This window comes from Ochotona princeps, chromosome 26 (assembly GCF_030435755.1).
Source record: "Ochotona princeps isolate mOchPri1 chromosome 26, mOchPri1.hap1, whole genome shotgun sequence".
Lineage (NCBI taxonomy): Eukaryota > Metazoa > Chordata > Mammalia > Lagomorpha > Ochotonidae > Ochotona > Ochotona princeps.
In genome coordinates this window covers 16943923-17084261 of record NC_080857.1, presented here as the reverse complement: position 1 = coordinate 17084261, position 140339 = coordinate 16943923, and the positions used below count along the sequence as shown (strand labels likewise).

Sequence of the window (140339 nt, the reverse complement as noted above, 5' to 3'; positions counted from 1 at the left end):
GCTGCTCCACTTCAGATTCAGCTCCCTGCTAATGCACCAGGGAAAGCAGCAGAACATAGTCAGAGTGCTTAACCCCTATTATCCACATAGCTAATTCAAATGGCTCCTGACTTTGACCTGACCCCGCCCTGGCTGTTGTGGCCGTTTAGGGAATGACCAGATGATACAAGACATTTTTGTGTCTCTCTTTCTCTCCCTACAGCTCTGCCTTTCAAATAAATAGATAATTTTTTTTTAAAAAATTTGAAAAATATTATTGAGCTGGCATGGTGCTATGGCAACCTAAGCCTCCACCTGCAACACTGGCATCCCATACGGACACCAATGTGTCTCCCAGCTGTTGCACATCCAATCTAGATCCCTGTTTATGACCTGGGAAAGCAGCAGAGGCTGGCTTAAGACCCTGGACCCCTGCTTCCACATGGGAAACCCAGAAGAAGCTCTCAGCCCCCTACTTTGGACTGCCATTACAGCTCTGGTCATTGCAGCCGTCTGGGAAGTGAACCATCGGATGGAGGATCTCACCCTCTCTCTTTCTTTCCCATAATCTCTGTCTTTTTTTCTCCCCCTCTTCTCTCTGTAACTGTGCATTTTCAATAAAAGTAAAAATAATAAATCTTAAAACACACACATACACACTAGACTTGAACCAGCACTCATTTGGGATCCAGTATTTCAATGGGAGGTTTAGCCTGATATACTACCACATCATTCCTTTATTCATTAAGGATACATTCGCTTCTCTCCCGTGAGGTGGCCAGAGTGTTTTCATTTCTGTAAAAGCCTACAGCTCTTAGAATAAAATTCGTAGGAGGGTGAAGGCCAGAACCCAGCCTGGATTCTGCTTCTCCGGGTATTTTTCTTATGTGAGTTACTGAGAACTCTCATATTTATATCTCTAAAATGAACTTACAAAGTGATTTATCATCCTAACCAGTTTTCAGCAGAGGAAAAGGCCTCAATGCAAGAAAAATCCCCCTTTCTTTTCATAATTCTTTGTCACCAAACTCCCAACTCCACCTTGCTAAAGAAGCAACTTTCACAGAGGGAAAAGCAAGGAGGGGCCCCAAAGCAGTGAAATCTACTAAGGACCCATGGCCTGGTTGATGTGGTCAGCGCCCAAACTAAGGCAGCAGAGCCTCAATCTCTACAGGTGTACAAGGAAGGTAGTAACACAAACTTTGCCAGATTCCTGTGAGGATGCTCTGAAGTGGCATTTGTAAAGCAGCTGGCACAGAGATGCTCAAAAGAGAGGCTCCCCTCAGTAGTTATTAGAACTCATAAGAATTATTAGAATGCGAATTTCCCAATTGCCAAGAGGTTCTCTTAGGCAAATACTTTGGGCCTGGAATAGCTTCAAGAAAATATTAAATCATTGACTCATGTAGTCAAGCCTTTGTGTGTATTAAACTTCAGATGTACACATGCTCCATGGAAAATGCCTGGCTGACTGCTTTTTGGAATATTCCCAAAACAACCCACAAACAGAAACATGCAATCAAAGAGTTCCTAAGCTGGAGCTGGGGGTGGCACTCTGGGTACAGATGTCATCATTTCAGTGTAAGTAAGCTCATGTTGGGGTGATTTCTCCAATCTCTGGTCAAAAGGAGAATAAATTGGAGTCTTCGTGCCTCAAAATTACTGGATATACTTGAAAATATATGTGTGGTAGAAAGAAATCAACTCTTATAGTTATCTAGCTCTGAATAAATTACAGAACACTTCCACATACATGCTCCAAATGTATGCTTCCACAAGAATGCTCCAACAATCCTCATAACAGGTAGGAAGAGGATACCCATTATATTGAGTTGTCTAAATGGGAACATGAAGCCACAGAAAGCCTGCTGTCAGAGAAGACAGGCTTGAATCCCCAGGGATTTTCTGTGTTTCAGCTTTCTAGAATGTGCCAAGCTCCAGTGGGGAAGGGGAGGTAGAGTACTGCAAGGCAGGATTCATCTTGAGTGTCACCCTTGATCATGGGTAAGGCCAGGATTTGTGGGGAATGGATGAAAGAACACACAGCACAGAGTCCTACTGCACAGGCAGTCAAGAACAATCAAATCTGGAGAGACCGCAACAGAATGCTTTACCCCAAACCAGAGTAATTTTGATTTTACATCTTTGGAATATCTTGGAAATTGCCAGATGTTAGGTTATAATGTCTCACAGCAGTTCTCAAGTTTTGTTCTCACCAGAGCTATGTAAGAGAGTTTGGTAAACCCACAGATCACTAGGCTGTGGTCCCTGAGAAACTAGTTTGATAGATTGAGGAATATGCATATTATTTCCAGATGTTTTGGGCCCACATAGAATAAATTCTGCCACAAGGACTGCAACCCAGTTCTTCTGACTCCAAATCCTCTCCTGTCGTATCACATTGAAATACTCATAGATGGATACACGGGTGGACAAGCGGGAAGACATGGGAATGACACTTTCACCCAATAGAGTTCCACAAGGCTTTAGGTCAATAGAGCCTGGGGCTTTTGGCCTTGTTTGTCTCTCCCATACTCTAGTGACAAGCAAGAGATTCTGAGAGACCCATCAAAGCAGCTGAGCGTGGTGGAAAGGAGATGAGCTATGGAATAAGAACACTGGAGTGTTGGTCCTCCGTCCTGTGTGACCTTGTGGAATTCACAACTTTATTGGACTTTGTACAAAGTTTAGTTGTAGAAAGAAGATAAAAATACCCAGCCTAAAAGTTGTTGTGATAAACGTCAATTGGTTTTTTGCATGTGAAAACACATCCCCAGTGCTACTCTATGTTTCATCCCGATCTGAAGTCCTTAAGGGGTCTCTGATAACCCTTCATGTCTCTGCATATACTGCTTTCAGGCTTGTAGTCCCTCTGAGTCTCCTAGGAAGTGATTTCTGTGATTCCCAACTGATAGTGGGAGCCATCAAAATGCACAGAAGTGGAGACCTCGGATGAGTATCTCCTTATCAGTAACCGAACTATGAAACTCAAGGGCATCTTTTGGTTTTCAGTTCAGTGAGCTCTCACCTGCTCCTCCTGAAGCTGATCTCACATTAAATCCTATGATCACCATTAAGAGCTTCAGAGCAGATAAGGTCATGGTTAAAACTAAAGTGGTTCCTAACATCATTGAAAACATCTGAATTTTCAACCCATGGCTGTCTACATTCTGCTGTTTAACACTGATTGGACAGAGAACATTCTGGGGCGCTCGGCTTCCTTGGAAACTCTCGTCTCCAGTCTATATCATGGATTGTCTAAGCCTCTGGCCTTTAGAAGGCATCCGTGAGGGACCAGTATCTATTTATTCTGCCTTGCTCTGTCATCTCTAATGTCCTGTGACACAAGTACCCTGCTGTGCAATGCTAGCAATAAAATGGCTGATGAAGAGTGTGGTTAGTGCCTCCCAGGGATCGATCCTCTGCAGGTCACAGTCCTGGGGAGTCATTGCCCACAGTTGTGTCTCCATGCCTCCACAGGGGTTCCACTGGAGCATGACTGCTTTGCCCTTTTCCTGCTTTTTCTTGTGGAGCTGGGAATTAAGTGGGAGTGGAGAGGTAGGATAGAGAAGTTAGCTGGAGACTCTGAAAGGGAGAGCAGGTTGTTGGAGCTGTCTCTCTTCACCCAAGTCCCATCCCCACTTCAAGGACCTTGCCCGGCTCTCGCTTCTGTGACTTAGAATGCCCTAGAACCAGTAGATTTTTCTGCCTTCTAATAAATCCAACATCTTCTGGTGTTCTCCCTTTTAGAAAACTGAAGGATCAGGGTCTTTATAGGATTCTTTTTTTTAAAGATTTATTTATTTTTATTGAAAGGTGGATATACAGAGAGGAGGAGAGACAGAGAAGATCTTCTGTCCGATGGTTCACTCCCCAAGTGACCACAACGGCTGGAGCTAAGTCAATCCAAAGCCAGGAGCTCTTCCGGCTCTCCCCTGCAGGTGCAGGGTCCCAAGGCTTTGGGCCGTCCTCAACTGCTTTCCCTGGCCACAAGCAGGGAGCTGGATGGGAAGCAGGGCTGCTGGGATTAGAACCGGTGACCATATGGGATCCCGGGCGTGCAAGGCGAGGACTTTAACCACTACGCTATCACGCTGGGCCCTCTGGAATTCTTTTAACAAAGGCAATTGACGTGGCAGGAATCTCACTTTCCTTCAGGACAATATTTGCCAGCAAACAGAAGTAGGAGAATCCTGGTGTATTAGAGTTTTCCTGAGAATTAGAAACCAAGGGCCCGGCGGCGTGGCCTAGCGGCTAAAGTCCTCGCCTTGAACGCCCCGGGATCCCATATGGGCGCCGGTTCTAATCCCAGCAGCTCCACTTCCCATCCAGCTCCCTGCTTGTGGCCTGGGAAAGCAGTTGAGGACGGCCCAATGCATTGGGACACTGCACCCGCGTGGGAGACCTGGAAGAGGTTCCAGGTTCCCGGCTTCGGATCGGCGCGCACCGGCCCGTTGCGGCTCACTTGGGGAGTGAAACATCGGATGGAAGATCTTCCTCTCTGTCTCTCCTCCTCTCTGTATATCCGGCTTTCCAATAATAATAAAATCTTTAAAAAAAAAAAAAAAGAAACCAATAGGAGATGATAGAAATAGATAGATAGATGATAGATAGATAGATAGATAGATAGATAGATAGATAGATAGATAGACCGACCCATGTGATTGCAATGGCTGGAGTCCAGAACAGTGCCATGTAAAGTCTTTCTCAATTACAGGAAGGTCATCATTTGATCTATTCACTCATTCAACTGACAGAAGCCTACCCACACTGGCGAGGGCAATATGCTTTCCTGAAGCTGTAGATATAAATGTTAATCTCATCTAAAAAGAACCTCACAGACACACTCAGAATTACACTTGACCGCTAGCCTGGGCACCCTGCAACTGAGTCAAGTTTCTGCATAAATAAACAAGAAGCACTTAATATAATCACATGCTAGGCATGTTTGTGTGGTTGTCTGTTCCACCATATTGGTAGCTCTGTAGTCTGACCCAAAAGCAGTGCTTTTTTGCACTGTATCTGGGCATGAATGTTCCTAAACATGGCTTTTTTCCAGGAGTCCAAAGACATTGAGCAAAATTCAAGGTGAGCAAAAGCCCAGAGTTACCATTTGAACAGGACAGCATGGCGCAGCCCTACTAGAGACTATAATCGAACACCAGACCTTTCTCACAAAGCTGCACCCAGCTCCTGCCCAGTGGTGCTCACGCTTTGCTGCTTGGAAGAACTTGTCCACAGGATCCCATATAAAAGCCACAAAATGAAAAATCTTGGATTAGGTAAGTCATGACGTGGAAAAACTGGTTTTCAGTTCCTTTGTTCTCTCTCCCCTGTGGTACTCGTGTTGGCACACCTGTCCTATTCCTCTGGCCCCTAGACATGAGATATTACGTGGTATATCTGACGATAAGAGAAATCAAGGAAGAAGCATTGATTGGGGTCTTTGCAATATCAGCACCTGCATGCAGCCCTCAGTGACTCTGATCCTGTAAACTCTGAGCCAAGTAGGGCACAGAGATGCCCATCGGGGACAAGGGGCTATTTCGTGTCCTGGGAACCACAGTCCTGCGGAACTGGGAGGCAACACCAATCTGCTGGTTCATGTCTTCAAGGAATTCCATCACTGTCTCACGAGTGAACTCAAATTGCTCCCTGAAAATGGCTGAAGCTAACGATAGTCAAGATCGCCCCCTTGTGGAGCAGAAGTGAGGCTCTCGGCAGCTGTTCCATCCTGGAGGGAGGAGTCAGCAGGTGCAGGAGCTCCGGAGCAGCTGACCAGCTCACATGGACCTTACAGGTACCCCTGGCTTTAAAAAGAAAAATCGGGGGCTATCTTATACTGAACACTAGAAATCTGCCCTTGGTTGCATTTGCGCTTCCTTTGACATATTTATTTTCATTACATCTTATTTTCTCATTACACTCATTTGCATATTTTATTTTATTTTATTTGAAAGGCTGAGAGATAAACAAACAAAATCCTTCCATTGGCTCGCTTGCTTCCCCGAATGCCTACAACAGCCACGTTGGGCTGAAACCAGACTCCACCCGGGCCTACCATGTGGGTGGTGGGGCCCTGTGTCCTAAAGCCATCACCTGCTGCCTCCCAGGGTGCACACTAAGGGGAAGCTGGCATGCAAAGCAGATCCGGGACTCAAACCAGACATTACGACATTGTGTGGGTATCCTAAGTGGCATCTTAACCGCTGAACCAAACACACACCCCTGAACTTGATTTTACAAAATGACCAGAAGATTCCCAGTAGCCAGTCCCCATTTTAATTCAAACCTCAATCCACAGAGACACACTGAATCACAGACAGCTTTGTGGCATCGGTGGAGTTGTCCCTGTATCGCTGGGTCTCCCAGACATCCAAGGACACCAGGAAGCTGCCAACGCTAGCCAACCTGGCTGGATCTCAAGCCATGAGCTAGCTCTGCGACATACACCCAAAAAGCACTTCTCACAACTGGTGGCAGAAATATCACCATAACAATCGTGACAAATCAGACCGACAGCCCTCGAACCAGCATGTCATTCTTGCCTTTGTGTATTTGATTGCTGAATGTTTCAGCCTTGAATGGGGCAGAACGGACCGTGCGTGGAGAGACACAACAGCTCAGAGCCAAGAGAAGAACGTCTTATAGGAAGGCGCTCAAGGAGAAACAGCCGGGGAACCACCAAGGCGGGGGACACGAAGCTGAACTTGCAGCTTCGAGGAAGCTGACTTTAAGCCGACCTTCAGCAGCGCTTCTTAGCAATGTACACCGGGCAATCGCTGGTAAATCTTTATTAATTTTAATTGGCGGCACCCATTTATAAGAACCATTAAAAAGGATAAATTGAGCCCATCCGGCGTAATGTCTTTTGTTAATTAGTTTGTCAGCACTGTTTTAATATCCCCTAATGACTTCATATTTCAGACCTGACATTAAAGGAGACGCTATGAGAAGGGAAATGGTCTTATCACAGTGTACTGTACCGTTTTTCTTTTTGAACAAAAAGTGTCCTTCCAAATGTTGACCAAGGTGAGATGTCGCTTCATTCTCAAAGGCCGGGGACTTGCTGACCTCGGGGGCTGACCTGCTGTACCCATATCCTGCTGCACCTACGTTTCTCAATTTTCCTCTTTCTTCCACCATCTGGGGCATCCCCCGGATATGCATTCATTTCTTCTCTCCTTCATGTATTCAGTGGTTATTGAGACCCTCAGAATTAGGGTGTTAGTTTGAAATGAAGCCAAGACTGTTGTAGAAAAAAAATTATTTTTGCATTCTGCATTCCTGGAAGAACTTCTTTTCTTCCCCCTTGAGCTCAAGGCCGGTGTTTGCATTTGGACAGGAAATGAAGAGAAAGACAAGTAAGTGAATACAGCAGGCCCTGATTCTCACCTTCGAACAGTTTTGCTCTTGTATCAGCTGAAAATCAAGCCCCATCAAGGTAGTCTCCCAGAGAAGTAGCCCAGGTTTGAGCAGAATGAGGAAGAGGAGAGACAGGGGTGTGTTTGAGTCTTAGGGCTCCTGCATAATCAACCATCAAGAAGGAAGCACAAGGTGATGCCCTGGAATAATACTAGAAGCTTCTAGAACTCTATACTTTCATAAAATTTAAACAAAAAGAAATGAAACTCTCCTACTGTGCGAATGAGCCACTCTGCTCCAGTCTGGGAGTCCAAGGGTCTCTGAAACTTGGAATCAGGAATAAAGGATCATGCAAAAAAGGGAGAAGACCCAGCTAGACACTCCCATTGGCTACTGAGCTTTCTGCATCTCAGCCTGTTACACTTATCTTTGCCTGGTCAAGTGAATTTACAAGCAGTATTATCTCATTTTAACTGAATTACCCTCGCAAAATGGATAATTAGAAACCGTAGCTTAAACCACAAGTTGACATGAAAAATGAGAGCTGAAATCTCCTCCACTCCTACTACAAGCTCTTTGTCAACCACACGATGAGATAAAAATAATGTTGATCGGGCCCGGCGGCGTGGCCTAGCGGCTAGGGTCCTCGCCTTGAACGCGCCAGGATCCCATATGGGCGCCAGTTCTAATCCCGGAAGCTCCACTTCCCATCCAGCTCCCTGCTTGTGGCCTGGGAGGGCAGTCGAGGACGGCCCAAGGCTTTGGGACCTTGCACCCGCGTGGGAGACCTGGAAGAGGTTCCTGGTACCCGGCATCGGATCGGCGCGCACCGGCCCGTTGCGACTCATCGGACGGAAGATCTTCCTCTCTGTCTCTCCTCCTCTCTGTATATCTGACTTTGTAATCAAATAAATAAATCTTTAAAAAAAAATAATGTTGATCTAATCCCATTTGACAAGCAATTGGCCAAAAAGATATGAAAAATTACCAAGAAGTCTACTTGAAATGTGAGTTTGCACTCACTATTATTCACAATAAACTTGCCCTAAGCATAATGTGTGTCTGGAGACAGTGGTTGATGGCCATGGCATTAATTTACATCTCATGAGTGAATAGACAGGCATGAATGAAGGTACATCCATGCTCAGAAAGGTCTTACTGGTTGAGTGGGCAACTGCAAAAACATATCTAGACAACCCAAGAGTGGCACTTTTGATGAGTTTAGAATTCCCCAGATCCTCAATGTTCTCATCTGTAAAATGGTAATTACTCCATCTACCTTGTAAGCCTATTCTAAGTGTCCAATCCAGGGACTGGCATTGTGGGCAGCAGGTGAAATCAGCACCTGCCATGCTAGCAACCCATATGGGCCCAGTTCATGCCCAGGCTATTCTACTTCTGATCCAACTCCTAGCTAGTGGCCTTGGAAAAGCAGTGGAAAATGGCCCAAGTGCTTGGACCCCTGCCATCCACATGGGAGACCTGGATGGAGTTCCTGGCTCCTGGCTTAAGCCTGACCCAGCCCTGGCCATTGTGGCCACTCAGGGAATGAACCAGCAGCTGGAAGACTATCTCTCTAACTCTGACTTTTATATAAATAAATACAGTTTCAAAGTCTTCAGCAGAGTCTGGAACTGGATGTAAGCACATCACAGAACTGTCATCATCTTCACCATCATCTTGATCACCATAATCATCCTTTTCACCACCATTACTAGCATCATCACCACCATCACTGTCTTCATTACCATGGTTACTGTCATCATTCACTGCCATCATCACCACCATTTATATTTATTTGAAAGGTAGTGTTACAGAAAGAGAGAGAGAGTGAAAGACAGACAGATTCCACCAGCTGGTTCATTTCCCAAATGGCTATAAACGACCAGAGCTAAGTCGATCTGAAGCCAGGGGCTTCCTTTGACCTCCCACATGGGTGCAGGGGGCCAAGAACTTGAGCCATCCTGTTCCTTTGTGGGGTGGCAAGGGTCCCTAGATCCACAAGACGTAAGGATCCAGCATACGACGCTTCTCAGGGTTTTGTGTGCATCACATTGCAATATCCTAAAAACCCTAAAGAGTGTGCTATGCTTCCCTCATCTATCTGTTTTCACCCAACCAATTTCTTTACTTTTTATAGGCCTCATTGTGATATAATTAACAAATAGAAGAATTGTATATATTCAACTTGTACAATAGGCTTTTAACATACACATACAGTATAAAATGCTGATCATAACCAAGCCAATATCATATGTCATACAGTTACTTTTTAGGATGTCTATATTTTACTTATTTATTTGAAAGGCAGAGAGAGGAACAGAGAGAGCTCTCCATCCCAGGCTCCCTCCCCCAAATGCCCACAACAGCTAGTGCTGGACCAAAGTCAGAAGCCAGTGACTCAAACTGGGTCTTCCGCATGCGTGGCAGGGATCCAACCACTTGGGTTATCCACTGCTGTCTCGCTGTCTCGCTGTCTCACTGTCTCACAAGAAGGAGGAGTCAGGAGGCAAGCTGGGACCCAAACCCCAGCTCTCTGACATGGGGTGCAGATATCCCAAGTGGCAGCTCTATCACTGTTTCCACTGTGCAGCCCTGAAGTTCCCTTTAGTGTGTGTGCTTCTATGTGCTGTGGCAATACTTAAAAGCAACCCTCCAAGCCAATGTCAAGTCAGACATTAGTGTAAAGTATAGTAACCATGCTGTACATTGAGTTTCCAACACGTAACCATCTTAAAACTGTACATTACACTTGACCAACATCTCCCCAACTCCCTACCTACTTCCCACTGCCCTGGCCACACTTCTGTGAGTTCCACCTCTTCTTAGATTCCCTGTGTAAGTGAGATGGTGCAGTGTAGTCTTTTGGTGTCCATGTGATCCATGGTGGTTGGCAGTTGCAGAGGCAAGAATGCAACACATTATACTTATCCATTCACCCATGGAAGGTCACCCTAGTTGTTTCCAACTTTTGGCAATCGTGAGTAAATCCACTATAAATATCAGCATGCAGATTTTTATATGGACTTTGAATTCTTCAATTTATTTGGGCAAATACCATGGAATGTGATCGTTAGCTTATTTGGTAAGAATATATTTAGTTTAATAAGAAACTGTCTCCCAAAGTGGCTGTGACATTCTGCTTCCCCAGCAGTGGTAGGTCAGCATGATAGGGGGGAGGGAACAGCACCGGATATGAAAAAAAAATTAATAAAATTTTGATCTGATTTAATCTTGACCAATATAAAAATGATAAAGTGCAGAAAAGCTTACTTAACACATAGAGTTAGAGGACAAAAGGACAGATGGCTTGAAACCAGGTAAGTAGCAAAGAACAAGCTCAGGCCTTGAAAAAAAAGGGATATTAGGAAACTGAGCAAAGTTGTTGCCAGTGACTGCACACTTGACAAATGCATGGCCCATTGTGTTCTTGGTCATGGGCGTTTCAAACACATCCCACCCAGTCTTTGCGACAACACTTTCCAACAAGGGAGTTTCCAGCTAATGAAGAAGTAAACTGGGAGTGACATCAGCCAGTAGGAGTGATGCAATCGGGGCAGAGATGCCTGGTTCTGCTTCACAGAAACACAGCTGTCCTCCCAGATATGGAGGTGGGGAGGGAGATAGAGACAGCCCTGGGGGCTGGACGGGAGCAGGTCATAGTGGGAGGAAGCTTGGACCACACTGCTCATGGTTCTTCCCAGGCAGGCCCCCCTCTAATCCCTCCTAGGCCCTGGGCTGATGGGAGGAAGCAGGTATTGGAGAGCAGCTAGTGTGCTAACTGCTGGTGGGGGCAGAAGTGCATGGACCTCTGGACCACAAATCAGAATGAGATCCTGCCCCCAACACTACAGCTTGCCAGCTGTGTGATCTTGGGAAAGGCACTCTCCTGCTCTGGGTCTCAATTTCCTGCTTAAAACAAAGTGATTGAACCAGAGGGGTTTCGCTGTTGCTTCCAATACTGACAACCCGTGATCCTGACTATGGTTTGAAACCTCAGAGAGAGTCTGGGAAAGCTCATGCAGCCTGAGGAAGACTATGGAGTTGCCTCTGTAGAACGGAGACGTTCTTGCTGTGTTCCTGTGGCTCGCCACACACCCCATTCCCCTGCTCCTGTACAGGCACCATCTTTCCCACATTCCATGGGATTCTGAGGGGGCTGCCAATCACAGCACCAAGCCCCACCCCTGGCAATCATGATTGGCTTGAGATTTGGACGGCTAATCCAAAAAGGCCAATCAGAACCTTTCCCTGCATATCCACATGTGGGTACTGGCAGGAACAAGCCTGGGGCTACCCGCTACCTGCCCTTCCCAGGCATTCACGGCTTCATCTTCCCATCTCACCCACGAGGCTGATCTAGAGTAAGTGGGGACAGCAGCATCAGGAGAACAAGAAGAAGAGCAGTCAGGCACTGTCTGAGCAGTCACTGGGATTTCAGGTGACTTCTTACCTGTGAGCACTACCCAAGCTACCCGTATTGGGTTTTTTGTGCGAAATGAAACGCTTGCCTCCAAAGCCAGAGGGCTTAACACAACACAAATGCATACCTCCACTTCTGGAGGCCACCACAATGTCACTGGGCCGAATCAACATGAGTTGATGTAATTCCTTGTAGCACATCACAACACATGCAGAGAAAGGAGTGCTTGCAGTATAACACCATCTTCCTGTCGGAGCTGGCAACTTGGATAAAACCAGTTAGACCCTGGATGCAGCACCAGCATCCCATGTAATCATTGGTTTGAGTGCCAGTTGCACCACTTCCCATCCAACTCATTGCTAATGTCCCTGGGAAAGCAGCGGAAGACAGCCCAAGTCCTTGGGTGCTGCCACCCACATGGGAGACCCAGAGTGAGTTCCAGACACCTGGCTTCTGTCTGACACAGCCTCAGCCAATGCAGGCATTCGGGGGAGTGAACCAGCAGATGAAAATCTCTGACCCTCCTCCTCTCTCTACAACTCTGTCTTTTAAAAATAACAACTATCTGTGGACTGGCACAATGGCTTAATGGCTAAATCTTCACCTTGCAAGCGGCCCAGGGATTCCATATGGACACCAGTTCGTGTCCCAGCTGCTCCACCTTCCTTCCAGCTCCCTGCTTGTGTCCAGGGATAGCAATAGAAGACAGCCCAAAGTCTTGGGACCCTGCACCTGCATGGGAGACCCGGAAGAGGCCCCCCACTCCTGGCTTCTGATGGGCCTAGCTGCACAACTATTTCTTTGAAACTGTTGATGTTTAATGTAATAACCCAAAACTTACAACTACCCAAAAGTCTATCCATTGAAGAAAGGGTACCTGATGAGGTGGAAGCACAATGGGATCTAATACAACAACGAGAATGAACAAGCTACACTACGTGGGAAAATTTTACAAACTAATGTTGAGTAAAAGAAGTCAGAACCACGGTGGGTTGGTTAGGCTCTGCCCGTTGGAGTGCCTGTGTCCCATATCATGGGGGAGCGGAGTTCCTGCCTCTGCCTTGCAGTCAGCTTCCTGCTAAAGCATGCTGTTCAGCAGCTGATGGCTCACACACTTGACCCCGATCATCCACATGGCTCCACGCTAACTAACCTATGGCTCACCAATGCCGTCCATTCCCTGAGTAGGTTCTATATCATTACTTTTTTGCTGTCATTATCTCTAGTTTGGAAATGGGTGTTTCTTCTCCTCTTAATACACACTCAGAAGAGACACTAATATAAGACATGAATTTTCTTTAAGGTTTTTTTTGACTTGCGCAGGACCACAAGATAGCTCCATTTCCGGCTGGGCTTCCTCCCCTCCCCCCATTCCTGGTGTTTGGTTGTCACGGTTGGTAGTGGAATCAGGATGTTGTGGAATCTGCTGGCTCTTGGTCAGATTACCCAGAGAACCATAAACACTGCTTCACGCAGGCATATTGAAAATGAAGTTCTGGAGAAACAAAAGCTGTTTCTGGAGGATAATGGAATTCCAGTGCATCTAAAGGGTGGGGTTGCTGATGCCCTCTTGTATAGAGCCACCATGGTTCTTGCAGTTGGTGGAACAGCATACACCATATATCAGCTGACAATGGCTTCATTTCCCAAGAAGCAGGATTGACCCGAGTCATCCCAGAAGCCTCTCAGATCAGTTGCGTTCAGCTCTCTATGGACCAGAAACATGCTAAATAAATCAGCTCTTCTTTGGGAATCAATATTTATTGACTGGTACTAGCTACCACCAATAAAGCAGTCTTTACCAAAAAAAAAAAAAAGAGAGAGAGAGAGAGAGAGAGAATTATTTATATTGGAGAGGCAGATTTACAGAGAGGAGAGGCAGAGAGAGAAAGTTTACTCCCCAAATGGCCACAATGGCCAGAGCTGAGAGGTGAGCTGCTCTGCAGCCAGGAACCAGGAGCCTCTTCTGAGTTTCCCATACAAGTGCAGGGGCGCAGGGCTTTGGGTCATCCTTTACTGCTTTCCCAAGCCATAGAAGGTAGCCAGATCAGAAGTGGATCAGCCAGGACACGAACTGGCACCCATAAGGATGCTGGTGCTTGCATGTAGAGGATTAGCCATGTTGAACCATCGCATTGGCGCAAGACATGAATTTTTAAAACTAATCGTCAGTCAGCAGACCAACGGTTATCAGCCTTTCTTATGTTCTAACTTATCTGTTTCTGGCTCATGCCGCCCAAGAGCTGGGGGCCTTTGACTCTTTTGAGAAGGGGATATCTGTAGGTCACTGTTCCCACAGTCTCAGAGCTGAGCTGCCCACACTTGCCAGATTGTCCTGCCAAGCCTCTGCCATGCCTTGCCATCCTCCATGCCCTTCTCCAGCCAGGCAAATGCTTGGTTCAGGCTCTTCCTCCCATTATGGACTCCTGGCATCCAGGCTCCCACTACAGGGATGGGCAACGCATGCAGCTCTCCGCAGCCCACAGGTCACTCCCGTGGACTCCCAGTCTCTGTACCCACCTCCTCCACTGCTGCCTCAGAGATCGCCATGCTGCCACCCGCCTCAGAGCCTCTGCCCAGAATTTTGTAGTTTGCTGCATCTCATCCAAGAACCAATACGAGCAGTGAGAGTGACAAGTTCTGCACTAAGAATAAACTCCACCAGGCCTGTCTCCCTGCAGCAGAGAGAGACCAGAGCCCATGGATCCTGCACTTAGAATTTTGGTCCCAGAGCTGATGTGGTGGTGTAGCAGGTTCATGGCTACTCCACTTCCCATCCAGCTTTCTACCTGTGGATGGGAAAGCAGCAGAGGATGGCCCAAGTGCTTTGGCCCATGCAACTATGTTGGAAACCCAGAAAAGCCTCCTGGCTCCTGGCTTCAAGCAGGCTCTGACTGTTGCACGGTGCATCCATTTAGGAAGTGAACCAGAGACTGGAAGATTCCCCCAACCCCCCGCCTCAACTCCGCATTTCAAATACATTTTAAAAAATAAGTATATCTTAGAACAGAAAAAATAATTTTAGCCCCACGTGTGCACTGGGCACACGGGAAATCCACAGGCAGGGCTTTGAAACAATTCACTATGAACACAGGAGGCTGTATGTCAGTCAAGTCACACGTGTGTTCCCTTTGTTCATCAAAGCACAGCGAAGACAGTGGGTACTAGAGCCATGGGCGGATTAAAGCCCGGTCCTTAAGGAGGTTGACGGGGAAGGTTTACCACTAGGTGGCAGGCTACCTGCTTTATTCCCTTGCTCACCCAATTTTCATTTTTTTCTAAAAATGATCGCAAGACAAACAAACCAGACTCATAAAACATCCAAACACACTTATATTCCTATAATATTAAAGGTGAACAGGAATTTACTGAGTCTGTCATTTTCATCAGACCTTAACATTCACGGAACAGCAAGTCACCAAACCAGATTTAAAAATTCTGAAAGCCAGATTTTTATTACTCCTCTTTAATCTTTTGATTAAAAAGCCACCCCCAAAACCTCCTGAAAAAGAGAAACCAGCGGCTCCCAAGGTGTTGCTGCAGATTCAACGGCTGCTTGCAACACTAGCATGCCATATCAGGACACTGGTTCAAGTCCCATTCCAGCGCCCTGCTAATTCCCCTGGGAAAGCAGCAATGACCCACATGGGAGACCCAGGTGGCATCCCAAGACCCTGGCTTTTCTCTGCATATTGATGCTTACACGCGAAGAGACTAATTCTTACACAGGGTGGGGTACTTGCTTAGAGTCTTGCTTCTCTTGGTGAACTTAGCCAGCCTCGGCTACGGAGCATCCTGGCATCGGAGGTTCCTTATTCAGCCTTGTCCCCCAGCCTGCACCTGCCTGCTAGAAAGACAGACGACACAGCCAAAAGGGTGGCAGTACATCAAAGCGGAGACCCTGAAGCCAGCAGGGCAACGTCAACCACGGAACTTGCCTCCCAGGATCTTGTTTGTTCTTGCTGTTGTTTTGTTTTTAGTAGAAGCGGAACCGACACTGTCTTCTAAATCTTCCAGCCTGGAATCTACAAGATCAGCGTCTAGGACGGCACCAGGAGTGCTGTAATGTGTAATTTCTCAAAGTGTGCTCCTGGGCCCCCCGGAGGCCCCCGCCACCTTCTGCCTGCTCTGACTGCATTGTGGAAGGAGCAACCCCTGCTTGGCCTCCGTCAGAAAAGCCTGTTACAAGAAGAGGCGGATTTGAGGGTCTAGCAACCAAAGGTTCAAGAGATTCGCAAACATATAAGGCAATGTCATCTTTGTTTTGGAAAATGGTTTATAAAAATATGGAATGTACGTTAGCATGTGAGGGGTTTGATGTTATTTTAGTTTTTTAATAACATTTACAATTTTTCTATCAATTCCTAATGTGATGAAACAAATATGAACCTATAATCAAAAAATCCTACGGGGTTATCAGTCATTGTTAAGAATTATTAAAGAGTGATGAGATCAAAAAGACTTAGAGGTACTGGGGTTTTTCTCTAAGGGTTTATTACATTTTTTATTGGAAAAGGTATATTTTACATAGAGAAGGAGAGGCAGAGAGAAAAACCTTTCATCTGTGAATTCACTCTCTAAATGGCTGCAATGGCCAGAGCTGAGCTGATCCAACACCAGAAGCCAGAACCTTCTTTGGGTCTCCCATGTGGACGCAGGGACCCAAGGCTTTTGGCCATCCTCTGCTGCTTTTCTAGGACATAGGCAGGGAGCTGGATGGGAAGTGGAGCAGCCAGGACATGAACCAGCTCCCGTATAGGATGCCTGTGCTTTTAGGTGGAGGATTAGCCAATTGAGCCATCGTGCTGGGCCCCCGGAGAGCCACTATTTTAAGAGTTCATCTATTCCTTTCTTAGCTCTCTGCTGTTTATCTTTCACTATTCAGAATCAGAAAGTTTTGTATTCGTGATGTGAATTTTGGTATTGTATACAATGGCAAAGAAGAGCAGGAGAGACAAACCCAAGAGTCTGACACAGGGAAGTTTCAGGACTAATCAGTGTGCTGTGTTAGCCTGGTTGGACTAAGCACCGTGATCTAGTTGGGGAACACATGGAAGTAGGGTGTACCTTGGGGTGAGAAGACTGAACTATAACTGCTACTGACTGCGAACCCAGAGACTGGAGTCTAACAAAGAAATAAAAACACCAACAGTCATTACGCAGTTACTGTGTAACGTTTGGACAGCAATGTCTCAGCTGCTGGTTTTCTTTCATGCAGCTAGCAACTAATACTAGTTCACTAACTTTATTTTAATGTCCCTTTATTTTTAACATCTATTTTTTAAAGTCTTTTTTTTTTTCATTTTTTATTTTTTAATTTTTTATTTTTTTTATTATTTAACTTCATTAATTACATTGTATTATGTGACACAGTTACATAGATACTTGGGTTCTCCCACCCCTCCCCAAACCCTCCCACCATGGTGGATTCCTCCACCTTGTTGCATAACCACAGCTCAAGTTCAGTTGAGATTCCCCCTAAAGTCTTTTATTTATTTATTTTCATTTATTTTAAAAACAGAGGCAAGACAGATATCTTCCTTTGCTAATTCACTCCCCAAATGGCCACAAAAGCTGTGGCAGGACCAGGCCGTAAAGCCAGGTACTCAGAGTCCGTCTGCATCTCCCACATGAGTCACAGGAACCCAGGGACCGGCGCCATCGTCACCTGTGGTCTGCACGTGTGTGCATTAGCAGGAAGCCACAATCAGAAATGGCGTAACCATGACCTGAGTCCAGGCACCCTGACATGAGACACAGGAGGCCCAAGCAGCATCGCAACCACTGCCAAACACCTGCCTCTGTGACCGGGGCAGGACTTGGGCTCCCACCGCCAGGTCGCTTAGGCCATTGTCCTTTCCCCTTTAACAAACCAAAAAATCTTCCCGATTTGGTTCCTCTTGCAAACCACAAGACTCGCTGTCTCAGAGACCTCCAGTAGCAACCCTGGCAGGCAGCAGCTCTGCCTAAACCCAACCGCCCTGGCCTGGCTGGCTGCAGTCGTGCAGGGATGAACATTAGGAGACTGCTAGAACCTTCAGTCTGTCTGTCACCCAGAAGCAATCTCTCCCCCTCATCAGCAAGTTCTCCAGCACCTCTCCTCCCTGCACTAACTGCTGCCCCAAGGAACACATGCACGCACACACACATACATATATACAAATACATGCATGCATACATGTACACATACATGCATGCACACACACAAATATATGCATGCACACAGATATAGTTATGCTCACTTCCTAAGAATGTTAATCAACCCCTTTTTAAGTGCATGTTTCAGAGATTTTGCCATGGAAAAACATGGCCAACAGATAGCCAAAAAAGTTGACCTTCCCAGAAGGAAGGAGCACTGAGAGCAAGGCCCCAGCTACCTGCAGGGATCAGGGCTGAGGAGCCTGTAAGTAGAAGAGGATGGGGCTGATAAGAGGGGTGGCCAGTCACTGGAGGCTTTCTGGCAGCTGAAATTTCACTGTTGAAGCTCAGAAATCTTTTCCCATCTTATTCTGATTTCCTCTTTCTTCAGTGGCAGCTGAGCAAGGACAGGGTTGGAAGAAAACCAGATGGGTTCCCAAGCACACGAGGCTCTGGCCAACGTCTTGAAAGAAATCTGGCTGTGGGAAGAGGATCCCAGCCAAACGCTCAAGGATGCCTCTTGACAAGGGGAGTGGGGAGGGGAGGTGGGTGAACAGCCCGTGTCTCAATGCAAAGTTATCATCCTTGGCACGAAGAATAGCTTTGTTTCTAGAGTCTTCTTTGATAAAGGCAAGGCTGCCCCATTTTCCTGTCCCAACCTCCACTTTTGCAGTAACCCAGCCAGATGTGAGGGTTTGGCCCAGCCCCAGCTTGCGGAGCTTGCAGGGTGGGTGGAAAGAGAGAGGAGCCATTTCCCCACTGAGCAGCTCCTTCCAGTCCCTGGGACTGAGCGGGGCTTGTGCTGCTGGCTGCTGATGAAACAACAGAGGAGGGGGCTGCTGCGGAATGGGGAGTGGGTTTTTTTTCCTTTGGGGTCACAAGACGCTGGGGGGAGCAGGCCAGATGGAACTCCAGTCTCTGTGTTTCAGAGACAAAGCTTGTCTTGAAAGGAGCTTCACCGGTAAAAACAGGAGGTTTGGGCAGCTAGGTGTGAGGGTACCCAGAGCAAGGATGGACCCAGGCAGGTTTACACATTGCTCAGCACAGATCACTGACGTGGGGGAGCTGAGTTCTCAGGAAAATTCAGCCCCAGAGCTCCCTTGGCTGATGAAAGTGGAGACTGAAAGCTTTAGATTCAAACTGGGACCCCAGAAAAACAGCTTTCACGCGCCTCCCTCTCCAAGCTCCACCGGCCTTCAGCTGGAGCAGACCCGCTTCCTTACTGCTCCAGAACCACTCGGGGACTTCAGTCACACTGGAGAATTTTACACATGCTCAGAGTCCCTGTCGACACAGTTCATGAACATCCTCTGAGCTGCAAGCAAGCCAAGCGGTGTAATTACAGAGCTGAACAATGCCGTGATTGAATTTGCCGGTGCACTTGAAGCTCCCCGTGCCCAATTAGAGAGATGGAAGCAGATTCCCAGAGCACAACAGATGAAAACAACCTGACAGCCCCTCACCCCAAGCTTCCCCATCCCCAAGCGGAGCCCTTGGTGTCGCCCAGGAAAGCCAAGAAGAGACACACCTCCGTGGCCCCCAACCAGAGATCCTTCAGCCAGCCCTGGGGCGTGGCATTCTCTCCTCTGAGCCTTGATTTTTCTCTCTATAACTTGCAGTTATTGGGCATGAGGTGGTGACTTTCAGCTGTTTTGAGAAAAATGTTGTTGCTGTTGTTTTCCCAAAAGGAAAGCTTTATGGTGGAACTCCATTTGTAAATATCCGCACATCTCTGACTATTGCAGTCATCTGGGGAGTGAGCCTGCAGATAAAAGATCTCTACCTCTCCGTAACTCACTCGCACTCTCTAGCTCTGCCTTTCAAATAAATGAAATAGGGCTTTTAAAAAAGACAAAAAAACACATCCAGTGTTTTGGAGGTGTCTTTATAAAGCAACACATAGGGTCCAGTGCGGTAGCCTAGCGGCCAAAGTCCTCACCTTGCATGCGCTAGGATCCCATACAATCACCGGTTCTAATCCCGGTAGCCCTGCTTCCCATCCAACTTCCTGCTTGTGGCCTGGGAAAGAAGTCGAGGACCACCCAAAGCCTTGGGATTCTGCACCTGCATGGGAGACCTGAAAGAAGCTCCTGGCTTGGGCTTGGCTCAGCTCTGGCAGTTGCAGCCACTTGGGGAGTGAATCAACAGATGGAAGATCTTCCTCTCTGTCTCTCCTCCTCTCTGTATATCTGACTTTCCAATAAAATAAATAAATTTTTTTTTTAAAAAGAAAAAGCAACACATGCTCCCTGGGAATAAGAAATAAGGGGACAGACCAAGGGGTGGCAGTAGCTGGGGTCCCTCTGACCAGAAAGGGCAAGTGGAAGGGGTGTTATCCCCCGCCCCCTCCCACTGCAAGAAGGAGAGTCTCAGGGGGCTACCTAGAGGGTGAGATAGGGGGCCATGACCTGCGCAGCCCAGAAAGGCGAGATCAGAGCCACAGGCTCCAGCTTCACTCTTTGCCCTTATGTCATGGGCCAGACCAACTGGACCAAGGAGGGCACGGGAGTGTGGAGCAGCCCATAGATGTCAGCCTCCAGGGACCAAGCGGGGAGACGGACCATCCCTCCCCTGAGACCATCCACAAAGGCTACAGTAGAGAGTCAGATCACGGACAGCTTATAGCATGCTCCCGTGGGACCTCACCATCCAGAGTACTTCGCCCTGCTTCTGGAAGCCGGAGGGAAGGAGTGACATTGCTATTCACCCCAAGCGCTCCAAGAGACACACCGCAGCATCTTAACCAGAAAGCATCAGAGGACTGGTCACGCCCTCCACACACACACACACATACACACGCACGCACGCACAGACTCTGAACCCCTGGCTGAGTACACTAATCCATGACCCTAACCTGTCCTATACCCAAACCCAAAGTCCCAGCCAGAATCCCCAGGCGGCCCTGGGCTTTGGGCAGCCACAAGCTTGGCAGAGGGCCCGTGGGAGGGGGTGTTCTGCACTGGGATTCAGCAGGTTGGTGACATAAACACTCCCTCTCCTTCCTGCACGGATACAAATTCTACAGTATCAGGGCTGGAAGGATCCCAGCAGTGACCTCATCCTTCCCTTCCTTTGCAGATTAGGTCATTGGAGGGGGGTCAGTGGGAGGGCTGGGACTTCAATGTGCGGCCTCAGCTCCCAGCAGGGGTCCTGCATTCATTCCTTCTCTCTCACCCTTGTTTGTTTTTTTGAGTCATCTGTGGTATGCCGGGCCCTGTGCCAGTGACCAGAAGTGGGACCTTGTCTTTTTCTACTTAACCCTCCGCAACCCCCAACTTGCATTCTTGCTGCATTCAGCAGAACTGAGGCTCCGCGTTCATTGCCAGAAGAAAGGAGCGGAGAGGCAGACTGGCTTGAGAAAACTCCCAGCTGCAAGTCCTGGATTCTTCGGCCCTTGGGAAGAAGAGGGGACATTCTAGGCGAAGACTCAGAGACCCGGGAAGTCTTTTCTGGGCTGGTGTTGGAAGGGACAGGATGAGAACCCAAAAGTGATAAGAGGGGCCTGGATTCTGCTCTAGGGGCAAAGTCTGTGGATGCCCCCAGCAGGCTCCCAAGGAGGAGAGTGACTCCCCAAAACTCCTGCAGGGGGTGGAATTGGGCCAACACCGAGGACATCTGGCAAGAGACCTGTGACACTAGTAAGTAGGACCTAATTCCAGGCACCCTGAGAGACTTAGCACCATAAGGATCCAGAGACCACACAAAGCCAGGGGCCTTCAGACCCTCAGAGCCCAGATAGCTCAGGATTTGACCCCAAAATGGGTTTAGAGGACAGAGTCTTCTGTGCACTGGGGTCAGCACTAAGAGTGGCTCAGGAGAAACAGAGAAATGTGCCCAGTTCCAGGAGCAACTTAGGACAAGGGCCATGGGGGCCCTCCTGATGTGATGTTGGCCGGAGCCTCACAGGGGCGGCTTCTAAAGATACCAACAAATTTAGGAGTGTGCAGACGGACTCCCAGAGCGCTTCTCGTCTCCTCGTCTCTTCATCTGGCTGATAGCCACGCAGTTTCGGCTTTTGTTTTATTTTATTTTTTTGGAAGGTAGATTTTACAGAGAGAGAAGGAGAGACAGAGAGAGGTCTTCCATCCATTGGTTCACTCTCCAAATGCCCACAATGGCCAAAGCTGAGCTAATCTAAAGCCAGGAGCCAGGAGCTGCTCAATGATGGGACATGGAGAGATACTGTTGCTGTGTGAGCATCACTGCCCATCTGTGCCCAAGCCTAGAGGATGCCAGTTACTCAGTCACCACGGACTCCTGATACACTCAAGACGTGCTGAGAACAAAACCCGCGAGCCCCTGCTGGCATGACACAGCACAGTGTCTTTTATTTTTTTTCTTTTTTTAAAGATTTATTTATTTTTATTGGAAAGTCAGATATACAGAGAAGAGGAGACAAAGAAGATGGTTCTGCTCATTTACTCCCCAAGTGGCTGAACGGCCAGAACTGAGCTGATCCGAAGCCAGGAGCCAAGAGCTTCTGAGTCTCTCACGCAGGTACAGGGTCCCAAGGCTTTGGGCCGTCCTCAACTGCTTTCCCTGGCCACAAGCAGGGAGTTGGGTGGAAAGCAGGGCCACCGGAATTAGAATCAGCATTCATATGGGATCCTAGCATATTCAAGGCGAGGACTTTAGTCACTAGGCTACAGTGCCAGACTCAGCACAGTGTCTTTTTTAGAAATTTATTTATTTGAATGACAGAGTGACTGAGGAGAAAGAGAAAGAAATCTTCCATCCATGGTATTACTCCTCAGATTGATGCATGCTAATACCATGAACCTGGAATTTCATCTCGATCTCCTTCTCGGGGCCCAAGCACTTGAACCATTTTTCCGCTGCTTTTCCAGGCAGCTTCACATGGAGCTGAGCTAGAAGCAGGGTAGTTGGGGCTCCAATCAGCTCCCATATGTGATGCTGACTTCACAGACAGCAGCTTAACCTACTATACCCCCAACACTGGCCCCTGGCATTGTTGTTCTGAGACTGAAACAGTAATTCAACTTGTTCAAGATTCCATTTATCTTGGCAAAGTGCTGGACTGCAAATCCAGACTGGCTGCTGCAAGCAACTTGTTCCCCTAAGTTGCTTTCTTGTCCAAACCCAAGGAACCAGTCACAGCAGTGCAGTCAACAGTGGGAGAGGACTGGGAGAGGCCACAGCCCTCAGAGACCATCTTTCAGGCCAAAAATGTTTGCTTCCAAAATCAAAGCTTGCTTCAACGGCAAAAGTTTCCCAAAGGATGTGACTTGTCCTTCATCCCAGCTAAAACATTGTTCTTTTAACAAAAGGCCCAGCTTTCAAACACTTCCCTCCGGTTGCAAATGACTTCAGCTAAAATAAGTTGATCCTCAGAAGGAAGTTCCTTTGTAGGACACTGCAAGAAATGCAGTTATGGCCCACCCAGAACAAAGACAGAGGGCTTCTCAAAGCCGTGCTCTCCTACCAAATGCCTCGCCACCACTAAATGGAGTGAAGGTGGCACCTCCCCACAATAGGCCACTGTCACTGTTCGGCTAAGGGCTAGAAAACAGCAGGTACAGGTGCTGTTTCTCCTTTCTTTAACATGTATTTGTTGATTGAAAATCAGTTATAAAGAGAAAAAGCAAGACAGAGAGAGAATCTTCCATCTGCTGGTTCACTACTCAGTTGGCTACAACAGCCAGGGCTGGGCCAAACCAAAACTATGAGCCAGGGGCTTGATGCACGTCCCCCACATGGGTGACAGGAATCCAAACATTCGGGCACTCCTCCACTGCTTTTTCCAGGCCATTAGCAGGGAGCTGTGTCAGAGGTAGAGCGACAGGAAAAAAAAAGGTAGAGTAGCCATGATATGAACTGGCTATCATATGGCAGCCCCTTTGTGCTGCTTCTTAGAGCAGATGAAACGTCCAGGTGAGAGATGCCATCTTATCCTAGAAGGAGGATCATACTGTTATCATCAGGAATGGGAAGTTGTGGTATAGCAGGTAAAACTTCACTCGCAACACCAGCATCCCTTTTTATTACTTGAAAGATTGATTTATTGGGAAAGAAGATTTACAGAGAAGAGAGACAGAAAGATCTTCCATCTACTGGTTCATTGCCCAAATGACTGCAACAGCCGGAGCTAAGCCAATCCAAAACCAGGAGCCATGAGCTTCTTCTGGGTCTCCCACATGGGTGCAGGGTCCCAAGGCTTTGGGCCATCCTCCACTGCTTTCCCAGGCCACAAGCAGGTTGCTGATGGAAAATGGAGCAGCTGGAACAGGAACTGGAGCCCACATGCGATCCCAGTGCTTAGAAGGCGAGGATTTTCCAATTGAGTCATTGTACCAAGCCTGCCAGGAATTTCCTCTAGGTCTTCTACATGGATGGTAGGGACTCACATTAGGGGAATTCTTTGTTACTTTCCTAGGAACATTAACAGGAAGTAGAAATGAGAAGTGAAGCAGCTGGAACTAGGACAGGTGCTCAGACATGCATAGCAAGTGGCAGCATAACCTGATGCACCATGGGCTGTCATGTTCTTAGTCACCTCAGTATTGAATTTCAAAACCATTCATCTAGAAAAGAAGCCATTCTGGATGAACGCAATAAGGTTCTGTGTGATACTACAGTAAGGATGTACAATGTCTGCTGGCTGACTGAATCAGACCAAGCAGCATTTCCCTCTCCTCACCATTGCCTTGTATTTGGAGACTTGGAGCTCCTTATAAAATACGTCCCAGCTTGCCATAGTCTCATCACCCTTCTATGCCACGGAACACTCTAATTGTCCTCCTATTTGTTCCATATCTGTTCATTACTATTCTACTTCTTGGTACTTTGCATATGGTCCATTTTATGCAGGCCAACACTCAAAACTGTCAGGCAGTACATCTCTGGGACCACACCCTCTGGGGGCTCTAAAGCCTCTTGGGGCACAGGTGGTAGTTTGGGGTGCTTCTGGGCCCTTCCATCAGAAGACTCCCTGCTGGCACCCACCAATAGGACGAAACCTCTGCTGTTCATACCCAGTAGCTCTGGCTACTTGACAAAGAAGAGACCTCCAACTCACAGTGGCTTAGTTTCCCCAGGGTGGAGACAGCTGGTGGCATCCTTACTTCCCTTTCTCTCTTCCAGTCTGACAAGCATTTGTATAAATAAATTGGCTCTGGGAATTATGGGAAGGCATAAATCAGTTCCTTCTACGCATCACCTATGGAGCCAATGCACCATAAGCAGGTGATCTTTGCCAAGCTGAAATTAGGCAACCTTTTTGTAGGCTTGGTTTTATAAAAGCAGCCTTGCACAACTGCCTTTCTAGTGTAAACATTCACTCATATGCTTAATTAATATCAATTAGGCATCCACTCTGTGCCAGGCACCATTCTAGGACCAGGAGATGTGGTTCCTGGCTTCAGCTTGCTGGAAGGGGAGACACTGCGTAATGATGCAAAGTGTTTGAGAAGGGAAAGCCAGGGGTTCATTAAGAATGTGTGGCAAAGGGGACGGTGGCAGTCAATGAAGCCAAGGAGGTCAACTTTCCCAAACAATAGAAGTTCAAGTTCACATACAAAAGGCTAGGAGAAGTTGGCCAAGCAAGCAAAATGAAGCAGGGGGAGAAAGAACAATGTTCCAGGCTGGGGGGTGTGATGATGTTCAGAATCTAAGGCTAGGGCCTGAGTCATTCAAGCAACTGAAGGTGTCCAAGAGTTTTAGAGACTGTGACTGAGAGTACAGCTGGAGAAGCAGGCAGAGCTCGAATGCAAAGGGTCGCTGAAGCCTAGACAAGGAGCTGGGGCCATGTCCTTCCTCCAGTGGGAAACCACTGTAGAGCTGGAAGCAAAGGAGTGTTTTGCCTGAATATCCTGAACCGTGGCCAGTGGATCCCATGTAATGCCTATCGTGTGCATGAACCCTGCAATGAGACACACTTCAGTCCAGGCACAGGCAAGAAGAAAACAGATCCATCCACGGGAATCTTCAGAGCTTCCCAGACTGTGGCCTTCAGAACCACACAAACGGGTCAAGGTTAAAGTCAGGGATGAGGGGTGGGACACCTTCCTGGGACTATGAACTGTTTCTTCCATGGCACATCTTCCAACTTGCTCTTCTGCAGTGCTACTGTGACTGTTCTTGGTCCTTGGAATTTCCATCTGAAGTTCAAAATTCAACTTGTCAGCTTCCATCAAATCAAATTCACTTTTTCTTCCATGAGGATTACATTGAATGTAAAGATTAATTAATGTGGAAATCTTTGTAGTCTCAAGTGTCCCACCATGAACATGGTCCAGCTTCGGGTATTTGTAGATTCTCATTTCTTTCAATAATGATAGGGTATTTTCAGGGACATTGTCTTGCACATATTTTGTAAGATTTAGTCCTAGACGCATGGTGTTTTTAAAGTAATGTAATGGGCAAACATGAAAGATACTCATTTGAGTGTCTGGAGATGGTATTTTATAAAATCTAAAACATTAAGTAAATTTGAAACCATGTTTCTTACCTACAGCATGGCACAGCTCATTTTGAAAAGCCAGTCTACACACACACTCAAGGCCTCCTTCCCAGTAGTTATTGATTAACCAAGATATACTGCTATTGATTAACCAAGATGTACTGCCCCCCAAAAAGTGATGTCAGATGCCAAGAAGAGAATTACTGACCTGGAATAAACTGGGGGGGAATAAAAAAGGTTTTCAATCCAAGTCTGATTTTACCCAGCAGCCACTAGATGGCCTCAGCGGAGGGGGGAGTCTCAAACAACAGTGCAGGATTCCATCTAAACCAGGGACTTGTCCCCTTCCACCCAGGAGTTCCTCCTGAAACCCACACTAGAACTCTTCCCGAAGCGCCGTGGCCCTCAGTGGGGCTGTGGTCCTGGGAGCCCCTTTGCCTCCCTCCTCTCTCCACAGGCAGCCTCGGCTGCAGAGCAGACCACAGGGAGGGCTGGCTTCTCTCTGGAATTGGAGCCCAGCTGTCTGAACAGTGACTCACAGTCCTCGCTGAGCCAGTGCCACTGCTGGCCGCCAGCCGGCCACCACCTGCCCCTGCCAGCCCTGTGGTCTGCCCTGCACGCTGCCTGCTTGTCACTTCCTTCCCCCTTTCCACTAGTCTGAGGAAGAAACAGGCCAAGGGCAAGGTCCTGGGGACATGAGGATTCCTCACAAAGCACAGGTAGGAGAAGACTCCGCTGTCCTTCCATCCCAGGCTCATGGATCCCTATGAGAGCGTGCATCAACAATGCTGGGGCTGGTGGGGGACCCAGCAATCTGTGTTCTAACAAGTCCTCCCAACAACACCCAGCGGACACTGACCGAGGTTTTTCTACTGCCTAAGCTATTTAACTCTGGACCAACTAGATGTCTAGTTACAGAAAAATGAATCATAGCAAATTATCCTTGTCCATAGAGGCAAATAAATTGTGGCCAGTAAAGGTGCATGGATTTTTAGAAAAGATAGCCCCCCCATTTCAATCTATATATCTACCAGTTTTATGTCGATTGGCAGATTCATCTCAGTGTTACTAAGTGTTCCCCTTAAGTGATTTTTAATGACTTTCTAAAGGAGTTAAAATAGTCCATGTGCATCTACTTTATATGAGAGCCGTGATTTTACGATTCTGAAAATGATAGCTTAGCATCGAGTCTCCAGGTGGAGCCTGGCTGAAGTCTTACCTGGGCACCTGCAGGAAAACAGGTTGTCAGACCTCATCCACGCCTACCACACGGGACCTTCTGGGGGCTGGGCTCAGCCTCTCCCTATCGCCCTTCTTCTGATGCAGACTCCAGTTGGAGAGGCCCCGCCTTGGCACAGTCACCATCCAGATGCTGCTTTAGTCCTGACTCAGTGGGAACCTTGGCCCAAAGCATAGTCTGCCTGTGACAGATGAGGACAGGCCAGCTGCCCTTGTCCCTCATCTCCAGGGACCAGTTCAGCAGCCCCATGCCTCCCTCGTTCTCTCCCTGTCTCTCCCCACAGCCACAGGAGAGTGAACAAAGGTCCTTTGTGAGCCACACAGATTGGGAACGTTTCCTTGAGGGGGTTCATCTAGACCCTCTTCATTCCTGCTGGTCTGATCCAGTGGGAGTTAAATCCCTCAAGCTTCCTAAAGGGCAGTGGCCCCAGAAAGAAGGACCGAGGTTAGAGGGAATGTGGATCCCAGGACCCCAGCCCAAGCACTGCATTTACTCTCTACCTACTGCAGGTACAGGGTGTTTTCTCACTGCCAGCAGGTATATAAACACAAGCTCTAGTGTGCCAGGCTTGGGGGAATATGTTTGTCCTGTGGGCTCTGCCCCATTCACAGGAGCCCTTCCTGGCTGTTGGCAGCCACATTAGCCAGATAACCATCCCTTCAGGGGAGGATCCACCAGAAACACAGCCCTTTCTTGGCATAACTGGGACAGGAAGGGCATTCTAACCTCTCTGCCACCAAACCCCAGCTCCTGCAACCCAGCTGAAGCAGCTACTGTGCAGCACTCCCCCATGAATACAGCACAAGGATATTTAGGGCCAGTGGCCCAGGACACCCTTGGGGAGCCAGCAGAGCACAAGGATTAAGGCATTCCTTGGAGAGGTATGGGTTCCCATCCTGTCCTTCCCCCACGGGGCAGGGCCATGAACTTGGACATATTGCTTCCTTCTAACCTGCATCTCCTCTGGTAGAATAAAGATGATAAGAACACTGACCTTGAGAGGTGCTGTGTAGATTCAATGAGCTACAATTGGCAATGATTGTTCATAAAATAGCTTCTCTACAAAGCCCCTTGACAGGGAGTTAGAAGCCACAATTGAAAAACAAGCATGGGGTGGTCAGCTGGCACAGCACTGAAGACATTGCTTGAGCCATCTCAGGGATATAGAAGGGAGAGCCACTGCCTGAGATACTGGTATCCCGTATGAGAACTAGCTCATGTCCTGGCTGCTCACTTCTGATTCAACTCCCTGCTAATGGCCTGGGAAAAGCAGCAGATGATGGCCTCAGTGTTTGGACCCCTGTCATTCACATGGGAGACCCAGATGAAGCTCCTTAATCCTGCCTTTGGCCTGGCCCAAGAAAGAGTAAGTGCAGAGGGGAGATAGCTTTGTGGTGCAGTGGGTTGAGATTTACAAAGACAACAAGATGGTAATAGTCAAAAAAGCTCTGTGCCACATAGTTACGCAAGTGTCTGTTAGCGGTGGTGTTCCCAGGGCACAGGTATGTGTGCCGAGGAAGGCATGATGAAGGACCAAGGACTGAGCCCACTTCACAAACTGTACCACATCAGTCAAGACACTTAGCCTGAAATGAGACTAATTTAAACACAGCCCTATCACTGTCTAATCTGGTTGCATGCCCCTTTGCCTGATTCATATTTCCTCCTACTCATATCCACACATTCTAGAATATTTTCTAGCCTGGATTCTACTGGTCTGGTACCAGACTCACTTATTCTTTCCCACATCCCCACCTGACTGGAAGTTGCTTTAAGAATGCAATTCCTAGACCTGGTGCCGTGGCCTAGTGCCTAAAGTCCTTGCCATGAATGTGCCAGGATCCCATATGGGTGACAGTTCTAATCCCAGCACCCTGCTTCCCATCCAGCTCCCTGCCTATGGCCTGGGAAAGCAGTCAAGGATGGCCCAAAGCCTTGGGACCCTGCACCCATGTGGGAGACCTGGAAGAAGTTCCTAGCTCCTGGCTTTGGATCAATGCAGCACCGACCACTGTGGTCACTTGAGGAGTGAATCTTTGGATGGAAGATCTTCTTCACTGTCTTTCCTCCTCTGTACATCTGACTTTGCAATAAAAACAAAATAAATCTTTTTAAAAAAAATAATGCAATTGCCTAACTACCCATCCTAAGCCTCTGGCAGGGAACATTAAGGGAATCACGTCTAACTGTCTCTTCAACAAATAGCTCATAAGACCAACTAGAGAAAGACTGCCACTCCTCTTCCTCACTCCATTATCCTGGCACCTGGAGCAAAGCCTGACACACCAGGGAGTGCTCAGGAAGTGTTCGTCGTCTAGGTGAATACCTTAAGTCTAGTTTACCATTCATCATTTCCGAAAAGCCACAGAAGGAGTGACACTGAAATTCACCAACTCAAAAAAGCAGTGTAGCTCTTCATCTCTCCGGCTCAGGAAGGCTGCCATGTGTCTGGGCTCCCCATCCATGTCAGAGTCAAAAGAGGAGGTGCTGGAGTCACCTGCAGCCTCAGCCATCACCCATCAGGTGCTCGGGCCTGACTGTCGACAGACACCTCCTGGGTGACATCAGCCAAGCACCCCTCTGCAGCCACTGCACGTGGCCTGCATTTCCTCCCAATGTGGCAGCTGAGAGAGCCCCCACCCCTGCCCCACGCTGTTACTTTAGAAGCCTTGCTGCCTTGCTTCCATTACCCATCAGAAACAAAGGCGTAAGTGCAGCCCACATTCATGGGAAGGGAATGATTCCTTCCTCTGGGAGAATGTGCAAGTGTGCTTTCAATCCATCACCACCACCTGGCTAACACCAGCGATGAAGTGCAAGGTGAAAACCAAGGGTGGGCCTGGCCGCTCGGCTCCACACCAGCTGTGGGAGCCTGGGGCCTTGCAGGCACTCGCCTTCCCTGTGTTTATGGTAGGAAGGTTGCAATTGCTGAGACCTACTGGTTTTTCCTCTTTTAAAGACTTATTATTTGAAAGGCAGGGTTACAGAGAGGGACAGATGAAAGAGATCTTCCACCTGTTGGTTCATTCCTCAAGTGGCTCCAACAGCAGGGTACAGGCCAGGTCGAAACCAAAGGCCTCAAACTCCACCCAGGTTTCCCACGTGGCTTGAGGACTCCAGTAACCTCCTGCTGCTGTCCCAGCCACATTAGCAGGGAGCTGGATTGGAAGTGGAGCAGCCAGGACTTGAACTGGTGTTCATGTGGCCTGTGACATCCCAGGCAGCTACAATGCTGGCCCCTAGACCTGATGGCTTTCTCTGGTCTGTTTCTCTTCACCTTGGTGAGCTTCAGAATTCAAGCTTACATCATTTTCTTGACTCCTAGGACCTCCCCATCCCTGAGCTCCCTTGGTTTCTCACCCTGGCGGCTAGTGCACTTGGGATCCAGAAAGTTCCGAGGCCAGAAAACAACTTTATAGACAGGGAGGCCCTGAGTACCTCAGGAGACCCCTCAAGGTCCCGGCCCCAGCCCAGAAAGCTCTGCTGGTCAAGAAACACAGTGCGCTGGCATTATACCATATCAGATAACACTGCCACCTGTGATGCCATCATCCCGAATGGGCGCTGGTCCTGGCTGCTCTGCTTCCCATCTGGGTCCCTGCTAATGTACCTGGGGAAGCAGCCAAGGTCAGCCCAAGTGCTTGGGCCCCTGCACCCACATAAGAGTCCATCTGGCTCCAGGCTTCCACCTGGCCTAGGTACAGTTCCAGTTTTGCAGCCATTTGGGAAAGAAAATAGTGGATGGAAGATGTTTCCTTTTTTTTTTTTTTAAAGATTTATTTATTTGTTTATTTATTTGCAAAGTCAGATAGACAGAGAGGAAAATCTGTCCAATGATTCACTCCCCAAGTGACCGTGATGGCTGCAACTGAGCCAGTCTGAAGCCAGAATCCAGGAGCTTCTTCCAGGTCTCCCACGCAGGCGCAGGGTCCCCAGGCTTTTGGGCCGTCTTCAACTGCTTTCCCAAGCAGGGAGCTAGATGGGAAGCAGGATGCCAGGATTAGAGCTGGCACCCCATGGGATCCTGGCACATTCATGGCGAGGACTTTAGGCACTAGGCCATTATGCTGGGCCTTGATGGAAGATGTTTCTGTGTTTCTCCATCTTTGCTTTTCTGTAACTCTGGCTTTCAAAGAATTTTTAAAAATAAATCTTGGAAGAAAGGAAGAAAGAAAGAGAAAGGAAGGAAGGAAGGAAGGAAGGAAGGAAGGAAAGGAAAGGAAAGGAAGAAAGAGAAAGACAGAAAGAAAGAAAGAAAGAAAATTTTCTGATTTGGGAAGCAGCATCCCATACCAGAGCCCATACCACTTCCAGCTCCTGGACTTCTGGTGCCCCTAAGGCACCTGAGCCTGGGAGCCAGCAGATAATGCCCCAAGTACTAGGGTTCCTGCTGTCCACGGCAGAGACTTGGATGAATTTCCAGGCTCCCAACTTGGCCCATTTGGGCAGCGAACCAGTAGATGGAAGATAAATCTCACCTGCCCTCAGTTCCCACCTCCCATTCCCATGTGTGTATGAAAGCCTGAATTTTCAAACTCTTTGCAAGTAACGGAAAACAGAACCGTGTGGGCAAATCTAAGGAACGGGAATGTGCCCACTGGGACCCGAGGAATCTGCGTTCCCAGGGAGGCTGTTCTTCACAGTAACTTCAAGCACACAGCTAACTCCCATTTCTAATTAAGTTCTTCGCTTCTGCTAGACGCTTTTCCCATAACTGAATGAGGGAGGGAGGGAGGCAGGCAGGAGAGTTGAGTCTACAAAGCCCAGGGTCCACGAGCAACAGTTTCTTTCCCTTCCCCCAAGTCCTCCCGGCTCCCCTCCACCGCCTCCCACTCCCTTGGCGACTGCCGCCTACGACCCCGCAGAGCCCTCCCTCCCGGTCAAGGCAGACTAGGAACTGAAGCCTCACACCCAACTTCCACCAGAACAGCCACAGGGAGCCACGGGGTGCTGTCAACCCTTTCGGCCCCAGAGTAGTGACACTCCTCCCGCCCCTTCCCTCCTCCTCCCCACCCCGGACGGCCTTCCCGAACAGTGAGCTCCCGGAGGTACTCCGCGGCCACCCAGCGGGACCTCTACGGTCGAGAGGGGACACCATTGCCTCGGGAGGGAAGTGATAGGCTGAACTTCCCACAACGAAACCCGGGTCTTCCGGGCCAGAGTGCTGGCTTCCACCCAAGCCCTGGACCCCTGCGAGGGACTCCACCTCCTGCAGGGAAAGTCCCGAGCACAGGCATTCCCTTCCAGCCAGGAAGCTCCCTGGAGTTTACTCTTTGTCCGATCGCACACGATTCCTTCTGCCCCGCCGCGCCCTCAAACGGAGGTAAGCCAGGACCCTATGCCTCCCGCTCCCTGTGGATCCCTTGGGGCGGCGGGAGGGCTGCGGGAGCACCGGGACCTGGTGGGAAGGCGCTGGCCCTTTAAGGGGGGGACCGGGCGCATGCGCGGCGGCGCGGGCCGGAGTGGAGCTGGGTGGGCGACAGGCGGGCAGGGGACTCGGCTGGCAGCGGCAGGGCCCTGGGGCGGCTAGGGGAAGGCCGCAGCGTCCCCGAGCGGGGATCGGCCGGTGCGCGCCACGATCGACCCGTGCGCGCCTCCATCGCGGGCTGCTCCCCCGGGGCCCGCGCCGCGGGGTTCGCCCGGGCGTTGGCGCTCGCTGCCAGCTGCATCCATCTGCCGTGACCTCGCGAAGCCTGAGGGCTGGCCCTGCACGCCCGGCCATTCTCCCTCCAGCCCTCCACCGGGCCGCGGGAGCCCGCGCGCACAGCCCCACGGAGCATCCTTTGCCCGCGCCACCGCCCATGCTGCAGCCGGTCGGGAATAGCTACCCCGCGGCCGGAGTCCACCGTTCGGTGACCTCAGCCCGGCCCCTGCGCACCGCCCGGGCGGTTCCTGTCGAGCCCCGGGCCCCGGTGTGGGACCCGCGCACGGCGATGGCTCAGCCGGCGCAGAGTGACACCCTGTGCCCGCCGTCCGCCCGCTGAGACGCGCTCAGCTCCGGACCGCAAGGCCTCGAAATTCCCTGCCTCCGCCTCGCCGCCGCGTCCTTCTCCCTGCCGGGGGTGGCTCCAGCTGCTGCTTCCCCGGGGGCGAGGGGTGACGGGGCCGAGACAAAGCCCACTTTGTGCCGGGAGTCGCCGCGGGGCGTGGAATGCGCGCCTCGGAGCGCGCCCCCTCCCCGCTGCCCCCGAGTCGTGGCTCCGGGTCTAGTCTCGGGTCCCCGCGCCATCGGGGCTCCCGGATCGATTGGAGCCTCCCCGCACGGTCTAGAGTGGTCTGAGCCTTGTGGCCGCAGCTTCCCTCCGAGCGCTGGCCGGCATTGTTATCCCTGCCAAATGGGGGTGCTTTGTGAAGACCGCCAAGTCGGGAGCTGTTCTCATTATCCCTGCCTTCAAACAAGGCAAAGTGTCTCTGGTTGACCCCCACAACCCACCCTCGACGCCCCACTTCACTCAGTGGCACTGATTTTTTTTTTCTTTTTCTTCTCCAGTAGTATTTCATTGTACAGGAGCCACGCCCTGGCTTCTTAAAGGCGCTCTGCACTCTGGCCATGTGGTGTCCTCGCAGCCGGTGTGTGGGAGGTCTCCTGTGAGCCACCCGATTTTCCCGCCTCCTCCTCATGTCTCCTCCCACTCCTGTCAAGGATTCAGGGATGCCCGGGGGGAAGAAAGCAGCCGGGGGTGGCAGCAGCAGTAGCGGGGGCACGGCCCCACCTGCAGCTGCAGCCGCTGCCGCCTCTTCCGTGGGAGCCCTAAGCTTGGAGACCAGCGAAGGGGCCTCCGCCCAGAGAGATGAGGACCTGGAGGAGGAGGGGGAAGAGGACCTGCGAGATGGAGGCGTCCCTTTCTTCGTCAACCGGGGTGGGCTGCCCGTGGACGAGGCCACCTGGGAAAGGATGTGGAAGCACGTGGCCAAGATCCATCCCGATGGAGAGAAGGTGGCGCAGCGCATCCGCGGGGCCACGGACCTGCCCAAGGTGAGGCTTGCGGCTTGGGGGTGAGGGGTAGAAGGGGGTGTCAGGACCATCTGGGGCGTTGGCGACGGGAGGTGGGGCTGAGATCACAAAAGCACAGCGTCCTCTGGGGTGCTGGGGAAGGTGTTAAAGACACCTGTGGAGAGGGACTCCTGACCCTTGCTGGTTTCGGGCGCCAGGCAGCAGAGACATGAGCAAGCACGGTGCCTTCTGGGGCTGATAACGCTGAGCAGAACTGCGACCCAATGACTCGTGAGGGAATACAGGGTTTCCAAGTCAGAAAAAAATGTATATACATTTTCCATGCCGTTTCTCTCCCAGCTCTCCTAACAGCCTTGGTAAGTCAGTGCAGGTGGAGTGTCCATTTTACAGATGGGAGAGCTGATAACTCGAATAGGAGTTCTAGGAAGTGGTAGAGCCAGGTCCTGAGACCAGGGGTTTGGACTGTATCTTCTCTGCCCTGCCGGACACTAGAATTGGGGTCAGGGATGAGGCATGAAGTCAAATTATTTTTCTGTGTTGGCCTGGGGCTCTGCCACAGTCGCTGCCCTTCAGTTTTATCACCCATGAGGGCAGAGGCTGCATCTCATTCATCTTTGTCTTCTCCAGGTCTCCTGGGTGCCTGGCACTGAACAGGCACTTATGTATGTTTGCCCAGTTGGAGACTTCTGTGCTTTGTGGAAATAAATGCCCAGGATTTTTTTTTTTAAGAAACATTAAAACTAATGAAATGTTCTCCCAAGTGCAGAGGCCTGAAATCCCATCCCCCCAAAGCACAGCCCAGTGCTGAGTCCTGCCTGCCCAACCCAGGGAGGATGGGGACGAGGGAGAGTGGCAGTGAGTGGGTGAGGCAGGGGACGGATGGCCTGCTGTGTTTTTAATAGAGCTGTAAATCAAATATCTCCAGTGAGTGCCAGAGTTTGGAATTTAAGCTACTACTGCTCAAATGATGCTACTAATGCTCAAAGATGTAGCTCAAATTATGAGCTACTGCTCAAAGAAATAGATTGATTCTGAATGGTTGACTGACTGTCCTGAGGACAGACTTGCTGTTTATTCAGTTACTTCCCTCTGGTTGGACGTTATTTCCAGTATCTTATCTTTCACCCTGTGGTGGATACTCTGAAACTTGAACTTTGGGGTCCATCTCTGACTATTTCCTCTGGGTGAATTCCTGAAAGAGAAACTGTTGCAGCAACTGTGATGTTGCTTCTGGGATGGTTTGCCAGTCTACCCAGCCTGAGGCAAACCTGTTGGACCTACATGAACCACAGCTTTGTCATCTGCTAAGTGGATTGATGGTGGGGGAAGAGTACAGCATCCCAAACCAGCCCTGGGGACTGGCTGTCCATTACCATCTTTCATGTCCTTCAACACGAGGGGATGCCAGGTCTCACTGACAGCCTTTGTGCCCACTGGGCCTGAGAGCCATGCTTCTGCCACTGAACCAGCCAGGGTGAAGCTGGTGGAACTTCAGCCATCTTACTTCTGCCCAAAGCAGGCCATGGGAGCTAGGGCATGGTTTCACACACAGCTGTCACCACTCCTGGGGACTAATTAGTCACCTTGGCCCCTGTCAGTGTGGAAGGGAAGGGGATTTTTGTGAGAGGTTTAGGAAAATTTGAAACTTCCCAATCATCTCAGAAACATAGTCTGTGGGAGGGTCTTCCTGCACTTCGTCCAAAGCAGAAGAGTTAGATCCTGGAGGCCCTGGAGACCTTGCAGGAGGGCCGCTGTGTTAGGATGTTGGCCTGGCAGCTGCAGAGTAAGCAACACTGGGCTCCAGAGTGGCCCTGCAATTGCAGCTGGACAGACTCCGTGGACGTCACCATGGTGTCTTCAGGAAGTGTTCTGTTGGCACTGCGCAGTGTTTCTAAAGGCCACATGAGCTAAAATGTAAAATTGGGAGATTTCTCCCATGAAGCTTCCAGACTTCTGGCATGAGTGTGAAAAGACCTGGGAACACAGACACGGCAGTCCCGCATGGCAGCTGATGGCTAGGACTGGGGAGTGTTACGCCTCCCGCAGTCTGGCACAACCCCTGCCATTGACCTGCTTAGCATGCCTTTTCTGGTCACTGGCCTGGCACCTGCAGGTGGGGTGAGCTCAGGATCCAAAGGGTGGCATTACAAAAGGAAAGTAGTCTGGGGTCAGATGCACCTTCCTCCCATACCTACCACTGTGAGCAAGGTATGCAACTTCTGTGCCTCTGTTGACTCTGCTGTAAAATGGGGGTAACAGCCCGCTGCAGAGGGATACTGCGAGGCACCGGCAGGAATGTCCAAGGCTGTGACCGCATGTTAAAGGACAACTGTCTGAAGAAATCTCCAGTCCATCACAGCTTCCATTTCCCAGCAGGCATCTCTCGACGTTTCAAGCTGTCAGCGCCGTTGAAAGCTTAGCAGTCCCTTACCACTGGGACCAGCTGGCTTTTGGCCAGGGGGCACCCGCAGGATAGATGTCTGCACAACTCATCTAAAAGGGTCACACTGTGGGGCCAGTGTATGCTGCCTGCCATCTTGGGGCATGAGTGACAGTGGACAGGAGCTGGGCCTTTGCCAAGTGCCCCACCCTATTCAGATAGATACAGCAAGGTTAGTTATGGGTTCTATTTTAAAGATGATACACTGAGGTACAATGATGCTCAGACGCTTCCCTGAGACAGGTCATCAGACTACAAGTGTCCCACGTGGGAACTGAAGGGTACTGCTCGGTGCTAAATGTCATTTACCCCCTGGCACATGTTCAACCACAGGCTCCTCCCATTCCCCAAAGCCTTCTTAACTGTGCTAGACTGAAGTGGACTTCACTAGTGAGAACATCTTATAGAACTCAGGGTTCTCAGTATCCTGGAGCAAGGATCCCCCTTGGCCTGGGCAGTGGACAAGGAGCTGTCCCAAGGAGATCTGAGTAGCTGGTGTCACTTGACTCCATTGGATTCCCATCTAAACCCACACCTCAACAGTGAGGAAGTTTTTTCTGGCTTCTGTTTTAGAGGTGATAACTGGAGGGCAAATGCCTAAAATAGGCCTGATCATTTGTTTTTATGGATTTACTTATTTGAAAAGCAGAGTGATAGATTTTCCATTTGCTAGTTGACTCCCAAATGGCAGCAATGGACTGGGCTGGGCCCAGGCTGAAGCCAGGAGCCAGGAACTCTGTCTGGGTCTCCGGTATGGTGGGCAGGAGTCCAAGCAATTGGGCCATCTTCTGCTGCTTTCCCAGGTGCATTAGCTGAGAGCTGGATCAGAAATGGAGCAGCCGGGACTAGAATAGGGGTTCATATGTGATGCTGCCAGCATGGCAGGCTGTAACTTCAACAACTATGCCACAACGCAGCCCTTAGAATCTCTGTTCATTGTGCTTGTGTGAATGAGTCTATGCTGACAAAGAGTTTTCATGAAGAAGGTAGCAGTGCCTGCAGTGGAGTCCCGCACGCAATACCAGGCACTGGGTAATCAGCCACTTCTGGGTTAACTGTGGTAAGGGTGGCCTGCAAGGGCTTGCTATGGTGAGCCAAGGGTGTTTTTGGCTCTTCCAGCTCTGGAAACAGCCAATTCCTGGGTCCTTTGTCCAGATGACAGATGCTGCTGCTGTGTGGGTCCTGCCCGGCCCAAGCCTGGCTCATGAGGAGTTTCTCACCAGAGGGTACCCTTGCAACCTTTAATCTGGAGTTCTGCTTTGAAGCCGCTGGATCTCCAGCTAATTAGTAGGGACAACCCTGCCTTGCAGGGACAGCCACCTGAGTGGATCAGGTGCCACATGGGTATGCAGTGGTGCTGAATATAGTAAAGTACTAAGTAATCTGACTCTAATTCCTCCCTAAGACCCCACCTCCCAACTCCCTAACCTAGAGGAGGTCTGGTCCGTGGAGAGACGCAAAGCCCACTGTATGCAAGGTGGTTGGCTAGGAAGTGGAGGGCCCCCACCCCAGACTTTCATCCTGCTGGGGGCCCTAAGTGGTGGCACCCTTTTAGGGAGGCAGGGAGGAACATGTGAAAGGGGAAATGGCTTCCTCCAGACTGAGGTCAGCTGCTGGCTGTCCAGGAAGGAGGGAGGGGACAGTGAAGGCAGCCAGGAGGGGAAGTTCATGCAGCTGTCAGCAGGGGGCCAGGGGTTCCTCCCTCCAGCCTCTCAGCCCTTTAGAGTGAGGAAGCATCTGTGGACACTGTCCATGTCCCGTGCTGTCAGCAGCAACCCAGGCGCTAGTGTGCCAAGATAAACTGAGTATCACTTCCTGCCTGCCACTGTGGCCACATGACCTAAGCAGCGCATCCCATTGCCCCACCACGGCCAAGTGACCCACAAGGACTGGAGGGGAAGACTCAGTTCTCTCACTTCGCCCCTCCCTGTCCAGGCGTACCCCTTCAGCTCACACCCCTATCTGCTCAGACTCTGTAGCCAGGTGAGCAGCCTCCCTGTGGCCTTGGCCCATCAGGTGGAGGCCTTGGAGTGAAGACAGGGCAGGACTTCTCAGGTGGGAATCTGAGACTGCCTGGGACCAGCTGTGCTTGGGGCAGCAGAGCAAGAAGCCCACAGGGGTGGGCCTTCTCCTTGGAAGTCTGGTTCTTCCACTCAGGAATTCTGTTCTGAACTGGGGTCCCCAGAAGACCCCCTAGTCAGCGCATCTCCTGTACCCTTCAGCCTCAACCAGAGCTGCCAGGGTATGGGCTTCCCCTGATGGAGAATGGGCCCAACTTAGAGGTGGCCTAGAGGTGATGGACAGCCATGGCACCTACTGATCCTGACCTGGCTTACAGCAGCCTGGCAACCACACCTGGAGACTCCCAGGTACCTGGGGAGGTGAGGAGACCTGCTTGACACACCCACCTGCTCCTTCACTTGGCTCAGTGCTAGAGATCGTGCTGATCAGAAGGGCTGTCTGGTTGCCCAGGTACCTTGTACTGCCCAGATGTGAAGCTGGTAGCAGAGGGAGAAATTGAAGAAGCCCCCCACCCCCGAGGCCCCTGTGCTTCTGTGGGACCCCGGCAAAACAGTAAGGACCCAGAAATACAGCACATCAAGGCCTGTCCCCCAGTGTGTCCCCCCCAACCTGCTGCCACTGACCAATCCCCTAGTCTGGGATGCCACTCTGAGAGGGTGGGGCATCCTGTTGAAGAAGTTTCTATTTAGCACCTAAACCTCAGCAGAACCTAAACCCAAATGATCTTAGCCCAAAACAGACGTTTTTGCTAGGTCTTGAAGCTAACGAATACTTAACAATTCAAAACAGTCTATGAATCAGCCTATGTTTTTCTAAAATTATTGAAGAAACATAAAATTGGAATGTCAACATGAGTTCCAAATTAGACATGCTGCCTTGTGCTGGCAGGGAAGAGTTGGGAGGGGGCGCTGCCAGGAGTCTCCAGCAGGTGGGGCTGCCAGAGAAAGAGGTTCCCAGCAGCTGCCCCTTCCCCAAGATGCAGCTTCCCTGGAGGCCGGTGGACAGGAGGGCTGGAAACTGGACTGCCTCTAGTGACCCAAGTCTTTTCTCTGTTTCCAGATTCCTGTACCAAGTGTGCCTACTTTCCAGCCGTCTACGCCTGTCCCTGAACGCCTGGAAGCCGTGCAGCGCTACATCAGGGAGCTGCAGTATCCGTTCTGGTCTAGGGTCATGGTCACCGTCTGGCTCGTGCAGTACGTTTAAAGCCAGGTGGAGCTGGGGAGGGATCAGCAGGGCTCCAGAAGTACCATCCATGTAACATCCTTCTGTCCCCTGGTACTGTGGGGGACATAGCCCATGCAGTCTGCTTGCCCTGCCCCCTCCCTCCCAGTTATCAGAGGAGTTTGGTGTGGTGAGTGCTGGCCCCACTCCAGCCTCTCCATCCTCTGCTTCCTCCTCCTGCCATGTGTTGGGATAAAGAGCCAGAAATGTCTCCAGAGCCTCCTGCTGGGGGTGGGGGGTATGGACCTAGATCTTCTGCAGCATCCATGCAGCCCCAGCAGAGGGCGGAACTCCCTTGGGGCTATTAAAATCCTGGTTTTAAGGAGGGGAGGAGGCATAAGGGAGAAAAAGGATGCTGATGGCCCAGGAGGTCACTTTCACATTCTGGAATCTTCTCCTGGTTTTTGCTAGTGTGCCCAGCCTCTTCAGATTCTGCCCTGAGTCCAGACTAGCTGATGTCCCTGCCATCAGCCCCTCCAACCCACAGGGCTATGCCTCAGAGCCAAGTCCCAGCCCCAGCTGTCTCCCCTGGGTTCCTGTTGCCTCGCAGCTGGATGAGAAATGAAGTGTTGCAGAGAGACATAGCTAGTCGCCAGCTGAGGCCTCTCTCCCAACCCTAGCTCCCAACCCTGTCTTCCCTGCCCTTCAGCTCCCAGCCTAGAAAGGGAGTTTGGAGAGAGCAAGGGTGAACTCAAGCAGGGAGTGTACTTGCCAAGCCCCCCTCTCCCTCCAGGAGAACCAGGCCTTGAGCAGGCCTGCAACTTAAGGCACTTGGGTGGGGCGGGGTCCTTGCCCAACCTGTAGTCCTGGGAATGCTGGACCCCACACCTTTTCCAGACCAAGCCAGAAAGCCCTTAACCAGAAACCACAGGTACAATCACACAGGGACACAGTTCTTTGAAATTAAGAAGAGCAGGCCTCTGACAGGGTAAGTATGGCAGAGGCCAGGCCAGGGTGGGGCCTTTGAGTGGAAGCCCACGGGGCAGGCAGACAAGCACACTCCCAGAACCACCAGGCTCAGAGGCAGCTACCACTCTGGGACTCAGACATACCAGCAGCAGGTGCACAGACAGGGCTTCCTTACTGAGTAGGGAGCCTGATACCCACTCTGAGCCAGGAAAGTGGGGGCAGTATCTACCCTGCCCAGCTTGCTTTGCCAGTGCCAGAGCACCATCCCAAATGGATTAAAGATGCAGGTAGACCCTTAGCCAGACGCACGGACCAGAGGACAGTGAGAAGTGGATATCACAGCCAGGATTGGGGGCCCAGTTTGAAAGTTAACAGGAATTTTGCAACTCCACGTTTGCTTTTTTGCTTTGTTTTGTTCTGTTTGTTTTAATGCTTTAAATGATTCATTAGCAAAATGCCTGTGTTATCCCTGCTCTAAGCCAAGGGGTGGAATTCGGTGTCCCTAACCCTAAAGCTTGGCTCTCATTCTCCCTGCAGTGCTGTGTGTGCTGGGAACTGCTCCTGGCCAAGGCAGGGGCCAGGCTAATTCTTAACCCCAGGCCTCGGATAGCATTCAGTGAAGAGCCTTGTGCACAGGCTCTTAAAATGGCTTGAATTCCAAGTTCAAGTGCTGCCAAGGGAGCCACCAGACCACTCTGCCACACCTGGGCCCCTGAAGGGAACCATCACAGCCAATTACTAAGATCTTGGGAGGAGCCATGCTATCACAGCACTGTGCTTTGATGGGGAAAAATCCACTTCCTGGTCTGGGCATCTCTCCACAGCCATAATAGAAAGCCCCAGACCAGGGCTGCCCAGGTTCTGCCTCCAAAATGTGTTCTCCTTCAACAAGTCCTGGAGTTGCAGACAAGAGTGGGAAGTGAGAGGGAAGGGACAGGAATGGGCCTCCATCAGTTAGCCAGTAACTGCCTCTCTTCCCTTCCCCCTTGTGCCCCAGAGGAGGGCAGCTTGGGAGATGGGAAGGCACTGGCCTTCCAGCATTTCTTGCTCTCTCCTGCTGATCCTACCCCACCGGAACAGACTGCAGGCTGGTGCTGTCCTCATAGCTCTCTGGGTCCCTTTCCTATAGGCTGATGGACCTGGCCAAGGAAATGACCAAAGAGGCTCTGCCAATCAAATGCCTGGAAGCTGTGATCCTGGGAATGTATCCTTCCTCCAGCCTGGGCCCTCCCTGGGGCTGGGCTTCCTGCCCTGTATAGGGAGGGCTGAAGGATGGCCAGGGCTCTCCCAGCTCTCGCCTGCACGGGGTCATCCTCTGAGCCCTCCCCAAAGTGGAGGAGCTTGGGGTGGTGGCAGAACCCCCCACCTGCCCCAGACTTGCTGGGCAGGTATTTTACACTTGACTTTAGCCAAAAATCCGAGAAGCAATGGGCAGGCAGCTGTTTTGAGCCACATGGACACAAGCCCCAGATCTGGGCACACAACTCACAAAGGCTGATATCCAAGAGCCAGTCTGGGAGAAGCAGTCGGGTTGCCTAAATGTTGGCATTTCCAGGGCACACTGATTTGTGGAGATGATGGGGAGGATCCTGGGAGTAGAACTGCCTCAAACACACACACACACTCACCCACACACACACTCACTCACAGATACAGGGTTTCTTGGTTACCACCACCACCCAAAGGGCAAAAGCAAGACAGCCAGGGTGGCAGACAAGCCTGAAGCCACTGCAGGAGGAAGGGATGCAAGTTCCCCTTCCTCCCTGGTCAGTGCCCGAGCCAAACTTCTTTTCTAAGTCAACCTTTCTCTCTTTCTCTCTTTCTCTCCTTCTCTCTTTCTTTCTTTCTTTCTTTCTTTCTTTCTTTCTTTCTTTCTTTCTTTCTTTCTTTCTTTCTTTCTTCCTCTCTTTCTCTCTCTCTCTCTTACAAAAATGTTCAAGCCTGTGCAGTAGAGCTGTATCTTCGCCATCCATGCACATGTTACTCAACTTCAGTAACTCAAGTCCAGTCCTTCCCATGTGTGGGGGCAGAGGAGCACAGATAAGGCTAGGGTCAGAAGGGAGGCAGGGGAGTTATCTAACAGGACAGGAGTTGTCCCTTTCCCTGTAGGAGACGCCCTCTCCCTGACTGGGGCCAGCCTCCTACCTGCCACACCTAGTTCTTTCCTTAGCTGGGGTGCCTGGCAGTTACCTCACCAACAGCATGCCCACCCTGGAACGCTTCCCCATCAGCTTCAAGACGTACTTCTCAGGGAACTACTTCCGCCACATTGTGCTGGGAGTGAACTTTGGGGGCCGCTATGGCGCGCTGGGCATGAGTCGGCGTGAGGACTTGATGTATAAGCCGCCCGCCTTCCGCACACTCAGCGAGCTCGTATTGGACTACGAGGCTGCTTACAGCCGCTGCTGGCACGTGCTGCGCAAGGTCAAGCTGGGCCAATGCGTGTCCCACGACCCGCACAGCGTGGAGCGCATCGACTGGAAGCACTCGGTCCTGGACGTGGAGAAACTGGGCCGAGATGACTTCCGCAAGGAGCTGGAGCGCCACGCCCGCGACATGCGGCTCAAGGTCAGCCGCAAGGGGGGACGTGGGGCCCGGGGATAGGTGAGCTTGCTTTGCCTGGGGTTGTGGAGTTGTGAAAAGATCATGATGCCAGGAGCCGGAGTCCTGGAGGAACTTAAAAGGAGCCTATTTGGACCTAGAACAAGTGGGCAGAGCTGTGGAAGAGTTGGCCTCCAGAGCCTGCCAGATCTGGACTGTGGCTTCTCCCTGGAATAGGTGACCTCCTTGGAGCCCCCTCTCTCCCTCCCCTGCCGGATGTTGAGCTGCTGGGTCAGACCTTGTTGCGCTATGCCTCAGCCCCTGGGGTATAGGCTGGGGCCTCTGCTACCACCTGGGCATTGTCATGTCACAACTCTTACCCACAATCCCAGGAGCCGCCTTCACAGCACAGGAAGTCCTGATGTTGGCTCACTAGCTAGGAATCCAAGCTCTGAAAGGTTCTAGCAAGGATTCACAGGACTACCCTTGTCCTGCCTCCCTCCTGCCCCTAATCCCACCCACCCAAGACAGGCTGTTTTCTTCTGAGCTGATAGTCCCTCCACCTGCCTGCAAGCAGCCCAGCCCCCAGCCGTGGCTGGTCAGGCTATGGTTGTGTGCGGGATCCTGTTTTGAAAGCTCCAGCTGACTGTACTGCATAAAGGATAATTCGTTCATTTTTTTTCATTTTTCTAAAGTGTATTTATTTGCAAGGCAGAGGAGCAGAGCAAAAGGGAAGGTCTGAGGGAGCTCTTCCGTCTGCTGGTTCACTTTTCCAAAATGGCCACAAGGGCCAGGGTTAGACCAGGCTAAAGCCAGCAGCCTGGACCTCTACCCAGGTCTCCCATGAACTCGGGTCATCTTCTGCTTCATGCCACCTGTTTCCCCAGGCCCTGTGCAGGGGTGGCTGGGCTGAAGGTGGGGCAGCCTGGGGTAATGTTTTTTGTTTTTCTGCCCCACCTAGATTGGCAAAGGGACAGGCCCTCCCTCTCCCACCAAGGACCGGAAGAAGGACGTTTCCTCCCCACAGCGGAGCCAGTCCAGCCCTCACCGCAGGAACAGCCGCAGTGAAAGACGGTAAGCGATGGGCTTCCACCTGCACGGGGCCCAGAAATTCTCCTTTCCTCTTCTATTCTTCCTCTTCTTCCTCACCCCTCCCTCATCCTCTCTTTTCTGCTGTAAAAGAGATTTGGGGTTGTGGAGGGCGAGTGTTTATGTGCTAATTTCTCCCCAAAGACTCCATCTGCACAAAAGGTCTAGAAGGAGGGAAGGGTTTAATCTTCAGATACTAGCTGAGTGCAGCTTTGGTAGATGGCTTTGAACATGATCTTGGCCCTAAGCATCTGTAGTTGATTTTATTGTTCTTATGGGGGGGGAGAGTTTGTTTGCTTTTAAGATTTATTTAATTTTATATGAAAATCAGATTTACAGAAAGAAGGAGAGAAAGATTTTCTATTCACTGGCTCACTCGCCCAAATAGCTGTTGAGCTGATCTAAACCCAGAAGCCAGGAGTTTCTTCTGGGTCTCCCATGTGCATGCAGGGTCCCAAGGCTTTCCCAGGCCATTAGCAAGGAGCTGGATGTTAAGCAGAGCAACCAGGATACAAACCAGTGCCCATATGGGATTTGGCACTTGGAAGTGGAGGATTAGCAGATTGGGCCATTGTGCTGGCTCCAAATCTGTAGCTTTTGTCTTTATCTAGATGGCAGAAAAAAGAGGATAAAAAAAAAAAAAAAAAACACTTTCCATTCCTCTCTGACTTTTCTCCTATCTTGTGAGTCTGGCTCTTGCTTTAAATGCAATTGCCTCCCAGGAGCCACCTCTTTCGGATGAGGCTTGCAGTAGCACTGAAATATCCATCTTGACTTTGATCTAGGAGGTTTTTGCAATGAACAGGGTCCTCTAGGGAGACTTCTTTATTCTGTTTCCCACCATCTGCCACCAGAAGAGCTAACCCCCAGAGGAGAGTAAGAGCAGAGACCCCTGCCTGCAGGAGGCTGGCCAGGGCTGTAGAGCCATTCCTACTCCCCAGCCCCACCCCTGTGGTTGGCCCCTTCAGGAATGGAGCAGGGATGCCAGCAGCAGCTTCCACTTCTGTTTCCTCCTTCATCTGCCTAGGAGATCACTTACTTACCACCCCTACCCTGGCTCTGTTCCCCTCTTCCCTGCAGACCCTCCGGTGAGAAGAAGCCTTCGGAGCCCAAAGCCATGCCAGACCTCAACGGGTACCAGATCCGGGTGTGAGGCAGGTGCCAGAAGCCCAGGCCTCCCCTGCTTCTGCAGATCAGCGTCTGCCTACTGGAACCAGCATCACTCATGGGGAAGGGGGGGCTTACAACGGGGCAGGGCCAGGGGCTGTGGAAAGAGTGAGCTCCAGCTGAGCCCCACCCTACTACTCCAAGTTGCTCCCCTCCTACTAAGCCCAGCCCCATAACTTCTGGCCAAGAGGCAGTTAGTATTTTATTTGGAATCTTGAACTGTATAACTGAAGCTTCAAGTATTAGGGGAAAATGAATCAAATGGATCTGCTGATGGCTGCGAGGCTGGCAGGCAGGAGCTGGCTGAGGCTAGGTTACCAATGCTGCTGGTGGCCCTGCCCCTGGCATCTGATCCTAACTATGGGATGTGGTGGGGGGTGTGGGTGGGAAGTGCTGTTTGATTCTGCCTTCGCTGGCAGAATCTTAACCCAGGGTACGGGAAGCAGGGTAGGAACCATCCTGGGAAAAGTCCATTTGGCCCTAAAGCAGGAGCTTGGCACCGGCTACTTCTGTGCCGACGGTGGAATCCTGTGGTCTGGTGACCCCCAGGCCCTGGTGCAGTGTGGCCAGCACTGCCCCTTGCTGGGGCTGGATTACTGGGGAACAGGGAAGAACCACGGGCCCAGCATTCCCAGGCCCCCACACTGGGTCTGTTTGCTCAGGTGCAGATCTGCCTGTTGCTGAAGGCCAGAGGGCTTTGTATCAGGGTCTGCAAGACTTAAGGAGGATGAAGCAGACCTTGGCTTCAACCCAGGAGCAATGGCTGGGCATGGGGTGACTGCCAGGGACCCTCCAGGCCTGAGTCCTTCCCCTGGCCATGCTGGGAGTAGGCTGTGCTGCTCCTGTCTGGCACAGCTCAGTCCTTGCTGGGGCGAGCAGACCAACCCAGAGATGCCTATGCCCTAGGTCCTGGCACCTAGAGCTGTCCACCACCTCCTGCCAGACATGAGAAAGCTGGGGGTGAGAGCATGTGTGAAGGGGTCGGCAGGATTGGAGGCACCTACAGGCTCAAGCATCTATCTGTAGGGCTAGGGTGCTATGTGTTTCTGGAAGAGAGGTGGAGCGCAAGGACTGGGGAGTGTAAGTGACAAAGGGATCGGGCAGGAGAGTTTGGGATGGGGCTGCCTTGGGGAGTTGTGGGTTCCCTATAGCAAAGAGTCAGTGACTGCTGGTCAGGATGCTGAAGGGCGGCCAGGTTTCTTTGGACTGTGAGGTTGGTTCTGCCAACAGGGGCAGTTATAGGAGGTGAGGTTACGGAGTAGCTGGGGCCTGAGTAAAGGAGGCTCAGAGGTGTGTGAACTCAGGAGTGCTCAAAGGGAGGGCTGCAGGGCTGGGTGGGGACTGAAGCAAGTTAAAGGGCATATCCCCTGCCACCCTGCCTGCCCAAAGGGCAGCCATCCCCATGTAGAAAGGTGGCTTTTCCAGAAGCTGTGAAATCTGCTTTGTAAAGATTGGCATTCCTTTCAAAATGTGGACAAACCTAGCCTGGGCAAAAGAGAAGATCAGTTTGTAAACTCTGGAGTAAGCTGGGAGAGGGAGAGGTCCACTGAGGGCTGTGTGGAGGGAAGCAGGAAGGGGTGGGGAGAAGTGGGCCTGGGGCTCCCCTACCAGGAGGCAGCCACCAGAGGTGTTCACCTGCTGCTTCCCAACAGACCAGAGGCAGACAGGTCCCCTTCCACAGCTGGATCAGTCCCTTGCCTGCCTGGGTGGAGGAACAGGACCTAACATCCCCCTCTGCAGGCTCCACCATGGCCAGACCAATCAGAGGGGCAGGGTCCAGGAGCCCCAGGCCTGTGTTGCCATGTGCTGTCTTGGCAGGCCTGAGGCCACACTGGGTTCCCACTGGGTTGGAGGTCACATTGATACAAGGCAACTATGGACGCGTGGGGAGGACTGTCAGGGAGCTGGGAGGACGTTGCTCCTTCCTGGCTCCAGGACCCTAGGTAGCTGCTCTGACCCACGGGATCCCAGTGAAGGAAGCAGATCGCAGCCATGGCCCCCTGGTCTATTGGTGAGGGAGGGCCCCATCCCTCCCCACACTCCTCTCCCAAGCCAAGACCTTGCCCGTGGAGGCCACCACAGACCTCAGTGGTGCTTCTTACTATAGGTCTAAGGGTTCCTCCTATGTAGCAGCTCCTCCCCGTCTCCTGGGCATGTGTCCAGGGCTCTGCTCCCGGCAATGGCCAGGCTGCCAGGTTTCTGGGGAGGCAGAGGCAGGAATTTCGGGGCCTTAGTCACCATCCATGGCATCATCTCATCTCAGTTCCCAGGGCAGGGGGTTGCAGAGAAGATCAGGGCTTCCGGCAGCTCCTCTGTCCCCGGTGGGTGGAAGGTTGCCAGCCAAGGAGGGGGTCAAGGTAAGATCAGACCCAGCTGAGGTGGTGAGTCAGGGCAGGCAGAGACCGCAGGGCCAGGGTTCACATGTGGGAAGCAGGATTTAAAGTGCATTTATGTTCACCTAAGCACCAGCCATCCTCTGTGACCTCCCCTTCTGCCAACACTTCCCTTTCCCGCCGTGCCAGCTACTGCCACCTTACCTGCTATGGCCAAGAGTACAACAGGCATGAGAATGGGACCTTGGTTCTGAACAACAGAGAGCCCAGAACTTGACCACATCTGCTTCCCAGCCTTGTCTGGTAGCACATGGGCTCTGCACATCCGTCCCTTTCTGGCTTGACATTTTGGTTCTCTGGGTAGATCCAAATCTGGCTGGTAGAGCGACCAGGGGCTCCCCAGGAATGCCCACATGCACCTGCTCTTCCTGCCTGGGCTGCAGTGTGCCTCTGCACCCAGTCCCCAGCCTTGTGCTGGGAGACACCTGCTGAGCCTGGCACGTGAATGGTGTAGAGGCAGGAACCGTCCTTGGTCCAGGGACCATAGCCTCCTACTGGGCCTTTCCCACCCAGGGCTGCATGGTGTGAGTCACTGTCAGCCCTCTCATCCCCACCTGCTGCTCTGAAGTCCCAGGTTTCTGGAGAGCAACAGCCTGGGTGCACCTGGTGACAGACCGCCCCCTCCCTTAGACCTTGTGTTCCACTTGCTGCTCAGTTGTGTGCTTGATGTTGTACCTCCTGTCCTTGCATCAGTATTGCCCCTCCCTTTCACTCTGACACTTTGTCTCATTCCTGTTTTCACTACCGCCCAGAAATGAATAAAGTCTCCCTGGCTCCAGCTGTGTGGCTGGGCAGGTGTCTTGATGGATTAAGATGTGGCTCCTTTCAGGAGCTGAGGCTCCCTGGGCCAGCTGCTGTCTGTGCAGAGTCCTAAGTGTGTGGTTGCAATGAGAGGCCAAGCTTCATGGAGTCTCTTCCCCCTCCCCACACACATATAGATGGAGGCTGGGGAAGGTGGGAGTTACAGTTCCTGGGGCGGGGTAGTCACTTCATCTCCTGCTATCTCTCCGGCTCACAGCAGGTGCCTGCCTAATTCAGGCATGTGGACCTCTGGATGCAGGTAGCATTTTTAAAAGCTCTGAAGTTGAGGAGGTTGAAGCTTAGCCACAACCCCTCTGTTGGGATCTAGCATTTTAACTGCTACTGGGTAGCACAGCAGTACAAGGAAGTACAGGGCACAGCAAGGGCCAGGAAGGCTGGCCTGGATATAGGCTGCCTGGCCGCTCCTAGTGTTCACCAGTCGGGGAAAGGGAACCATCTGATGCCCCTGGTCAGCTGGAGGTTCAGACCAGATGATAATGTGTTCACAGATGGACAAATTCTTTTGGACCCCTGGCCAGAAAGGACTCGGTCATGGGAAAACACAAAATCTAGCATGGAGACTGCTCTTCCACAGCTGGCTATGGGCCCAGGTCTTACTCGGAGTGACAGGGGCCTGGCAGGAGAGCATAGTTCCCTTCAAAACAGCAAATTCAGTCTTTCTGTTCTGGTAGAAATGCACTCTGCCAGGCTCTCAGTTCCACATACTTGCTCTGGAGGGCGAGGGGAGGAAGGGTGGAGTGCACTCAGGTTTGGGCGGTACAGGGAGGGCAGCGCCCCCTGGTGGAAGGTGGAAGTGGTCCATCCTCCTCCTGGGGACAGTGAAGCCAAAGCTACTTTATTCATCACACACTAAGGTGCATTGGGGACCTCCACCGTCCTTCCCGCTCCAGGCCAGCTGGCCGCAGTCTCTACGCTCCCCCTCCTGGGCTCTGCCTCACATGGATGACTGTCCACCTTAAAAGGTAACTTCTCTCCCCAAAAGCAGTGGAGTCCCAGGAGCTTGGGGTGGCAACAAGGCACAGGAGTGTTAGTGTATGCATCGGGGACTTGTGTTTCTTCAGCTGTAGAGGGAATCCATGAATAATGCCTGACCCCCTACTTTGCGGTACTGTTGTTTCTAACAGCGGCAATGAGGGAGCCCGCCCCTCCAGGCCAGGGAAGGGGTTTCTAGGGCCTCGCCTCCAAGCCTAGAGCTTGCTTCCTGCCCACCCCACCCCCCCCGCCCCAGTTTGCCCTCTAGTGCATGCAGTTCTACAGACTTCCCGAGCTTCCAGGGGACACACTGCACCTGCCGTTGCCTCAGACGCTCACACTGAGCCCTCACAGCAGCTCTACAAGGCTGTGTTCAGACTCTATTTTCCAGAAGGGTGAGATGTGGCTGTTCTGGCTGCCAAACACCCAAGCTAGGTATGCCTGTCCTCAAGGCTGGTGCTGACCAGGCTGCCACATGCTGCTTTCCCAAATGCTGTCTGTGTCACCACTGAGTTCCCAAGACTTAACTCCACACTGCTGATTCAACTCAAACGCCTCAAAGTCGGGAGCAATGATGCTAATTTATTTACCACATTAAGATCCTGAGCTTTCGAAGACTTCCCAGTTCCTGGCCAGGGAGAGTTAACACACCCTCCCTTCCTACTGCTGTGTCTCTGGAATTTCTTTCCTTGCCAAAGCCCAATAGACAGTTCAGGGCCTGAACCTGCTCACAAGCGAAGGAACCATTACTTTAATGTCCATTTCACAGGGGATATGAAGTGAACATAGTCAGGTTGACTTACCCAATACCCCCAACCAACTAGGCCCAGCTGACGAGCTTCTAATCCAGAGCTGTTTTCTTTGTGCCCAATAACTGGGTCCCAGCTCAGGCAGGTTTACAGAACTCAGCAGCACTTATGGCACACAAGAACCAGCCACATTCCGCACAGGAAGGACGGGAGCTGTTCTGAGCAACAGATGGCCACGGCTCAGCTTTGGCTCCAGAACGCAAAAGACATCATCAGAAATAGACTCAGCAAGAGGCGGCTGCAGCGCGCTCCACCTCCCACGGCTGCTGCAGCTTCCACCGGAGAAGCATGCCGCACCTGCTTCCGGCCAGCGTGTGTGCTGGGGCAGCAGGTGGGGTCACAGTACAGGGCAGTTTGTGATCCTGGGCAAGGAGGGGGCAAGGAGGAGCTGCGCCCATCAGACCTGAGTGGTGGCGAGAGACATCGTAACAGATGGCTTTGGTCCAAGCAAGGGCCTGGCACCCCCCCCCCACCCCAGGATCACAAACTCTGTTCCCTCCCCATGTACCCACCTCACTCGACTGGCCCTGTCTGGAGACCCCATGACGTCCAAAATGATCAACAGTAAGCGGAAAAAGGCAAAAGTTTATTTGAAAAAAAAAAAACAATAAAATAAACAGAGCTTAAATTTGAAACCTCTATTTCATTTCAAAACAAAACACAAAAACAAAAGAATGTCTCGAATGCTCTCCCTCTACCATCTTTGGCCGCGTTCAGCCTGTATCTCCTGGCAGAAGGGACCTGGGGCAGGCCCTGGTCCTAGGGGCAACAGGGCTCTGTTGGAAAGCCGTTTTGGAAGGTGCTGAGGATGGACGGACCGACAGAACGAAGGGCGGGTGCGGACAGACAGGCCTGGGGCTCAGACAGGCACATGCCCAGTGCCTCGGAAACAAACTCGCAAGATACACATACACAGAGCAATTCCCCAGAACCCAGACATGGAACATTTGGAACCACGGTCGCAGCAGGAGAATTCAAGCTGGGTCTTTGGCTTTGAAAACAAGGAAACAGCAATAACCTCTGGCTCACCGTCCCTAACTTGGGCCTCTAAGGCCATTCTCCTCCGTCTGCTGTGGGGTTGAGCAGGCAACTGCAAGTTAAGGCAACAGGGAACCCGCACCCTCCCCCACCATGGGGGGGGCAAGCCGGGAAATGACAGGAGAAGGTGTGCGTGTGACACTGTGGGAGAGGTCCCAGATGGCTCCCAGTTAGGTGAGGGGATACACAGAGCAACCCCTCAGGCACAATGAGCCCCCAAGGTCTTGCACCTGTTCTACCCCAGGTCACCTCTCCATGAGACCATTTAACCTGAGCTAAATGGCAGGCTCCTCAAGGGAGGAGATGAAGGTGAGTGGCAGAGGCAGGAGGCAGCTAAGGGGTGGGAGGCGTAGAACGGGAACTGTGTCCCCAGAGTGTGTGTGTGGGAGTGGGGGGTGAAGGAGACTAGCCCCTAGGCTGAGGCACAGCAGGGCCGCCCCTCTTCCTCCTCCTGGGTGCTCTGCAAGCACCAGTTTCATGAAGGTTCTTTCTCTTCATCCTTGAAGAGTGTTAGACCTCAGTCGCTGCCCCAGCCCACTGAACTCCACACAGGGGTTCAACTTCTGCCTCGTTCAGGGCCACCTAGGGAAGCAGTGCCCTGGAGAAATCACATCAGCTCCCCACCCACTAATCCCCGGTGGGAATGCACCCCTCAGTCTGCTGCTCCGTGTTCTGGGACTCTCATCCCCACAGCCCCAATGAGCCTGATCTGGCTGGCAGGACATGAACCTGACTAACCAGGGACGAGGGGAAGGAAGACCCCCATGTCCTTGCTGTCACGAGCAGTGCACAGCCGCTCGCACACACCGTCATCCTGTGCCCCCCGGATCTGGCCATGGCCCTAGCATGCAAAGTGGACCAGGCAGAGGCCAGCAGGATGGGCATGTGACACAGGCAACTCACGTATGCATGCAGACCAAGAGGCTGGGCCCCGGCTCCCAAAGGCAGGGAGTGGGGTCGGGTCAGAAAGTACCACCAAGAAACAGCCTGAAAGCAAATAACCAATGAGATCAAGAGCTCCCGCAACCCTGGTAATTAAAAATCAAGGCGGAGTGCTGGATACATAGAAGGAAGGGGAGACCCCCTCCCCCTTCTGCCCCTCCCGGGGCCACGCACTGAGTGTGTGGCACAGGATCAGGAAGAGGTTGGGACAGGGACCAGAGGCAGAGAGCGTGGGCAGGCCTGGAGAAAACCTAACCATGGGAGGCAGGGAGCAGCAGGGAAGGGCAGTGGGGACGAAGTTTCCAGAAGCATGGGGTATTTTCCAAAGTCTCTGATCCGCTGAGCTCGTCCCCTGGGAGCCCATCATGGGGCGGTGACTTCCATCCCGAAGCTGGCTAGCAGGCAGAGGTGGTCAGAAGAGCAGAAGGGGTTGGGTAAGCCGTTGGCGGCCCACAGGATCTCTTCCGAGAGGAGGGAGAGGCGGCCCAGGAGCTTGAGAGTTCCATCTCGATACAGCCTGGGATCTGGGGCACAAAGCAGATGCTGGTGTGGAGCAGCCTCAGGGACATAGGGCGTAGGGCCAGCAAGGACCTCCTTCGGGGAGCTGCACTCTGTGCAGGTGGGCTGTACGCCCCCTCGGCAGCCCACCCCTTGCCTCCCCTCTTCCTCCTGCGGCCTCTGGGTAGGAGGTCTCTGAGATGCCCATGACAACCTAAGTGACTGAAAACAGGCAGGTGCAGGGCCAAGTGCATAGGAGCACGTGCCCAGCCCCAGTAGCATGGCACCCTTGGATGAGCCAAAGAGAAGGAAATCCAGGTTGTCTAGAAAGCCTGATTTGTGAGCATAGACAATCTACTCACTTAATACACCTGGTTTTATCCAAGAGGCATGCAGCTACAGCGCCGCTACACTGTGACCCCTGGCGCGGGGAAGACTCCAGCACAGCCCCAGCCCTCAGCAACTGAACGAAGCTGGCTTCTCCTCAGGGTCTCCTCTCCTCCTCTAAATTAGGGGTAGGAGAGTGCCTATCCTATGCCCTCCCTGTTCTACTGCATCTGGCAGGCGGGCCGTGGGCAGCACGGAAAGCGTGCGCAGTGCCCCACGCTGCTGGGAAGTTCTGCTGCTTTGCTGTTTAGACCCCAGACAACCCAGGGCAAGGCCACCTTTGTCCTCCCCAACCACAATTACCCAGGACGCGCTGCGCTCACCAGTTCTGTTTCCATTCTCACAGGACTCTGCTGAGAAGAAGATGTAATCCACCGTGGCTCCCAGCCCCAAGGGCATGGTGGTCACTTCTGGACGCCCGTGCTGGGGCAGGAAATGGGTGTACACCGAGCTCAGGTGTAGGCAGTGCTGGAGGGTGCCTGTGGTCCTAGCAGGCAGCAAAGGAAGAGGCCAGTCAGCTGAAACCCTTCCATTTCACCCAGGTCACTGTCCCTGGAGGGGGACGGGAAGTATGTATTTTTTATGGGATGGTTCCCCAAGCAGATCTTCCCATGCTGGGAAGAGCTGGTGAATTCAGCTAGGAGTATCCTGAAATCAGATACACCGAGACTCCCTGACACTCATCCCCACCAATGTCCTGCTACCTGGGGCACCCTCCTTGGGGGCCAGCGGGCCTTCTGTGAGGCTTTCTGCCTTGGGGAAAGATGGCACACACAGGCTTTCCACATGTCCCCCCATCAGCTTAGCAAGGATCAGGGGAAGAGATGGATCAGCAGCACCTACAGAACCTGCAGAACCATCCCGAGACAGCCAATGAGACGCTCTCTCAGGACAGCCAATGAGACTCTCTCTCGTCTCAAGACACCCAATGAGACACTTTCTCAGGACAGACAATGAGATGCTCTCTCAAGACAGCCAATGAGACGCTCTCTCAGGACAATGAGACGCTCTCTTGGGACAGCCAATGAGACACTCTCTCATCTCAGGACAGCCAATGGGACTCTCACAGTACAGCAGGGTCTGGGCTTAAGGTGGAAAAGCAGTATGGAGGGAAGGTTACCTGGGGAAGACTGGCTCAAGGTCAGGTGTGTCTTCCTCAAGGATAGACTCGGACTCGGCCCAACCAGCGGGTCGCTCTGTCAGGGACCAGAGAGAAAAAGTTCTTTTTTTTTTTAAACAATTATTTATGCATGTGTTTATAGATTATTATTTTTATTAGAAAGACAGATATACAGAGAGGAGGAGAGACAGAGAGGAAGATCTTCCATCTGTTGATTCAGTCCCCAAGCGGTCGCAACGGCTAGAGCTGAGCCAGTCCGAAGCCAGGAGTCCAGAGCCTCTTCCAGGTCTCCCATGCAAGTGCAGGGTCCCAAGGCTTTGGGCCATCCTCTACTGCTTTCCCAGGCTACAAACAGGGAGCTGGATGGGAAGCAGGACGACTGGGATTAGAACCAGAACCTATATGTGATCCTGGCACATGTAAGGCAAGGATTTTAGCCACTAGGCTACTGCACTGGGCCTAGAAAGTGACTTTAAAAAGAGTGAGGATCACATTGCTTTATTATACAACATGGGGGACATGGTCTTGTCCCAGGGCAAGACAGGGCCAGCTCATGGGAAAATCAGGCCATCACTAGCCAGCAATACATTTCCTTCTAAATGCCACGGGTCCCCATTAAAGTTAGCATCACTTTTAAGCCAGTCAGAAGACTTTGATGGGCACCATGGGGTTGGATAACCCTGATACTGACCTAGACATATCATCAGCTATCTAAACAGATCATCTGGCTAAAAAGAACTCAACACACAGTGGGCGAAGTGGCCACCTGTGCCTCCGGCAGCCATGTGGGCACAGGTGTGTGTCCCAGCTGCTCCACTGCTCCACTCTTGATGTCCTCAGAAAGGCAGTGGAGAATAGCCCAAGTACTGAGACCCCTGCCACCCACAGGGGAGACCGGATGAAGCCCCCGGCTCCTGGATTGAGCCCCTGGCCCAGCTCTGGCCACTGAGGTCATCTGGGGACTGAGTCAGCAGATGGAAGGCGAGTGTGCACGTGCATGTGTGTGTGCCGCTCGGGGAGTGAACCATCAGATGGAAGATCTTCCTCTCTGTCTCTCCTCCTCTCTGTATATCTGCCTTTCCAATAAAAATAAACAAATGTTCTAAAAACAAAAGCAAAAAAAAAAAGCAGAAAGAAAAAAACAATCAAATTTCCATATGCTCCGATGGAACCACTTTTATCTTTGAAGCTAAAGATTCTTTAATCTTTCAGCCTTCCATTCCTTCCTTCTACTTTTAAACAATATTTTAGTCCAGATTCCATACTGATCCTTTTACGTAAGGATCCTTTTGTGCTGAGCTTTTTCTGCAACCACTACTTGTATGAAGTTCATCGAAGGAAATGGCGAGGCATCCACTCCCAGAGGCATGCCCGGCAGTGTGCGGGTCCATCCACCTTGACTTCTCCCAGCCTAAAGAGGCCGGAAGCTCAGTAAGTAGCCCATAGGGGTGGTGGTTCTACTTCCTGCTGCTCCACTTTTGATCCAGTTCCCTGCTTGTGAAGAAAGCAGCAAAGGATGGCCCAAATTCTGGGGCCCTTGCACCCAAGTGCAAGACTTGAAGGAAGTTCTTGGCTCCCAGTTTTTGGACCAACCCAGCTCTGGCCACAGTGGCCATCTGGGGGACTGAACCAGTGGACCAGTGGACAGATGAATGATCTCTCCCCAATCTCTCTCTCGCTCTCTCTGATTCTGATTTTCAAGTAAAGTAAATCTTAAAAAAGAGGAAAGAAAGAAAGAAAAGAGAGGGAGGGAGGAAGGAAGGAAGGAGACAAGTCAGGACTAAGAAAGCACATCCCTGGCAAACAGCAGATGTGAGGTGCATGGCTGGGTCTGTTACCTGGCTTAGTGTCTGTCACTCCTTCCATGAAAACCAGCCCAACTGGTCGCTGACAGGCGATGTCACAGAAGCGGAAGCGCAGCAGGAAGTCTCGGCTGTACTTCCGTCTCTCTGAACCAGGGAGAGCCACAGAGTGAAGGAAAGGGGGAGGAGTCACATGCACGCCAGGACTTCCTGCCACGAAGCTTCCAGCGCAGTGACCCGGAGGAAGTCTGGCTCTGACACAGAAGAGATCTCCCGACAGCTAGGCCTGAGTCCTCCACTCCCTGGGCACCATGGGGAAGGGGGACAGGGAGGGACACAGGGGAGCTGCTGAGAGAATGGGGGCTTCGCTGGCTTCAGGCATCAAGGGGTGCCAGCTCTCTCCCAGGATGGGCAGGAAACAGCCGGCGGAAACACACGCTCACCTGCTCTCTTGGGATGGCAGGATGTGACATATTGACAGCGATCCGTGATGCCCAGGGAGCTGGGCCACAGGGGGGCCTGCAGCTTCCTCTGGTAAAACTGGTGGGAGAAGTCTTCCTGCCCAGACACCTGCAGGGAAAAAGAAGGTGGGAAGGAGGAGATGGTGACAAGGCAGGGAGCAACTCTGAAGATGCTAAGGACAGAGATGAGCCATGTGTGATCACACACTATATACGAGGTGTCAGCAAGTCACGGTAAACCTCATGTGTGATCACACACCACCTGTAAGATATGAACAAACCACAGTAAACCTCACACGTGATTATACACTACACATGAAGTATCAGCAGGCCACAGTAAGTCCCAGGGAAACGTTTAAAAAAACAAAAAAAGGAGCTAGTTAAAACCAATACTTTTTCACTGAAAATGCTAAGATATCCATGAGACAGGAATGAAGGGGAAGACGGGGAGGTATGTGTCAAGGAGGGCAGAGCTTCATGAACATGTGAACCGCGAAATCTCATCTCAGGAACACACACTCCATGCTGCACAGGGAGCATCAATGTCCGGGGTCTCTACCTGTGACAGGACACAGGGACCCTGACCTTTGTCTTCTGGAGCGCGGTCTAAGGTCTGGGGTCTTTTGACCACAAGGTCAAATGCAACGGGCACAAACGCCAAAGCACTTCATCACATCTAGGTCACCGTCCTCCGTCCAAGCCGCTAGCAGCCTGGAAGTGCGCAGTGCATGGCGGGAAGGGGGTGGCATTCAGCAGCATCACTCACCTGCAGCACATGGAACAGAATTCCCTTCCTTCCTAACAGCAGCAAACACTTGAATGCCAACCCCATGCAAGATACTAGCTACGTGCAGGACAGAGAGCAGTGCCAGACACAACCCCACTGCCTGTTGAGGGCATGTTTTCAATAGTGTCTGAAACCAGAGACCTGGAGCATGTCGCCTGTCACCAGCTGTGTGACTGTGGGCAAGTTGGCTAACCCTCTCAGGTTCAATATCCTCCACTTTCAAACAGGACAGTAACACTATTCACAGCTAACACTATTCACAGCTAACAATCTTAACCACGATGACCGACTATTGGTTGTTTCCTCCGAGCCAGGCACTGGAAAACACTTAACATGCGATTTAACCCACACACCACCCTCTCCCTAAGAAAAAACATGAAAGCATGTCTTATTACAGCCCCGAGGTACAGCTAAGGCAGATAGTGCCTACCCTGAGAGTTGTCGGGCCTAATCCCAACCATGCCAAACAGGACCTCTCCCAAGGCAGGCATCCAGTGAAGTCTTTTTTCTGAAGTGATTATGGCTCTGTTAGGGCAGGTCCAGACCTTTTTTGATCCACATGGCAACCAGGACATCACTGACACTCGAGTAACCACATCACAATCAAAGGCCAGGGTGCTGAACCATAATCCCATCATCCTGTGTCCTTTCTCCTGGCCAACAAGTTGGATTGGTAAGAGCAAGACAGGGAAACAAGGAGCCATGGCCTACACACACACACACAGACGCGCGTGCGCACACGCACACACAAAATCAGCACATGCCAATTACGAGTCTATGATATCAGCACTTACTAGTTAAAAGGAAAAATACAGGTCCATCCATATGTAAATTGCTGAGCCAGAGGAAAACAAGCTACAGACATGCCTCCCAGGTATATCAAGTTTATAACGCTCATTGACAGGTTACATATTAGCTGTCGCAAGCAAACATAGCAGAGGCTAGATCCCTGGGGCCAGACAACCCGGTTGTAAAATTCTGACTCCACCACAAACCAGCTGCATTAGCCACAGAAAATGACTTAACTTCTTTGGTTCCCTCCTCACAGAGTGGAAACAATGACCGCATTAGAGGAAGTTATCAAGACACGTAAAGTGCTTAAAACAGCAGCAGGTCCACAGTTAGAGCTTAATGAATGTACATTTTGATTACAACACCACAGGTACATAGATGTCTCCGTAAATGCATAAAAACAAACTGGATGAAAGCCAACCAACTTAGAACAGTCACCCCTTGACTTTACAAGGAGAAGGTAGGGACCACCAGTTAACCCAGGGGAGGTATTGCCACGTAAAGATTCGGATTCTTGTAAGAAGGTAGTACATCCATTACATGTGAACCATAAATAATGATACAAAAACTGAAATGACTGCAAAATGCCAAAGATATTCAAGTGTTCCTCCCTTCCAGGCTTGGTCATAGCTACTTCACCTAACAGGAAAAAGCTAGAACAGGTGTCCCCAAGGTCCCCACCACAGAGGCGGCAACACTCACATCTCTCTCGCTAACCCATGTTCCCACCCCCACAGAGCCCCTCCCGCTTCACCTTCCAGGCTGGCATCCCGTGGTACTGGAGCTCTCCATCCCTGATGAAGTTGTAGAGAGGCGAATCGGGGACGGAATTCAGGTCCCCACACAAGATGATGGGGCAGTGGCTGCCGTCTGACAACCTGGCCACCTTGTCCACTTCGGCCAAGAGAATGGCCATCTGGGCCAGCTTCACGTCACCACGGCGTGGATTGTATAGGACGTGGGTATTTGCCACGCATAGTGGGGCCACAGAGACGGGCCCCAGGCCTTCTGGCACCAGCGGCTGCAGCAGCAACACCAAGCCCACGTTGTCCCGATTGAGGAGCTCCAGGCCCGGCCGGAAATACTCCACAGGGCTGGCGCAGAGCAGGCGGAATCTGGTGGGCTTGTAGCACACGGCACAGCCATCCGTTTTACACCCCGTCCTCCTCTTATAGAAACAGGTAAAACCTGCAAAAAAATCCTATTATGGACATGCTGAGTTCTGGAGGCCAGAGCTCCTTTTATCTGGCAGCAGGGGCCCAGTGTACCTAAGGTTCAGTAAGTGAGCCTTGCCCTTGTTACCCTCCTAGGTCCAGCAGAGGCTCCCTTAGGGCTGAAACCAGATAACTGAGGGCTGGATGGGGAAAGAGGGAGGGAAGGATATGAAGCAATATTCATATAGTATTTTCAGAGGAACATGGACTCTGCAGTCCAATGAGGTGGAGTCCCAGGAACAGGAATTAAGGTGTAGCAGGTGAAGCGACCTCCTGTGATGGCAGCATCCCATATGGGCACCAATTCCTGCCCTGGTTGTTCCACTTCCAACCCAGCTCCCTCATAAAGTGCCTGGGAAAGCAACGGAAGATGGCCCAAGTCCTTGGGCTCCTGCACCTACATGGGAGGTTGGGAAGAAGTTCCTGGCTCTTGGCTTTGGCTTAACCCAGCCCAGGCCATTGCAGTCATTTAGGGAGTTAACCAGCAGGCTCAAGATTTCTCTATCTCTACCTCTCTCCTCCTTGCCTGCCCCACTCTCCGTGTGTGTTTGTCTCCTTCTCTCTCTCCTCTCTAACTCTTTCAAGTAAATTAATTAAATTGGGGGCATGTGGAGAGAGATACAGTTCCACTCCTACTAGTATTTACAGCTTTGTCATTGTGAGCCCATCGCACACAGTTTTAGAGCCTTGATTTCACCTGTCAAATGGGTATTAACACTCAACCACACTAGGCTGGTTACGTCAAGGATGAAATGGCCATGTACACCAGGACTGCTTTAAAACTGCGCACCTTGGGGCGCGCATTATGGCGTAGCAGGTAAGGCCACCTGCTGTGATGCCAGCATCCCATATGGGCGCCAATTCCTGTCCCAAACCAGCTCCCTGCTAGTGCCCTGGAAAAAGCAGCAAAAGACGATGCAAGTGTTTGGGCCCCTGCCACCCACACAGGAGACGTCCTGTCTCCTGGCTTTAGCTTGGCCTAGTCTCAGCCATTGCGACCATCTGGGAAGTGAACCAGAAAATGGAAGATATCTCTCATTCTCTGTCCCTCCCCCCACCCCAATTCTTTCAATGAATAAATAATCTTTAAAAATAAAACTGCAAGCCTCTACTTTCTTCACTCCCCACACATGGGAGGAGCTAGCTCTGAGTCTGGGACAGAGGGGCCTGCAGGATGTCTGGCACACGTGCCGGGGGCTGCCTTACCCATCATCCGCAAGGAGGGCTCCAGCTGCTCCCAGTAGTGATCTTCCTGGACTTCCTGGAGACACAGGATCTGAAGATAGACAGAGAAAGCCACGATCACTTGGTAGGGCTGGGGTGTGACGTCCACCCACTGGGAGCAGACCTGAGCCTAGGGGTTGGGGAGGCTGCTGCAGGTTTGGGGGAGGGGTCACAGGACCAACTCTCCTCTCCCCACTGCAGATACCACAGCAAGGAAGGACCAGGCTGAAGCTGAGGGGACTAGACACGTGTGCTGCCTCCTGGTGGTCCCTCTGACAGCCCTTGCAAAGCATCAAGATGTGGCAAGCGCATTCCTTGGGAGATTTCTGTCTCAGCATCAGCCCCAAACCAACAAACCCACACCTGTTGTCTGTTCCACCACGGCATGGGGTGGGATTCATTGGCTAAGGACCCTTTGAACTCACATCTGGGTCCCAGTGCTGGAACTCCTGCATGATGTTAGCGAAGCGGTAGCTCCAGCTGAGGATGTCGGGATGGCAATGCAGGTAGAGCTCAGAGCTCTGCTGCATCAGATCCTGGGCCAGGATGTTATAGGACATCAGGGTGAACTGGAACTGAGGGCCATCCCCGGCCTCCAGGCCTTGCGGGTCTGGCTGCGTGGAGAAATCCTCCCATTCGCGCCACAATATTTCTGCAAAGGGGTTATGGGTTAGAGTTTGAGAACACGGCCACTCATGTGCTGCAGCTGCCCCCTGCCCAACCCATCCCCTTCCTGCACCACTCCTGCCTCACTGCTGGTAACACCTAAAGGTCTCCTGTCCTTGACCCCTGGCTGTCTCCATGGATAGACCCCAAGGACATTCTGGGGACCAAAGAGAAGCCTGGCCTCCCCCAGGATGTAGCACCAGCTGGATGTTCAATCCCTGGAGTCATTTCAACCTTGGGTGTTTACCAACCTCTAATTCTAAAAAGTCTACCAGGGCCAGAGACCACAATGCACACCTCTACCCCATCTCCTTCTTAGCTGTGCAGGGAGTAGAATGGATTTCAGTCTGTGAGCCACTGAGTCCTTGCTTCAAGTACTAAAGGCCACCCAAAATGTGTCCCAGAGGAAGCAAGAGTCACTCCGGCCCTGGAGCCACCTCCAGAGAAGCATGAGTGTGGAGCAGAACCAGGGCCAGGTCCCCGCTCCCGTGCCAGCTGGCTGCACCGCACGACAGCCCCACCACTTCCCAGCACCATTTGCTCTGAAAGACCAAAGGAGAAAAGCAGAGCCCAGCAGGAGCCCAGCTCCGGATCAGGCATCTGCTCCTCCACAGAGGCTCTTCCCACACCTGGTACCCTCTGCCAGGGCCCGTCAGCCCTCTGGTTGCCTGACTCACCATGATATGGTATTTCCATCGGGGGCGGCTGTAATTGCCCCAAGCCGTCAAAGGACCACATGGGGGTCTCCTCCTGGGGCAGAGGCTCAGGGGCAATGCTCCAAGCCACCACAGCAGGGTCCTCTTCCCACTGCTCAGCAGTCGGGGGTGCACCCATTGGGAGTACAGCACAGTCTACATACTGGGGTCCTGTCTGCATGGGAACAGCCGCCCACATGGTGCCCTCAGCCTCGGGCAGTGGCTCTTCTCCCAGACCCTCGGTTTGGAAAGGCTCTTCCAGGTTCTCGGCTGCCCGCAGGTCGCTCAGCTGCCGGCTGGACCACTGATCCTCCGCAGCAGTGCCATGTTCTCCAGGAGGCTCCATCAGCAGAGCCAGGCTGCTCTGCGCCAGCCCCTTGTCAGCCAGGGGGCCTTCGCTCGCAGCTGAGAGCACCTGGCTCGCCCCTTCTTCTCGCCACTGCTGCAGTAGGCCTTCACACTCCTCCTGCTCGGCACCCCGAGGGGCCATGGCAAAGTCGCCCTCTAACTGGGGGGATGTGCTCTTTGCCAGGAGGGCATTTTTCCGACATGTGAAGAAAGCATCTAAGAGGAAAGGCAGAACACCAGGTTAGACAAAGGCAGCACCAAGGGGTTGGCACAATAGCTCAGCAAGCTAATCTTCCGCCTCCAAGCACCAGCACCCCACCCAGATGGGTGCCAGTTCATGTCCTGGCTGTACCACTTCTGATCCAGCTCCCTTTTTATGGCCTGAGAAAACAGCAGAAGACTGTCCAAGGCCTTGTGACCCTGCACCCATGTGAGAGATCAAGAGCAAGCACCTGGCTCCCAGCTTTAGATTAGCTTAACTCTGGCCATTCTGGCCAAAGGGGAGGGAACCAGTGGACAGAAGATCTTTGCTTCTTTTCTCTGTAAATCTGCCTTTCCAATAAAAATAAATAAATCTTTAAAAAACATTTAAAGGCAGCACTATGTAACCCATCACCTTCTCTCAGTGTGAATGGAAGCCACACACAGCTGACCTTAACGCTGGCCCATCAGCATCACCAAGTGCAGCCCGAACGTACCCTAAGTTCTTCACCAGTACTACTTACTTGACTTACATGGTAAACACATACACATTCATGCAGGGCAGGGAGGGAACAACTGCTGTACCGCATAATCCAGGGCACTGCCAGGCCTCCTATGGCATAGCCCTTTCACCCTGATGACAACGGTATTCCAGACAGCGACTTTTTGATTCTGAGAATCACATTACATTGGAACCATGCATCAGAACGGCAGGCTATGGCATCTAACGCTGATGTTAACTGACCCTGGACAACGAGCCTAGAGGGACAATGGCCTTACTCTTGACCATTAAGATAGAAACAAGAGAGATTGGGACGAGACCATCTCTAAGAGCTTTGCAGGCTCTATGAAACGCCCAATCTACAAACACACTGCAAAGTTAAAGCCCAAAAGCAGACAGTCTCAAAATCTACACAATTACTACTGCAGGTAGACCCCAAGGATTCTTGCCAGAGCTGTTTCTCCCGCTTGTGAAATCTTCACAAACACCATTATCTGCTTTCTCATCCCACCACACACCAGAGACTGGAAGCCAGAAGGTGCTAACCACGGACAGTAAGAGACAGCTGTCACCTCTCCACTACAGCAGCCACACACGACAGCCAACCAGCGAGGCAGCAGGCGGGAAAACTCTAATTTTAGAGTCCCCAGGCTCCAAGCACAGGGTGTTGGTGACAGCAAGGCATGCACAGTCACTCACAGCACAGTACAAATGCCACACATACCGCAGACCCACAATCGCTAGAGATTGGTTTTATAAGTCCTGGCATTTTGATTGAAAAGCAGAAAAGCATCAGAATGGTTCAAATATGGAACAATGACTCAAATGTCTTACTGATGGCCTGTGTGCATTTAGGTCTTGCTACACCAATGCTTTCCATCTGGGTCTTTTGCCCTCCAGGGTCACGACTGGGGCAGTGCACAGGTACTCAAGGGCTAGAGGGCAGGGCCACTGATGAACATCCACAACCAAGGATCAGGCCCCAACTCACCACAGTGCCAAAACCAGGTTGGGCAGCTGCCAACAACCTGCCCCTTGAAACTCTCTGTGTACAACAGATGACAGAGCCTCATAGGCACAAGGTGACCACCTCCTACAAGTTAGCAGCTTTTTTGTTAGTACTTTGTCTCTCAGAAGAATGCTTTCACTTAAAAACATAAGAATCATCATCTACAGGGCCAGCACATTGGCCCTGGTTAACCCTCCACCTGCAGTCACCAGCATCCCGTATGGGTGCTGGTTCGAGGTCCAGTCACTCCACTTCCCATCCAGCTCTCTGCCTGTGGCCTAGGAAAGCAGTGGAGCATGGCCAAGTCCTTGGGAATCTGCACACCATGTGGGAGACCCAGAGAAAGCTCCTGGTTCCACTCAGTTCCAGCTGCTGCAGTCATTTGGGGAGTGAACTAGTGGATGGAAGATCCTTCTCTCTCTCTCTCTCCCTCTCTCTCTCTCTCTCTGCAAGTCAGCTTTTCAAATAAAAATAAATCTTCTTGAAAAACCTTACCTAAAAACTGGAAAAGCAAAACTGATACAAGTGCAGCTCCAGAAGTCTCAGAATCTGGAAACCCCTGGCTCTGGTCAGTGGTCTGCTCATTGAGCCTTCACTGGGGCATGCAGCTTGAGCACCCTCCAACAGCAGCCACAGAGCAAGAGGAACAGGGTTGGGGCTGCAGCTCTAATCTCCCATGTCACCCCCTGGGACAGCCCAGCCGTGGTATTACCAGGGCAATGAACCAGCTGATGGAAGACCTCTGTCTCAACATTTAAAAAATCAGTAAGTCTAAAAGAGAAAAAAATTAAAACAATTTTTTTTTAAAAAAAAAGGAATAGGCTTGGTTCTCTGTAAGTCAGGACTGCGGGAGTGTGTTCCATTCTGCTCCAAGTTCACTGGGTACCTGCTCTCCACCAGGCAGTGTGTTGGCCCTAGAGACACACTGAACAACACAGGCGCAGCCCTGCCCTGCCAGAGCTAGCACTCTAACGCAGGCACACAGTAAAACGGAGATTAAAGACCTTTTATATATATATATATACCTGAAATATAGACTAGCAGTTGCACACACACATACACACACACTATGTAAAATTCCAGAAAGGAAAACACAGAATGCACAGTTGGCTCCCTTTCACACTCCTGCTCTCTTAAGCCGCAGCAGAAAAGCCTGGAGGCTTCACGGGCACGAGAAGGGGCCCAGGCTGACATTTAAGCTGTCTCCGATTTCTCACAGGCAGCTGAGGAGCGGCTAGTGTGAAGTTCACCAGGTGAAGCAGGTGCAGTCTGGGTCTCCAGCCTCCACAGGGCCGCCCTGCCTCTCTCTCTCTCTCTCTCACCACAGGCAATTCCGGGGCTTGGCACAACTCTCCCGGACCCCGCAGCCCGGGCCTCGGCCGGCTCTGCACCTCCAGGGCCAGGGAAGGGAGCCGCTACCTCCGCCTCCACTCCCGGTTAACCGTGGCCCGACGTCACCAGCCCACAGCCGTGGTGAGGAGGGGGCCGTCCACGAGGGCCTCGCGGGTCAGGGACCGCACTGCCCGGGGCGGGGCTGGGGGCACAGCGGTCCCCAAGGCCGGCGCGTCGCCCGCTGCCCCAGAGGCCCGGCCGCAGCCCCGCACAGCCTCGGCCCCGGCCGGGCTCCCGCCTGTCAGGACGTGGGGCCGGTACCTGAGAGGGCGCGGAAGAGGCGCGCGACCGGCAGCAGCAGGTAACACAGGCAAGACGCGATCATGGCTCGCCACGCGCGCCCGCCCCGCCGCTCTCCTCGCCGCCGCCCGCCAGGTCCGCCCGGTCTGCCCGGTCCGCCCCGGACTCGGCCCCGCCCCGCCTCGCCAGGCCCCGCCCCCCGCCGGCCACGTGGTGCTGCCGCGGCTTGCTGCGGCCGAGCTTCAACAACAACTTTATTGAGAGTGCGAAGGGTACCCGAGTACACGCACCGGCTGCCATAGCAACACGTGCGTGGGGCCTGGCTCCCGGTCTCCCATCCAACCGCTTGGGTTTCACGTGAAGGGTCTCACCGGAAGCTTCATCACATCATTCAAAAGCCACAGTTTATTCTCATTTTGGTGCACCCGGGGAGGGGGGCAACCATATCAGCTCGCCAAACCAAGGGCTATACTTGACCGAAACTTCTATATTCCAGGCCTTCTCATGCCACATCGCCACGGGAGTTTGCTCTTAGCCCTTTTGCTGCTTCTACTACCCTCCCCTAGGTCACAAATGGGGTCCATCCTTACTCCCTAACCCAGAAGAAAAAGGTGTGTTGGCAAAGTCAGGGGCAAGTCTGATTGGTGGTGGCTGGCTTACCTTGTGGTCTACCCACCCGTCCCAACCTGGCTGGTTGGCACCAACCCTCGAGGCACGTCAGCCGTGCAGCTCCATGCCACTCAAAAACCTGTTTGAGTGACTTGTCCCACCATCCCTCTGCACCAGGAAAAAGTAATCCACCCAGTCACTGTACCCAGTGTCTGCGCTGTGCAACTTCCGATTTGTGGCTGAAGCCTTGGTTGTTCAGGGAAGCCCTCCGGAGAGTCACCAGATCCTGGACCGGCTGGGTACATCGTAACACTGAGAGGCTAGGAGGAGGAAGGAGGATGATGGTCAGTGATGGTCTGGACACTGTGCACCTGCTCTGGCAGCCCCCAGGATCTACCCTAGTAGATCTACCCTAGTTTTCCAAAGGTCCCCCAAAACCAGATTAAGAATCAGTACACAAAGGTTAGCATGCTGCTCCTTTGACGTCCCCGCTCCCTTTCTGAACTGACTCCTTTCCCTCAATGCTGAAATGTGCTCACATCCACCCCTGGACTATGAGGCCCTCCCTTGGCCCCACAGGCCCCTCCAGCCACCCTTCTTTCTCTGAGCCTCTCCACAGCCAGCATCCTGAAGGAGTTGGCTGCACCTGCGCTTTCTGCTTTGTCGGCACTCATTGACATTCATTCCACCTAAACATAGCTTCCACCACTGTCACTTCCACTGGACTCCCTCCCCAAGTTGCTGACACACCTTCCTTTTGGTGACAGTGGGAGGTGTGAGAAAAAGACATACTCTTGTTCTTACTGTTTCTTTAATATTTTGCCATTTTGCTCACCTCCTTGTTTCTTGTAAGATTCTCTTCCCTTAGTGTCTGTGACATTCTCATTTTCCTTTTGTCTTTGTGGACCTCCTGTCCTCCTAGCCCTCCCTTGTGTCCTCCTGACCACGTCCCTCCACTGATGCTGCCTATGAGTTCACCTTGGCCTCTCTCCTCCTTTTACTCTACAAACTTTTCTTGGGAAATATTCTCCACTCCATTAGCCTCTTCTCTCTTTTTATGCTATCTATCCCAACCCCCAAGTGGTTTGACCTTCTGTAGATTTACTCCATGAGCCCACTTCATCTCTTCAGCCACTCCTAAAAAGTGTTGATCCTCCTCAACTCAACTTTCCACACTGTGTGCAACCAATCTCTACTATGAACCTCCAGTTAGGTCACACCACTGCTCCTTATAAACCCCTGCTTGTCCGCAAAATCAACTCAAACTGACACAGAGCATCAAAGGCCCTTCACGATGGGCCTCCATTTACCTTCCCATCCAGTACTCATTATGTTCTTTCCATTACCATCTTCCCCCAGGAAGAATTACATCCTGCCCCTTACTGCCTACTACTCGAGAATCCTTCAGCATGTCGTGGGGACTTTGTAAGAGACTATTCCAAAGAATTTACAGAAAATTGTATTGGTCCAGTGCCATAGCCTAGGGGCTAAATTTTGTCTTGCATCTACCAGGATCCTATATGGGCATCAGTTTCTATCGCAGCTGCTCCATTTTCCATACAGCTCCCTGTTTGTTGCTGCAAAGCAGTAAAGGATGGCGTAAAGCCTTGGGGCTTTGCACCTGCATGGGAAACTCAGAAAAAGTTCCTGACTCCTGGCTCTGGATCGGCTCAACTTCAGCCATTGTCACCACTTGGGAAATGAACCAGTAGATGGAAGATATTTCTCTCTGTCACTTTTCTTTTCTCTGTAAATCTGCCTTTCCAATAAAAATAAAATAAGAAAATTGTGTTAAAACTTTATTTCGGTGAGAGCAGTCAGGATTTGAACCTGCGCTCATATGGGATATTTGTGTCCCAGGCACCAGCTTAACTACACTGTGCCACAGTGCCAGCCTCCTGTCAGCCATCATTGATCCTTTTCTCTCCATTCTGTCCCCTGAAGAACTTGCACCTTGAGTAATCGCCTATGTTAATAGCAATCAAACACTTTTTCTCAGGAACCATTGGAGCTGTCCTTGGCTTTGCAACAGTGGCTTAGGTATTGTCACTTGAGAGCAGCCACAAGCAATACCTAAATGAATGATCGTAACTGTTACAACGGAAGTTCGTTTAGAAAAAAGCAAGCAAGGGACCAGATTTGGCCACTGGATTGTGGCTCAACAAGCCATGTAACACACCACCTAAGCTCAAACCCGCCTGAGTCATGGGCAGCAGCTGTCCTGAAGAGTACGATAGTCAAAGAAAAGCCAGGGGGCCAACTGGGAGAGATGGCACAAGCTTTATAGCCACACCGCTCATGCGTATCTCCAAGCTCTGCTACTTACTACCACCTGTCTGCTATGTGACCTTGGGCTGGGTACTTAATCTTCCTGCGTTCAGTTGCTTCATCTCTATAATGGGAATAATAATAGTATGAAAAGTTATCGGGCAACTTAAGTGCATTCATACATATAAAATCCACCAAGCTGCACCTGTAGATACTATAAGAGGCAGGTTATTAAGTGGTCTGCTCTGCCTTGAGCCTGGATTATTGGAGATAAGAAAGAATGCAGTCATTTTCTTTGTACCCACCATCCAGACCCCATCCCGAGTGACCTTATCTGGGGCACATTTCAAGTCCCAGTTCCCCATCTCCCCTGGCCTCATTTGCCCCTGCCCAGTGGATTAACCACAGTCAGGTCATCTCTCACCACCTCCTAGCACTTATCTCACCAAGTTTCCAAGCAGAGCACTCTCTTCAGATGGTGAGATACACACACACACACACACAGAGCTGTTATGTGGTTTCTGAAATGCTAGCTCCACAGCAGTACCGAAAGGACACAAATTCAACTGATTTTTGATGATGGTGATAAGGTGATGAAATTAAAAACGTTTTTTCAACAAATAATGCTCAAGCAATTGAACATGTATATGCAAAAACAAATGAATCTCACCCTGTGCATCATACCTTATGTTAAAAAAAAAAAAACTCAAATGGGCCATACGAAAAGTTCTGGAAGGGGCCCATGTTATAGTATAGTGTATTAATCTACTGCTTGCAATGCTGGCATCCCATATCAGAGCACCAATTTGAGTTACAGCTATTCTGTTTTCAAACTCCTACTGAAGTACCTGCAAAGGAAGTGGAAAACAGCAATAGTACCTGGGCCCTTGCCACCCATGTGGGAGAGCTGGAAGGAGTTCCAGGATCCTGGCTTCAATTTAACCCAGCTCTGACTGTTGCAGCCATTTGGAAGAATGAACTAGAAGCTCTCTTTCTTTCTCTCATCCAACTCCAGCCACAGCTGTCACCCTGCCTTTCAGATAAATAAATCCTGTAAAGTTTTAGGCAAAGTGGTGATGTCTGCACGATACTGTGAATATATCTTCATGAGACTGAATTGTACACTTAAAACAATATAAATGGTTAATTTTTTCATATGTGTATTTTATTGCAGTGGGAAGCATTGTTAAGTGAATCATAGCTCTGGGTGTAATAGCTAAAACCATAACATTTCTACAGTAAAACACAGGGAAAACCCATATGAACTTGAATTAGACAATTAACTATGAATCTGAAACCATGATTATGCACAGACCCTTGGCATAGTGGGTCAAGATGTCACAGGCCTGACACAATAGCTCGATTAGCTAATCTTCCCACTTCAAACACCAGGATCCCATATGGGTGCTCCTTTGTGTCCTGCCTGCTCCCCTTAGCATCCAACTCCCAGATTATGACGTGGGAAAGCAGTGAAGGATGGCTTAATGCTTTAAGATCCTGCATCCACATGGGAGAACCAGAAGAGGCTCCTGGCTTCAGATTGGCTCAGCTCTAGCCATTGCAACCATTTGGGGAGTGGCTGCAGAGAGAAGATATTTCTGTCTCTTCTTTGCAAATCTTACTTTCCAGTAAAAATAAACGTCTTCTAAAAAAAAAAGAGAGAGGGGCACAGTAGCCTGGTGGCTAAAGTCCTCGCCTTGCACACGCTGGGATCCCATATGGGGGCCAGTTCTAATCCAGGCAGTACCGCTTCCCATCCAGCTCCCTGCTTGTGGCCTGGGAAAGCAGTTGAGGATGGCCCAAAACCTTGGGACCCTTCACCCATGTGGGAGACCTCCTGACTCCTGGCTTTGGATAGGCTTACCTCCAGCCATTGTAGCCGCTTGGGCAGAATCAATGGATGGAAGATCTTCCTCTCTGTCTCTTCTCGTCTCTGTATGTCTGACTTTCCAAGAAAAATAAATGTTTTAAAAAGAAAAAGAAAAAAGAAAGAAAGAAAGAAAGAAAGAAAGAGAGAGAGAAAGAGAGAAAGAAGAAAGAAAGAAAGAAAGAAAGAAAGAAAGAAAGAAAGAAAGAAAGAAAGAAAGAAAGAAAGAAGGAATGGAAAGAAAAAGAAAAGAAAAGAAAAGAAAAGAAAAGAAAAGAAAAAAAAGAAAGATGGGCCCAGCATGGTAACCCAGTGGCTAAAGTTTTCTCCTTGCACACACTGTGATCCCATGTGGGTGCCAACTCATATCCTGGCTGCTCCATTTCCCTTCTAGCTACATGTTTATGGTCTAGGATAGCTGTAGAGAATGACCCAAAGCCTAGGGACTCTGCACCTGTATAGGATACCTAGAAGAAACTCCTGACTCCTGGCTTCAAATAGACTCAGCTTTGGCCATTGCAGCCACCTGGGGTAGTGAACCAGTGGATGGAAGATCTGTCTCTCCTCTCTTCAAATCTAACTTTCCAATAAAAATAAGAAAATCTTTAAAAAAAAAAAAGTCAGTTGAGACACCCACATCCCATATCACAATGCCTCTCTCCATATGCCAGCTTCCTGCTAATATATATCCTGGGAGACAATAGGTGATGGGTTAAAGTACTTGACATGGGAGACCCAGGTTGAGTTTTTGGCTTTTGGCATTCCCATATGGGACTCAGATGTCCACACAGGACCTTAACCACTAAGGCAAACACTCATTCCCAAGTTGCCTTTTAATTGTCCTTGAAACTACTTCGAATCTACTCTGAAAATTGCCCTGGCCCTCCTGGATGCCCCTATCTCTCCCGAGTCCTCTTACTCCTCATGCCTTCCCATAACTGACGTCTTCCTTCACGCTGCACTCCTACAAATGCTTTTTCCCCAGTTACCCCTGGAGTCCATGGAAGTATCCCAGAGTAAAGTAGCCTTACCATCTCCCACACTCCCAGAGCATTCCGCTGACCATCCTTTCCACTGGCCAGTGCTGCTCCTACAGCCGCGTGTGAGCCGTGGCTCTGGAGAGTTCCTGCCTCTAAACTTTCTAACTCCTCCTGCAAAGCCCAGGCCTGGAGGTACTGCCCAAAGAGAGCACCCAGAGCCTAGACCAGGACCCACACACTCCCTGGGACCTCTTTACCAGATTAGTCATGACTTCTGATTCACTACCTGGCATGGACCCAGTCAGATGCCCCAAGAATCCTGTATACCTGGTCACCCCGAGAGCTGACCACTCCCCCTGGCCACCAAACTAGTGCTGTCCTGCTGATTTTGGGTGACTCAACTTGTTTATACGAACAAGGATTCTGCCAAAAATACAGCCAAGACCCTTACCCTAGGTGTGGCCCTGTCCATTTCTGTCATTACTTCACATGCCTTGGAAGGCCACTGTCTCAATCTCCTTTGCATTCCCTCCCCACAATAGCACCATCTCATCATATTAGATGCTCAGTAAGTGCTATTCAGAATGAACGTCTGAAGAACCATAGCAGCTCCAGTGTGTAGGCATCTTTTGAGCCACAGTTCTTTGTTTTTATACAAATTTTACAACTTTGTCATCATTCTTAGAGAGAGCAATTGTCGCATCCCCAAGCCCTCCAGTCACTGACCTGACAGTTGAAGTGCTATCAGCGTACCAAGAAGGAATAAACAGCCTCCAGAATCTGTTGGCACAAAGCTGCAACTGGACTTCAACTCTAACACATGTGAAAGCAGCCAAGCATAGAAGTGATAACCAAGTGGCTTCAAGTTAGACGGCCCAGCAGTCCAGATTGAATAATGCTTTGGCTGCAGCCAGCTGCAGTGATAGAACATATGTTTGTCGTGCTTTGCTTTTGGTCTTCTGCTCCAAGGTTGAGGACACTCCCCGAAGGGGAAGCAAAAAGGAAGAACTGGGTGGAATAAAACTGACTTCACCCATTACTGACATACTTCGTACCCAAAGCACAGCCACCTTGAGAGAAGAACATGGTGGCAGCTCTTCACAGTCACCTGCTGGTGGGGGGGCTTGGGCTTGGTCCTGACTCAGAGAGAAACACAAAACTGGCTAGAGGGCCCCCCACAGCACTTGCGCACTCACAGCCAAGCCTGGGCTTAGCCCCAGCGGACATATGAAAAGATGACTGACAAGGACACCAAGGGGGTGGGAGGCCTGCCGTTGCCAGGTCCACCCACATGAATCACAATGAGTGCATGAGGTCATGGAATGTTGAAGATGAAATGAAAGTAGCTCCTCAATCACAAAGTCCCAGTGGGTGGGCCAGGGCTTGGGATAGAGCTGGGCCACTCTGCCTGAGGATCTGGGGAAGGGGCTGACTAGCCCAGGGCTGAGATTGGGTCCAACTCATGCATGTCCAGGGGCCACCAGAGCCCACTCCCCCTAGGGCTTGCTTGGAGGGGTCTGGCTTAGATGAGGATCTCACACAAGATTTGAGACAGAGGCAAATGAGCAGGCATGCTTCTTAAGGAAGCAAGAAAAAGGTGGCAAGAAGCTGACGGCAACCCTCAGGAGAGTTCTGGCACCATGGACAGTGACTCACAACTTGAACTCGAGCCACAAGGTGAAAAGCCTCGCACCTCTCGCCACCTGGGCCCTTTCGGGCTGAGCAGCACAGCTCATACCCACCCAGAAGCCCACTCTGCTGCTTCCTGGGACCCTCTGGGACTTCCGGGAAACTGTGTTATATGGTCTTAGGCGCAGGATCTGGCACACAATGAGGATTGGATGCAGAGCTGTGCTGGCACCATCTGCCACTGGCCCTGATCAACTTTGATTTTCTTTGGGTGGGCTGGCTGATGTCCTCCTGGTAGTCTGAACTCAGCCATGTTGGAATATTTACACCGTAGGAATTGGCTCACATTATACACCAGGCTTCTGGTGTACCCGCCCATCCCCTTAGAAGAGCAGCTGTTAAATATTTACCAACATTCTACTGCTTAAATGGAATCCTATGATTGTCTGATGAGGAAACTAAGACAAACCTCAACCCTGTTCTAAGAGCACCCAGTCATTTGGCCTCTCAATAACAATGTGTCTCACAACTTCCAGGTCACTGCTACCCGTGTCCTGTATCACACAGACCTTATCTTACAGGCTAGGAAACAAATGCTGGACCTTTAGACGAAGAGAGACACAGCCTTGTGCAGACTCCTTGGGAATCCAGTCGCCTGAGAATCTGAGTGATCAAAACTTGGGGTCCCAGCCACAATGCTCAGCCCACCTCAAGGACAGACTGACAAACTTCCAACAGGCTGGTCCAGAAGCACAGTGTGGCTTCTCTGCTGATGTCACAAGACCCAGCTCTGGACCATGTGTGTAGTCTTACAGTGGACCCAGAACAAGCAGCCAGTGGTGGGAAAACACAGTAGCAGGTACAGGGGACTGGTTAAGAGAAGCTGTGACAACCAGATGCACACAGCATTCTCACAGCAGTGAATTCAATCCAAGGATAATTTCTGAGCCCTTCCTTCTCCCTGGTCATAAAGTGATCAATATTGGGATGGAAACTTCTTGTTGAGAAGATCTAATTCTTAGAATCAATTTCTCTTTTGTGTTCCTCAGAACTGCTCTTGGTCTGTTTGCCTTTACATTGAGCCCAAGTTATCACCTGCTATGTCCCTCCCCTCCCCCAGCACATTTGGTGTTTGACAAGGAGGATGGCCCAGACACTGGACTCTTTCTTTCACCCGGATGAGGGAAAAATGAGAGCAAGGAACCCATACCTACTCCAGCCCCCAACTAGGAACAAGGAGGGAATAGCCCATTTGAGGAAATCTGTAACACATGAGCCCCTGGGTCACCAATCAGGCAGCTCCAAACTGGAAACTGTGTCTTATAGTAGAATTAGTCCACACTGGCAGCATAGGCTACCTTAAGCCTCATGCAACTCATGGATCTGGAGAGCTAGGGGGAGAGGTAAGAGGTTGTGGCCAGACCCTGGGATGTGGGGCCTGACAGGTTTCATTCCCATTCATTTCCAACATCAACGGGATTCATCCATCACCTCCCCATACCCCAGAAGAGACAGAGAATGCCTTGGTAACTCACAGCAGTGATGAAGCACTCTACTGTGAGGCCGATGCGCCCTCAACTATGGAGAAGGAGAAGACAGCCTGGGAGAATTCAGAAACGGACCTGGAGACTGAGGGTGAGAGTGGGCACTGAGAGGGGTGTGGGGAGAGGAGGCCAGGGGAGTCTAGTTCTGCCCACCCAGGCATGCTGCAGAGACACTGAGAGACTTGAGCTGGCTTTCATGCCTCCTCGTCATCCTCAAGGTGGGTGAGGGGAAAGGTGCAGGGCTGTGCTGGAGGCCTGTGGCATGAGCAGCACCCTGCATCAGTTTGCTAGAGGCAGAACCAATCCACCCAGATGGGTTTCTGAGTGTTCTCCCTCTTGTGACGCCCTGTTTGGTCTTTGCAACAAGCCCAGGAGTCAGCATTGCTGTCTCCAGAGAAGGAAACTGGGGCTTAAAGAGACAGTGTGAGTTGCGCATGACCATCATGTTGGCTGGTGTCTTCCTGAATAGCCCTGATGATCAGCCCTCACTATTCTGAATCCCGTAGTCTGAGACCATCTAACTGACTCATCTTGCAGTGACTTTCCCCATTAACTTTTCCTTCTGTAAGATTTATTTTGTTTATTTGAAAAGAAGAGAGAGGACTCTTCCATCCCCTGGATCACTCCCCAAATGGCTTCAAGCCCAAAGCCCAAAGCCCAAAGCCAGAACCTGACATGAGTACAGGGACCCAAACACTTGGACCATCATCTATTGCCTTCCCAGGCACATAAACAGGGAGCTGGATCACAAGTGGAACAGCCAGGACTCAAAACAGTGTCCATAAGGGATGTTGGCTTCCCAGGCAGTGGCTTAACCAGAAAAGCCACAACACTTCCCCCCACCAACCCTCCCACCACCTGCTCCCACAACCACCTTACAAGTCCAAGTTGCGTGGGGTTCAGAGGACAGCTGAGCTGGAACAGAGACCACCTCCACCCTCTTTCCTCCCAGTCTCCCCAAGGAGGGGACACACCACACAGAAGCTTTGTGAAGCAAAGGGAGCATGACGTCATCCCACTGGAAGGGAGTAGCTTCAGACTTCCCAAGTTGAGGCTAGCCCAGGCACCTTTCCTCTCCCATGTTCTCACAGCTGGGTGGTGGGCTGGGAGTCCAGGGAACAGAGCACAGGGGAGACTGTTTGTGGAACCAACCTTGCCACCGCAGAGTGAGCTCACAGACCCCTCTTGGCTACCAGCATTCAACTGCAGTCTTCGGCACTGACCCCCTCCTGCATCCTGTTGGGCTTTTTCCTGTGTCAAGGCTGTCACGGATGAACAGTGTTTTCAGTACCTGACTTGACTTGGCTAGAGAGGCGACAAAGAGCAGCCCCGGGCGTTCTGCCTGTGACTTGGGCGCCTGTCTCCTTTCTCCTCTTCCCCCACTCCCAGCCAGCGACACCACCATCATAAGCTACCTCTAAAATGCAATCAGGGTGGGTCTTTGATGGGGAAGAGACCCACATTTCATAGCTGAGTTTCAGAGCTGGCACCCTTCCTGACTCCAGCTTCTTGGAGTCAGCTTCATGGGAGAGCTGGATTGAGTTGGAAGCTCCTTTCCTTAATAATAATAATAATAATAATAATAATAATAATAATAATAATACTTTTCATTTGAAAGAGTTACAGAGAAAGGGAGAGAGTAGGAGAGACTGGCTGCAGCAGCAAGCTGACAGCCAGGACAGAAGACAGAGTGAGGGAACCCAGGGGACATGTAGACAACTAGAGGGGAGAGAGTGGCTACTGGCCTCTTGTGGGGGACTCAAGTCCTTGGGTCCTTGCCACTCATAAAAGAGACTCGGGCTGAGCTTCAGCTCCCAGCTTTGGCCTCAGCCCAACCCAGCCCCAGGCCCTGTGCGCATTTGGGGAATGAATTTGTGGATGAAGATGTTCCCTTTATTATCAATCTTAAAGTTAACAACAACAATAAAAATTAAGTCATCAGCTGTCAATTACCCTCTTAGCCTTTCCCAAAAAGTAGACAAGGAGACAGGGCCTTCAGCTGTTGCTTAAGGTCTGACACAAGGAGGCTGGTACATTAATAACTGGCTAACTCTCCACCTCCAAGCATGGCATCCCATATAGGTACCGTTCATGTCCACTGGATGTCCCACTTCCCATCCAACTCTCCTTGCATAGCCTGGGGAAGCAGTGGAGGATGATCCAAGGCCTTGGGACCATGCACACCCATTTGGGAGACCTGGAATAGGTTCTTGGCTCCTGGCTTCAAATTGGCTTTGTCTAACCCATTGGAAGCATTAGAAGAACGAACTAGTTGATGGAAGCTCTTTCTGTCTCTCCTTTCTGTAAATCTTTCCAATAAAAATAAATAAATCTTTTAAAAATATTTCCAATAAAAATAAATACATCTTTTTTTAATTATTTATTATTTTACTTCATTAATTACATTGTATTATGTGACACAGTTACATAGGTACTTGGGTTCTCCCCACCCCTCCCCAAACCCTCCCACCATGGTGGATTCCTCCACCTTGTTGCATAACCACAGCTCAAGTTCAGTTGAGATTCCCCCATTGCAAGCGTATACCAAACATAGAGTCCAGCATCTTATTGTCCAGTCAAGTTCAACGGCTTCTTAGGTATACCCTCTCTGGTCTGAAGACAGAGCCAGCAGAGTATCATCCCAGTCAATTAAAAATAAATACATCTTTAAAAAAAAAATCTAACGCCAAGATGGAAGGCAGGCTAAGGGCACCTACCTGGGGTTAGAGGGAAGATGAGGCAGAAGGTGGAAGACAATCCTTACTTCCTCCCATCTTTCTCTACAGATGATGAGAAGCTTTACACCACCGGACAAAGGGAGCTGTATCTGGAGGCCTGCAAGCTGTTGGGCGTGGTGCCTGTCTCCTATTTCCTTCGGAACATGGAAGAGCCCTACATGAATCTCAACCACCATGGGCTGGGCCCCAAGGGCACCAAGGCTATTGCCATAGCCCTGGTGGTAAGCTGGTGGAGGGGTGGCAGGGTGGCAGGCCTGAGACCCAGGAAGCCCTTCACAGGTGGCCCACATAGCAACCTTCATACTACCTGGGCTCTGCCCAGTTACTGGCTGATGTCCCCAATAGGCAAGGACCGCTCATGGAATGGGTTGCTGGAAGCCTGTGCCTTAGAAGTCTGTCCATGGCTGTTTAAGAAGCAGAGGCCCCTGGGCTGGAGCCCCCAGGGCTGGACTGGGCTTGGACTGGGCCCAAGTTCTTTCAGGAGCGCCTCCATGCCAAAGCCCGTCCTCACTATGAGAAAACTAAAAAAAGTTCATGGAAATGGATATTAGAAGCAGATTTATTTACTGATTTATCAGTTTATTTTAAACGTAGAGAGACAGAGAGAGAGAAAGAGAGAGAGAGAGATCGTCTGTTCACTACTTCACTTCCAAATGGAGAGGGTGGTTGGGATTGGGTCAGGCTGAAGCCAGGAGCCAGGACCTCCATTCAGGTCTCCCACATGGGTGGCATGAACCTGAGCACCCCAGGCCAGCTTGCACTGTTTTCCCAGGCACATTAACATGGAGTTAGATTGGAAGTGGAATAGCCGGAACTTTAAAAATGAACACGCTTGGGCCCAGTGTGATAGCCTAGTGGCTAAAGTCCTTGCCTCACATGCACCAGGATCCCATATGGGTGCCAGTTCTAATCCCGGCAGCCCCACTTCCCATCCAGCTCCCTGCTTGTGGCCTGGGAAAGCAGTCGAGGATAGCCCAAATCTTTAGGACCCTGTACCTGTGTGGGAGACCCAAAAGAAGCTCTGGGCTCCTGGCTTCAGATTGGCTCAGTTCTGGTCATTGTGGCCACTTGGGGAGTGAATCATTAGATGGAAGATCTTCCTCTCTGTCTCTTCTCCTCTCCGTATATCTGACTGTCCAATAAAAATAAATCTTTTTTTAAAATGGACACTTCCATGGGATACCGGCATCACAAGGTAGCAGTTTAACCCTCTGTGCCACAAATGCTGGCCCCAGTAGCTTCCTATTAAAAGAGAACACTGGGTAAGACACAGGCCAATTCTGAACAACAGGCCTCTGCTGAAAGTGAGGCGGATACTGTAGCAGGCCCCTTGCTTCATCACCCTGGAAATCAAGCTGTCAACAGGTGCACTCCCGAGTGGAAGACACAGACTTCACCCAAACCACGGCAGCCTCTCATCTGGCTCTTATGTGCAAGAGGGTGGGTAAGCTCTAGCCTCAGGTGGGCAGGAACTGGCCGGCTCACCGATCACGTGTTTCTTTCTCTCCCTCCACTGTGGTGGCTGCAGTCCAACACGAGCATTATCAAGCTGGAACTGGAAGATAACTACATCATGGGGGAGGGCGTCTTGAGCCTGGTGGAGATGCTACATGAGAATTACTACCTGCAGGAGTTGGTACTGTGCCCTGCTCCCTGTCTCCTCCTACCACTATGGTTGGGGGGGGGCGTGGTGCTCAGAACCTGACCCAAGGAGCCAGGTTCCCCTAGAACATCTTTTTAAAGAGAGGAAGAAAACCAAGTCAAATAATAACAGCTGGTTTATAATAGGTCTTTCCCACTAGCCTGAAAAGATGTTGTCCGTGTGTAGCCCTAATTCTTTTTAGTGTAGTAATGCATACTTAGCAAATCAAAGAACGGAATTGCTACTGCTAACATACTCTAAACTCCTGTTTTAGTTGTTTTCCCCCCAGACTCTCCAGATGAAGTTGTAAGCTTCAGAACAAACCAAAGGGCCCAGTGGTTAGGACATAGCAACCCCTTACAGACTGCCTAGGATCAGGTCCCAGCGCCTCCCTCGAGCCCAGCTTCCTGCTAATGTGCACCTTGCCAGGCCTCACATGCTGCTTCAAGGAGCTGGGTTCCAGCTGCCCCTAGCGAAGGCCTGGATTGAGTTCCCAGCTCCCAGCTTTGGCCCCAGCCCAGCTCTGAGTTACTGTGGACTTTCTGGTAGTCCATCAGTGGGTAGGAGATCCCACTCTCTGTTTCTCTTTCTCCCCCACCTCCCAACCTCACATTTCTCAAATAATTTTAAAATATGATTATCCAAAGTACTAGGGCTGAACTGGGGAAGTAGGGAGTCATAGAAGCCAACTTCAGGGAAAACTAAACCCAGTCCTGTCTAGGTCTGCTCTGTGATGTAGTGGGTAAAGCCACTGCTTAGGAAACTGGCAGTCCATATGCACACCAGTTCGAGTCCCAGCTGCTCCACTGCCAATCCAACTCCCTCTGCTGATGCTGCTGGGAAAGCAGCAGAGGATGGCCCAAGAGTTTGGGTCCTTGCACTTGCTTGGGAGACCTGGAAGAAATTTCTGTATCCTGGCTTCAGAATGGCCCTGACCTAGACGTGAACCAGCAGATGGAAGATTCTGTCTGTCTCCCTCTCCCTCTTTCTCTGCCTTTCAAATAAATAAATCTTTAAAAATAGAAAGTAACCTGTCTAGAACCAGATTTCCACTTTTCCCCTGATTCTTCTAATGCCTTCACCCTACCCAACCCCCATCTTCACTATCTTCATGACTCAAGAAATAGCCCCTCCCCCACCTCGTCTTTCATTAATAAACATCCTCTGGCAGAATCTGCATAGACACAACTGTATTCTTGCCTTTCAGAATATTTCCGACAATGATCTTGGTTTGGAGGGGGCCAAGATCATCTCAGACTTCCTCCAGAGAAACATCTCCTCACTCTGGAAACTTAAGCTTTCAGGTGAGCCCATGAGGGGGGGCAGCAGAGGACACTGGGCATCTGGGGCACGGACAAGGGGCAGGCTTTGGCCATTAGAACCCTCCTGGGGAAACCCACATCCCCTGGCAAGGCGCCTGGTTCCAATCAAGGCTACTCTGCTGCCAATCCAACTCCCTGTTAATGTGCACCCTGAGAAGATAGCAGGTGATGTGGGATCCCTGCTACCCACCCTGAACCCCAGAGATTGCAGGCCTTTAGGGAACACAGTAGTTTCTGGAAAATCTGTGTGTCTCTACCTCCCACATAAAAACGAATAGTGTTCAAAGGGGCAGGAAGAAGGGAAAGAACAGACTGAGTGTGGAGTCTCACTGCACCACATGGTACCTGCTGGTCTCAGATACCTATCTGTGTGTTTGCCTGCTCAACCCTCGTGGTGGTCTTCCCTCTCCCTCTACCTGGCCATGCTGGATTCCTAAACCAATCAAGTCTGATCTGTTTGGTGACACTCCTCTCTCACTTGCCGAGTCCCTGTCCCCTGGTATCTGCAGGGCTTCTGTGACCCACAGTGCACTGTCATCCATGTTGCTCAAACATCATCCTCCTGAAGGATCTCCCTGGAATCCCTATTGCAGCATCAGCTCCACTCCTCTATGTGTCTGTTCCCCCACTTGGCCCTACTTAAAGACATTTACTAATTTATTACTAAACTAATAACTACTGTATACTGCTTTTACAATTTTTTTTATACAGAGAGACAACATGAGAGAGAGACCTCCCCTCTGCTGGTTCACTCCTGAAATGCCATCTTTATCACACACCAAACTCTCATATTAATATAGGTTTCTTTCCTGTCTTGCTATTCCATCTTAGGTATGTTCTGTTAACACCACAGTGTTCTAACATTTATTTAGACTATTAATATTATTGTACATTATATTGTAATAACACATGTCACTTGTATAATGCATTTGATTAAACAAAGCCCAGCCTCTTTCAAGTAATCTTAGCAATCCTTGTCTTTTTCTTCTCCCATTTAATTTTAGGACGCATTTTCTATCACGTTTCCTAGTTAGCCATTACCAGTATACATGAGCACTATTGGATCTGTACATTGATCCTGTAGTCTGTCACTTCGTTAGATTGCTTTGTTGGTTGTAATATTCTGCTAATTTTCTGGACTTACGTAGTCAGGCCTCATGTCTGCCAACACTGAAGGGTTTGGTATCTCTTCCAGGGTTTCTGGTTGTTGAACCAGAATTATTCGCTTATTTGCAAGTTAAAGTTACAGAGAGAGATGCATGAGACCTTCCATCCACTGGTTCAGTCCCTGATGGTTGCAATGGCCGGGGCTGGAACCAGAAGTCAGACACTCCCTCCAGGTCTCTCATATAGGTAGCAGGGGCCCAAGCACTTGGGCCATCCTGCACTGCTTTTCCCAGGCTATTTGCAGGAAGCTGGATCAGAAGAGGAACAGCCAGGACATGAACAACAGCCAGTGTAGACTTCTGGTATAATACCATGATTCCCCTGCCCACCCGAGTCAGAGTCTAGCAGGAGGTGTCTGGGTATTTGGGTCTCATCAAATTCCCAAGTGACTCCTTTCAACCAGTGTGCGCCATTTATAACCAAGGACCTCATAAACATGGTAATTTTAATAATGAACCACCTTATTTTGTGTACTGATTATCTTTTTAGCTCATCGTTTCGTGCTGCTACCAGAGACAGCCAAACAAGTCTTTATGTTTTGGGGGAGTAGAATCATTCACTCATTCAGAAAGCACTTATTAAGCACCTAGTATTTTCCAATCACTATATAGATGTTACAAAGATTAGGGTTTGAAGGCAGTCAAGCCAATTGAAAGGAACGACGTACCAACATAGTTTTAGTGACTTGATGGCTATTACAAGATTTACTCTATATGAATAAAGTTGAACAGCTTTTCAACTGATTACTTTTTGCAGATCTTTATTCTTCTGGCAAATTATAGCCTTTTTATTTGTTGAAATTTTTGTTTAGGCTTCTAAGGTATTAAGTTGGGGAGAAGAAAGAATCCAAAGACAAAATTTAAGGCTAGATCCTTGTGTCATGTATTTGTTTATTTCAAAAGCTTTTACTTTATTTTACTCGAAAGGCAAGAGTGACAGGCAGAAAGATCAGACAGAGAAAGAAATTTTCCATCCACTGGTTCACTTTCCAAATGGCTATAAGGGCTGAGACTGGACCAGGCAGAGCCAGGAAACTAGAACTCCATTCAAGTCTCCAATGCGGGTGACTTGGACTATCTCCTGCTGTTTTTCCATGCTTATTAGCAGGGAGATGGAAGTGCAGCAGATGGGGCTCAAACCAGTTCCAACATGAGATGCCAACATGAAGGCAGTGGCTTAACATGTTGTGCTACAACATTGGTCCTGTGATGTATTCCCAGAAAATCAACACACTTTATAGGATAGGCTGAGAACCAGGGCAAGGTGACTTGAGGCACCTGTCTTGGCCACAAAAGCAAGAAGTGGTCTGGTGTTGAAGCCTAATGGTTAAAGTCCTTGCCTTGCATATACCAGGATCCCACACTGGAACCAGTTCATGTCCCAGCTGCTCCACTACTCTTCCAACCCTCTGCTTATGGCCTGAGAAGGCAGTAGAAAACTGCCCAAAGCCCTGGGACCCTGCACCCATTTGGGAGACCCGGAAGAAGCTCCTGACTCCTGGCTTCAGATTGACTCAGCTCCAGCATTGCAACCACTTGGGGAGTGAACTAGCAAACGGAAGATCTTTGTCTCTCTGTCTCTCCTCTTTGTAAATTTGCCTTTCCAATAAAAATAAACAAAATCTTTAAAAAAAAAATAAGAGGTACTCCCAAAAGTTCAGTAATCAAGGAAACATCTTACGCAATAATTTTAAAACCCAGAATTAGTGCAGAAACAATATAAAAATCTATAATAAAAACATGAACCAACTGGGAAAAATAGGCTTGAGCAATTATGATCCAGCCAGGCAAAGGCAAGGTCAAATCCTTTTCTATTTAAACATTTTACATATCCTTCAACATAGATGTTTCTGCACTAATTTTTTTAAATATATATTAATAGGGCCCGGCGGCGTGGCCTAGCGGCTAAAGTCCTTGCCTTGAGTGCCCCGGAATCCTATATGGGCGCCGGTTCTGGTCCCGGCAGCTCCACTTCCCACCCAGCTCCCTGCTTGTGGTCTGGGAGGGCAGTCGAGGACGGCCCAATGCTTTGCGACCCTGCACCCGTGTGGGAGACCTGGAGGAGGTTCCTGGTTCCTGGCTTCGGATCAGTGCACACTGGCCGTTGCGGCTCACTTGGGGAGTGAATCATCGGACGGAAGATCTTCCTCTCTGTCTCTCCTCCTCTCTGTATATCTGACTTTGTAATAAAATAAAATAAATCTTTAAAAAAAATAAATATATATTAATATACTATTCTTGATTACTGCATTTTCAGTATTTCTTAAATTTTGTACCCATGTCAAATGCCTCAATTGCCTTGTTCTAATCCCAGTCCTGCCTCTTGAACCTGAAGTAGCATTTTTTTTACTTTTGTCTATTATTTGAAATTTTATTTGGAAGGCAGTGAGACAGGCAGCTGTCTTCCATCCACTGGCTCAGGCTCCAAAAGTGCAACAGCCAGGACTGGATTAGGCCAAAGCCAGGAGCCCAGAGCTGCACCCAGGCCTCCTTTTAGGTGGCAGGGGCCCTAGACCGGAGCCATCCCCTGCTCCCTGCCAGGGTATGCGATTTGCAGGATGTTAGAACGGGAAGTAAAACCAGAGCTTAAATCCAGGCACTCCAATGTGGCATGTGAGTAACCCAGATGGCAACTTAACTGTTACACCAAAGGCTCACCCTGGCTTAGATTTCTTATAATGTTATATACTTTCAACACTTGGCTGGGGCTGGGGCTGCCATTGGAGGCACAGGGAATGGTGCTCTGCCTACTGAAACTTCTCAGGCAGTCATGGCCGAGCCGGAAGGGAGCATGAAAGGAAATTCTCAGGATGTGCCGCCTCTACTGTTTTGGTTTTTAAGATTCATTTATTTTTATTGGAAAGGCAGATTTACAAAGAGAGACACAAAAAGATTTTCCATCTGCTAGTTCACTCCTCAAATGGCCACAAAGGCTGGAATTGAACCAGTCCGAAGCCAGGAATCAAGATTCTTCCAGATCTCCCACATAGGCGCAAGGTCCCAAGGGCTTAGGTCATCTTCCACTGCTTTTCTAGGTCACAAGCAGGGACCTGGATGGGAAGTAGAACAGCTGGGACATGAACCAGCACCCATATGAGATGTCAGTGCCTGAAGGTGGAGAATTAGCCAGTTGAGCCATCATGCTGGCCTCTCATCTACTGTCTTCGCATAAAGTTCTCACCATCTTTTTTTATCCCTGATGGTTCTAAAGAGAAGAAAACTGGCAGAAACTAGGATGCAGGGTGGGCAAGGGGAACCATGCACCTGCTAACGCATCATCCTCACTACAGGAAACAACTTCAAAGAGGAGTCTGCAGCACTGTTGAGCCAAGCCCTGTCGGTAAGAAGCAAGGAGTCTGGGCAAACTGTGTGGAAGTGTACTTGGGTGCCCTTCTGGGAGCTGAGAAAAACACCTGCTGTAAGCAAAAGAAGTGAGGTCATTTGTGTGATGCAGGGAGCAGCAGAGTGTTTGGCGTCTGCCAACTCCCCAGCCAAAAGCTTCAGCAAGCAACAGGGCTGGAAGGACAGCGCTACACCCTCCATCACCAGTCATCTGCAGATAACGAACCGGCAATCATCTTGGGTCTAGAAATCTAGGGCATCCCTCCAAAACACTGCTCAGAGAGATGTATTTGCAATTGGAAGCTAAAGCAGCCTCTCTCTCTCCATCATTTGTTTCTCTAGTCCAATTACCAAATTAAGAAGATGAATCTCAGCCACAACCAGCTTTCTGACACAGGAGGGGAACAGCTGGGCCAGATGCTGGGTATGTCCCCAGGGAGCAACCAGCGGGGAGGATAGGGGGGAAGCGAGTCTCTTTTAACATTATTATTATCAAATGTTTCTATTACAACAGAGATGGAAACCATGCCAAAAGTACACATTAATTTTATTTATTTTTATTGGAAAGGCAGGCAGATATTCCATCTGCTAGTTCACTGTCTCCAACAGCTAGGGCTGGACCAGGCCAAAGCCTGGAACCCTGAACTCCAGCTGGGTCTCCCACATCGGTAGAGGCCAAACAGCCATCCCTACTAATGCTTTATATTAAACAAATACCGTAAACATGTACTCCCTGTCTGCTGCTTATCTTTTTAGGTTGTCTTCCGAGGGTGCTTTCATAATTGCCTGCATGTGTTAAATGTATTGTTGTTAAACACATGACTTGCTGGTGTGTCTTTTTGCCCACTGTGCCCTAGGCTACTATTCTTAGCCTCCCTGAGCCCTGAGGCTGGTCAGGTTTTAAGATGGGTTTATTGCAAAGTGTCATTTCCTGTGTCCCTGTGTCTGTTTCATTTAAAAGGTGTTTTGGGAGGCAGGTAGTTAAGGTGCTGCTTAGGATGGTCACGCCCAGTGTGGGAGTGCCTGGGGTGAGCCTTGGCTCCACTTCCTGCTGCATCTCCCTACCAACTGCTCCTTGGGCAGCAGATGACGGCTCAAGGGCTTGGGAACCTCTCTCTCTCTCTCTCTCTCTCTCTCTCTCTCACACACACACACACACACACACACCCCACACCACATGTGAATTGAGTTCCATGCTCCCAGCCACAGCCCTTGCAGCCAGGAATGGAACACAGCAGTTAGAGGCTAGCACTCGCTCTCTCTATCTCTCTCCCTTTCAAATAAAATAAATAATTGGTTTTTAAAAATTAGTGTTGAGAATGTTGGCAAATGATGCTACAAATCAAACAACACTAAATGCCCTCACCCAACAGAACAACAGTCAAGTCATGTGGACCAACGGGGGGAAAAAAAAGCAAGTGCCCCAACTCTTTAGGAATGACAGAGATGTAAACTTTAACAGGAAGAGCAGCCTTGCTGTCTGCCCAAACCACTCAAGTTTCAAGTCAGGAAGTGTGAAATGCCGGGGTCAAGAAGGAGAAGTAGGACTCCCCACCAGCAGCTGAGTCAAGGCGCCTTGGAAGGCAGTGGGATGGTGTCTGATGGCATGCAGCCCATGCATGTTCCAGGATGCACAAGTTCCCCGCCCCCCGCTCTGTCTCAGAGGCACTCCCTCTGCCCACACAGATGTCTGCCAGGAGGAGGTGAGGGGCGTCATGTATTGCAGCATTGTTAAAGGAGTTAACAGAAGTAGCAACACCTTGAGTGACTATCCCTGGCCAAGGAGTAGAAAAAGGAGGTGGGGGTAGATGGGTGCCAACGTAGAAAGGCTTGTGACAATAAGCCTCAGAGGGGACAGAAACCCATCCTGCTATCCTCAGAGGCAGGTGGACATCAGGCTCCTGGGCCTCGGCTTGGATGAGGCTGGCATTTGCCTCACCTGCAAGGGAGTCACAGAAGAGTAGCTGCACTCATGCTTGTCACGCCTTTGTGCCATCCGTCCCAACTGCATGACCTCCTGCAATTGGGGAAGCAGGTTTGGAACTGGTGTGTCACTGACAGCAAGAATGGAAGAAGGGAGACCAGGGAGGCTGCTGTGAGGGTCTCGGCTCACAGAGTGAGACAATGACCAACAGTAGTGGGCAAATGCGGAATATATTTTGGGGTGAAGCCAAGAGGACTGGTGTGTGATGTGTGAAGGATGGGGAGGGACACAGGTAGAGCCCCAGTCACTTTGCTTTAACTCCTGGCTGGGCCATTGGTGTCATTTCAACAGAGAAATACCAGAGAGCAAACGTCAGAGTGGAGAGTAGGAGGGAGGAGTCAGGGTGTCCTGCTGACCACACTGTTTGTGACAGGCCACAGAGCACCAACACCTCCAGCAGGTAGAATACTGGAGAAACTTGGAACCTGCTGCAAGGTCAGGACAGGAGACACAATGGGAGTCGGGGACCCAGACATATTTAAAGCCACGAGACAAGATGAGGTCAGTTGTCTAGACAGAGTTGAGGACCCTTTGAGAATGCCAGTGTTTTTAGATTCTGCAGGGGAGAGGGAGGCAGTCTCTTAGGAAGGAAACCAGGAAAAGTGAGTTCGCCAACCAGGATCCAGGTGAGGGGAGAAGGCCAAAAAGGAGGAGGTGGTGGTCAGTCATGTGCAACACTGCTCAGACGTCAGACGAGGTCGAAGAGCTTGGAGGTCAAATGAGACAAGAAGAGAACAGCAGCCCCCTGGCTTGGCCAGTGTGTCAGCTCCAGCTGTTGTGGATTTTCTCACTCGTTCTCCACACACACACACACACACACACACACACATTCCCTTTGTTCAAATAAATATATATATATATATATTTTAAATTAAAATGAATACATAAAACACATGTTTCCTGACCCTGAAGCCTACAGGTGCTCCCTGCCCTTTAGTAATGTTTCAGAGGCTTACACCTCTCCCTGCAGGGTGTCCCCACTATAACCGCCCTCCCCAGGAAGAAGAACATGTTGGAATTAGGAAACATGGGGGCACAGACATCCCTGAGTTTAAAAACACGGAGGATTCTGGTGCAAACCCAGCTTCTCCACCAGCCTGAGGCCCCCCACCTTCAGCTTCACGTGTGCCCCAGCTTCCCCAAGAGGGCATTTCTGGAGGGTTCACAGCTGCTGCAGCTGCCCATGTCAGTGACATCCCAAGCTCTGTCAGGCGCCCCTGCACAAACTTCACCCTGAGGGGTTCTTCTCCACCCTGTCTCTGCATCCTTCTTTTAAAAATCTTTTCTATTGTTTTTATTTAGTTGTAGAGTAGAGAGACAGAGATAGACATCAAGCTTCCATACATTGACTCCCTCCTGCAAATGCCCAAGACAGCCAAGGCTGAGCCAGCCCAAAGCTAGGAGCTTGGAACTCCATCTGGCTCTCCCTCATGGATGGAAGATGAGCCAACACCTGCTGCCTCCTGGGATGTGCATCTGTAGGAACTTGGCATCCGAGTGGAGTCAGCACTTGAACCTGGGCACTTTACGTGGGACATAGGCATCCCGGTGGCATTTTTAAAAAATTATTTGCTTTTTATTGGAAAGCCAGATTCACAGAGAGGAGAGACAGAGAGAAAGATCTTCCATCTACTGGTTCACTCTCCAAATGGCCACAATAGCTGGAGTTGAGGTCTCGCCTGCAGGTGCAGGGTCACAAGGCTTTGGGCCGTCCTCTACTGCTCTCCCAGCCACAGGCAGGGAGCTGGATGAGAAGTGAAGCAGCTAGGGCATGAACCAGCATCTATATAGTATCCCAGTATATAAAAGGCCAGGATTTAGACACTAAGCTACCATGCCAGACCCCCAGGTGGCAGTTGAACACCGGCTCCAAACACCTGCCCTGGTCTCCATCTACTTCAATAGCTGAAGACACTCCCAGGAGGTGGATGGTTAAAGCGTGCCTTGTTGTTACCCAGGAAGTCACAGATCTGATCTTTACATGTGATGCTGTGTAGACACATAAAAGCAACAGGCCTTCCTGGGCCCTATTGTGTCTTCCCAATGTCTTGGGCATGAGGTAGGGTTTACACGGGTTAGTAGGAACATCTCTGAAATTGCATCACGTTCCCCCAGTAGATTGTACAAACCCACTTGCCCCTGCACTGTGGACAATGATCACCCTCTAACACCTTGCCTGAATGGGGTATCAATGTACAATACTGAGGATAGAGGAGAAGGTCAAACCTTCCCTGAGTGGTCTTGCAGCTCGATGGTGTCTGCTCACACTAGGGCTGTGTTCTTCGGGAGGTGGGGAGCATGAAGCTGACTTGTTCCCTTTCCCAGCCATCAATGTGGGGCTGCAAACACTGAATCTGAGCTGGAATCACTTCCACATCCGGGGAGCTGTGGCCCTGTGCAACGGTCTCCGGGTAAGCGACTCTCTGGGAAAAAGGTATTGAGCATGGGTGGGGTTGGCCAGGGCTTTCAGGGCTACCACCTTGGATTCTTCCTGGTGGTCACCCCTAATATAGAGGAGAGCATCATCGTGCTTTTCCATAGCAAACCCACCAGCGGGGGCCTGGGTGGTGTCTGTGGGGGACCTGCCAAGAGGGCAGCTCACTGAGCTGGTAGGACGGGACCAGAGGGCACAGAGATTTTAGGACTCTGAGCCCACCTTGGGGAATACAGGAGTGGGGCTCAGGCAGATCTGGCTCTCTCCCTGGGGCCCAATCTGAATGCTAACAGGATCTAGAAACCGGGACCCACGTGGCACAGCCCTGACCCCGGTCCTGCTCTCCCCTCTTCCCGGAGATGAACGTGACCCTGAAAAAGCTGGATCTCTCCATGAATGGCTTCGGGAACGAAGGGGCCATGGCCCTGAGTGAGGTCCTGAGGCTCAGCAGCTGCCTGGTCTACCTGGACATCAGCGGCAATGACATTGGCAATGAAGGGGCCTCCAAACTCAGCCGGGCCCTGGAGTACAACGAAAGTCTCCGTGTGCTGAAGGTGGTCCTTCCCAGAGCAGCAGAGCAGTAGCGTGTGTGTGCATGTGTATGTGTGTCTGCATGTATGTACATGTGTGTGCATGTGTGTGCAGGTTGTGTGTGTCGCATGTGTGTGCTTGTGTGTGCGTGTGTGTACATCTGTTTATCTTTCTCAGGGAGAATGGGACTATAGGCTGGACCCCAGATGGGTCAACTGATGCCCAGGAAAGCTGAAACCCCAGCTACGACAGGTGGAGTGGGACTGAGCCTGACCCTGAGAGAAGTTGACCCCGGCTGGCAGGCTTCAGCCACGGAGGCTGCTAGGCCAGGCATAGCTCTGAAAACCTGGATTTTAAAACACCCAGCAGTTCCCCTCTCCTTAGGTGGCACCGGAGCCATCTCTCGCAGACTAGGTAGAAGCGACTTTAGACCTTTTCTTCTGCCTCTTTCTTATTTTTCCCACACTGATCAATGTGTAGTAAGTAGAACAAGATTGTTAATAGCATCTCCAATTTAAAAAGGAAACGCCAAAAGCAAATTCTTAGTTCGAGTGCAGGTAGAGAATGTATCAACTCACTGGGCCTTGGGGAGAGAGGCCTCCATAGCCAACCTCAGCTCCCCACCACCCAAACTGGAAAAACAAGGAATTCCCCTTGGGAACGCAGTCTAGCAGAGGATTTCAGGTGCTAGGCGCCTTGAGGGCAAGGCTTGGACTGCTGTTTCTCACTGCTGCACATCTGGAGCCTGCGTGACACCTGACCTGTAGCAGGTCCTTGCTGTGCATACTGGCCACCTCAGGAAGTCGCCCAGCTAAAAGCAGGCAACCCCAACAGCTAGTGCTCAGGGCAGCTCTCTCTGTGCCAGGTGTGCACATGAATGATCTACTTGAGCTGATCTGCTACATCCTCGGGGCTGTCCTGGTGAGAGTCACTCAGCAGTCAGGGAATCAGTGTGAGGCCAACACAGGTAAGCAGGGCCACTCGGCGCCATGTTCCCTTACTGTCAATCTCTGCTCACACTTCCCTGGGCCCCAGCACGGTTAGGGCACTTTCCTAATTCCTTAGCCAAATCCACAAGGTCCTCTGCTGTGGATGGGCTGTGGCCCGTCACAGCCCCATGGCCTCATGTCTCTGCTCCTGTTTTTAGAACATTAGCTGTGGTGGCAGTGTTGTAACACAGCTGCTTAAGCCGCTGCCTGTGACAGCAGCATCCCATCTGAGTGAGTGCAGGTTTGAGTCCTGGCTGCTGTGCCTCCAATCTAGCTTCCTGTTAATGTACCTGGGAATGAGCAGAAAATGGCCCAAGTACTTATGCCCCTGCCACCCAAATGGGAGATCTGGATGGGGTTAAAGCTCCTGACGCTGGCCTGGTCATTGTGATCATTTGGAGAGTGAACTGGTGATGAGAAATATCTCTCTCTCTCTCTTTCTCTCTCTCTCTTTCTCTCTCTCTTTGTCTCTCTCTGTTTTTCAAGTAAATAAATCTTTTTTTAAAAAAAATGAAATACACAAAACGGAAGTTTTGCTTTCACCCAGGCACTTCCCATTGCCTCCCCTCTCTACGCCCTCTCACTTGCCTACCTCTTGCCCCCTCTTCCTCAGCCTGCTCAATTCCTGTTCGTTCTGCAAGGCCGAGCTCAGACACCCTCCCCTAACTGGATGCCCTCTTTGAGTTCCTACCTCTGATGCTGTGGCCATCACATTTCTGAGATCCCTGGCTTCTTTCCTCTCTCCTAACTGGACCATGAAGTGACCAGAGGACAGAAACCTTGGAGTGTCTGCCTGTACACCCCTCAGGGCTTAGTTCAAAGGCTGGCACATGGTGGCTTCTAATATTTGCTGACTAGGTGAACGGATGGATGAGCAGTAAGATACGTGGAGGAGTATATGAATGCACAGTGAGGTGGATGTGTTGGTGAGTATATGGATAATGAAAATCGAGTGAGGTGGAAATGGATGATGAATGGGTGGATGGATGGGTGGATCAGCAGTGAGAGGGACAATTAAGAGGATGGGTGGGTGCCTGGAGGATATATGAATAAGCAGTAAGATGGATAGGTAGAGAAATGAGGGATGGACAGATGGCTGTGCAGTGAGATAGACAGGTGAGCACATGAATGTATAATAAGATGGACATAGGGAGCCCGATATGCTAGCCTAGTGGCTAAAATCCTCACTTTGCATGCACCTGGATCCCATATGGGTGCCGGTTCATGTCCCAGCTGCTCCACTTCCCAGCCAGCTCTCTACTTGTGGTCTGGGAAAGCAGTAGAAGATTGCCCAAAGCCTTGGGACCCTGCACCTATGTGGAAGACCCAGAGGAAGCTCCTGGCTCCTGGCTTTGGATCGGCTCAGTTGCAGCCATTGCAGCCGCTTGGGAAGTAAACCAGCAGACAGATCTTTTTCTCTGTATCTCATTCTCTCTAAATCTGACTTTCTAATAAAAATAAATCTTATAAAAATTAGGTGGAAACAGGAACAGACATATGGACAAATGCACGTTTGAATGGATGGACAGTGGGATGAGCAGTGAGGCAGATAAATGGATAGAGAGATTGGAAGATGGATGGGAAGATGGATGACAAGCGGATGGCTGCAAGAACAGTGAAGGGAACAGGTGGCTGGATGGATTAGCAGATTGATAGAAGTGTATTAAAATGGAAAGGGTCAGAGGTGGGTGAATGCATGGTAAATGAATGAGTGGATTACGGAAGAGTAGACAGTGAGGTAGGCAAGTTAAGGGAAGGGTGCAGGGATGAATGAATGGATGGAAGTAGAGTAAGAAGGACGGGTTGGCAGATATCTGGATGAACAGATGACTGGATGATGGAGGGACAGACAGGTGGGTAGATAGATGGGCAAACAGATGGATTAACAGGTACTTCCGGAGAAATCTGGGAGGAAGACAGAGGTGCAGCTGATGGGAAGCGGAGGCTGTGCTCTGGGCCAGCCTCTCCTACCCCCAGTCAGCATCCTTCTATCTCACCCCCGCTTCCACAGCTTTTCCTGAACCCTATAAGCATGGATGGGGCTGTCCTACTTATCATGTCCATCAAGAAGAATCCCAAGTCCAGGCTGGAAGAGCTTGACATTTCTGTGAGTGACCACGTGAGGGTTGGTTGCACAAGGGTGTGAGCAGTTTCCACACCCACTCAAGGTCACCAGGGCCACCAGCATGTTTCTCACGGGTGCACACACGTGTGCACTCCTTCGGGTACAGCTCTATCCTGTTTTCATCAGGAGGAGTCATTCTGTCACAAAATGATTTACCAGAGCCTGAGCACCCAGGCCAAAACCAGAGGCCTAGAATTCCATACAAGTCTCCCACATGGGTGGCTGGGCTTTTAACACTTGGGCCTCATTACTGCCTTCCTGCATGCATTAGCATGAAGCTTGAGCCAAAGCAGAGTAGCTGAGACTTGACCTGGCACTGCAGTATGGCCTGTGAACATCCCAAGTGGCAGCTTAATCCCCTGTGCCACAACACCCAGCCCCCCCACCCCAGCACATGAGCTTTTAGGATGGGGGCATGAAGACATAGTCAGATTAGTGTTTTTGTTCCATGCCTTGGCCACTGTCCTCAGGCAGGGGTTGAGCACCCTGTCAAATCCTCTCGCCCCACCTAGCTCAGGGGCCATGCCCAGCTCACTTTTTCTGCTAGAGGCTGGTGCACATGCCAGCCTCTCACACCCCACTCCAAGAGAGGCAGAGTCTGCTGTTAAACTCCTCCCACTCACAGGCAAGTGTCCAATCCGCTTCTAGTCGTGACATGCTGCGTCTTGCTGACCCTCCCTTGAGAACAGAGCTGAGCTGACAGCTTGTGAAAAGCTAGCACCCCTTTGAAAGCATGTGAGAGGGAAGGGCACTTGGCCCAATGGTTAAGACGCCTGCATCCCAGAGTCAGAGTGCACGGGTTTGAGTCCTTGCTCCAGCTCCTACCTCAAGCTTGCTGCTCCTATGCACCCTGACAGGCAGCTCGGAGTCGGGTCCCTGCTGCCCAGGTGGGAGAGCTGGATTGAGTTCCTGTCTTCAGCAGAGGCTCCTACGCAGGCTATCACAGGCATCCAGGGAGTGAGCCATCTTTCAGCTTATCAAATCAATAATAAATACTTTTTAAAGTCATGGAGGGGGCCCAGCGGCGTGGCCTAGAGGCTAAAGTCCTCGCCTTGAACACTCCGGGATCCCATATGGGCACCAGTTTTAATCCTGGCAGCTCCACTTCCCATCCAACTCTCTGCTTGTGATCTGGGAAAGCAGTCGAGGACGGCCCAAAGCTTTGGGACTCTGCACCCGCATGGGAGACCTGAAGAAGCTCCTGGTCCCCAGCTTCGGATTGGTGCAGCACTGGCCATTACAGTCACTTGGGGAGTGAATCATCGGACGGAAGATCTTCCTCTCTGTCTCTCCTCCTCTGTATATCTGACTTTGTAATAAAAATAAATAAATATTTTTAAAAAGATTTATTTAAAAAAATAAAATAAAGTCATGGAGGGAATGTCCAAATCTAATTACAGACTTTGGAACCCCAATACTGTCCAGTCCTGGAGCTTTGAAGAACCTACTGAAAAGTCAGATATACAGAGAGGAGGAGAGACAGTGAGGAAGGTCTTCTGTCCATTGATTCACTCCCCAAACAGCTGCAATGGCCACAGCCTCTTCCCAGTCTCCCACTGGTTCAGGGTCCCAAGGCTTTGGGCCACAAGCAGGGAACTGGATGGGAAGCGGGACCGCTAGGATTAGAACCGGCGCCCATATGGGATCCCAGCTCATGCAAGGCAAGGACTTTAGCCACTAGGCTATCATGCCAACCCCCCCCCTTTTTTTTTAGAAGAAACCCCTAGTTCTATTGATTAAAAGCCCATCCACAGTGTTACCATGGAGACTGCAGCACTCTGCGATGTGATTGTCCAGTCAGGACTTTGCCTGGAAATGCCTCACAAAAGAAATCTACTAGAAGACATCATGGTGCTGAGGCAGGGACCTCCAGTGGGGGCCAAGAGAGGGCACTGTGGCAGTGTCCTTGCCGTGATGGGTCGCCCTCTCTCTGCACAGAACGTGCTGGTGACCGAGCAGTTCACAAAAATGTTGGAAGGGGTGTACGCTGTGCACCCCCAGCTGGATGTGTTGTACAAGGCAGTGCAAGGCCTGGCTGAGAAGAAAGCCCTCTTCCTGTGTAAGAACCCCATGAAGCTGATCCAGGTGAGCCTCCCGCTTCGTATCAGCACCCTGGGGCAGCCCTGGGAAAGCACCCCTTTGGCTGCAAGTCAACTGCACAGGGCTTCTCCTAAAGGATCAACTCCAGCCAGAAATGCCTCAGGCTGGGGGCTGTAGACAGGCACAGTCCCCACAAGGCTTACCTGGCCTGACAGCTTTGGAGAGTAGGAGGAGAAGGGAAACCAACGGACCAAAAAAAAAAAAACATGCTTAAGATGCAGTGAGAACGTCTCAGTGTAATGCATATTCTAAACCAACAGGTGAAGACAAGACAATAGATGATTGCACACAAGGACACATACAGATAGATTTTTTTTTTAAGATTTGTTTATTTTTATTTGAAAGGCAGAGTTACAGAGAGAGGAGAGGCAGAGAGAGATCTTTCATCCGCTGATTCACTCCCCAAATGACCACAATGGCCAGAGTGGGCCAGTCCAAAGCCAGGAGCCTGGAGCTTCTCCCAGGTCTCCCACATGGATACAGGCGCCCAATCCCTGAGTCATTCTCAGCTGCCTTCCCAGGCACATCAGCAAGAAGCTCGATGGGAAGTAGAACAACTGGGACTAGGAATGGCACCCATATGGGATGCCAGCACCGCAGGTGGCGGCTTAATTTACTATTTCATGGTGCTGGCTCCTGTAGATAGATATTTGATTGATAAGGTAGTTGATAGGTGATAGGCAGACCTATAGATGCATGGGTAGATAAGCAGATGATAGTTGTGATAGATAATAATTTATATTCATATAGTTCAGTGGATGGATGGATAGATAGGTGATAACAAGTGATAGCTGATACATAGATGAATAATTAATAGATGAGAGATTAATACAGGTAGGTGATGAAGGTGATAGATACAAGATACACACCAAGATGCCACATCTGGATAATAAACTAGATTTATAGGTTATTTCTCACTTTTTTCTTTCTAGCTACATAAAATTGCAATGCCAAGAGATATTTTTGAAATGAATATATTAATTATATTCATATATATTCATTAATGAATAATGAAATATTATTTTTAAAATATCTTGATCGAGCACATCTCCCCTTGAGCATTTGTGTGGGACTGAGAAGCCTAGAATTCCTTAACGCCTATGCATGCCACACACCACCACCCAACGATGATCTGCCCTCCCACCCGGCCACCACCCACAAGGCAACCAACCAGCCATCCTTCACAGCGCTGGCTTCTTGGTCAGCACCCCTTGGTGCTGTGGCACCTCAGCTGCACTAATTCCCACCTTGCAGTCTTTGGAACAGGTGGAGCCGCTGCCCCTGGGAGTGAGGTCTCTGCTCATGGGGGTGGAGCCTCTGCATATGAGGGTGAGGCTAATGAGACCAGGGCAAAGGCAGGAGCGCTGGGAAGGTGCAACCTCACCATACCTCACCCTACACAGGGCTCTTGGTCCTGAACAGCTGCTAACATGGGAGACGCCGTTCCTGGGGTTCACCTCTAACCTCTCCCCTGAGCTGCCCTGGGTCTGGTAACCTTGGCGTCTTCTTGCCGGGAGGAAAGAGCTGTGACACTCGTGTCTCCGGCTTCTCTCAGAGCTACGCAGACACCAACAACATCACCATGCTGGATTTCTTCAAGAGCCTCAATCCCACTGGAGCCATGGAAATGACCGTAGGCGACTTCAGGAAAGCTCTGCTACAGGTGTGCTGGATTGGGGGAGGGGCGGAATGTGAGTGGATGTCCCTAGGAGGAGGGCTGGGCCGAGAGCTCTACTAACTGCACCTGTTCCATCCACCTACTCAGCAAAACAAGGTGCGGTTGAACCACTGCCAGATCAGGGACCTGGTGAAGAGGCTGCAGCAGAAGGCGGGCACAGTGAACTTCAGGTCAGTCCATGCTAGATAGACCCCATTCTCCCCGGGGGCCACCCTGGTCCGGTGGTTCACTGGCCAGGGCCTCCCCTACCATGCAGCAACCGCGTGCCCATTGCACCCAGTCCTTACCATCTACAGATGCCTTGCTAAGCTCAGCCTGAACCTCCACTGTAAGCTCCGCTGCATGTGGGGGCCACCGCCGGAAAGAGCTGGCATCCAGGGGTCATAGTAGAATGGGAGGGGACCTGAAGGGGCATAGGAGAACGCTACAACAGCCAAGGACTCCCCCCGCTAAGAGCTCCTCCCAGAGGCTGCGTGCTCCATCGTGCCCCACGCAAGCGGCGCAGTCCCTAAAGACCCACAGCGCCCAGCAGCTACGGCACCATTGTCCCCCTGTTTCCGTTTTATAAGCTACGATCCAGCCCAGCCTTTGGGGCTGCAGAAGTTGCCGAACCACCGCACCACATCTCCACACCCAGGTGTCCGCGCCAAGCACGTGCCTGTCCCCCCTAGGGTCCCTGTGCACGAGGAGGCTCCACACCTGGGGCTATTCCAGAGCCCCAAGCCATGGTGGCCTCTGTCCACCGGTAGCTGTGTACTTCTCCCCATCCCCAAGGTCTTCGCTGCCTCCCCAAACACCTTTCATGAAGAACAACAGGTGCGCATTCCGGCCACCTGGAGAGCCTGGCTGTGGACCAAGGAGAGTGGAGGTGCCCTGACCCCGAGGCCACGCCCCCGGGAGCTGCTCCAGGTCCACGCCCATTCCCCAGGCCACGCCTCCACGATGCTCCAGGGCCACGCCCCACACTGCTCAGGTTCCTTGGCACTTAGTAGGTAGGCTCACACTACATAGGGTTTAATACATATTTTACAGATACACACACACAAACACACACGGTTTCTTATAAACAAGATCTGCCACTGTCCTCTGAACTTGTCTTGCTTAACACTGCCTCTTGTTTTACCAAGTTGCCCCACTGAGATCCATCTCCATCTTAACTGCCGCATACATTATATTTCACAGTATAGCAATCTTACACTTTAATCTCATTTTACATTTTAATCTCACTTAAGATCTGTCTGATTTTTTTTCCCCAACTTGGGGGTTTTATAAGACAGACAAGGAAACAGTTCCCATTCTGCTGTGGTCTCTGGCTGAAATCCAAGCTGGGAACCAGGAACTCCATCCAGGTCTCCCAAGCAGGGACCCAAACCTTTGAGCCATCACCACTGCCTCCCAGAGCCCATCAGCAGGAAACTGAGGTCAGCAGTGGAGTCAGACAGCCAGCTCACACACTTCCATATGGGAGTGGACATCTTAACATGTCAGCCACGAGGCCAATGCCTGCCCGCAGGGCCAGAGTTCTATGAGTGCAGGTAACCCACTCACCAGCACTCTTGCCTGGCAAGCGTGGCACATGCGTGTCTACAGTAGGCTGGGCAGAGATAAAGGGCTTGTGCATTCCGCATCTTCAGTGTGCCCAACCCTTACCAGGCACACCGGCTGGGGCAGGAGGTAGACTCGGCCGGTTGACTGTTCAGGGTGAGCGGTGAGCTGTCTCAGCAGCTCTCCTGGCAGCCCGGCAGCCCGGAGCCCACCCGGACACTCAGCATCACTCCTTACCTTTCAAACCAGTTTCTTCAAGTGACAGAAACCATAGCCACAAGCCTGGTCTGCAGAGAGGAAGTCCCGGTGCCGGAGTGACATGGGGATCTGGAAGAGACAAACAGGTGTGCGGGCCAGCGGGGTGGACTCGAGCCAAAGCCCCAGACTCAGCAGGAGTAAATAAAGTCTGGCTGAGTTCTGGGAGCCTCTGAGGTGCCGGTGCTGTGTCCTGGATCTTGTGACCACCAGGGGCCACCTTCTGGGTGGCTGCCCCATGAACAGCAGGTGGCGGACAAGTGCTCATGGCTGGCACTTGGGTGTTGTGGCTGAGGGGAGGTTTCCCTGAACTCAGGCCGCCTCAGAGGAGGGACAGAAGGCGGGGCCTTCAGAGGCAAACAGGAGACTCACAAGGAAGCCAGCTCAGAGACCTGGAGCTGCTTGGCCCCGTGCCCTCTGGGCCTGTGTGACTCCAGCTGAGGAACAGAGCGGCTGGGAGAAGGCTTTGCAGTCCCTTCTAAGGCTCTCCTTTAAAATTCCTCAGGAAGCTAAGGAGACAGGCACAGGTGGATGGAGCAGGCGGGCACGACCCAGGCTTATCTTCTCCCCTCCCTCCCCCCTCCCCCCGTGGATGAAGGAGGCCAGCACCCGTCCTCTGCACCTGGCACCTTGCACACAACAGCTGCTCCATCCAACCTGTGGCCCGGACCAAGGCCTTCACCTGGCGCTTACTGCGGGCTGGTGGCAGAGGGCCAGGTGCACTGCGGGGCTGAGTGAGGCCATACGCAGGTGCCCAGGCTCTGGAGGGTCCAGAAATCGATCCCCTGGGCCTCACCGAGGTGTGTGGGGATTCCGTTCTGCGCAGAATGGAAATGATGGTGCACCTTCTCCCTGGTGAGCCGCATTTTTCCTCTCTCTTCCTCGGCCGTGGTGGGACAGAGGACCAGCAAGACTCGTCCCTCCCACAGCCTAAGCGCTCTTGGGGCAGGAAGGAGGGCGCAGTGGGGAGGCTGGAGCCGCTGGGCGCCACTGAGTAGGAGCTTCCTGAACCAGCCAAGGGCTGATGCTCCGCCGGGTCTCCAGCCTCACCACGGCCTCCCAGTCCCCATTCCCACCCGAGTCCGGCGTGTGTGCATTCTGCAGAGCAACAGCTCCCCAGTGGGCCCAGGCCCCCCAAGGTGCACGGACCACCGGCCCAGCAGGTAAGCAGCAGGCAGTTCTGAATGAGCACAAGCCTATGAAGTTAGGGCTGCCAAGAGAACTCAGATGCCCCCGGGCCACACCGCAGGGCGCTTGGAGAGGCAGCACCTTCTGCCTAAAGGAAGCAGGGGCCATTACAGTCAGAGGTCACACCTGCTGACAGCTTGGAGAGGCAGGCCTTGGAGCAGCTCCACTTTCATCCAGCTCCCTGTTCATGGCCTGGGAACGCAGCAGAAGATGAACCAAATGCTTGGATCCCTGCTACCCACATTGCAGACCCGGAAGCAGCCCCTGGCTCCTGGCTTCCACTGATCCAGCCCTCACTGCTGTGGCCATCTGGGAACAGACACTCTCTCAGTGTGTCTCTGCCTTTCAAATAAATAAATCTCAGGGGGAGTTGGGGCTGGCTGGCTCAGTGGCTCAACAGGCTAATTCTCCAACTGCCACGCTGGGATCCCATATGGGTGCCAGTTCATAGCCCAACTGCTCCATTTCCTGTCCAGCTCCCTGCTTGTGGCCCAAAACCCTGAGACCCTGCACCCACATAGGAGAACAGGAAGGAGCTCCTGGCTCCTAGCTTCAGATTGCCTCAGCTCTGGCTGTTTTGGTCATTTGGGGAGTGAACCAACGGATGGAAGATTTTCTATTTCTGTCTCTCCCATTCTCTGTTTAACTGACTTTCAATTAAAATGAGCAAATCTTCACATGTAACCCACGTTTTTTCCCCCACGTTCCCTACCTGTGACTCCACATTCAGTCAATGTTGGTATCGGGTTAACCCTGAGGATGGTGTGGGGGCTGGCAGCAGGAAATTGCGATAGACAAATCACGATTTTACCAGGATAACAGGTCAGTGAAAACAACATTTTCTTCCAAAAGGCTTTTGTTCCTCTTCTGCATAAAATTGAAAAAGCAGCAGTTGTTCACACCAAATCTCGTTTTTTGTTGGGAGGAAGGTGGAGACTTCGAGAAAGCGAAAATCTGCCCATCACCACACCTGCCGCCCTGATCTAACAGGCCAAGGAAGGTGGCCAAGCCCCAGCCGTGACGTAATTCCCCACTGCGGCCACTAGGTGTCAGGCCAGCTCCAAGAGTCCTAGGGCGGGCAGTGCCGAGACTGCAGCCGGCCAAGCCTGGAACCTTCGCCAAGCACTTTCCGGTTCAACTTTGGAGCCGCCCGCACCCCAGCAGACCTTCCCAAAACTCCAGGTCTCATTGTGAGTCAAGGTGCTAATAACCACTTTGCATCCTTGTTGGCAGATAATAGGGTGTCCAGCAAGAGCCCCCATAAATGTGCAGCCCCTCCACCAGTCAGCCAGCCCAGCTGCAGCTGCAGACACTCCGTTAAGGCGAGACAGAGCCTGAGGGATCAGGGGCTTGGGGGATGAAGGGGAGGACAGGGCAGGAGCTGCAGTGCTGGCTAGCGTCTGGAGAACGGCCTCTGAAGGTGGTCAGAGCTCAGGGCACGGGCAGTTCGGCCAGCCCAGCCTTCCTTATCCAACTAACTCACCTTGGCTTCATGCATTGAGTCTCGGTGTCAATGCCACAATGCTGTTTGGAAAGCAAGTGGTGTTACGGTCCCGTTTTGCTGTTGGACAAGTGGAGGCCAGTAAGTAGCAACGCCAAGATCAGCCCCTGGGATGCGGTTCGGGCTCCCAGAGGGCTTGACCACCAGGCACTCCTGTCCTCCTCCCCCCTGTGCCTTTTTATGTACCCTGCCTCCATGGGGAAGCCCCCTGCCCACCCCCTGAGGGCCTGCTCTCTGCACCCAGTGAAGGATGGGTGGCTGAGCATGACCCGGGGTCACAGTTCCCAGGCAGGCTGGCTGCTGGCAGAAGTGTTCCCCTGCACACTCAGAACTTGCATTTGGTGGAGGAGGGACAGGTGACCAGAGAGAAGCAGTGTGGCCACTGCTGGGTGCAGGGTAGCCGTGCACCTGAACACCAACCTTCCCAGCAGTTCCAGGAGTGAATTCTTTCCGTATGAACTCTTGTTGCCACTTTCATTTTACTTGCAAGGCAGAAACAGAAGAAAGAGATCTTCCATGTGCTACTTTGCACCCTCAGATGTCCACAACAGCTGGGGGTGCATCAGACCAAGCAGCTAAGAACTCAGTCGGGGTCTCCCACATGCGTGGCAGGGACCCAACCCCTGGAGCCCAGAGAAGGCTACCTTCCAGGGTGTGCAACAGCGGGGGACACCGTGAGTGGCCGGGAAGCCCAGAGCCCAGAGCAGCGACTGGGCCCCAGTCTGTGAGCTCTGTGACCCACTGGAAACCCACCCCACCGGTCTGAGCCCCAATGTCTTCATTGGTAAGTGGGATTGATTGTGGCAACCCCTACCGGTCACTGTGAAGATTTAAAACAATTTAAACCCCAACCCAAGGCCTGGCATACAGCTGTCACAAGCCTGACCACTCCCAAGGAAGGGAAACAGAACTCCGGGGGTCCCCCAAGGCATGAGGGGGCACACACCATGTGGCAGCTGTCCTTGAAGAGCTAAAGACCAGACCTCAGACGTGGCGAAGTGGACAGTCCAGTCTCCAGCTCTGGCTGAGGGCACACAGGAAAACAGCCAGAATCTGGACAAGGGTGGAACTGGCACTGGGATTGGGGTGCAGGGTGGAAGGGCTGGGTACGCAGTGGGCACCTCGTATTTTCCCGGCTGCCATCCTGGCCTGGGCAGTGCTCTAGCTGGCACGTCTTGGGGCAGGCAGCTGGGAGGCAGGCTGAGGGATTACCCCTGACCCCACTCAGCACTCCCAGGACCGAGGCCCATCTGGAGGCTTCAGAACAGGATGGCGACACTGCCGGCTCTGTTGCTTCGTGTCTACCTGCAGGCCCTGCCCTGCTTGCTGGCAGCTGTGCTGTCCTCAGGGGACCGTGCCTGCCTTGCCAAGCAGGAGGTTGGGACTTGTTTTGTTTTAAAACAGTGACTGGCAAGGCCAGGCTGAATCCTGAACTCTGGCCTCTGGCCAGTGGCCTTGAACTGGAGGGCGGAGCAGTTCTCCTCCAGGAAGCAGATGGCCTAGGGAGGAGGGGACGTGGAGGGCGTTCTTGCTGGGGTTAAACCTATTGGGACAGGGAGGGGGTGGTGACACTGACAAGGGCTGATGACTCTGCAGATGTGGTGGGAAGGGCAGGTCATGTACCTCCTCACTGGGCACAGCTCTGGACAGAGAGCCTCAAGACCCTGGGGAAGGCCTGGTAGGGGGACTTTGGGGACTTCCCTGCTAGGCTGCAGTTCCCACTGGTGAGTGCAAGAGCCAGGGTGGGGGGCTAACTGGGCTGGGCAAGGCTGCAACACCCGTTAGAACATATGTTTGGAGGCAGGCCAGACAAGGCTAGGCCCCAGCACCTGCTGGTGCTCACAAAAGCCAGAATGGGTATGGAACAGGCCAGGCTAGACCCACAGTTACCGATGCCTGTGCGGTGGACAGCATGCCCAGATGCACACGGGGACATGACAGCCAGCTCATCTAGGCCAACAGAGGACATCAAGTGCCTCATCAGAGGATGGAAAGCAGGCCAGGTTGGACCACTCTCCTGGCCAACCTTTGCGACATGTTGCTGGGCCCTTGGATGCACATGGTAGTGAATTTGTCAGCCAACAGATCTTGGAAACTTCTCAGAACTATCAAAACCACTCAAGTAACACCCTTGGAACATTCTTCCTACATCGGGGGTCTCCCTGTGGGTGGGAGAAGGGACTCCACAGGAAGCCAAGCCCCAAGTTAGAAGAAGGACCTGCCTCCAGCAGCCCTCCTGGCCGGAGAGGGGGCTGGGGATGGCGACATGGCATCACAGGGACAATGTCCGACAAGCTCCACCTGTGAGCTGAACCCTAGTCACTGTGCCAGCACCGAGGCTGGGAGGAGTTTTATGATGGATGAGAAAGACTGGGGGCTGGAGAATGCAACCCGGCTCCTCCCCTGGGTTTAGCAGTTTCTGGATTGCAGTTTTTATGATGAAGCTGTGATGGGGAGGCACAACCAGAATTCTGTGTGTCGGCCCCGCCAGCAAAGGGTGGAGCCCAAGGAGGAAGAGGAAACGCCCGAAGCTGCAGCTGGCCAATCAGAAGTGTTGGTACTAGGTGATTAAGGTAGGTTAAGATGTCACCAGGGGAGGGGGCTGGCACTGTGGGGTAATGGATCAAGTCGTGCCTGCAGTGCCAGTGCCAGCATCGCATAGAGCACCAGTTTGAACCCCGGCTGCTCCACTTCCAATCCAGCTTTCTGCTAATGGGCCTGGGAAAGCAGCACAAGATGGGGGCCTGGGTCCCTATACCATCATGAGTCCTGGCTTTCTGGCCTCACCCAACCTCTGCTGTTGCAACCATTTGAAGAGTGAATCAACAGATGGAAACCCCCTCCTCTCTTCTTGGTAAAATCTTAAAAAAAAAAATCCACCCGGGCACCTGCGTGCCATATCAGAATGCCTGAATTACCGCCCCTGCTCTGTCTCCGACTTCCTGCTAACGAGACGGAGTAGCCGAGCACTCAGAAGACCTGGCTTGAGTTCTGGGCTCCTAGCTTTCATCAGATGCAGCTCTGGCTGTTGTGGGCGTTTGGGGAAAGGGTTACTAGGTAGATGAGCTCTCTCTATTTCTCTTTCTCTGCATTTCAAACAAAATGGAAAAAAAAAATTTAACCAAAGTGTTGGCGCCCTCTTGCGGCCGACATCTGGACAGCAGCAGCCTCGCGAAAGACCCTAATCCTTCAACCAAAGGAGTCATGGAACCACGCAGTTGGTGTAACCCGAAACTGCGTAGGGGACACGTGTACACCAAAGCAGGCTTGCATCTGAAATTCAAGCCATGGTGCAGGCGCTCCCATGGATCCACGCCCCCACAGAAGGGCTCCTCCGTGTCTGCCCCACCCGGTGCGCGGCTGCTTCAGGGAAACCGCCCTCGGCTGTACTTCTGCTTTGCCAGCAGAAGGCGCTCGTGACTCACAAGTCCTTCATCCCTGCACAGCTTCCCCAGCTCTTCATGATGCAGGGAACCCAACTGAAGAAAACAGAAACCCACGCTGGCTACGAGAAACCGAGACCTTATCAGACGCCTAGAAGGGGGAGGGAGGGTTGTGCAGCTGGCTTCAGGGATGCAGGGCGCACCTTGTGCTGGTCAGAAGGGGTCTGGGGCAACAAGCAGCCTCCCACTCCTAACGACCAGACCAAGGTGTTTCCCAAGGCCACCTTACTGGGAAAAGGGGCGGGGTGGGGGCACAACTTCTGGTGAGCAGCTGCTCGGCTTCACTCCCTCCCCCAAGATGTTTGATAATGCAGGATGGGCAGCGAGGGTCTTTCTGGGTGTGTGACATGGTCCGCATCACAGGCCCCTGGTGCTCACTGGCAGGCCGTGCTGACATCGGCTGACAGTTCTCGGAACAAGCACTTGGGTGAGCAGCTAAGGCGTCTGTACTCACCCTCCCTGCCCCTGCCCCCAAGCACCCGCATCCTAGTCCCAGCTCTGGCTCTGCACCTCAGCTTCCCACCAAAACTGATGCTGGGAGCATCGGTAACCTCCAGTCGCTGGGTCTCTGCCACCCATGTGGGAGACTTGCATAGCCTGAGCCCAGGCCTGACCCTGGCAGGCATTTGAGAAGCGAACCAGTGCATGGGAAATCTGTGTATCTAACAAGTGCACTTTAATTTTGTTTTTAAAGATTTGTTTATTTTTATTGGAAAGTCAGATATACAGAGAGGAGGAGAGACAGAGAGGAAGATCTTCCATCCAATGATTCACTCCCCCAGTGGCCGCAATAGCCAGAGCTGAGCCAATCTGAAGCCAGGAACCAGGAGCTTCTTCTGGGTCAGAAGGCTTTGGGCCGTCCTCGACTGCTTTCCCAGGCCACAAGCCGGGAGCTGGATGGGAAGCAGGACTGCAAGGATTAGAACCGGCGCCCACACAGGATCCCGGCGCCTGCGAGGCGAGAACTCCAGCTGCTAGGCCACCATGCTGGGTCCAGTGCACTTTAATTTTTAATGCATAGATTGTTCTTGTCCTTGGTCCTGCCCTGGTGCTACCCTCAGCCTTCCTGACTGAGAGGTGGACTGAAAGATGCTGGAACAAATGAGGCCTCCTTCTGCCCACTGCTGTCCACTCCTCCCCCAGGTTGCAGCCTTGTACCCTCCTCCAATTCATGGCCATGAACATGAGTCCTGCTGCAAGGCCTCCTTCTGGTGTTGCCCAGGTGGGCTGTGTGGTTCCAGAAAGAGACTGTGACAGGTCACAGGGAGGGGCAAAAGAAAGGTGAGTGCAGGAGGGGCCTGACCCGTCTGGACAACAAGGCCTACTGGTCATCAAGTTAATGAGGACCTTGGGCTGGACCCAAACTTACCCCTGGCAGCAGTGAACAGCAGCAGATGGGTGAGGCTCCCGGCCAGGAGGCAGGCTCTCCAGGGCCTCAGCCAGCAGGGCCGGCCCACGCCCACTCTGGCCTCTGGTCTCTAGCCAGTTGGTAATTCAGAAATCCCTCCAGATCCCATCCTGCCCCCTTGCAGTGAGGCCAGCCAACATGAGCCGGCCAGATTGTCACTTTCCTGAGCCCAGATGTCGGCCAGCTGCTCCTGCGGCCTCCCCAGCTCCAGCTCCTCCGCTTCCCACCCCAGCACGCACAGCTGGTCCAGGGTCAGATGGTACCGGGAAATGTGTTGGCAGGAGGAGAGCAGGCACTGGGGCCCGGGCCAGGGTTGGGAAAGATCCAGGCTCCACAGAAAACAGCAGCGGAAAGTAGACCCCACCCTGGACATGTTGGGGTGGGGACATTGGAGACTTGGCCTCAGAGATGGGCCTGAGGCCCAGCCTGGACCCTGGCCCGGCCCTTGGAAGCCAAGCCACCAGTCAGCCTGCTCTGGCGTGAACAGGCTGGGGCAGGAGCCAGTTCGGGGCAGGGCTGGACTCAGCACCCCCGCCTTCCATCCAGGACAGAAAACTGCGGCCCCCTCCTCCCTCAGCAGCTCCCAGGCTCGGGCTACTGCTCAGCTCTTCCACTAAAACACAAATGTCCCATAACTTTCATTCCTCACACCTGCGGGAAGTTGGGGGGAGCATGGCAGCCAGCTGCCAGGGACGGAGGTGCCCCCACCCGTCTTGCTCTTGCCAAGGTGTCCCACCCTCATTCCAACCTCTGTCCCCTCCTTTCCCTTTTCTCCCAGTTGGAGCTTGGCCTTGGGGTTCCTAACCCTGCTTCTCTTTCACACGTCCTTTCAAGCATCAGCCCATTTCACATACAGGCAAACTGAGGCCTGGAAATGTTAGCAGAGGCCAGGAGCTCAGAGACAGACCAAGCACACAGACCTTCCTGGACCAAACAGGCCAGCTCTAAGTCAGACACCACTTGGCCTCTTACTGACCCTGTGAGCTTTCACCAGCTAGAGAGGAAATGGGAACCCCCTCCCAGGCCCACTGCAGGCCCAAGCTTCACAAAAGGTTAGGACCAACTGGGCCACACATGGCCCACAGGTAGCACCTGCTGAGTGGCCTTGTGTCCTTCCATGAGCGGGGACTGTCCAGCCCTGACAAGCTGAAGGGGCCTGGCAGCGTGTCCTAGCACAAGCTCTCCAATCCCTGAAGGGAACTGTGCACCTGTGCCTCCTGCTGGGCACGGGGTCCCACCCCGCCCCTCCAGACATAGGGAATGGGTGCCCTCCTGGTAAAGGAATCTCTACCAGCCCTTCACAGAGCTCAGAACTTCTTCACCCTCCAGCCCAACACCTCAGGCCTCTGCAGCAGCAAGCTGTCTGCTTGCCCTGACCTCATTTCTGCTGACCGCTTCCCTGGTCAGCAAGGGCCAGCCTGGCCCGTTGGCCTCCACCGAACCCTCGGCTCTCTCACCAAAACTTCAACTCTCTGCTGACTCAGCCCCCACCTACCGCCCAGCAATAAACCGTTTCCCTCTAATTCTGCTCCTCTCCCATTTGGATCCCCGTTCTGACCCGAGGACACTCTCTGTATCTGCCTACACCTGCTAACTCTCCCACCTGTCACCCAGGCCTCAGGGACTCATCTCTGATGGCTAACGTGGGGCCCCAGGCCTCTGTCGAATGCCTTCTGCACAGGAGGGGAGCAGAACCTGTGCTCACGTACCACTCCCGTGGGCTCACCTTTCTCCTGCTCACCTGTGGCATCACAGAATTCTGCCCTTCCCTGGGGGGCACAGTCCACAGTGGTCAGGGTCAGGGTGCTGTCCTCCGAAAAGGACCCAGGGAGAACAGGCAAGGAGGAAGCTATGGAAGACACTGCCAAGTGTCCTGCAGACCAGCTCTTGTGCAGAAGCAGCGAGGGGGCGGGCCGAGCCCTCAGGGTCCCCCAGCTCCGAGCCCAGCCTTGCCAACCTCGTTGCTTGTGGTCTTGGGAGACACCTGGAGCTCCTTCACTCCTGTTCGCTCTTTTTTTTCCTTAAATTATTTATTTATTTTAGAGTCAAAGAGAAAGTGAGAGAGGGGGGTTCCATCTCTTGGTTCACTCCCAAATGATTGTAATGAGCAGGACTGGGCCAAGCCAAAGCCAGGAGCCAGGAGTTTCATCCCGATCTCCCACGCAGGTGGCAGGGGCCCAAGCATTTGAGCCATCATGTGCTCCCTTCTCAGGTGCGTTAACAGGGAGCTGGAGAGGAAGCACTCAGAACCTGATCCGGTGCCCACATGGGATGCAGGCATGGCATGTAATGGCTTTGCCACGATGCCAGCCCTGCCTGCTCATTTTTAAAATGAGAACAGTTAAAGTTGTGTCCCAATTGCACCTCCCGCCGGCACCAGTACAGCCAGGCAGGGCTAGCCGCCAGTGAGTCCTGCCCCCTCTGGCTGTCAGGTCAGCAGCTTCACCTCTAGCATCAAAGAGGGGCGGAGAAGGGTGTGGAGGGGTCCTCAATGGTGTCTGTGCCCGAATCCCCTGGGACCGTGAGCACACTGCCTGCCACAGCAGAAGGGCCTCTGCCCGTGTGTTTGTGCCCAGGAGAGGCAGGTGCATGCCCCGTGCTCACAGGCTCCTTACAGGATGTGGTCAGGGCCCGAGGGAAGAGCCAGGGCCAGGGGAGCAGAGGGTAGCGGGGGAGCGCTTTGAAGGTAGAGTGAAGGGTGGCAGAAGTGGGGTCTCCCCTTGGCCTGACCTCCAGAGCTGGAGAAAAGGACCCTTGTGTTGAGTCACTTTATGGCTGTTGAGGACAGCAGCCAGAGGAAGCTGAGAGGGAGGCTGAAAGGGGAGGGCACCAAGAAAGGCAGGAGGAAGAAGCCCAGCCAAGGGGAGCCCGTGCCATCGCCAAGCCCTCCCCAAGCCCCAGCTCTGTCTCCCTCTGCTCACTGCACCAGCAGGGGTCCTGCCGGTCTTCCAAGGTTCAACCCCTCTCCCAGAGCTTGCTCTGCGGGGGCAGTCTGGCCTCCTGGAGGTGACATCACCTGTGGAAACACACGGGAAAGGGTGAGGTTGACCAGGACTGCCAGGAAGCCCACCTACACTGGGCGGGGCCAGTCCCAATCTCCCCCACCCCCAGACCCCACCTGTTAAGGGTCCCAGCACCTCCCAAAGTCACCACCATAGGAACCCAGCTTCCAACCCATAGACCCTCAAGAGGCACACTCCCCACTGCGTGCAAACGGTCTCAAATTCCCTCCCCTGAACGTGTGCCACATTGCCTAGAACCAAGCCGGGCCCTTCATGTGCTGTTAGTGGGTGTCTCTGACCTCACCTCCACCCCACCCAGCTATTCACCGCTCATCCGCCTGCAAGACAGTAACCATCTTGACAAGCTCCCTCTCAGCATCCCCTCTTGGCCATCACTATAGATGTAACCATGGATACCTCACACTGGGTTTGCAAAGTCCTTTCCTAGAACTAGTCATCAGCCCAGAGGTTGTGGCCTAGACTAGAAGGAGGATATATAAATACAGCTACCATTGTTTTTGCTTGGGAGAGAGACAGAAAGTGGGGGACAGAGAGCAAAAGGGAGCTTCCCTGTGCCCCCACAGTGCCCATCCTGAGTGCCCAGCCACCTTCAGGCCCGCAGCGCCCTGCCTGAATTCTCCAGGCGTCTCTGTGATCTTCCCAATAGATTTCTGGTTTTACTTCACCCAGCCACTTCACTCAATCAGAAGAATTCTAAAAACATTATGAGCAAACAAGCTTGAGTTAAAACCAAGTTGACACCGAGAGGCAGTTACAGCTGCGTGGAGCCCACAGCAAGCCCAGGAGGCAAGAGGGCCCAACGGTCTGTCTGCCACAGGCTGAAAAGTAGGGCCCAAAGGGAAAGCAAAGCCAAATCCCATCCCAGAGCCTGGTAGAGCATTCCAAGAATTGCGACACCAACACCAGGATCAGACTGCCACACAGAAGTGGCACAACCTCAGAAGAGGGACACAGCCTAGCCTGGCATGAGGAGGTACAAGAGATTACTGACTGGCACCCCACAGGAGCACCTGTTCTACCTACTGACACACCCTGGCCTGGTAGCACCACTGACTGAGCTCTGAGAGTATGAGGCAGGTGGCAGCGCTCAGGCATCTGACTCCGGAACGTGGTCCTTGGCGGAGTGCGGCTGGAGCGCACAGTGGCAGCACGTTGGCATTGTGGGTTAGCCGCTGCATGGCGTTCCAGGCTCCTGACTTCAGCCTTGCCCAGCCCTGGCTGTTGTGGCCATTTGAGGGGTGAGCTAACAAGTGTAAGATACCTTCCTGTGTTCTCTGTAGTTCTGCCTTTCAAATAAATAGTAAATCTTTCCAACAAAATATCACAAAGCTCATGCTGTTGGTTCCTGAGAAGTCTATGGGATTAGGTCCCGCCCCCTCCACTCTCGATTTTTAGACCCACTGTCACACGTTTGAAGAGTTGGTTTCCCAGTCCTTCATGGAGGGGTAGTCTCACATTAGAGACAGAGCTGCTACTACAGGATCCTCTATACTAACAGCCAGAGCCAGCACACTGTAGCAGGATTTCTCAGCCTAAGCCCAGAGGATGCTCATGGCTGGCCCGGGCCTTGCAGGATGTGGCTTTCCCCACTAGAGGTCAGTAGCACCCGCTCCATTTGTGTCAGCAAAAATAATGCCTTCTGGAGCCAGGGTTGTGGTGCAGCACATGAAGCAGCTGCCTGCTAGACTCCAACATCGCAGGGGAAAGGTTCAGTTCTGCCTGCTCCACTTCTGATCCAGCTCCCTACTAACGTGCCTGGGAACGCAGCAGAAGATGGTCCAAGTGCGAGGGCCCCTGCCCACCCACGTGGGAGACCCAGATGAAGCTCCTGGTGTCAGGCTGGTTCAGTCCTAGCTGTTGCAAACATCAGGGGAGTGAACCAGTAGATAGAAAGATCTCTCTCTTCTTCGAGCACATAAATAAGAACCAAAAAAGTGTGACATCCTCAGCTGGTTAATGACAGGGACAGAGGTTAACCTAGTTGGTGGCCCTTCCTGGTAACTATGTGTGGCAGAGGAGCGAATGGGTCATCCCACAGTGCCTGGTGGGGACCTGCCCACTGCAGGGTGTCTCTGAGATGATCCTCTGAGGGGGGGAGGGGAACAGGGAAAGGGGCTGCACCAGCGGGAGTGTGTGAGAGAGAACAGGACAAGCCAGGGTTCACTATGGAGATTTAAGACGCTGGATGGGGAAAATACACACGTTTAACTTCTCTTGCCGTTTTTTCTCCTCCGCCTGTCAGCTACATTCTCCTGCCCCTTCTTGTGTTTTGCACTGACAGATGCCCACTGTCCTGCTGAAAAACCCACCCACCAAGCAGGTGTACAACCTAGTCACCCCTTCACAGGCCCTGCCTCCCAACATGTTGCCCTAGAGTCTCAAGGTCCAACACCCCAACATCCCAACATTTGGCAGCCACACACAAAGACGTCTATGGGTGTCTGTCCTACCACTCATGCTCATTATGTTTCATTTGAGACATACAGACAGACCCTTTGCTAGTTCACTCCTCAGATGCCCTGGAGCCAGGAGCTCCTCCCTGGTCACCCTTGGAAGTGGCAGTGAGCCAATGCCTTAGGCCGTCACTTGCCGCCCCCCAGGGTCTACTTTGGCAGGAAGCTGGACTGGGGAGTGGAGCCAGAACTCGAATGGCACTGCAATGTCAAATGCAGGCATCCCTAATGGCACCTTAACACCCAGCCCTGATGAGCGCTTCCACCAACTTCAGAGGTCGTCTCCAGTCCTGCTCCCCTCCTTCGGGACTTCTGGCACAGGACCCCCTCTGACACCCCTCCCCAGTTCTTGGATGGACCAGCCGTGGAAGAGAACCATGCTGAAGGGCTCTGTCTCAAGCTTTGCGTGGGCTGTGTGCCCTCTGCCCTCCCCCCTCCAGGCGTGCAGACACTTGAGAGCTGACCCTTGGAGTAAGAAGAGCAAACGCAAGGACCGCACGGGCTGGCGTCTGCAGCCTCGGAAATCATGCCCCCCTCTGCCTTCCCGGAATATCCTGACCAAACACACGAGCCGCGTGACATCTGCTGTGCCTGGCCCTCACCCAGGCTGGTTGCGTGCGTGTGCACATATGTGTGAGAGCGTGTGAGCGAGTGTGGGGGTGCTGGAGCATGAGTAAGAGTGTGGGAGGGTTGGCGAGGAAACATACAGGCGTGCGCGTGCGCGCGGGGCGGTCACGCCTTTTCCACTCTGGGTTATTCGGGGTCGGCACTCCAGCCACGGCGAGGCAGACACTCAGCTGAAACGCTTCTTTCGCAATCACAGAGGCGTGGGCGGGGCGTTCCCTGGGGCAGGAGTTGTGCCAGGGCCAGGAATGCAGGCTTCCGGAGCTGGTGTGTGCAGCCAGTCAGATGACCACACAGGCACAGCCCCAGAGAGCATGGCCGGTAGGAAGCATGGGAGGTCCCTGGACCACAGCTGCCATCCCGAAGGGTCCCATCTCAGAATCAAAGTGGAGGTACATCGCAGGAGCCCCGAGCCAAGCAGACTCGGCTTCCCACTGGACAAAGTGGGCCAGCAGCCGATCGTGCACGCCCAGGAAATTTGCCTCATGGGAATTCCCAAAAGCTCTGTGACTTGCAAACACCATCGGGTCCCAGTTCCCACATGCACTCTAGCTCCCACCCCGCTGCTGGGAAGGGCAGAGGGACTGGTCTGCCTAGAGTGACACTCCCAGAAAGGTCCTGGGGGCCATCCATCCCCTTGGCTGCAATCAACAGGGATCTCCCCACCATGCCAAACAAGGCGCAGCCAAGAAGTGACGAGAAGTCACGCAGAGAAGAGGAACCGCTGGGGAGGACATGTCCCCGGTGTGGTGCCAGGCTCTGCGTCACACAGCCAGACCCAAGGGCACTGGGGAATGACAGAAGGCTCGAGACATGAGCCAGCCAGGGCTCAGCAAGGGGAGGTGACTTGTGTATTATCACCCAGCAATCACGTGGCAGGGTCAGGACCTAGACAAGGTCGAGAGTGAAGTTCAAAATGTTCTGCCATCGACAGATTGATTAAGTCAACAAGGGTTTGTTTATGGAAAACCAGGCAGCTGCAGACATTTCTTGGTAGAATATGCAATGGCCTAGGAAAATGGTCAAGGCATGTTGTTGGCTTTGGAGATGGAACAGGTTATGCAGGTACGGCCGCATGGTTTAAAAATCAAATTAAATTCAGAGGTGTGATTTCCCAAAGAAATCCAGGGTTGGCCAAATCCACACTTCCGCAGGTGTGATCTGTGCTCTGTGACTGCGTCTCTCTCTTCTTCCAATGGTCACCTTGTGACAAGGACAAGACTGACCTGGAAGCTCCCACCTCCCTCTGCTGAGTCTTGCTGCTAGAAACCAACTGGGCGGGGTGAGGTTTGGGGGGAGCCATACCCTGCTTGACTGGGTGGGGACCAGAATGCACCAGGCTCTGGAAAGCCTCCCGTCCCCACCCCAGGAGGCCTGTGTCGCTTCCAGACCCTGAAGGAGTCACACTTCTAGCTCCCTGTGTCATGATGGTCCACTTCCGGGGAGAATGGGGGGGCATTGCCCTGCATGCTCAGCCAGGCCTTGCAGGGCAGGGTTCCCACTGTCCCTCTGCGGGGGCAGAGGGGAGCAGGGTCCTGGCTCCCTGCTGAGTGATTCAAGGTGGGGGTGCAGCGTTCCCAGACACTTGGCTCCTGAGCGGAGTCATTAGAGACCGAGCCAGGATGATGTCATACCTCTGCGGGAGAATGGAAGGTGACTTTGAGTTAAGCCCTTGGCCTCAGCCCCTTGTTCTTCAAGCCAGTCGGGGTGCACTTGAGTGTCACCATGCTCACGCCAATGGGAAGGCACAGCCCTTCTGGGCTGTGGCCTGTGGCGACCACAGCTGTGCATGCCTGGCTCACTCCCCCCTCTCCTCCTTCTCCCTCTCCAGGTCTCCTGGTATAGCTGCCAGTCGAGGTGCCCACCCTGTTTGGATAATGGACGGGCAAGCAAGTGAGAGACCCTCTCTCTGTCGTTTACTTCCTTCTGGGCAGGGGCCTAGGCAGAACCAGTCAGAAATCTTTGTAGTGGATAAAAGACAGATGCTAAATTTCTGGGGATGTATTAAGCTGAGATGTGGCTCTAAAGCTACTGGTTTGTCTGCAGAATAAAGCCAATGCAGACAGAGACACAGCAAGAGGCAGCGGGAGAGAGAAAGCTCAGGCAATGTTGTTGGAACTTCTGGATCCAGCTGTACTGCAGGTGAGCCCCAGGTGTGAGTGATGAAGTTCCCCTTTGCTTTACCTAGTTTGACTGTGTTGTCTGCAAATCATTACTTGGACAGCTCTAACCAGTGCAAGCGCTCTGTAATCTCTCTCCAGTCGTGGCTGTAAGCCGGGGATTGGACACACAGCAGGGAAAAGAACAGATCATTGCCTACAGCTAGGCTGGGCCAGAGGCCCCCAGGGTCATCAGCACACCCCAGCTGCTGGATACTTCCACAGTCTCTTAGCTTCAACCCTGAGGAGGGGGGCTCTCCTGGCCTAACCCAGAGCCTGCATCACCACGCACATCTTCCAAGCTTGCATCTGCCAAGCATAATCTCAGCAGGGAAGTCAACATTTGGGCCACCTGCGTCCCCTATCAGAGTGCTTGGCCTTAAGTCCTGGGGCTGCTTCACATTCCAGTTGCCTACAAATGTATACCCTGGGAGGCAGCAAGTGGTGGCTCAGGTCCATGTGGGAGACCAGGATGGAGCTCCCGGCTCCCAGCTTCTGCCTGGTCCAGTCCCAGCATGGTGGGCGTTCAGGAGTGAATCAGTAGACGGAAGATTTATCTCTGTCTGTAACAGTGTATCTCTTGCATTTCAAATAAATTAATTAAAAATTAGAAAAAGAAGTGAAAATTATGGCATACCGTCTGCCCCGAACTCTCCTTGGGCTGAAGAGGTGGGGCTGTGGGTGTGTCTTGAGGTGTAGGACACACCTGCATATAGTATTCTCGGTTCTCTTTCTCTGCACCTGCACCCAGAAAGACCATGTGGGCACGGAGTGGGAAGGCACCAAGGGCAAGCCAGGAAGCAGGTTTACCCTGCACCAAGCTGTGTAGGCCCCTGACCTTGGACCTGGCCTTTGGAGCTGTGAGAGAAGGTGTTTTGTTCCATAAGGCACCCAGCCTTCATGCAGGCAGCCGATGCCATGGCTCACCCCCTCCACCCCCGCCGTGGGCACCCTTCTGAGGGGCGAAGAAGCAGCTCTTGGCTGACAGTTTTCAGCAGTGACCACGTGCAGTTGTTGTTCCCCACACCTCCCACGGCATGGCTCTCTGCACCCTCAAAGCAAGCCGATGGCATGGGTGGCAGTGTGGGTTTCACACAGATGAGGAAACCAAGGCTCGGAGAGTCTAGGGAACCAAGAGCACAAGAGTCTGTTAAGTCTGGAGCAGTCTAGAGCCAACACACCACACTACAGAGATGTGAATCGAAGAGAGTTCAGGGAGACTCCACTGTCACCCCAAGAACCAGCAGGAGTGGGCCCCATGACCACCGAGCCCTGCATCCAGACACCTGCCCTAGCCCTGCTGGGGCCCTGACTAGCCTGCCTGCCCCAGCTCAGCCCAGAGGACAGGGGAGGCTAATCGCCACGTCCCCTCCGGGGAGTGGGCCCTTGCACGGGGGAGCTACATGGCTTGTCTAAGTCGTAGCGTAAGAAGTAAGAGGCAGGGGTGCTGTTCCATGCCGGGGTTACATCCCTGTTTTGGACACTCGCATCTTCTTTGGGAATGCCCAGGTTCAAGTCCCAGCTTCCTGCTCATGTGCCTCCTGGGAGCCAACAGCTGAGGGCTCATGTGGTTACATCCCTGCCACCAGGCAGAGTCCCGGATTGAGTCTGGGCTCCCAGTTTTGGCCTGACCCTGCCCAGCTGGCACTTCAGAAATCAACAAGCAGATAACAGATAGGCAACCGCACTCTCTTTCCTCTTTCTGTCTTTCAAATAAATAAATTGCTTTTTTTAATAAAAGAAAGAAAAGTAAGAATTGCATGACAGCTCTGTCCAACCTCGCCCCATTAGTTCCAATAACACACGAGGCAGGGGCTGTGGGGATTATGGTGCACACTTAGCTCACAGCACATGTCCCCGGGGCCTTGAGAGGGGGGGCAGGACGGAGGGGGGCACTCAGGCTCTGGACCAGGCCTGGAGAGTGGGGTCTGCCCTTGAGGAAGACAGCAGACTGTGTTAACACTGAGACCTCCCCTCAGGATCCAGTTTCTTCCAGATCTTTCCAGAAGCCTTATCTAACCCAGTGACCAGTGTCAGAACTCTGCAACCTAGATAGGTCCCCAGAAGCCCTATTCTGCTGAGGCACTGGATCCTCCAAAAGCTCATTTCTTTGTCTGAAGTGGTCCCCAGTGCTAGTGGGGAACAGTGGGTTTGGACCCCAACCTGGGGAAATGGATTCAGCCTCTGGGCCAGGGGTGAAGGTGGGACGCCTGAATGTCACGGGGGTCTAGCCTTACCAGGGGCTTCTGGGCCTCTTGGTCATGGCGGCCTGAATCCAGCAGGGGTCGCTGTGTCTCCGGCAAGATGAAGGATGAACCTCCAGGAAGGTTTTCTCCAGCACCCAACTGAACCCTGGGGAAGCCAGGGCAAGAAGCCAGGAAGGGGAGGGCAAGTGGGAGCAGTGGCCCCGTGGCCCTGGCCTCAAGCCAGCAGATGCCCCGCCGAGAAGGCGCATGTCATGGCCTGCAGACCCGGGGCCAGCGGAGGTCTCCGTCAAAGGCTTGACATGAGATGAGTGGTATAGAAAGATCCAGAAACTAACACCAACCTGGCTGCTTTCCTGGAGGCTGGCATGAAAAGGGAGGCAGGTTCTTCTGTCCTCCCCAGTCCTCGCCTCTGAGGCCCTGGACCAGGCTGTGAAGCTACTCTCTGAGGACTTTGGCCTGGCCCCAACAGGTCTCAGAGGCTGAGTGGCACTTCTCACACTTCCTATCCCCAGGTAGGGGGGGTCCCCCTACACACCTGCGCCCCAGGACCCCTGGCACAAGTCCTCCTCCCCCACAGTTACTGGTGGCACTTTTCTCTCCCTCTCTCTCTCTCTCTCTCTCTCTCTCTCTCTCTCTCTCTTCCCTGGAGAAGGACACCAAAACTGGGAGAGAAAGGAATGGACTGGAAACCCTGCACACGATAAGGAAGGCAGGGAGGGGATGGGCACAGGCCAGGCCGGCAGCAGGGGTGAAGGAAGACGGAGCAAGGAGCTGTCAGAGGGGGTTGTGTCCGGAGGATGGAGGCAGATCACCTACCAGAACCAGACCAAGCAGGGGGCAAGGTGGCAGGGTACCCTGCTCTCTGAGGCAGGCAGCTAGGGCGAGACAGAAGGCACAGTGAACACAGGAGGTGCCTTTGCCCCACCTGGGGCTGCCACGGCCGGCTGGCATCACGCAGACCAGTGAGGGACTCCGGCAGCCCTAGCCCGATGTTCTCCACCTCACAATCAAAAGGCAAGATCCTCTCCACCAAGCTTCCATCGTATCAAAGAGCTTTGGATCTGTACGTGGATGTGGGTACACATGTATGTTCATGTTTGTATGTGGCCTGCAGTCCATCAAGCCCATCAGGGACATCAGTTACATCCTGCTGGGACTATCCTGCAAGAAAGGAGTGTCTGAGATGGGAACCGGGGGCTCTGCTAGGACTTCTCTTACTAGCAGAAACAGGTGAGGTGCCCCGGCCGCTCGGTGTGTCACTACAGCCTTGAGCTAGTCGCAGGTGGCTGGGCATGTTTCCCAGAGGTGACAGGCACACACACCCCACACCCTCAGAAGGGGACCTGGGCATGTTGTGTCCTCTCCTGCCTGCAGCTCCTATGGGGACAGTGGTGGGCTCTGCCGGCAGCTATACCAGAGCTAGACAAACAGTGGGAGACAGAGGAAGAAAGTGCTCAGCGTTGGGCTCTGGGGACAGCACCACTGGCCCTATGACTCGCAATTTGCTTCTTCACACCCATGCGCCTCAGTCTTCCATCTGGAACATGAGGACACCGAGATCATGTTCGTGAGGGTGGGCTGGAGGGAGATAATACCATGCTGGTCATTCTTGGTTGGCTTCCTCCCCAGCGGGCTCCAGCAAGAGCGCCTGGACTCAGAGACCACTGATGGGGCTCTCAGCCAGCCCCCTCAGGGTGTCTCAGCTCCCCTCACTGCTCCGTATTTAACTGATTCACTCTGGTTCCCCAATCCAACCAGCAGACAGCTCACATGGGAGCTCTCGTCACCTGCTGGTGAAAAGATGAACTGCAGACAAGGTACCTAGGGTCCAGCGTTGTCCCACCATGGCAGGAGCAGGAGACATGGACATGCTTGTGTGCCTGGCGCTCCCAGCAACAGCTGACAGACTTAGGGACATGATGCTGCATACTGTCCTGCCTTGGGATCCCAACATCCCATGTCAAAGAGCCTAGGTTCAAGTGCTGGCTCTGCTTTCAGTCCCAGCTTCCTGCTGATGTGCACCCTGGGATGGCTCAAATACTTGGGTCCCTGCCATCTACAAGGGAGACCCAAATGGAGTTCTGGGCTCCTGGCTTCTGCCCAGCCCGGCCCTAGCTGTTGTTGGAATTTGGGGAGTGAATGAGTTGATGGGAGCTCTCTGACTCTCTCTCTCTGCCCTTCAAGTAGTAAATTAAAAAAATAAATAAGCAACAAAAAATATGTGCATCCGGCAGAGCTAACATGATGAGGCTGTTGACACCTGCTCCCGGAGCTCTATCTTTGTGCCATTTATTTTTATTGTTGCCTTTTCCTTTACTCTCTTCACTCCCACACCCCTCATGCCCATCCCTGCTCTTCACATCATTTCAGGTGAAAACATGCAGGCCTCACAGAGCCAACCTCATCTTCTCTGTGGGCTGAAGACCCTGAGCCCTAGTGGCCAACGTGAGCCTCTGAATCCAAGCTGGCCACAGCTTAGCCCCGTGAGGCCCAGGACTACCAGGCCTTCCCCCCCTCTCGCCCCCCACAACAGCCACAGAGTGACGGCAGAGAATACTGCTGGGATCCGGCCCCTGGGGAGAGTCCATTTAAAGAACTGCTCTTGAACCTGAGCCTAGCTGAGCTGGCGAGCGGGGCGGGGTGTGTGGGCTCCATGGGCTGGCACGGGGCCTGTCTGTCCCTCCGCCCCTTCCAGAACCCGTGACAAACAGCCTCGCCTGGTGCCCAAGCCCTTGCCAAGCCACGTCACATTAAAACCCTTGGAAGACTCAGCAGGAGTCCAGTTTCAGCCCAGTGGGTGGGGAAACCAAGGCAGCAGAAGCCCAGTGTGACCAAGGTCACACAACACACACTGTTGGCAGGCAACATGAGGCTGCAGGCTGTAGCACGCAGCGTGTAGGCTTTCTGAGGCAGCCAAGCTCTGGGCGGGGCAGCCAGGAAAAGCAGATGAGTTAGGCATTGACAGGTCACCCAGGGAAACGGAGGCAGCAGCAGCCTGCAGAGGCCCTGAGCGAGTCAGGACTGGACTGTCCGGCAGGCAGCCCAGTTCCCAGCCAGCCGCCTGGAGTAGCAGACATCACATGCTTTGGCAGGCCTGGGGAGAAAGGAAGATTGGATCGCTACAGCAGAACGCAGGAAGCAGACACAGGGAGGGGAGGGCAGACAGAAGCCAGCCTGAAAGCCCCCTCCAGATGGGAGCAGGAAGGCACGCCTGGGAAGGGTTGGGCTGGGGCAGGGGCGGGGCACATAGGGGTGCTGGTCCATACAGGTGTGTTCACGGGCAGGATGGAGGATGACAAGCCTGTTTGGGCATCCCATGTGCCCACGCACCACACACACACACACGTGTACAGGCTGTCTGGGCCCGGCAGGCAAGGCCAAGCTGCAGGGAATCCATGCATGTTTGCGTGTGATCGGCAAACATGTTTTCACAAAGCTAGGGGAGAAGGCGGCAGTCATCTCAGAGGCATCTTAGCAACAGCCATCCCAGAAAGGCCCTGCGAGCTGGGACACTCATGAGTCAGCAGAGGTGGCAGCAGGGGAGAGACGCAGGACCCGTGACGGCTGCTCCTTCTCTAGGGAAGGCCTCCAGGCCTGGCCCAACCCGGCCGCCTCGCCTGGGTCACTACTTTGGCAAAGCTGTCCGGGAACACATTCTTGGGACTGGCCAGCCCAGGCAGGCCAGGCCAGGCAGTGGCCACAGGGTTTTCCCTCTCCCTCCCACCTTCCCCTCCCTGGCCTGACCCACTCCCGCCCTTTTATTTTTCCTTCTTGCTGCAAAATCAAAACACCACGTTCACGGGTGTCGGAGCTGCAGCCAAATGGCAGGAAGCAGCCAGCGGCGGCTGGGTTGGAAGCCAGGAGCTGCCCGGGCTTGGGCAAGCCAGGGAACAAGGATACCTCCCGGTCACAGCAGGCCCTGCTGACTTCTACTTAAGTCCTACCGTGCAAAAGTGACAATGCCCCTGGGACCCTGGGTCTGGATCTCTCATCCCCAACCCCCCCCCACCCTGAGTGGCTAACAGAGGACAGAGTGAGGCACATGGTGGCAGGGCTTCCCCTCGTGGGGCAGTATTAAGTCCCTTTCACAAATGGTACAAGGGTGGGGGGAGCCAGCCCAAGGTGACATGGTCCTTAGCCACGTAACTAGCTCGAAATGAGCAAGCTGGCTTCAGGGCTTGAGCCACTGGGCCACACACTACACCCACAGTGCGCATGCCTGGTCCCAACACTTAAAAAATCAAACAGATAAGCCTGAAGGGGCTACAGCTGTCCCACTATGCTGTGTCCCTCTTCCGGCCTACGCAAGCAAACAGACCTGCTGTGTGGGGGAAGCCACCTGCCACGGTGGCCACAGGGTTGTCGCAGGCCGGCCCAGCCTGTGTCCCTTGGCCTCTTTACTTAGAGGCAGGAAATGAATAAAAGCGAAATGAGCTTGAAACTGCCAGGAGGCAGTGTTTCTCCCCGGCACACCCCCCCTCCCCCTGGCAAGGACTCGTGTATAGTTACAGTTTAATCTTGGAAATGCCAGACAGCTGTTCCCCGTTGCTAAGAGACAGGCCCACATTATGCAGATGTCAGGGACCTCAAATGTCTGCCGGAAATTACAGATCATGTTGGAGGAGCAGTGGGGGCCTTCAGTCGGCTGGGGGAGTACAGCGGGAGACCCCCTGGGGGGATGGCAGAAATTAGGGGCCCACCCCCTCCCGCGTCTCCCCCTCCTCCTCCTCTGTGGCACTGGGTCCTTCCCTGTGCCAGCCTGGCCTGCCTCCTTCCCTTCCCTTTCCGCAGCTCCCAGCCCACTCCGCAGTCTTCATCCTCCTCCACCATATCAGTGCCCACCCCTTGTTTCCACCACCCCCACACCAGCCCCAAGGGCATCTGTCTTCTGTTCTTGTCCCCATCTGTCCGTCTTCTGACCTTTTCCCACTGCACTGACCCCAGAGTGCTGGCTGGGGCTGAGCTGGGACAGGACAGACCTGCCAAGAGAGGAGTGGGCACTGCTTACCTGGAGCTAGTGGTGGGACACGCCCACCTATGCAGCCCTGCAGAAGCTGCAAGGGGAGGGGGACAGGGAGTCCGCAGCTGAGTGGCGGGAGAGCGACAAGCTGCCCATCACCGACTGCAAAGAGGCCCAGGCAAGCTATTGTGTGGCTCTGTGGGGGAGCAAAGGTCTCTTGGGGCTCCAGACTGACCCTGGGACTGTATCTCCAGTTGGTACCCAGCTCGCAGTCTTGTCAGCTCTGTGATGTTGGACTAGGCCCTCCTCCTCCTGGGGGTACCACCAGCCTTACGACATAAAGCCCAGAGGACTTAATTCATGTGCCATGGAAAATGGCTTTGAGGCTAAAAGATTGGAATGTGAGTGTAGGTATATGTGAGTGTACATGCTTGAGTGTGTATGTGCATGTCTGTGTGTGCACGTGTCTGTGTGTGCATCTGTTTGTGAATGGTGCCTGATCATGTGTGCGTAGGTTAGTATGTGTGTCTGTATTTGGGTCTGTTAGTATGTGTGGCAGGTGTGTGTCTGTGGGTGAGTGTAAGCAACTGGGTGTTCATGTCTGTGAATATAAATGTGTGTCAGAAATGTGTGCATGTATGTCGGGTGTGTGTCTTTGTGTGTGCTCATGTGTCTACACACCACCATGTAAATGGATGCATCGGCGTATCAGTGTGAGCATGTATATCAGGTTCTTGTCTATGAGTGTTTTCCCATCCCTGAGACTGCCACGGAAGGGGTGCTTGGCAGCCTGTGACAGCAACGCCACCCCCCATCCACCTGGTCTTCCAGAAGATGCAGGAGTCTCTGGGAAGGTGGCACTGCCAGGTCTGGGTCTTCCTCCCTGCGAGTGGATTCTCAGAGACTGAGTCCTGGCTTTGGCTGCAGCCACAGTGATGCCAGATGGGGAAACTGAGGCATAGCCTTCAGAGACCTGCAGACCACATGCCAGGGCTACAATTATCCAGAGCTGGACACTGGATCAGCTGTGCCAACCTGGTCGGCCAGTGCTTCTCCTCCTGGAATGGAATGCCCAGATCTCTTAGGGCTGCTGCAAGGGCAGCAGGGATTGAAGCAGGGGTCCTGCCAGGCTTGACACATCAGCAATGCTGTTCATCTAGAGGGCCAGCTCAGCAGCGCCTGGCTCTGCAGTGAGCTGTACCCCCTCCCTGCCCTCTCCCCCACCTCGCACAGGACCTGCTCTCTATCCTGGGGGACTTTCTGCCGGGCAAGTGCCAGCCACAAAATCCTGGGAGGTGGGACGTGAGGCTGGGCGTCGCCTCCCTCGGTAAAGCGGCTTCCCCACATCAGTGTGGGGCCATTCCCCCAGCCCCTCCCGGAGCTGTGAGGGAAGGCCGAGTGACCAGGCGGCGCGGGGCTGAGTCACGGCAGCCCCGGACCCTCCAGCTCCGCACGGCCTTCCTGGGCCTGCCCTGGGCGGGCGGGAGGAAGCCGCAGCTGCTAGCTCTTGGTCTTTGTTCCTCTTCTCTCTCGCCGCGGCCTCTCCCCACCCTTTCATCTCCCTTCCCCCCGGCGCGCGCCGGCTCGCCCTCCCTCGCTCGCTCGTCCTCTCCCCCTCCTCCTCTGGAGTCCCCCTCCCACTCCAGCCTTCCCTGGAAACCGATTTCTTGCTTTCTCATCCTTTCTTCTTCCTCCGAGCTCACAGTCCTACTTGGCCGGCTTCCCTCCCGCCTCCCCCAACGCCGCGTCCCTCCTCCTCCCAGCAGCGTCTCCCTCCCTCTCCCTGCTCCCCCTCCTGCTCCTCCTCCCCGCCCTACTCTCTCCCTCCATCTTTCTCTGTCCTCGCACCTAAAAGACACACTTCGAGCTCCCTCCCTTCTCCTAAATACAAAACCAGGTCAAGATCAAGCCCTCACCAGCCCTGGTCTGGGCGGCTGGAGTCTTAGATCAAGGTCAGGTCTGAGCAGAACTACACAGTGGGTTTTAGGGGAGCGCCTGTCTTCATTCCAAGCTGATGATGACCAGCACCCAGGACCCTCTCCCCAACAGGGGGTTCCTGTGCTGGGTCACTTGTGTGTCTGGCTTCCAGCTCTTGCTGTATGTGCATTTAGTAAACTAGGACATGGCTGGGTCCCTCACCCTCCCTGCCTGAACTGCTTATCTCTGCTCCTCTGATGCAGGGAGGCAAACATGGCCTCCAGGGGAGGCATCCTGCACTACCAGGTAGGAAGGAACATGACTTTGAACCTGGCAGGCTGTTTGAACGTCAGTCCCCCGACCTTCCCAGAGGTGCCCACTGCACCCCACTCCAGGTGGGTAGGTGTCTGAGTATCTGTACAGTGCCTCCCTCCCAGGACTGACTCAGACCCTGTCTTGGCACCAGGTCAGACAGTGGAATGGGAGGAGCTTCCGGGAGGAGATGGGCCTGTCCTGGGTTCCTGAGCAGGGATTAATATAGTAAGCACGCTTGGGTTCCTGCTGACACCAGGCACCGCCGTGGTGCTAAGTGCTTAGCAGCCCTTGCAGGCAGTTTTTTCTTTATCCTTCCTTGGAGGAAGCAGCTGAGACTCAGACTAGGCAGTTTGCCCAAGTCACACAGCAAAACTGGGCCTCTCCATTCCTGTCACCTGCGGGGGGTGGGGCAGCTGGGGGGAGGGCAGATAGGATCAGGAAGAGCTCCCAGCCCCCCCCCCCCCCCATGACCATGAGCCCAGGGTTAGCAGGCATCCTCCCCCCTCACTCTGGGGAGGCTTCCCTTCCGGGTTGCTGGAAGCCCTCGACACCCCTCCCACCCCGGTCTCCCACCTTGGTCAGCCTGTCTCACATTCTGGCTGTTGAACCACAATGAGGTGGGGGCCCAGATTTCTCCATCTGGACAAACTCAGATTTCTCCCCCCCAAATCATAAAGATCACCCCTGAGGTCTCCTCTGCCCCTGCTCGGCCTCTCAGGTCTTTGTGGGGAAATTGCTCCATCTGTGGGGTTTTCTTTGCCTGTGATGACAAACAGGGTTGGAGAACAAGAGGCCAATAATGGGGGAGGTGGGGACGATGGATGCCATGTGGGGACAAGACAGCAGGCTCCCCAGTTGCTGGCAGGAAGAGATGACCTGGGAGAACTTGTGTCAAACAGGTGTAGGAGGCTGTCCCCATCCAACACCCAACCCAGTCTCAGCTTTGCCTGTCTCCCCGCGAGCCGTCTGGGATTACACCGGGTAAGGCTGGCAAACGAAAGTCTGCAGTTTCCATGGCAACTCATCCACGTGGTCCCAGCATCGCAGGCTGAGGGGTGGGAGCAGGCAGTGAATGGCCGTTGACAGGAGGAAGGTGAGTGCGAGTCCAGCTCGCTCATGGCCACTCACTCTGACAGGACACCAACACCTCCCCACCCATGCTTTGTTTCCCATCCCTTACCCGGCAGCCCCAGGGCTCTGTGGAGGCCACACGAAGCCCCAAGGCCATGAGGAGATGGACAGCTCAAGACAAAGAAAGGCTCTACTCCTGCCCTTGACCCGCACCGATCTGGGCCACTACCAAGGCCTGGCGCCAGTGGGGCGGCAGGGCGGGGGTCTCGCCACACCTCTGGACTGTTCTGAGGGAGAGTCTGAAGGGCAGGAAACACACCTTTGATTCTGTCTCGCTTTCCCTGCTTTTGGACCAAGGCTGGCATCCAGCTGGGCTCCAAGCCAGGGTGGAATTCTTTCCTGGTGGCAGCTGGCTAGTTTCGTGACAGCTCTGTAACCTCGGGCGAGGAGCTTAACCTCTCTGAGACTGCACCTTCTTGTTTACCATGAACCTGGACAAGTCTCCTTAAACTCACCTATTTCTGTGTGTCTTAAACGTTTTGTTTATTTCATGAAAGACAGATGAACAGATACCCATGTGCAGACCCACTTCCGCAAACACCTGCAATAGCCTGCGCTGACGGGCCAGAACGGAGCCAGGAGCCTGAAACTGAATCTGGCCGTCTCAGGGAGCAGGGACCCAACACCTGCTGCCTCTCAGGTGTGTGTCAGCAAGATGCTGGATCTGGAGCTGAGGCTTGAACCTTCGCCCTAGAGCCCTCCAATATGGGATAGGACCTTTTAACTATGGTCCCCATCACCTGCCCCCTACACATCTTGAGGGATCTTCCCTAGGGCCCCTACCATGGGCCAGGGTCTCATGTCCCCTCCTCTGCCCCCAAGCCAGGGACCCGGACAGCCCCCTTGCTCCCCACAGTCCCAGCTCCTCTCCAATGGATGCTCCAGCTCAGTTTGCCCCCTAGATGCTGGCTCCCTAGGCTTTGGGAGGGACAAAGCTCTGCAGTGGGCCCTCCCCACGCTGCGCTGCCCGTGGGTTTCCCTGAGCCTGCTCTCTCCACCGGCCTCCCTCCCCTTGCCATCCAGGGGCTGGTCTTCAGCCGCCCTACGGCTCCAAAACACTGACTCGGCAATTCTCTGCAGCCGCCCCGCAGTGGAGCGCCCCTCCTCCCTGCACTGCCCAACCCCCTTCTCTTTTGTTACCTCACTAGGCAGTGCCCTGAATCCCAGAGAGGGTGGCTTTCGTTATTTTTTCCCCTTTATTTTTATCAAAGGTGCGTGTGTGTGTGTGTGTGTGTGTGTGTCAAAAATTGTGTCTCCCCTGAGACAGTGCAGTCTCTGTGCTGGTTCCCCTGGTTTCCATGGTGACAGCAGCTGGCTCACATGTGGTTGCTATGGAAACAAGGCTGGCTCTCCTCCCCTCCTGGCTGCTGCTCTTTCTACCGCACTCACCACCCCCACCTTCTCCTTCACACCACTTGGGATGTGATGAAATGACCTGGGAGGCACCAGGGCCCTGGAAGCAAGCCTCACTTTGGCTACCGGGCTGAGCAGTCACCAGGTAACCCAACCTTCTTCCTGGTCCGGGGCTGGGGAGAGGCGTTTGCTACACCAAGCATGTAGTACACACAGCCTGGCACTTTTTTTTGCACAAGAGCCTGAGAAAATGCTGGCTGCTGCCTCTGCTAGTGCTGGGGACCGTCCTGACCTGGACCTGCAGGGCACTCAGGCTCAATATAAAGCTGACTGGGGCCTGGGCCTTGGCATCTTTTCATGGCCCACTGAAAGCTTTTACTGCCTAAGCAGGGCTATGCCAAAGCCAAGGAAGAATTCCTGGGTCCTAGATGGAGAAGTGGAGATGGAGGCCAGGGCAGGCCAGCACCATGCTGGTTGTCGGCAGCTGCAGCAGTGACATGGAGGCACTCCCAGGGCAGGAGCTCAGACACCCCCAACCCCAGTGCTTGCTGCTTCAGATCCACCCTCATTGTCTGCCAGAAAACCCCCAGAGACCCCAGCAGGTTGCTGGTGATTGGGTTTCCCTGTTGGGTTTCCCCAACTGCGTATTAAACATAGAAGCTACATGGTTACTTGTGTGATCCCAGATGGGAGAGCAGACCTGGAAGAAGCCCATGTCTAGCAGGCCGCGGGTTCTTGTCGTTTCCTGCGGCAGGCTGTGACACACGCACAGGATTGCAGGAAAGCAGGTGACTCCCCTGCCATCACACAGACAATGATGGTAGGTAGCCGCCGGGACCTGCCAGGACTGCAGGTCCTGGAGCTGACAGGAGAGAAAATTGCTACGGGCCAGGTCAGGGCAGGTCAAGAGGGAGACTCCTGCCTGGGCCAGCCCTCTCCTCTCACCTGCCTCAACCTGACACCTTCTCCCACCCACACACACGCCCTACCCTCAAGAGGAACCCAAGCATCCCCTTACTCCGGCCTCAGGCCACGAGAGGGAGTTTGACTCTACTGGGATAAAACAGACACAACATGGTAGCGTCTTCTCCTTCCCCCTAGACATCTGAGAGGCAACGGGAGAAAATTCCAGCTTCAAGAGGCTTCCTCCAAGGTTAAAGAAAGCTTCCTGCAGATGGATGCTTGTCCTCAAAACCAAAGGCACTGGTGTCTGTGGTTCCTGCCCCCACCGGGAGGCACCTGGGAAATCTGATTAAAAGCCAGTCCTGGCAGGCAGCAGAGAGGAGGTAGCATCCTGGGTGGGTGGGTAGGAGTGAGGCACCTGCAAGGCCTGTGGCTGATCCTGCCATCCACTCCTCTGATGGGCAGGCAAAGGGAGGCAGGGCTCACCCTGGCTCACACCCAGCCCTCATCCTGCCAGCTGTGACTGCAGAGACAGGGACCAGGAGAACAAAGAAGGACCCTGCTCCTGGGCTCTTCAGGCTGCCTGAAGGGCCAGGGGGAGGCCACTAGAGCGGGCTGAAGGCCAAGAGTACAGGGGGATGTGGTGCGGGAGCAGAGGTGGACAATTCGATGACAGGATAGGGCATTCAGTGCTCAGCCACAAACAAAGCTCACAGCGCAGGTTTGTAGCAAGAACATTCCCTCACCAGTGTAAGCCCAGGGCTCTTCACCCACCATTCTTTGGGCTACCCCAGGCTTCTCCCCCCTGCACTGGAGCAAAAACAAGGCCCCAGATGATCTCGGCAAGGAACGGTGAGGTTGTGTCTCAGTGGCCTACGCTCCACAGCTGCACCTAGATGCGGCTTGAATGCCTCCTGCGACAGGGTGCTCACCACCTTGCAGGTAGCGTCTCTCCCTGCTTGTGGCTGGGAGGAGGCAGTGCGCTGTGCTGTGGGAATGGTGAGTTTGCAATGTTTCCAGATGCTATTAGTGCTTCCTGTTCATTTATAAAAACTAAGCTGTGTCCCTTGCAGCAGCTTTACAGAGAAGGCCAATGGCAGAGAGCCCCCAGATGTACCTGTCGCCTGTGGGTGTCCAGTGTGCTCTCACCCCAAGCAGGCCTTCTGGGACTTTGTGATAAAGCCCCCTGCTTCACTGCTCAGCATCATGTTGCTTTTGACCCTTGGCAAGGGCCACAGCTCCAAGGGTGCAGTGGGTTAAGTCTTTCTCTGGACAGCTCCTTCCTCTCGGGCTTCTCTGCCCCTCCTCCAGCTCAGACTGTGCCCTGCTCCGGCAGCCAGCCACCTCTGCCCCCAGGCTCCTCCTTGTCTCCCTCATGACGATACTCTCCAAGACCTTCCACAATCACACTGTCAGTTCCACAGCCAAGACCTTCTGCAACACGTCAGCTCCTTATTTTAAGCTCTTACTTTAAGATTGTGTTCTCCTTGTCCATCCCGCGTGTGTGTTCCTTTTTTAAGTTTTATCTATTTAAAGTGCCAAGCGAGAGAGGGAAAAAGAGAGCGCTGTGTTCCATCTTACATCCACTTGTTCACTCCACAAATGCCTGCAACAGCCAAAAAAAAAAAAAAAAAAGAAAAGAAAAAGAATAAAGAAAAATTCACGGAAGCAAAATTAAAAGACTAGACAGAAGCCGAGAGACAGGAACTCCATCCAAGTCCCCCCACTGGTGTGGCATCACTACCGCCAGGGTGTGCATAAGCAGAAAGCTGTATCCCAGGCAGGGCCAGGGGCCGGTGCTGTGGTGCAGTGGGTTAAGCTGCTACCTGTGATGCCAGGAATCCATCTAATCACTGGCCTGAGTTCCAACTGCTCCATTTCCCATCTAGCTCCCTGCTGATGGCTTGGAAAAGCAGCGGAAGATCGTCCAAGTAATTGGACCCCTGCGCCCATGTAGGAGACTTGGAAGAAACTTCTGACTCCTAGCTCAAGCCTGATCTAGCCCCAGCCACCACAGTCATCAGAGAAAGCAACCCATAGATGAAAAATCTCTCTCTCTCTCTCTCTCTCTCCTCTCTCTCTCTCCTTCTGTCTTTCCCTCCATCTCTCTTTCTCTGGAATTCCACCCTTCAAAGAAATAAAAAAAAAAACTTTTTGAAAGGTTACGCTCAGGAATACCTGCCTCCTGTGTGTATCTGAGTGCCTGGGTTCCTGTCTGGCATCTGCCTGCTATTCAGCTTCCTGGGAAGGCATACTCCGGAAGGCAGCAGGTGATGGCTGAAGCACATGGGTTCTTGCCACCCACATAGGGGACCCAGGTCAAGTTCTGGGCCCCTGGCTTTGGCCTGGCCCAGTAGTGTGGCCACCATGTAACTCACTGCAGCTTGTGTGATTTCAGGATTGGCTTCCTGCCAAACACCTCCAGCTCCAGGTTCTCAGTGTCCCAACCTTTCAAAACATAAATGCCACCACATCACTCCATGTCACTTTAGTGTATTCCACCACATTTAGGTGTTTGTAACAGAGCACACAGCCATACCTGCCACGCCTTGTATCCTGTTCTTTTGCGCATGTAAGTGCACACTCATGTTTGTACGTACATATTCATGTACACACACGTGTGTACCATTTCCCACGCTCTCTCTTGCCTCTGGGCCTTGCTCCGCCTCTCCTCTCCCTCCCAACACCTCTCCCTCCCTGGGACCCACGGGTTCCACGACACTGAACCTCATCCTTCCATCTTCCAGCCAGGGCCCTGTGTTTGTGCCTGCCCCTCTCACAGCCGAGAGCCGGTGGTTGTCCCTGCGGCTCAGGACACCTTGCAAAGCCCCAGGGCACAGAACAGAATGAAACCCAGCAGGTGCATCAGAGAGGTTGCACTTCTGCCCTCTGTGATGCTCCAACCGGCGCCCCCCTGGTTCCCACGCCCCAGGTTACCCTCAGAGCTGTCTCCTCTCAGCCTGCACACTCTCTCCTGGCACTCTCTCGCCTTCCGGGCCTCTTTCCTTCAGCTTGTTTCCTTTCTTCCCACCCTGAGGCTGCACAGAGCTGGTCCTCTCCTAGGCTGCTCTTTACTTCTGTTATGGCATTTATTTGTATGCACCTGTCATATGGGGATGCATTTGCAGTGACCCTCTCAGTGATACGGTTTGGCTGGAGCAGCCCTGGGAGCTAGGAGGCAACAGGCTGCAGGAGCTGCAGGCCTCCTGGGAGCTTATGCTCCACCCTCATCATCCTCCAGATAGCAACAGCTCAGGGCACCCCTACGGCTCCCTGCAGGGCTCTAGATGGCAGAGGAGGTAGTGGGAGGAGGAAGCCTCCCCCCTGGGGCATCACCAGAGAAAAAGACTCCTCCTGGGCAGCTCAAAGGCCACTCTGCAGGCAGAGGGAGAAAAGGCCTTTGGATGCCCTTCAGATGTCCAGGGGCTAAGACCTAGAGAGTCCCCTCCTGGCAGGGAGACAGTCCTGGGGGACAGAATGACTCATAGCCCAAGGGCCTGGCTGGAAGGACAGCATTGCGATTCATATTTCTCATATGGTTCTTTTTGTCACTGGAGGGGCTAAAGAGGCTAGACAGGTCTGGACAAGGATGCTTGAATAGCTTCATGGAAGGAGCCAGCACAATAGTTCAACTAACTAATCCTCCACCTGCTGGCACAGGCATGTCAAATGGGTGGGGGTTTGTGTTCTAGCTATTGCATTTCCCATATAGCTCCCTGCTTATAGCCTGGGAAAGCAGTAGAGGATGGTCTAAAGCTGGGACCTTGCACCCACGTTGGAGACCCTGAAAAAGCTCCTGGCTCCTGGCTTCAGATAAGCTCATTTCTGGCCATTGTAGTCATTTGGGAAGTGACACAGTGGATCTTTCTCTGTATCTCCCCTCTGTGGATCAGCCTTTCAGTTAAAACAAATGAATCTTTTTTATAAATAAATAAATCTCCCAGGCCACAAGCAGGGAGCTGGATGGGAAGCGGGGCCACCAGAATTAGAAACGGCGCCCATATGGGATCCTGGCACATTCAAGGCAAAGCCACTAGGCCATCGCACTGGGCCCAAAAATAAATAAATCTTTAAAAAGAAGCTTTTAAAAAAAGGAAAAAAAGAAAAGAAGAAAAACTTCACAGGAGTGAAATTAAAAGATAAGGTTAGGGGCAGGTGCTGGGTGTGGAGGTTAAATGGCTCTGTGGACACCAGCATCCTGTAGGGGTGCCTGTGTGAATCCTGGCTCTTACAGATCTGATCCAAATTCCTGTTAATGTGCTCCCTGGGAGGCAGCCTGGGCATGGCTCCGGCTACGTGCTCCCTGCCACCCATGTGAGACCTGGATGGAGTTCTGAGCTCCTGGCGTCAGGCAATTGTGTGGGCATTTGGGGAGTAAGTTAGTGGATGGCTGATCTCTCCACACCCTCCCCACACTGCCACTATGCCTTTCAAATAACAAAAACACGCTTTAAAAAAAAGATAACTGATTGGTACAAGACATTTCAAAATCCACACTTTTTTTCCATGAACTTTTTGATAACATCGTCATAGGCAAGATGAATGTGTTAATGCTGGTTTCCCAAGAGCTCTTTGGAGCTTCCTCCCTTCCACTGACAGGGCACGGCTCAGCAGCGCAACCCAGTCCCCTCACCCCACTTCCCCTCTGCCACCGTGGAACAGACACCATGGATGGTCTGTCACTTTATTTCCAAACACCTCTCTCTCTAGCGCCCTCTGCAGGCCCCAGTCTCCACAGCATCTTTCTCTCAGATTCTCTGATGATCCCTTAGCCTAGCCCCCAGATCATGATGTGATCACAGGGTCTGGAAGCAGAGGCCAATACATTAGAATTTAAGACAGTAACGGTAGCCACAACCTTCTCATGATCCAATGTGAGCTTGACTATATCCCATCATAGCTTCTCCATTTGCAGCTGGCACAGCAGTAAGGGGAGCTGATGAGATGCACACAGTCCATGTCAAAGTCAGAGGGTTCAAGTCCCCACTGTGTTTCAGGTGCCATATTCTTGCTAATGCATCCCCAGAGGCATTCTGGACCACTCCATAGCTTGAGCCCCTGCCACCACATGGGTGGCAGATAGAATTCAGCCAGGAGGCATTGGAGGGTAGGCACTGTTGTTGCCCTCACTGACCAGACAGCCACAGCTGCAGAGATCACACCTGTTGCATGCCTCAGGCTGCTGTGCACACCACAGGGAAACCAGTACCAGGTCCTGGGTACTGGACCCGGTACCATGGAGAAAGCAAGGCCCCCAGTCCAGTGTCCCCGAGGTAGCCCCCAGTCTCTCCGCTATACATCGCAGGCTCATTCATTCCCTGTGCCCTGGGAACAGCAGCATCATGCTGGTCCAAGAACCCCACCCCCACCTTCGCCACCACCCATCAACACCACACACCACTCTCCCAGTCCACTGCAATGATCCAGAGTGCTCTGTGCCCCATTCACCCAAAGAACAACCAAGACCCTGCACTTCCCACCAGCCTTGCCCTTCTCTGCCCGTGTCTTAAGACAAGAGGGTCCAGCACGATGACTCGGTGACTAAATCTTCCCCTACCAAGTGCTGGCATCCCATATGGGTAGTACCTTGTGTCCTGATTGCTCCACTTTTCATCCAGCTCCCTGAGTATAGCCTGGGAAAGCAGTAGAGGACAGCCTAAAGGCTTGGGACCCTGCACCCACATGGAAGACCCAGAAGAAGCTCCTGGTTGCTGACTTCAAATCAACTTAACTTTAGCCATTGCAGCCATTTGGGGAGTGAACCAGCATGGGGAAGATCTTTGTCTCTTCTCTTTCTGTTTTGCCTTTCCAATAAAAATAAATTAACCTTAAAAAAGAAAGTATGGAGCAGTCTACAGTGACCCCTGTGGTCCCTGGAGCCATGTGCTTTCTTGCTGCACCTCAGTGTGTCCTTCTGGCATGGGCCCTAGATTTCCCCTGCCTTGCCCTGTCCAGTCCCATCCCACAGCCCTCAAGGGGACCACCAGGCCTGAGCCGACAGGACGAGCACACACAGGCCCTCTGGGTCATGTCCCTGTCCCATGGGCCAGCCCTCTTCTGTCTGCACGTCAGGGCTGCTGAAGGGCGGGGCATATCTACCCTCTTGCCAGTCTTCCCCTTGATCAGGAAAGGATGCAGGACTAGAATATCCACTGTTGGATGGATGCCAAGCTTGCTTTGATGTTTTGCAGGCTGCTGCCTTACACATCTCCCCTGTCCCTCCCTCCCTGCTACTGCCGCACTAGCTCCCAGCAAAGCCTGGTGGTGGTGGTAAGTGGGTGGGGAGGCCCAGTCAGGAGGTGTCACAGCCTCCTCCCTGGAGCAACAAAGTGGGAATGGCAGCACATCCTCTGAGGCTGCCCAGCCACCCACCTCCCTGCATCTTCCCCATTCGATACACAGAAGGTTCCAGACAGGTGCACCTCCCCGTTGTGGGGAGAGAACTTGTCATCATTGAGTCTTTGTGCTCTGTGTGGTTATGGAATCATCACTCCCCTGCTTAAAGCAGCTCTTGGAAGTGGGCGCATTTATCCCCCACCCCTTGATTGCTAAACAGGCTCCCAGACACGACAGTGACCAAGGCCAAGGCCATTGGCAGGGCACCCTTCCCGGCAAGACTACAATTGGCAAAGGGGCCTTCCATAGCATTCCCCATCTGCCCGGCAGTTCTCCTGGGTCACCTTCCCAGGGGCCTGGGTGCCACGCCCAGCTAGCTCCACCTTCCCTCTTCCCCCACCCCCCTTCAGGCCCTGGCCAGCAGCGCTGGTATCCAGGCAACCAGCTTCAGGCTTCAGAAGAGCAGAAACAGCTGGGAGCTGACAGGCAAGCAGCAGGTTATTTTGAGCCTGTTCTCACCCTGGCGGATCTGGCCTCGTGCTGGGGCCTCTTCCACCCCCCACTCCCCTACTCCACCTCAAGTTCATTCTTGTAACTGCCATGGGAGAGGGTCTCTAGGCTGGCCACTGGGCCTGGCTCAATTTAAGCAATCAAGGGAAAGAAGGGCTTCCTCCCCCTTCTCTCTGTGAGCAAGGCAAGGAGGGTACAACTGGCCATCTGATAAACAAGGCTCAGTCTGCCTTCAGGAAAGAGGCCCTCAGCCATACCCCCCCAAACCTCCCACCCCACTCCTGCCCAAAACTAGGGTCATTTCACAGGTGTGGGGATTGTGTGCTGTCAGGCCAGCTGAATCTGGCTCAGTTCCATCCTGCCCCTTCCTAGATTGGCCAAGCCTCAGTTTGTTCATCTGTGAAATGGTGAAAGAGGGGGTGTTAGGTGAAGGATCTGGCACTATAGGTGCTGAGGGGACACCCCCACTCCCCACTACTTTTTCCTGAGTCTGAGCCTGTCACGGGATCCTGTCTGCCGCTGGCTATTTCTGTGTCCTGTGTAAAAGGTCAGTGCTTTTCCTGGCTCCAGCAGCCGCTCTCTCTCCCTCTCTCCCTATGGCGTTCATTCCATGTCCCCTGCTGGCGGGGAGCGGAGGTGGGGGCTTACCCACATGGCTTTGCCCAGCTGGCTGCCTTGACCCCAGGCTGGCCTGGGCAGACCCACACTTGCATGCACTCGTGTGGGCCTGGAGCACGGCCATGGAGTGAGAGCCTCACTGACCACAGCCTTGGCTCCAAGCTTCAGGCCTGTCTACTAGGTCACTGTCCCGCATTCCAGCTCCAAGACAGGCCAGGTCGTTCACGGGGGGCTGATGTACTTGGCCTCTGAGGAGGCTTCAAGCTGAGACAGATGTTGCATTCCCTTGGGATTAGGAGGACTGGACACTTGTGAGTTGAGGCCCAGTGTAGAGGAGGGAGAGGAACCCTAGCCTGTAACCAGAGGCCTGAAGGGAGCCTGCTGCCACCAGACAGGCACTGAAACCGGCATGGGGTGGTACCCAGGGTATGCCCACAGGATGCCTCTCCCCCTCCCAGAGGCACCTGCTGATGCCTCTCCTGCACTTTCTGTGCATCAACACGACTGATGGTAAGGGAGCCGCAATGGTTCCCATTTCCTAAGGGTTTGTCCCTGAGGCTAGGGATTGTGGTGGGGCAGAAGAATGGGCACTAAATCATTTTCAATTCTATTTTTTTTTAAGATTTATTTAAATTTTATTGTAAAGTCAGACATACAGAGAGGAGGAGAGAGAGGAAGATCCGTCTGATGATTCACTCCCCAAGCGGTCACAATGGCCGGAGCTGAGCCGATCCAAAGCCAGGAGCCAGATGGACCTTCAACGGTGGGCGGAGGGTCCCAAGGCTTTGGGTCATCCTCGACTGCTTTCCCAGGCCACAAGCAGAGAGCTGGATGGGAAGCAGGTCTGCCAGGATTAGAGCTGGCACCTTGTAAGATTCAGGCATGTGCAAGGTGAGGACTTTAGCCGCTATCTTACCTGGCCACATCTGTTGCTCATTTTTCAAGGGACCTGCCGGTTGTGTGTGGGACTGACCCTGCCTATTCCACCCTCCCCTGAAGTCCCAGAAGGACAGGGCCACTCAGGGCCCAGACTGGAGACCTTGGTAGCCTTCTCCGTGGTGGTGATGGAAATGAAAGCAACAACTGCTGCAGGCCAAGGTTCCTTCCAGCCAAACTTGGCGACCTTAGGACTGGGGGCAGGGGTTGGGGAGACAGCAGCTCCTGCTCCCTCCCCCCCCCCGCCCCTGTTGCCCCTACTGCCACTGCAACCCAACCCCTGCCAGCTTCCCCCTTCTGCCCAGCACCCTCTTGGTCCTCTCATTCCTGTGACACAGAATTGCCACTGAGGAACAAGGTCTCAGAAGCAAGATAAACAGAAGCAGAGGGGGCTTGGGAGGAGCATTCCGGAGCTAAAAATAACAGAGCAGGGCAGTGGGGAGGGAAGCCCAGCACCCTCCTCCGCCCAGGGGCCCCCAGCCCTCTTGCCAGCTCAGCTTCTGCATGGCCCATCTGCTACAGACAACTTCCTCAAGCAGGGGAGGTAAGAGGCCCATCCCAGCAAGTGTGAGGCCTTCCTCACTAGGCCCTCATACCCACTGGAAGGTCCAGGCCTCTGTAGGGACCTTGATTTTCTTGTAAATGTCTACCCAAGGATGACCAGGGAGGGAGAGCATGCAGGAAAGAAGGAAAGTTCCAGAAGGAATCTTTTTTTTTTCTAAGACTAATTTTATTATTTGGAAGGGAGAGAGAGGGAGTGAGAGCTCCTCCATTGCTGGTTCACTCCCCAGAAGCTGCAACAGCGAGGGCTAGGTCGGGAGATGCCAGGAGCCTGGAATTTCATCATGGGTGGCAGGGGCCCACATTCCTGGGCCATCTTCTGTGGCTTTCCCAGGTGGCATTAGTAGGGAGCTGGATTGGAAGCAGAGCAGCCAGGATCGGAGACAGAAAGGTCAATTGGCTCAAGTGGTGACTTAAGCTGGGCCCCTCCCACTGAGAGGAAATTCTTCATGGAGCACCACCTGTGTCCCAGGACTCTGCTGGACAGGTCTGTCCACTCTGTCACTGTTCTCACAGAAGGGATGTGTTGAGAGTCTTTCCATTTTCCAGATATGGAAACTGAGGCTCTGTAATGCCAAGGAAAGACCAAAGTCATAGGAGACAGCCCAGGAAGGGGTAGTGCCCCATGGCCTGGATCTCATGCCCCAGGGGCCAGCTTCTCCCTCAGAGGTTCCCACTGGATAACAGCCCTCTCCTCCAGTTGAAAGCAGGGACACATGGTGGACTCAGCCAGCGCTCGTGGGCACCAGAGCTCACAGCCCCGTCTGCACCTGGGAGGCCTAGGCAGCCTGTGCCATGGGCCTGGGCCCTAAGGACAGTGGACACAGAGTCCTTTCCGTCTAGTGGCTGCTGCTGCCATGCTGTTGGGCTGAGGAGGCAGGGGGCTCTTCACTCTGTGACATTCTTAGGGTGTCCCTGCAGGAGGCCAGCCAGGGAACACAGAAGTTCCAAGGGTCCACACTCAGTTCCGGTAGCCCGGGAGATTGACCGGAGGATGCCCTTTTCCTGAAAAGCCCAGGGGCCTCCATGACCAGGCCTGCACAGCATCAGTCTGGCCCGTGGGGCTCCGCCCACACTGAGGTTTGCACTTCCCCTTGGCCATGGGCATGAGAGGAAACACCCAAACTGTTAAACCCGGAGCAAGCAGGGCAGGCTTAGATGAGACTTAGCCGCTGTCCTCACCCAGCAACGGGGCGGGGGTGGGTGCAGGGCATGGGAGGCAGCTCTTCTCCCAAGAGGCAGAGAGGCAACCACAGGGCTGGATCTCTCTCCCTGCAGAGAATGCCCCAGCATCTTGCCAGCCTCATCAGCCTCATCGCGGAGGCTCATCCCCATGAGACCACGCTGTTTCTTAGCAAGCTCTCCCTAGGCTGTACAGCTACAGTCTCCATCCCTGCACATCTGAGGTGACTCAAAGTCAAGCTGAGCAGGCTGCTGCTGAACCCCAAGATCTGGTCCTGAGACCAGACCTGCGGCTGAGGCGCCATTCCCTTGGGGCCCTTCCTTTCACAGGAATGGGAGCTTTGACTGTCCTGTCCTTGTAGGACTTGGAGGGAAAGTCCTGGCAAATGCAGTAAGTATGGGATCTTTGACTGCAGCTGGACGTTGCCTTGTTTACCAGGTTGCCTGTGTTCCTCGGGCCAAAGTTCTGAGGCTCTTCCAGTTCCTTCCCCACCTCATCTTGATGTCCCTTCTCTACCCCTGTGGCCACCATTCCAAATCCCCCCTGCTTCTCACCTCTCCGCTGCTCCCTTTGTCTGGTGAAGCATCTGTTTCCTGCACCATCCACCTAGAAGCCACAATATGATCACTCAGCTCATACCAGGCTACAAGGACTGGTGGTTCAATGCACTTCCAAGAAAAAACAAATTCCTGGGGCCAGTGGTGTGGTGCAGTGGGTTAAGCCAGGACCTGGAATATCCCATGTCCCAGTTCCCTGCTAATGCACTTGGAAAAGCAGGAGCAGATGGCCCAAGTCCCTAGGCCCCTGGTTCCTACTTGGGAGATTAGGATGGAGTTTCAGGCTCCTGGTTTTTGTGGCCAACTGGGGAGTGACTCAGCTGATGAAAGATCTCAATTTCTCTCTCTCTCTCACTCTGCCTTTGAAATACACAAAACAAATCTTTAAAACAAAACATCATACTCATCAGCATAGGCTACAAGGCTCCATGTGGGGTACTCTTCACCTCCAGGTCCCTGCCTTCTCCCAGGGCTTTTGTATCTCTGTCTCTGCTCCCTGAAACATCATCCCAAGATCCTCACTTGCCTGGTTCCTTCTCGACCATTACCTTCAGCCCTCAGCCACAATGCCACCTTCTCAGACACTTGTGCCTTGATTCATCCATTCTCTGTGAGGGGCCTTGGCTCATTTGACTTGTATCACTCATTCACTCTGCCACATTGTCCGTCTATCACACTACAATGCAGGCACCTGACAAAGAGCCTGCGCACTGCTCTACCTGCATTCCACGTAGCGCACAGCTCTTGAAGACACACAGAACACATCTGTCAGATGATAAATAACACCCTTGCCCTGTCCAGGCTGCAGGGGTGTTCAGAAGCCAGCCCTCTTTGGAAACAATAAGATGGACAGGAAAAGGACCCAAGGTTCCCCGAATGCATTTAAGGCGATCTGGCTGGTTCTGATTTATCCATTCACTCATTTGCTTATTAATTCTTAAGCAAAAACCTAAGCACTTCTCGATGACCATAAACTGTTTGAGGGAAAACACCAACCAAGTCCCTCCTGCAGTGACCTGACGCTAATGTAATAAACATTTAATTATAAACAAGCAAACAAGAAACCATGACAGATGGTGGTCAGGAAGCCTCAGAAACGAAAGCTGGGTTTTGATGGCAGAGTTTGAACGAAGTAACAGGGAGAAAAGGAAGTTAGTGGAGGCTCAGGCTAAGGAACACGGGGCAGGGCTGGATATACGAGACTGTCCTGCCTCCCAGCCCATTTTATCCTTTGGCAGTAAGATGTTATGGGTAAGAAGACAAGAACAAGTGGAAGGGTCCGAATAAAGCAACAGTCAATACCCTACAACAGGGACATAGGTAGCTATGTCTCTTAAAAATCTCATGTTCACCTGGCAGCCCTGTGGGACTTAACCCATAATGGAAGGAGGAAGAGATTCCCTCAGTAGTACAACACTAACGGTTGTTTGTCTAACCATCCACCTGCTGGATTTGTGCACCTGCAGCAAGAATCACCTGCCAACCCAAGCACATCCAAATAGGCAGCCATGTTTTACGGCCCCAGAGAAAGGATTCTGCTGTTTCATGACTCTACAGTGTCACAACAAAACAGCAGGGGCCAGCATTGTGAGGACTGCGGGTTTGATGTAGCTGCAACGGCAACATTGAGTATCCAAACACCGTTTCCAGTCCCAGCTGCTCCACTTCCTATCCAGCTCCCTGCAAATGTGCCTGAGAAGGATACAAAAGTTGGTTCAAGTGCTTGGGGTCCTGTCATCCATATGGGAGATCAGGATGGAGTTTCAGGCTGCTGGCTTCAGCCTGGCCCAGTCCGGACCAGTATGGCCATCTGGGGAATGACTCAGCAAAAGATTTCAATCTCTCTTTTCCCAGCACTCTGCCCTACAAACAATGAAAACAAATCTTTACAAAGTAAAACAAGCACTGCAATCTAATTATTAAAACTGACTTGAGTGCTAAGATGACCAGAAAAAAAAACAAACAAGCAAACATCCACTTAAGTGGCAAACTCCACTAAGCGGGGCGGGGTGGGGGCGGGGAGGGCGCAGACGGGACTCTGCATGGCACTAGCCTGCCTAGCAGAAGATGTGCCCACATCTGG

General features: G+C 52.4%; 4 protein-coding genes across 16 annotated transcripts; 3 read left to right on the top strand and 1 right to left on the bottom strand.

Annotated features, from left to right (window-relative positions):
• Positions 1-13178: 13178 nt before the first annotated feature.
• Positions 13179-13430, top strand: LOC101524628 (cytochrome c oxidase subunit 7A2, mitochondrial-like). The gene has a single exon (XM_036496351.2). It carries the CDS (start codon positions 13179-13181, stop codon positions 13428-13430), a length of 252 nt encoding a protein of 83 aa, XP_036352244.1.
• A 19228-nt stretch (positions 13431-32658) lies between these two features.
• On the top strand, positions 32659-46290 carry VASH1 (vasohibin 1). Of its 3 annotated transcripts, none has more exons than XM_004584380.2 (8): positions 32659-32887; positions 34058-34540; positions 40041-40129; positions 41074-41130; positions 42241-42315; positions 43298-43679; positions 44614-44726; positions 45822-46290. In XM_004584380.2, the coding sequence occupies exons 2-8, from the start codon at positions 34184-34186 to the stop codon at positions 45892-45894; spliced, it is 1146 nt and encodes a 381-aa protein (XP_004584437.2). In that variant the 5' UTR covers positions 32659-32887; positions 34058-34183; the 3' UTR covers positions 45895-46290. The 3 variants fall into 3 exon arrangements, with proteins under 3 accessions (XP_004584437.2, XP_058511165.1, XP_058511166.1); XM_058655182.1 differs by having other exon boundaries at positions 34055-34540; XM_058655183.1 differs by having other exon boundaries at positions 33298-34540.
• A 6670-nt stretch (positions 46291-52960) lies between these two features.
• ANGEL1 (angel homolog 1) lies at positions 52961-76050 on the bottom strand. Of its 5 annotated transcripts, none has more exons than XM_058655170.1 (12): positions 75999-76050; positions 72673-72759; positions 67037-67151; positions 62513-63094; positions 61595-61821; positions 61152-61221; positions 59486-59919; positions 57135-57261; positions 56728-56838; positions 54890-54965; positions 54093-54256; positions 52961-53408 (listed from the first exon to the last, which is right to left on the bottom strand). In XM_058655170.1, the coding sequence occupies exons 3-12, from the start codon at positions 67134-67136 to the stop codon at positions 53248-53250; spliced, it is 2052 nt and encodes a 683-aa protein (XP_058511153.1). In that variant the 5' UTR covers positions 67137-67151; positions 72673-72759; positions 75999-76050; the 3' UTR covers positions 52961-53247. The 5 variants fall into 5 exon arrangements, with proteins under 5 accessions (XP_058511153.1, XP_058511154.1, XP_058511152.1 ...); XM_058655171.1 differs by lacking the exon at positions 75999-76050 and adding an exon at positions 73143-73161; XM_058655169.1 differs by lacking the exon at positions 75999-76050 and having other exon boundaries at positions 72673-73174.
• LRRC74A (leucine rich repeat containing 74A) lies at positions 73301-99128 on the top strand. 7 transcript variants are annotated; one of them, XM_058655180.1, is made up of 15 exons: positions 73306-73623; positions 74314-74434; positions 75082-75210; positions 77906-78078; positions 79386-79493; positions 80707-80803; positions 85278-85327; positions 85672-85753; positions 89639-89724; positions 90107-90301; positions 93279-93374; positions 95331-95477; positions 97015-97155; positions 97258-97340; positions 98965-99128. In XM_058655180.1, the coding sequence occupies exons 3-15, from the start codon at positions 75156-75158 to the stop codon at positions 98975-98977; spliced, it is 1326 nt and encodes a 441-aa protein (XP_058511163.1). In that variant the 5' UTR covers positions 73306-73623; positions 74314-74434; positions 75082-75155; the 3' UTR covers positions 98978-99128. The 7 variants fall into 7 exon arrangements, with proteins under 7 accessions (XP_058511164.1, XP_058511163.1, XP_058511160.1 ...); XM_058655173.1 differs by lacking the exon at positions 74314-74434 and having other exon boundaries at positions 73313-73623; XM_058655176.1 differs by lacking the exon at positions 74314-74434 and having other exon boundaries at positions 73314-73623; positions 97048-97155.
• The last annotated feature ends 41211 nt before the right edge of the window (positions 99129-140339 follow it).

What these genes read in the sequence shown, in the direction of transcription:
- LOC101524628 (XM_036496351.2), top strand. Translation starts at nt 13,179, where the DNA reads ATGTTGTGGAATCTGCTGGCTCTTGGTCAGATTACCCAGAGAACCATA.
- VASH1 (XM_004584380.2), top strand. Translation starts at nt 34,184, where the DNA reads ATGTCTCCTCCCACTCCTGTCAAGGATTCAGGGATGCCCGGGGGGAAG. An exon ending in GAAGCTGTGATCCTGGGAAT is followed by an intron (nt 42,316 to 43,297) that starts GTATCCTTCCTC and finishes GGTGCCTGGCAG; the next exon opens with TTACCTCACCAACAGCATGC. An exon ending in CCCGCGACATGCGGCTCAAG is followed by an intron (nt 43,680 to 44,613) that starts GTCAGCCGCAAG and finishes TGCCCCACCTAG; the next exon opens with ATTGGCAAAGGGACAGGCCC.
- ANGEL1 (XM_058655170.1), bottom strand. Translation starts at nt 67,136, where the DNA reads ATGTACCCAGCCGGTCCAGGATCTGGTGACTCTCCGGAGGGCTTCCCT. An exon ending in ACGGGATGCCAGCCTGGAAG is followed by an intron (nt 57,262 to 59,485) that starts GTGAAGCGGGAG and finishes TTTTCCCTGCAG; the next exon opens with GTGTCTGGGCAGGAAGACTT. An exon ending in AGTGACAGACACTAAGCCAG is followed by an intron (nt 54,966 to 56,727) that starts GTAACAGACCCA and finishes GGTCCCTGACAG; the next exon opens with AGCGACCCGCTGGTTGGGCC.
- LRRC74A (XM_058655173.1), top strand. Translation starts at nt 73,518, where the DNA reads ATGCTTCTTAAGGAAGCAAGAAAAAGGTGGCAAGAAGCTGACGGCAAC. An exon ending in CTGGAAACTTAAGCTTTCAG is followed by an intron (nt 80,804 to 85,277) that starts GTGAGCCCATGA and finishes TCCTCACTACAG; the next exon opens with GAAACAACTTCAAAGAGGAG. An exon ending in AAAGTCTCCGTGTGCTGAAG is followed by an intron (nt 90,302 to 93,278) that starts GTGGTCCTTCCC and finishes CCGCTTCCACAG; the next exon opens with CTTTTCCTGAACCCTATAAG.